The following is a 144,179-nucleotide window of genomic DNA, read 5'->3' as shown; positions in this document are numbered from 1 at the left end:
TTATTATTTTTTTTTTGTTTTTTGTTTAAAAAAAAGAAAAAAAAACCAACAAATCCAGCTTTTCTACATATTCGGCTAACCTATAAATGGAAGAAAAAACCTTCGCCACCCATATAATCATCATGCCCAAAAGAATCATGCATATGCAACGTGTGAAGTTTTTTTTTTTTTTTTTTTTTTTGGAGGAAACCGATTTTTATATTATCTTTTTTTTTTTTTTTGAAACAGGTATTTGAACCATAGACAAGAGCAATGAAGATTAAGTTCCTTTAAAAATACAAGCGTGCAAATAAGGAAGTTTCAAGCTTTATGTAAGTAGTTCACATATAAGGGAAGCCTGAGGAAAAAAGAAAAAAAAACCAACCTCATATGCTAACAATCGTGCAATGAAAATTGAAAACGATGGAACATTCGCAGATAAGAAGACGAAAGCTTAAATATTGAGGCTATTTTTTTCAGGCTGCTCTCACGCCCTGTTTTCGGATTGTTTTTCTGTGAACAGGACTTTCGCAAGTAAAGCATGAGAAAGCCAACTAAAACAAGCTTTATAACTTTCAATAACAACCCAAAAGATTGCAAAACCAAATAATGAACCAAAACCTACGTACATCAAACAACTTTCTGCAGTTAAGAAAGATCGGAAAGAAGAAGAGTTACCTTCCGTTTCCTGCTTTTTTTTTCTACTGGTTTTGCTGTTCTGGGACTACTTCTCTTTCTTTGGCTTTTTCCTTTTTCGCTACTGATCTTTCCTTTTTCGTCTGGTTTTCTTTTTCCTAGGGGTTTTCACGTCTAATTCTTCTCCTTTTACTGCTGGTCTTCTTCTGTTGCGTTTCTGATCCTTTTTTTTTTTTGTTTCACGCTGCTACCCAGTCTTTTTTTTCTGCCACCTGAACGTCCTCCCTTCTCCTTTTTTCTGCTGGGTTTCCCTTTTTTGCTTGTTTCTCCTTTCAGTTTCTGCTCGTTTCCACCCTCGTTTCGGCTACTGTTTCTTTTTTTTTTTTTCAGAGCTGTATCTCCTCTCTTTTTTTTTTTTGTCAGTTTTCCTTTGTTTTCTGATTTCGTTTCTTCTCTTCTGCCTTTTTTTTTTTTTTTTTTGCTTCACGTTCTTCCTTTTTTCATTTTCCGTTGCCTTCTCCACGAACCTCCTTATGTCCCACGTTCCCAAGGCCATGCCATCCTGTCGCTACCAGCAGTTTTTTCTTCTTTGTTTTTTCGCGTGTCCAGTTTCTCTCTTTTTTTTTTTTTTTTTACATGGCTTTTACATTCAAAAGTTAAACCGAATGTCATGGGCTTTAAAAAGAAGCCGAAAGTTTCAGCCTGGATTTGTGACCCATTTGGGTTTTTATTTTTGGCTAGTTTTAGACTTCTTTTTTTTTTTTTGTTTTATTTTAGTTTCATTTGGTTTTTAAATTTTTTATTTTTATTATTATTTTTATATATTTTTTGGCCAAGCTTCTTTTTATATTTTATATTTTATTATTTTTTATTTAATGGTCAATAATAAACCATTAATGAGTTTTAAAGATGAAGTTTTTTAACAAATTTTTTATTAAGTTATTTTGAGTATTCATTTAAGTCTATGTTAGGGTTTCACTGTAGAGCTTACATTTGATCTCATGCTAAAGTATTTAAAAATAAATTGTGTCATAAATTCGAAAAATAATGATCAAAACTCAATTATAAAAATAAACCCAAATTAATATAATAAAATATTTTTAACAAAATTAGATATCTATACTAATCCATTTCAATTTCCAATTGAACCAAAACCCAGCTTCTCCGGTGGACCACACCACCAGTGACGCCTGTTTTCGATGGTGAGCAATGACCTGGGCAATTTCTTCCTCCAGCTCCCCTTGTAGTCCATTAGTAAACCCGTTTTCTTCTGTTTAGGGTTTTATGGTTTATTTTCAATTTATTTTCTGATGCTTTTATTTTTGAATCTTACTCTAACAAATAATAATGGCTATTTTCCTGCCACTCTCCAGGTTGAAGACATTCACCCTCCTTCAGCTACTAACTGTACAAGTGTTGCACATTAATTTCTGATGCTTACCGTCCGTTTGACGGTTAACAGGGTAATATGTATTCACGTTTGGAAATGTTAGCATTTTACATGATTTGTAGTTCAATTTATTGACTAAAACAAATAGTGATAATGCATCAAAATCTCACAAGTTTCTTAAAAATAACAATATTTCAAACTCTTTGGTGTACAAATTAACTAAAACAACGATCAACAATTTTCTTTTTTTATTTCTCTTTGCTATTGATTTTTTATTCATTTGTTGCGTTTTTTCTTTATGATCAGGATTCTAGCTGAATTGAAAATTATAGCAATGATGGCTTAATTTTTTATAATCATTACAGTCAAGTAAACCCTTAATATAAACTTAAAAGAATTGATAGTGTTTTTGCTGGTATTTTTGTTTTTTACTTTTTGTAAGAGAAAAGTTAAAATCAAATTTTTTATGAGATTCCAAGATCTTGTTTTGATTTGGTTATTTGTAGGTTTTTGCCATATTATTCAGCAAGAGTTAAATTGAAGACTAACAAGAATGTTTTCTGCTGAATGTCCTTTAGTAACTTGTCTAGTACCATATGGATTAGCTGCTAGTATTTGCTTTATTGTCATTAATTATTTTAATATTACTATTATTATGTTTATTCTGTTTGGACAAAGCATTATGTTGTGTAAAACCTTTTTTTTATTATGGTGATGTATTGGTGCCTTGCAAAAACACTATAAACCGTTACAATTCTATGTAAGACGAATTCATAACCTTGAAATGCTAGCAAGAACTCTTCATTTTTTGCATTAGTATTCTGGTTATCTCAGTAGTCTATGTCACCTTCCAGTTATGTACTTACACATTGCATTACATGTTTTTAATGCTTAAAGGAAATTTTGTCAATATAACAATTTTGGTTGTTGCCAGTAGGCTATAAATTACTATGTGTTTAATCTTAGTAAGAATTTACTTTTATTAGCAGTGAAAACCCCATGATAATAACTTTTTTTTCCTTTTCCTTTGTAGCTGCATGGACCAAATGCTCAGTAATGGTTTGTGTTCCAATCTACATATGCCTATAGAAATTACCTAGGTTGATGTTTTTTGAAGGAATTTTGTGTTTATTCAAACTTCGTTTTTTATCAGTGCTTTTACTTTCTCTTATTTGTTCATTGTTTTTCAATTCATTTTTTTTATTTTTATTTTTCACTTTTCTCTCACAAAAAGTGAAAAACAACAGCATTAACCAAATTGAGCCTCATTGACTTGGTGTGTTATCTTTGTAGTTTACAGTAACATAAACTTAAGTTTCTCTTACAAACTTAATTTTATTATGAGCATTATAGTAAGGTAAACCCTTAATATAAACAAAAGCACGAACCATTCTATTATAAAATACTAACATGAATTTCTATTAAGATTACAAATTGCGCTCGTTAAATAACTTGCAGGTGACAATTCCATGCTTTTCAAGTTGATTCCAACTGTTGTTCATCTTGGTGTGCTCTTACGGTGGTTCCCCCTACTAGTCCTAGTGAGGTAATCAATTTGCCTTTGAAATAAACTTCATATGAAAAGATGGTATTACTCTAATAACAAATCACTTAATAGAGTGTTGTAATGTTTTAAACTTTTACCTAATTATTATTACCGGAATAAGTGTTTTGAAGTTATGTTCAAAATAAATTATTGAATTTAAAATGAATCATAATAGTTAATCAATCATGTTTTTTTGTTCAATTTATTTAATTTGACCTTAGTTGTAAAGAACTCATGTAGAATATATAACAAAGCAAAATAACTTATTTGGTGATATAATCTTGTTACTATTTTTAGCATAATACTCAGTCTAGTTAAGTGTGTTAGAGTTCATTTTCATATAATTAATTATATAACTTTTATTTGATCATGTATTAAGTATAAATGGATAAGAGTTAGATGCAAAAGTTGAGATTAAGTCAAGAGTACTGAGATGAAGTAAAATTTTTTTAAAATTTTACTTTAGAGAATGAAAGTGAAAATAGTATAATATTATGTTCATGTTTAAGATTTGCTAATATTGATTGACATATATATGAAGTTGTGTTTGAACATTTAATTTGAATTGGATTTCTCCTGAGGTATATTCATTGGTATTTTCATGGAGAGTATGTTCTTTAAGGTCATCAATTAGAGTTCTTTCAACTTCAAGGGCCTTCCAAAACTAACATGATCCTATTAGACAAGATAACATGGAAGACATGTTAAAGGATGCATTTAACATTTATAACCAACATTTGCAAAATTTGTCATCTCAAAACGATGGATTTAACGAGTCAAATGTTGAAATGAATCGTTTTGGTTAATAAAGGATTGATAGAGGTGACCAACAACATAGTAGAGAAGCATCAAAGTTTTATAGGTTGTTTGAGGATATAAATGAAAAACTTTATAATGGATCTAAATATTTAAGGTTATCTTTTTTTGATGATACATAGGTTTCATTATTAATAAATTTAGATTTCACACTAAATTTTGTGAGAGATTTAAAAGAATATAAAATTCTAAAGTTGTTACTTCGTTAACTATAAGCTATGCTAGTGCTATAAACATAAACCTTTTGGAGAAAAATATTGACTACTATGGCATAATCAATGATATCATTGAGTTGGAGTATTATGGCAAGTAAATGGTTTCTTATTTCGATATGATTAGATTGATGTGAATAGAGCTATGAGGTATTAAGAAAGATCACTTTTTATTTACAATTATGAATTTTTCTCGATTAATTTGCAATGGACAACAACTCATCTATGAACCTTATTTTTTCTCTCAAGTTAAATAAGTATTTATTCCAAAGACCCTAAATACGCGAGTTGGTTTGTTATTCTTTGTAACACATCTAGAAACTTATTTGGTATGAGGTCAAAATCCAAAGATGATGTTGAAAATGAAATTGAATTTTTTTCTTTTACTGAATAAAACTTGGATGAAAATATCTCTAGTAGCTTTGCTCAGTAAGTCGACAAAGTTGTTGTTAAAAACATTTATGAACCATGATGGATCATTTATATTGTGTAATTAAAATGTTCAAAACGTATTGTAATAAATGTTTTTATGTAATTTTTGTAGCATTCAATTTTGTATATTTTATGTGTTATATAAATCTCAAATTCTCTTTTAATTAAATTAAATCCAATTTTATATATCATTGGTTATGAATTCTTTTATGTAATTTAAAAATTAACTCTATTTTATATACCATATCTTAACTTCTTAACTTTTAACTGATTTACTATTATAATGTAACTAAGTTACAATGCCGAATAGTAGATTGATGGGACTAAATATTAAAAATATTAATTTAAAACCATCTATGGTACCTGTTGATTTTGGACATTGAGTGAATCTTTTGAAAGAAAATATGCCTACTATCGATTTCAACTCAATCACTTCTAATCCATCCACCAATACTAGATCTTGCAATATAGGAAATCAAGGTTTAGATAATATTTGGCAAATTAATTTTGCTTCTTATTTGAATACAAGTATAGTAAATCTCAAATTTAGATTTTGTCATAATCATTAAAGTTTTGGTAATTTATTAATTGAATTTTATTCTTTTGCAGTTGATAAAAATGGTTAACATAGGACAAGATGCTAGACAACTTTGAAGAAATTATGGACACTACCTTTAGATAAGCATATTGTAATGTTTACAAACTCTTATAGGTAACCAATTTGTGGTCAACTATAGAATGAATTTCTAGGAATGATTGCCAATAATAGAATGAAAATGCCTATTTATTATGAAAAATGGCATAAAGTTCCACCAAAAGTAAAGACTAAGGCTTCAAACTTTATTGAGGTATTAGTAGAATTAATTAAATTAAGGTATTAATTATTTTAATATTGGTAGATCTATTGTAACTTTTCTTTTGTATTGTTATAGTCAAGATTTTTACTAGAAATACCTACTTCATTTATAATAAAGTCATTGGCAAAGAAATGGAAAAACTATAAACATAATTTGAAGAAAAAGTATTTCGATCAAAATAGTAATGTAGATACAACAATGGAAAAGCTACCCCATTGTGTGATTAGGTGGTAATATGAACATTTAGTTAGATTTTGATTATCAAGGAAATGAAAGGTACTACTTTAAAACTTTTTAACATTATTTTTAATACTAAAAGTGTTTTATGTTTTTAGTTGCTAATATTTGTATTGCTAATAAAAGCAGACTTTATACGCAATTATTTTGTATGACATGAAAAAAAAAGATCAAGATTGATAACAAAAAGCAACAGAAATATAGTCACATGAGGAGATCAAAAAGTTTTGCAAGAAAACAAAAAAAAAGAAAAGAAAAGTAAGTTAAGCATGAAAAAAGTTACAATTTATGTGTGTTAGCATTTTTTGTAGCATAAAAGAAAAAAATTGTAAATTTTTTACTATATTTCTATATTAACAATTTAGATAGTTCCAATACATGATATTAAACTTATTCAAATGATTAAGCTTAGCTGCCACGCTTGATATACATGAACAAATTACGGTTTATATGCTTTTAGTACTTTTTTACGCTGTAAAAGGAAAAAATATAAATTTTTTGTTATATTTATATTTTAACAATTTAGATAGCTAGAGTGCATAGTAGTAAACTTATCCAAATGTTTGAGTTTGGTTGCCATGCTTGATATGCATAAAAAAATTATGGTTTATGTGTTTTTAGAACTTTAGTGCTGTAAAAATGCAAAAATGTAAATTTATCGCTATAATTCTATTTTAACAACTTAGCTCAAATACATAATCTTAAACTTATCTGAATGGTTGAATTTGATTACCACACTTGATATGTGTGAAAATATTACGGTTTATGTATTTTATGACTTTTCTGTCATCAAAAGGCCAAAATGTAAATTTGCTACTATTTTTTTAACAGTTTAGATAACTCTAATACATTATATGAAACTTATTTGAATGATTGACCTTGACTGTCACACTTGATATGCATGAACAAGTTGCAATGTATGTGTTTTTAACACTTTTTATGTTATAAAAGGGCCAAATTGTAAATTTGTTGTTATATTTCTGTTTTAACAGCTTAGATAGCTCGAATACATGATATTAACTTTTCCAAACGATTAAACTTGATTGCCATGTTTGATATGTGTGAAAATGTTATGGTTTATATGTTTTTAATAGTTTTATGCCACAAAATGGTAAAAAAGTAAATTTGTTATTATATTTATGTTTTGATAGTTTAGATAGCTCTAATACATGATAAAAAATTTGTATAAATATTTGAGTTTGGCTGCCAAGATTGATATGCATGAAAAAGTTAAGGTTTATGTATTTTTAACACTTTTTATGCTGTTAAAGGGTAAAACTATAAATTTGCTACTATACTTATGTTTTAAAAGTTTAGATATGATGTGATCCATCATAAGGGTATTGTGAAGGTTGATGTGATTCATGATGATGTGAAATATGGAAACCCTATGTTGCATATATTAGGTCTTATTACCTATTATAGGACCAAAAAGCTATAATTGGTCCTTAACTTGTTATTTAGACAAAATTCAATGCAAATGGAAAACTTTGATAATAAGGCCATAGAGAAAAAACTCATGGTGATTACATTGCTCACTTGCAATAACACATTGGCAAAATTGGGTTTTTATACCTTTTTGTATAAAAGTGAACTAAATTGGACTTAAATATGGGTTTTTGCTAAATTGGACTTAAATATGGGTTTTTGTGTGTAATGGGCCTTACTTGTAGGCTTTGCACGTAATGGGCCTTACTTATAGGTTGTTGCTTGTGGGAGATTAAAGATTTGAAAATTTACAGCAAAATTAGTATATTTAGACAAATTATATTTAATTATGTTTACTTTTATTTAGATATGTAATCTTTTCTAGTTTTGGATAGATTTTATCTTACCAAATCCATGAAAATATCTTAAAAGTATTTTAGATATTTTCTCTCTCTTTTTTATGGTAATATTTCTTAGACTTTAGGATTTGAGCCTTACTACGTAAAAGCCAATATCCTGTAATAGTCAAACACACATTGAACCATATATTGAGTATACAGAATTGAATTCTCTTACATTCTCTCAAATTCTTATCAAAATAAACTTTTATTTTGTGGTGCATAACCCTAGATTCTTATCACTTTTCTTTCTTTCTCTTTTAAGAGTATGGTGAATCGACCTTTATTTAGTTGGTTGTAGCATGCAAACTTATCAACTAATTAAACTTAGTTCATCTTTCTTTTTCTTTGCTGTTGCCTATTCTTTTTATTGAAACCAAAAATTTATAAACTACATATCTTTTCACAATAGAGGCACATCGTATTAGTATCAGAGCCTAGGTTTTTGTGGTTTGTAAGTTGAATCTTAATTGATTTGCTATTGATTGAAGATATGGCTAACATAAAGTATTTACCAATAGAGTTATTTTGTAATCAAGCACAATTAATGAATTCTAATAAAAATGAGATAAGATGATGAAGCAACTTGTTCATTTCATGCAAGTAGTTGAAAGAATGGTTGGGTAGCAACTAAATGATAAGAGAGAGATTCAAACATAAAAACGAGTCGCATGTTACCTTGTAGAAGATGAGGATAAATTTGAATGTTCAAACAATGAGGTGATGATCATTCAAGAAACTTAAGAAGAGGTACTAAGTGAAAATAAAGCTATTTTAAAAAATAAAATATGAATGCTTAAAGGATAGCAATGACTTTGATTTGAGGACAAATCATTCTCAACCAACGAAAAATGATGTGATCCATCATGGAGATATTGTGGAGGCTGATGTGATTCATGATGATGGGGAATATAAAGACCTTATATTACCTTTATTGGGTCTTATTACTCATTTTAGGCCCAAGAAGCTACAATTAGTCCTTAACTTATTACTTAGACAAAATTCAATCTAAATAGAAAACTTGAAAAATGAGGCCATGGAGAAAAAGCCTGTGACGATTACATTGCTCACTTGTAATGACACTTTGGCAAAATTGAACTTTTATGAGGTTTTGCATGAAAATGAACTAAATTGGGCTTTTGCATGTCATGAGCCTTACATATGGGTTTTTGCATGTAATAAGCCTTACTTATGGGCTTTGTATGTAATGGGCCTCACTTATGAGCTATTGCATATGGAAGATTAAAGGTTTGAAGATTTGCAACTAAATTAGTATATTTAGGCAAATTATATTTAATTTTATTTGTTTTTTTTTTTTTGGCTATGTAATCTTTCTTATTTTTGGATGGATTTTATCTTATCAATCTAGAATAAAAGTATTATAGATATTTTAGAAATATTTTATCTTACCAAATCTAGGAAAATATCTTAAGGGTATTTTAGATATTTTCTCTCTCTTCTTTATGGTAATATTTTTTAGACTCTAGGATTTTAGCCTTACTATTTAAAGGCCAATATCTTGTAATAACCGAACACACCTTGAATTATAGATTGAGTTTAAAGAATTGTATTCTCTTAAATTCTCTCATATTCTTATCAAAACAAGCCCTTGTTTTGTGGTGAAAACCTTAGATTCTCATCACTCTTCCTTCTTTCTCTTCTAAGAGTGTGGTAAATCAACCATTTTTTAGTTGGTTGCGGCATGTAAACTTATTAGTTAATTAAACTTAGTTTATCTTTCTTTTTCTTTGTTTTTAACTATTCTTTTTTTTTTAAACCAAAAACTCACAAACTAAATATCTTTCTGTAATTGTACATATCAAGATAGCTTCAATACATAATATTAAACTTATCTGAATTATTAACCTTGATTACCATATTTCATATGCATGAACAAGTTGTGGTTTATGTTCTTTAGCACTTTTTGTTTTTGTCGATATGTGTTTTCATATAAGAGATTGAGTATGGTGAAAAAATTAGATGTTTGAAACATTTTAAAATAACCTACAAAAAAAATATATCTTATTTGAATTTCAAAATGCGAGAAATTATGGTAATTTTTTAGATTTTTTTTTTACAAAAAATAAATTTACTATTGCAAATATATTATGAATTAATTATTAAACTTGATAACTACATTTGATAAATTTACAAGAGAAAGTGAAAGAGAAAAAGTCTGTCGAGATTGAAGTATTATCCAATTGTTCTGTCCACATTTAAGACCTTGAAGATTAGATATTCACAAAAGTTGTTAGAAAAGAAAGGTATGGATAAGTTCGAAGTCTTGAATTGGGTCCAACATCATCTAGCTACTATGAATTTGAACTCAACAATTTACATTTTCAACAAGTCAGTCATCACAAAAAATCTCCATATTGAAAGAGGGATTGCAAACTATGCAATTATGTATCGAGTAAATGGAAGCAAAAAAAAAAAAAAGTAGCAAAGCACGCTAGATTAGAAGAGGACCGTGCTAGAATTAACAAAGAGTGTACTAAAATGGACCAAGAGCATGCAAAATCCAACAATTGAATGAATAATTCAACACTCTTATGAATTTTGTTCAATAACAATTTTCAAGAACCAATTTAAGTAATCCACCAACTCAAGTATCAAATTTAGTAAGTATTTATATTTTTTAAGCTAAATAGCTTATTATTATAGTAAATAATTTTTTTAATTTATTCAATAGGTTTTGAGCGCACTAATAATCATGTTGAAAAAAATCTTCATCAAATTGTAGTGCTTTAGCTCTTGAAAATCATTAATTTCATACTTTTTGAATTTCTGTTTAATTTATGTAATTGAAAAACAAGTTGAATTTTATTGTATTTAACTTTTTAATATACTAAAACAAATAATAAATTTAGATATTCAGATGTTTATAATATTTAGTTGATGAATTTGAATTAAGTTTTATGCCTTTCAATACTTTTTTTATGTTGAATATAATTTTAATAGTAAATATTGGAAAAAATAATGATTTTAAATTTTAACTTTCAATATATAAAAAGATCAAATTAAACCATTAATGGTGTTTGATGTAATAAATGCCATTAAATTCTAAAATTCAGCAGCGTTTAGCCTTGTAAAGCGCTGCTAAATGATTGAATTTTAGTGCCATTTGTTTCTATAAATGTTACTAAATTACAAGAAAATAATAGAGTTCATAAGGGAAAAAAATGTCGTAAAATGAAAAAATTTCTAGTAGCTAAGAAAAATACTAAAGCATTTGTGGAATGCCATTGAAGCATCTATAAATGCCGCTAAATTTCTTAACGCAAGTGTAATCGATGTTTTTAGAGGCATTTTTATCAAACATTGCTAATTGATTAGTAACGTTTATAAATATCGCAAAAAATGAAAATAAACAATACTGAAAAACTATTTTTCTATAATGATGAGGATATTTTCAATTGTAAAATCAATACATAACATTTAATTCTTGATCACACGATCCACCCTTCAACACACATATAAACACCTCATAATGAAAATACAAAAATTAAAAACCTAGAAATAAACCTTGTCTACCACCAGTGAGTTTGACTTGTACACCTTTGTCTACAAACTTTATCAACTCCAAGAACATTTCTTTCTTGCCCAACTAAAAACATAATTATCCATTCTTAGTTTTTTTTTTTTAAAGAAAGAAAGCAACAAAATTTACATTAATAAAGGAAGAAAAAAAGCCAAATCCTAATCCCTTGTCAAGCAATACTAAGACTAAAGTTCAACCTTTTGGGTGCTCTCCCATATTACAACAAGTTTTTACAACTGTGTTAAGGTTTTTATAGCATCAGAAATGTCTCCTTTGGGTACTTTACCAAAGAAATCAAAGAACCTAAAAGATGTGATTGTGAACAAACAAAAAGGGGTAAAATTATTGATTTAGCAAAAAAGAAGCAAGTAATTCGTAATAAATCTAATAGACCTAGTTTGAAATTAAAAAAAAAAAAAAAAGTGCTTACAGAAACTATATGGAAGAATGTAAAAACAAGAGCCATACCTTGATTTTCTCAATTTTTCTTTCTCTTCTTCCAAATCAATCAGTCATCAATTTTTTTACCGATTTGCTATCATGGCAGCTGTAGACAACATGAAGCCTTGAAAACAACTTTAAACTGAAATTAGAAAATTAAAAAAATAATAAAAAAATGTGTAGCAATGAATAGTGGTTGTAATGGATCACTATTGTTGCTGCTCTGTTCTCGTCAGAAAATCAGAATAAAGAAATTAGCAGCCTAAAAAAAAAAAACAAATAACTCTAATTTGACATCAACCTTAGTTAAACTCAAATTCAACCTGAAATCAATCATCAATTCGATACAATCTATAGTTTTACACAAATAATTATTTTTTTTAAAAAAATTATAAATTTCTGTTGAATCTTAATGACTGAGCCAACTAGTGAAGTTAGCCTTTCCATCGTACATCGTCCACTAGGTGAAGCTCTAACTCTGATGGTGAATGGTTGGGACTCGGTCACAAAGCTGGGCGGTTAGGTGGTGACAATAGGTTTTTTTGATTGAGAATTAGGATTTATGATAGGGAACACAAGAACCTAGGTAGATGCCAGAAGCATGCCGTCATGGCTGAATTGCCAAATTGATAGGGTCGTAGGGGATGTTGGCAAAGGGAGGCTTCTGTTTTGGAATTTTGCATTGAGTTTGAGAGTTAAGATGGTAGAGGTTGAGAATTGATGGAAAGTGAGAGACTGAGATGAATAAGAGTGTAAGAATGAGACTAAAGAAAATAAAAAAGAAGAGTTGTTAAGACAAATGAGCGATTAGAGGGAATAAGGTAAAAAATTTAGTGCTTAATGCCTAGAGGGAAAGATCATGATGGGTTTTGCTCACGTAAAATTTTTTATTTAGGGAACATTTTGTTTATAAGAAATTTTAAAGGTTAAATTTTATTGGAGGAACATTTAAAATTGAATAAATTTAGGAATTAATATGATATAGATAGAGAAATTTTAAAGAAAAATATTTGATAAAAATTGAGGTGGTAAGTTTCTTGTATAATTTAAATGAAATTTAATTAAATGATTATATATTGATTTATTATTTATTAGTTTATAATTTTATATTTAAATTTTATTAATGATTATTTTGTTTTGGTAATTGTATTGTTGTTAATTTTTTAGTATTAAATCAATTCTTCTTATTATTTTTGTGTAAAATAAAAAATTGAAAATTCACTCCCTTGTATAATAATTTGAAAGTAATTTATGATAGAAATATTAAATCAATTAATGTGTTAAAAAATTAAAATACTTCATAAATTACTAAATTTAAAAAACATAAATATTTAATAAATTATTACATTTAAAAATCAAGTAAATAAAAGACAAATGATATCATAAACTATTTTAAAAATTATAAAATAAAAATTTTATAATTATAATTATAATTACTATATTTTATAATATATTATGCAAAATTAAAAACAAAATTATGATCACAATGAATGATTGACCTTGATAATTTTCGTTATGTACGTAATTGTAATAAATATGAGCAATAAAAAATGTGATTGTGATTACAATTCAGATCCTTAATCAAGTCAAGGCGTTGGCTGGCAAGCTTCCGATAATCGAACGGTGCGATAAATGGTCGAAATGGGGTAGGTTTCGACAAGATGTGGTGGAAGGTTAAGGTGAGTCAGGATAGGATGAAAGAAGAAAAGGGCGAGGAAGGAGAGAGAAGGAAATGACATTTAAATTATATGAGTTTTAGTGACAAAACTTCATCGCTAATATGACCTTCATTACATTTAGCAACAAAAAAACTCTGTTGCTGATTACTAATTTTAACCAATTTTAAATTTTCAAAAAATGAATTTTTAAATAAAAAATTAAAAAAATAATTTTATTTTTATTTTTAATTTTAATTTTAAAAGGAAAAACTTAGTTATTAACAACAAAATAATTCTGTCAACGAATCTATCGATATTGACAACATTAGTGACAAAATTTTGTCACTAAAATTTGTCTTTAGTTTAATTTATGACAAAATTAGCTACAAACTTAATTTCTGTCGTTAGTTTTTAACCTTTTTCCATGAAAATTTATCACTAATTTCGTCTATAAAAAAATTTTTGTCAAAATTTTTAGCGAAGAAAATTTTTTGTTAATAATTTTTTATTGTTGATGAATTTTTTTCTTGTAATGACATTAAATCTTGGATTTAGACATTAACTCTTCAAATAAATTTTGGAACTATTCCAAATTTTCATTCCACTTTATCCAAAGATTTTTAAAGTTAATTCTTAGCATCACTATTAAAATATTTTCTTAATCACTCAAGGCGATAAATCTTTTATTAATTATTACATACATATTCATACGTATCATATTATATATAATATTTAAGACATTCATAGTTAAGGCCATAAATAAGACAACATCTAAATATAACATTACTCCTACAAAATCAGTAATATCAAGTTAGATGATCACTTATAAGCATTTTACATTGGCAAAAAATTTAAAAAAAAAAAAAGTAATAACGATTACAATGAAGCAATATAAGAGTAATTTAATTAAATAACATATTTTTTTCTTAAATGGAATTGATTGAATATATTAAGTAGCTATGATTTCGATACTTTTTCATTAAAAATGTTCCATTAAATAGTTTTTAAAAATAAATTATCAAACATATTGAAAAAAAAAATCATTGAATTTTCAACAATTAAAAATTTTTAATGGTTTATGAAACGAAGAAATGTTTGCAACTCTAGCTACTTGAACGTGATTCACTCAAACTTAAGCCCAAGCTATGCAAATAATGTGTGAAGTTTGAGTACTTTAATACCTGACTCAAAAAGCTCGTGACACTTTGTTTCTTAATTTGGAGGGAAAGCGAGATTCTTGCACAACCCTTTGAGCAAGTGACCTAGACTTACCATTGAGCAAAATGCTAGGATGCCTCATACCAAGATCATGAATATATTTTAATGAGAAGGTATCCTGGACCGAAAAAGGCAAACACTGATGGAAAAATTTTAGGAACATTAGATGTAACAAGAATAATATAGAAGCAACCAATAGTCCGGTGATCTGTTGGTAAAATGTGTTGGATTTTTAATTCCAGTGATTAAAGTTTCATCCTTGACAGCTTCCAGTATAATATATATATATATATATATATATATATATATATAAGCAAAATGGTTAGAGGCCTCTTTTGCACAAGGAATTATAGGAAAAAATAAATATGGTATTTAGAACATTATTCCTGAAACAAGGGAGAGTGACTCGCATGATTAGACAATTCATGTTTCTTGCAGTTCAAGATTTTTTTTGTCAATCTAAAAACCATATGCTCCAAGAGCATACAGGGATCAAAGATAGGTGAGCAAAAGTCATAAGATATGAGATTATTAACAACACCCCAAACAGAGATACGGATAACAAATCAACTACCTGGAGATGAAACAGATTCTTTCCAAACAGACATAAGGATAATATATGAACTACCTAGAGATGATTAAATTCCAACCAAAAGAACCACCGAGAAGAATTCACACATTTAAACATAATAGGAGTAAGAAGAATAATTATAGAATGATCCAAGGATTTGGTTCAATGGTATATGCATGTATTCCCCTACTTAATGAGCTGGCTACGAATCCCGCTTCCGTCATAAAAAAAGGATAACATAGAACAAATTAAACCAGAGGCTCAGTGTATATACAATATAGATATTCTAACAGACTATAGCGAGGAGACTGCCATAATATTGACAAAAAAAAAGTACCAAGAACTTTGAAGAAAATAGTTTCAAATTATTCCCTTCGACAATTAGTCAAATCATCATGATCTTAATGTCAATCCATGTCACAAGAATACTTATAAAGGCAGACATATCCCCACATGTATCTAATACATGTGATGCCTGCAACATATTCATACTGCATATGTAAATTATATGGCCGAACCTATATTGCTCAAGTAATAAAACATTATGATGCTCATTCAAGCCATTCAAGAGCACAAACTTATGACAGTCACCTAATGGCTAATAGTTCATGGTAAACAACTTCAGTCTAATGGGGTAAAGTGTAAACTGATGGTTCTTAAAGAAGTGCAGTGTCTTTGTAACAACCATTAAATTAATATCAAACAAAAATCAAATTACAGAAAGAGTAGCTTGAGTGATGATCTCAGCAGCTTTCCTACTTTATGAAAGATGAAGGCCCAGCAGTTTAACTACATTCTAGGCATTAGTCATAAATCTTGTTTTGTTAACTGACCATATAATCTTACTAGAGGAACAAAATTCTTCAATAAAACATTATTACCAAGGTTGATGTTATGCTATAATTACATACTGCTAAAGAAAGGATGGCAGCCTTGAAGAAATAACTGGAAATGAGGTACAAAAAGTTTTGATGTAATCAATGAGTAAACAAAGATACATCCAACAATTTCACTAAGGATGCGATTGCCTATAAATATTCAAGCTGAACCTCCCACTTTCTATAAACCCCTCTAGTAAATGCAGATCTATTTTTGCATAGATAATTTACTGAGAAGCATTTCCTTATTAAATTATAAGTTGGGATATTAGTAAGATGATAGAAATAATAGGAAAATGAAAGCTTTACAGTAAAACTATATGTTGTTCCTACACATCATTATTGATAATATGATAATGAATACCACACATCAAAGGTTTCCACTTCTCATAGAACTATGTCCTGTATTTTATGAGCTTGGAGAGCATTGATACATATAAAGCATTAGAACAATGGCTTTGATACAAGATTTTTCCTTCTAAATTTCAATCATCGAAATAGCCAGCTTGTTGGAAAGGATGCCTGTTATCCATCCATTACACCTTACCCTTCTTATGTCTTAATGCAAGCAACAACAACATGAAGACTCAAGCCAAAAGCAAATTATGATACTCAATTATGCAAAAAGCTAATATATAAGCTCTACTCTATAGATTAAGATTCTGTATACATACATATTGACTTGTAAGAGCTGAACCAAATATGCCCAAGATTCTCTTCCTCTCGCAACTCAAGAGTTGCATGAAACTTTCCAGCCTTCCCGCCTATGTACATACACTATATGCTTCAACAAAACCTTTACTAGCTATTTCCATATCCATCATACAAAATGTAATTTGCTTATACAAGTATATATTGTAAAATTTCACCATATACATTAAGTATGAAGTAACTCAGGCTATGAACAAGTAGCCAAACCATCTTGAGAAAGCAAATATCCTTCTCGATCCAATGTCTCTCTAACTGCACGATAAAACTCGACCCAAGAAGATTGATACGTATCCACAGGGTCCCATAAAAATGTTGGATTAGGACTTGCTGGGCAAGCAGCAACTAAATCCAACACCGAGGCTGCCGGATTAAGCGGCTGTGGGAAACTAAATGCTAAATTATCAACCTTATGCTCATAGATTTTCCCATTTCTATCTAATTTGTACCTTGAAGTACCCTGAAACTGGCCCTCAGCCTCCCAAGGAACTCTAGGGACACCTCTCATGTTCCATCTAATCAATATGACATTCTCAGAAGGTTGCCAAATCCTAAAAATTTCAAGGGAAATCTCTCTGAACAATATTTTACCATGAAACCTCAATGCCCAGAAGATCGATTTATAGTTTTCAATACCAGAAAATGTATTCAACGGGTCTACAAAAGTAATATCATCCCTGAAAAAAATAAAGTACAAACTTTAGAAGACAAAATCTAGAATTACCCAAGAAAAGAAAAGAAACCTGAAGAGGAAATTACCTGTAAATGTCATAATTGAGGTCTCTGGTGAAAAGCAAAGGCAAATCTTCACGAATAGTCCGAACAGCAAGTCCAAGGTTGACATAAAACTCATCTCTTTGTTGAGGCTGATGTTGGTGCTTGTCCTGTAGAAGTGAGGGAGAGCTAACCTGGAAGCCATGAAGTGTTGGGGATTGAACAGTTAGAGCTTGAGATAAGAGTTTTCGACTTTGGAAAAGAAGTGGTTGCTGAATGGGTTTTTCTTTGGAGCCGGTTTTGGTTTGGAGAAGGGAGGGAGAAAGATTTGGTAACAGAAAAGCCATTGGAGGGCCTTTCCAATTTCTTCTCTCAAAGCTTTTTAGCTGCTCATGAGGAAAAGAGAAGAAAGAGAGACGAATTTGTATGTGTGTATGGTTTTTATTTTCTCAGGTCGAAAAAAATAAAAGGTTTATAGATTTTGATTGGCTTTAAACATTGCCATGGAAATGACATGTGTTTTTATTCGAGGGGACCAAAATTGAGGTTTCGGTTTATGAACAAATTAAATAAATTAACTTGTTATCTATTATTTAATTAAATATATAGGTACATAAATTCACGTTATTTAATCACTTATCAAGATATATGTAAAATATATAACTATCAAATCATAATAAATTAAAATTTTTAATTAAATAAATTGATAAAATTCAAAACATACGATAAATAATATTTATAAAATAATAAAATATTTAAAAAATATTATAAATAACTTTATTGAGTACACCAATAAAATATTAAAATAAAAAATTTAAATACTTAATTAAAGATCAAACGTTTACATATTTTCTCAATTAAAAATATTATCTTTAATTTGATTTAATTTATGATTGAAATTTTTTTAAAATATTCAAATAAAAACTTAGTTACATAGTAACTTACACATATCATTAAGTCCACTTTCCTTTATATTTGACATTAACACATTATTAAGTTCACTTTCTTTTACATTTGATATTAAATCCATTAACTTTAGATATGCTTAAACCACGAAATACACAAATCAAATAAAAAAAAGAAAAAAAAAAGCATTCTTAGGAAAAATGATACTCAAAATACAAAATACTTAAAACCAAATAAGTTCTTCAAGTATTCTTTTTTCAAGGTTAGTATGTTTTTTGTAAAGTCTTTTCAATTATTTGCTTTTAGGGTTAAAGATTTCTCTTTTACATTTTTAGTATCAAAGTGTTCTTCAACCAAATGAGTTTTCAATTCTTACATTTTTCAATTCATCAAGGGATAAGCCAAGCTATGGATGTTTAGATTTGAAATCTTATAAGCTCATTATAGCTAGTTATCTTGTTAAATTTAATTATCAAGGAGAAATCATCTTTTACCATTGTAATTTGAAGGCACTAGGTAAATTTTATAAACAACCTCAAGCCCTGGTATAAGATTTCATGGATGTCGACAATACCTAATAATAATTTTTTATATTTTTATGAAAGAACAATATATTATTGACTGGGCTAAACGTGTTGATAAAAATTTTTAATGTTGATTATAAAAAACTATATGTGGTTTTCATCCATTGCATGATCTAAGATTTTGTGACAAAGCAAAGGAGATCATTAATGAGCTAAGTAGGAGAGAAAGGTTATTGCATAATAAAGTCAAAAAATTGAAGAATGAAGTGTCAAATTTGAAGGAAAATGCTAGGAATTATGTTAAAATCAAAGTTATTGAAGAAAAATTTTTTAATTGAAGAAAAAAGTTAGTATGTTAGGATTGAAATTGAAAAATAAAAATGGTTGAAAGAGATGGAAATTGGTTCTGTAAGTATTTGTTACTTTTATGTTTTATTTGTTTATTTTCAATAGCAGAAAAAAGGAAGGAAAATTTTGTATGTTTGGTTTAGATATGTAAATCATAATTTATGTTGTTTGGTTTGAATTATACAATAGATGTTTTAATGAATGAAAAAATGTTCTTCTGCCTACAATGAATGTTTGGTTTGAATTGTACAATAGATGTGTTTTAAAGATGATGAGAACATGCATTCATTTCATTTAATAAAAGGCATAATATAAAAAGGCAAGTTTTGGCAACATAAATATTATGTAAGAAAATGTACTTAAGTTACATCAATAATATGTTCCGTAAAACATTAAGTTGAATAGCATAAAATAGTTCTACAACTAACATGCTCCCTTACATCAAATCTTTTGTTTTCCTTTTGTTCATTTTTCATTCGAAACTTTAAATTGACTCTATTGAGTAGAAATCACACCATTAACGGTCTTCCTCTTGGTTTTGCTTGTCTAACTACTAATTGGTATAAGTTTTTTATTTTGTAACCCAAGCTGCAACATCAAAAAATAATTAAAACTTATACAAACCCAATCCTTAATAACTAAAGTAACTAAAAATGTATAAAACACTATAACAACACTTGCATTTAAAATATGTCTCCCTATCTACAAGTGTCTATACAATTTATACCCTTCAATGGCTTTTTTCTTGATTTTTTAATAAGTTCCCGAATGTTTGTTGTTTTTCCCCATCCCTATACTATTGGCTAAAACAACTCTATTTTTTTATGGTGGTTGAATCACATTTGGCCTTTGATAAAGGACTTCCACTTCTTTTACTAGTCATGCCGTATAGTCTTCCTTCAAAATCTATAAAAAATCTTTTAAGAACTCTACTAGATTTGGACTGATTACCACTACCAGTAACACTAACACTATTTATTTGTATTGATTTACTTAACAGTCCACAACCATGTTGAAAAACAAATATTGATGCATGCCCAAAGCTAGAAATAAAGGCAGAAGCAAAAGCTGACCTAGATAAAGATGCAAAAGCTGAAATAGATATAACCTAGATACAAAAGCAAAAACAAAGATAGTACATACAATGGCATTACATTGTCTCTGTTTTTTTCTTCTTGCAACCCCAGTTGATGCCACATTTGCATTTATTACATCAGGTCCCCTAATATCAATGTTCTCTTCAGTCATTTATCTTTGAAATAGTAATTAGTATAAAGGGTTAGGTTAGGGTGAGTGGATCTAATGGGGAAATAAATTATAAATGAAACAAATTATTACATAATAAGACAAAATAATAAGAAATTACCTTATTACTTGTAGACAACCCATTTTGTTTGAAAATTTTTTCGAAATTGAAATTGGCTTTGATCATAAAATGGACCCAATTAGGAAGCTTTAGGCTTACAAGATAGAAGCCAAAAATTTTTAATTGTAATTTGATTTTAGTTTTAATTTTATTTTGATTTTAATATTAATATTAATTTAGTTTTTTTTTGTTTTTTTTTTTAAGTCAAAGCTAGAAAGTTAGAAAGTAAAAAAAAAAAAATCAAAATATAAAAAACGAGGGATTTAGGATTCAATCTTGGATTTGATTGTGAATTTAATCGTTTGATGAATTTTCTTGGGCTTAATTATGCAATTACAGCAAAATTAATTAAACCAAATTACACTAATTAATTCGCAAGAATAAAATCACAAAAGCCCCAAATTATGTGGAATTTTTTCAAAATTAAAGAGATTCGATCTCTGTAAAACAAACAAACAAAGCACATACAATAGTAGATTAAGTAATTAGAACGTCGAAATTTTCTAAGTTCTAAGTTTCTAATTTTTTAAAAATTTTTGGCAATCTTATTTCTGGAATTTTGAAACTTTTGGCTTCTTTAAGATTTTGTTTTTTGATTTGTGGATTGTTTGGGGATTTGGGAAATATTAATTTGGGTTTGATTTTGATTTTTGGGTTAATTTTCAAAAAGGGATTTGAGTTTTAGGTTTGATGGGATTTTCTTAGAAAATTTTGTTTATGGGTTTTTACTTTATGGAAATTCTGGGTTAGTTGCTTGAATAGTTGAATTTTTTGGGTGAAGCTTGAATTTTGTGTTTTTTTTTTTGTTTTTATTTGAATTTTTTGGCTAAGATTAAATTTTTCGATGGAGTATACAATGACCAAAAAGGTTTTGCGACTGTCGGATTCTAGGTTCATAGTGTTTCCTGGGAAAGTTTTATTTTTTTGGTAACTTATTGAATTTCCCGATGCCGAAATTTGAGATTTGCTTGATCGATTGAATTTCTTGATGAACTTCTAAAGAGAAGTCAAAGAAAAAATAAGTTAGAGAAAGAGAGGAGAAAACAGGTCTGAGGAAAAAACAAAAGATTTTGCCTTTTATTCTAAGCCAAAATGACGCCATTTTGAAGGGCTTTTGACTTGCATACAACTTGATGACTGTGTGTTGACCCGTGCTCCAAACCCAACATAATCCTAAGTTTTTCCTTTTCTTTTTCTTTTTGTTTATTTTTTGCATTGATTTTTTTGTTTGATTTTTATTTTCTTTTTTTTTTTTCTTTTTTTATATATTATTTTTATATTTATTATAGTTGTTTGAATTAAAGTGTTAAGAAAAGAAAGATAAAAAATATTTTTTTTACATGATATTTTTTGAATTACATGATTTTTTTTAATATTTAATTGCATGTTTTCATAGTTATTGAGTGATCTATTAAATATATTTTGCATAATTAAATGATTATATTTAGTTGCATGATAATTAATATTATTGCAGGATAGTTTATTATTATTACATAATATTTTATATTATTATTGCATGGTATCATTTGCATGATGATTTTTGTTCTATTTTAATTGATTTTTTTTTCAAATTTAAAAAAATATTTTAAAAAAATATTTCCAATCCTACTAAATTTTTTAGAGGATTTAAATATCGAATTAAGTCTTATTAAACTATTGGAGGACTTAATGAATTTTTCTAAAAAATATATTTTTTAAAAATCCTATCAACATATTGGAGGATAATTCTTAACAAAAAATCTTGCCAACATATTAGAAGATAATTCTGAAAATAAATTTTTTTTATAAAATTTAGATCTTGATTGGTTATCATAAATAATTTTTTATTAAATGAATCCGATCACGGAGCCTCTTCAAAGTAGGACATTAATCTCATGAATACTCTTGAGGTAAAAAAATTATCTTAAATTGTTACCAAATTATTTGAGTAATTTTAAAATTAATTTTTAATAATTAAATTATTGGGTAAATTATAAAGATGTTCTAAGGCTTGGATAACTTGAAATTAAACTGGTACCATTCTTTGGATGGACATTGTGAGTGTACCATAACCTTTCTCACACGTAATCTTACTTTCGAACCTAAATCTAGTTTCATATACTAAAATCTATCTTTCAAAGATATCAAATCATGATTGGGATCTCTTTTTAAAATGGGATAGATTTGGTTAGGTGGCTAATCATACTTAAATAAAAAAGATTAATGGCGACTCTATAAATTTATATCTAACGATAGGTTTACAGATCTATACGTTATGATAGTTTGGAAACCCCACTGGGGACATCGAGAGTTAGGCCAAAAATAATTTCTTGTTATCGAGGCCTAACTTACTAAATTTAATAATTTTCTCCATGTTTGTATTTTATTTATTTATTTATTTTGTTCATATCTATTATTTATTTGCACATATATAACATAAGCTTTACACTTGAATTTAGTCCCTTAAGAGGGAGTAAGTATCTACGCCTTCGTGAGATTTCATATCTTTGTATGGGCTACTAACATACTCCCACTGAAATTAAACTTTTTTTGCTTATAGTCTATAATGAGGAATGATTGAGATACCTTACTAGTCTATAATAGACAATGATGTAAGGAATAATTTAAGAATCCTTAGATTGTCAAACCTTTGACCTAGCGTATAAATAAACCCTAAGCGTCCGAACCTAAGCTAGAGCCATACTTTTTCTTATGTTAGAAATTCCTAAATAGGACATATGATGGGATATTTATTCTGCTTGTAAATTTATATATTATTTTTTTTTGTATATATTATTTGCATACTAACCTTTTATGTTGTTATTTGTATTTATATATTGTTCTTTGTATATATTATATGCCTACTAACCATATTTTTTTACTATGCATACGTTCATATCATTAGGTTTATCATAAGGAGTAATTGCTACAAAATAATTTTAATAAAAAAAATCTTAGTTACATCTATGAAAAGCCTAGTAAAGTCCTCTACTGACCTAAAAAAGGAGTCCAAAAACTTGAAGCTTGCAAACAAAAACCTAAAAGGGAAAGTTCAAGCACTCAAACAAGAAAAGAATGAATGGAAAAGTTTGTTTACTAAGTTGAACATAACACAGTTATCTACTAATCAAAAGCTAGCCCAACTTTTTAAAAAAATGGACAATTGCAAACAAAGCTACAAAAAAGGAAGAAGGTACTTTCTGAGGTATAAAGGCACATCCAAATGCTAAATAGATTGATGGTTGAATTGAAATAAAAATAGAGACTGTAAATGAAGAATGTGAGCAAATAAATAAGGTATATGTGACAAAGCACAACCAGTTGGAGTCCCTATTTGACAAATCACTATGGTTGCTTACAAAGCCAAAGGTTAAAGAATGGAAAACAAAGGTGTTACTAGTATAATACAAGGCCAATAATTGCTAGATTCCTTAATGAAGTGCAAAGCCAGTATTGATAAATTAGGGATTTCTTTTCTTAATAAATTCTAGACTTTTCATGGATGTAATATTATATTTGGTTAGAAATAACTTTTAATCCACTAAAGATTTTTTTCTTAATAATTGGTATGCGATAAATTCTTCTTATTGCATTCATGCATTCCTGCATTTATTCTCATCTATAATTTGATGATTTAATGAACATCATTATAAATATGCACCCTAATTGTGGTAAATTAAAGTTTAAGGATAGCTCAACCAACTAACCACCAATATAATAATCGAGCCCAAGCCAAAAATGGGGCAAGACAATGCAAGCCACATTGAAAAGTTGGAAAAGGCCTAAAAAAAGCTCAAAGGGGAGTTGAGAAAAATTTTGAAAGTACTAAGCAAGCTGAACAAAGATAATACTATAAAAAAGAGGCTAGACCTAAAGATCATCTATTACAAGATATTGTTGACCTTCTGCATCCTTTGGGTATAACTTATATCAGGTCCAATTCACTCAAGGTACATTATCATAATAGTTCACATTCCTTGTAGGGTATATTCACACAAGAATATCATCTGTACCAACTCGGGGTCAATTTCAAAGTTTTGCTAATCTTATCTTCACTGAAAAGATAGTAAAACCAGTATTGGCCTCCAACTTAGATGACCTCAAGAAGAATGAGAAGTTAAAATTAAAAGTAATTGAAATTTTAAAAGACTCAAAGTTTGGATATAAGATGAAACTGTTGGAGGAAAGACTACTAGCCGTTAAGGGTATAAACTTTTATGACTCTATGAATACAGTCGGCTTCTATTTGGTCCTAAATGTTGTAATCTTGCCAAAGTTCAAGGTCCCTAAGTTTGAGAAATATAATGGTACTAAGTGTCCAATCATACATGTCATTATATATTATTGAAAGATAATTACTTACACCAGTGATGAAAAGTTGTTGATGTATATGTTTTAAGAAAGCCTTATTGGCTCAGCTATAAGGTAGTATGTTCAATTAGATCAAACTTGCATCTACACTTAGAAAAAGCTCGCTTAAACATTTATTAATCTATACCACCATATCATTGACTTGACTCCTAATCATCTTTCTTCACAAAGTATGAAGAATAAGGTAATAGAATCTTTTAAAGAATATGTCCAACAGTGAAGGGATATAACCACCTAAGTTCAACCTCTTTTAACTGAAAAAGTGATGATAATACTATTTGTTAATACCCTATTATAAGAAGATGATAGAGAACACAACAAAGAACTTTATTGCTATAGTAATCTCAGGGAAGATTACTAAAAATACTATCAAAAGTGACAAGCTTGAGGAAGGGGAGGCTAGTAGTACCAAAAATGGTGAAATGCCTAAAAAGAAATAAGCTTAAGCACAAGCTACAAGTTTTGAGAGGTAAAAAGTCAAAAGTTATACTCTATATCCATTAGTTGTTTATCCTAATACTATTTTGTAGTCAATAATATTATACAAATCCCTTACCAGCCTCATTTCCTAATTATGAATAACATATCCTCAAGTTTTTATCAACAACCTTTCAAGTACTTGCATATGAGCCTAGTCTTGTTACTACACTAGTTTCAAGGTTTAATAATCAAACAAGTAGTTTGAGAATATTAAGGTGTTTACTAGCCTTTAGATGCAATATGATGTGATCAAGCGAGATTAGCACCTCTTATTACATTTAAATGGAAAGCCAATAACTTACAGCTAATGTGCCAATTTGAAAGCTTTTAATTGATTATAATTTTGACTTTTTAAAGCTTATAAGATCAAAAGAAAAGAGCTTAAAAAGATGTGAAGTGAAGAGAAACAAATCAGGAAGCTTATAAAGCAAGATTGGATGACATGAAAATATCTAGCTTATGTGGCATCCTAGCTAGCCATTTCTTGTAATTTGAGTGGTTGAAACACATCATCTTTGGTCTATAAATAAAAGTAGTGGTTGACCAATGAGAGGAAAATCAGAAAGTTAGATTAGAAGTAGATTTTAGGATTTACTTTTCTTACATTTAATTTTCTTGTTCATTTTCTCTTAAGTAGTTTTTTCTTTGTTTTTTTATAGGGCTATTTGGGAGAAAACTTTTTTAATTTCATAGCAAAATTTACTTTTATTGCATTTAATTTTCTTGTACTTTAAGATTCAAGAAATGTAATTTAATTTTCTTTAAGATTTCTTGCACATTTACAAGCTTTTCTATTAATTTCTTAATATTGTTTGGCTACTTCAACATTGCACTACCTATGATTTTCACATCAGATCTCATTGAATTCTTGCTTATTTTGCTTTTAATTTTTTTACAAACTTTCAATTCATAGGATTTATATCTAGAAAGTCTCATTTGACAATTCATTTTACAATTTTTTCTAAAAATCTTAAAAGTTTTAGTTGGAGATTTGGCAACAAAGGAGGTAACAAGTAATGACAGCACTTATGGTGGCATTTTTTTATGCTAGGTGGTTGGTTTGTTCTTGATCTCTTCTACACTTGTTATTTTACTTGTTTGCTTACTTTAATTCAATTTGTTGCTTTGAATTTGAAGTTTTCTAGGGCTATTTAGCTAATTTTCTCGTAATTGCTCTGTTTTTAGATTTTTTGCATTTAATTTTTGTGAAAGTTCATTGAGCTTGTTATTACATTGTTTTGTTTGATTTCTTTGTTGGATTTTATAATTAACTTGTAAATGTAAGTTGTCTTAGCTCAGCTTTAGTTCATTTGTACTATAAGATTATAGATCTAATTTTTCATTTTGAATCAATTGCATTTTCAAATTTTGAAATAGTTTTGATTTTGTCTATTTTCAACCTTTTCTCGTGATTTTTCTTGAGTAATTTCAATTCAATTATGTTTTCATTCATGCTTCATTATTGTTTTTACACCTAATATTTTGTTTATATTCATTTCATGTAAAATTAGGATCACATTTTGCTTAAAAGTTCAAAGTTAGTTAATGGTAGTTAAGAGGTAGTTAGTTTTAGTTATGTGAAAGTTTCTTATTCAAAGCTTTTACTTGCTATTTGTTTACATTTTTACCTTTCTAATTCATGTTCCATAGCTTAGATTTACTTTTCAATAATGTTAGAATTAATTCAATGCAATTTAGCTAATGTTTTAGTTAGATTTTCAAATATGTTTTTCTTGCACTTAGTGAACATGTTTTTAGTTATGTGCACGTCTCTTCTTTGTTTTTCCTATCTTGTTGAGACAAGCTTAGTAACATTTCCTTTAATCGATTGAATTAACTTTAGATTGAGTTTGGAGATAATGCTAATTTTCATGAGAACAATATCTTGATTTAAGTAATTATTACTACTTGAACAATCTATGCACTTACAAAAATTATCAATCAATTACTGTTTTTAATCCCTACAAGTTTAGGCTCTAAGTAATGGGACTGAAGAATGATATTGTTATAGTGTTTACCCTTAATCGAGTGCTTATACTCTGATTAAAACAACATGTGAAGGAAAGATTTATTATGGTAAAGTTTTAGTAGTTATAGGTTTTGGAGGTTTTCAAAAAAGTATATTTATATATGTGCAGGCAATTTATTGCTTGATAATTAATTGACAAAGCCAGCCCCTACAATAACCTTTGCTAACTTAGATGCCACCACAATGTTGATGAGGCAAATCTCCGAGGTGAATTTCATAGGGAAATAATACCAGTCGATAGTATTTAGTCCTCTGACATTGACTTTAAAATAATGGAATTGGTTGGTCTTAAATAGCTGATTTCATTTTCAATTATTTTTTATGAGCTTGGACAAGCTATTGCTATAGCATTTGCAAATTTCCTCCATTTCATCGATTTCTGTTATAGAAACCCATGTGAACATATTAAAGCTAAGATAGCATTAGCTAGGAAAGAATTAACTTTTGACAGTGATGGTTACAATATAAAGATTAGCCTGGGTTACTTAATTGAGGTTATGAAAATTAACATGAAAAAGTCTTTATGGGTAACCTTGCATAACATCAAGCTATGATCAATCTAACTAATACATTTTCTAAAAACAAACATCAAGTTGGTAAATAATATGATGATTCCCAAAAGCAAAAAAAAAATAGAGATGGCTCCTTTTAAAATTGTCAAGGCTCTCAATAGAGAAATATGGGTTGAAACAAATGGGCAATGATATTCTTTTAGCCAAATTGGGGCATTTATGTTGACCAAGATGAAAGAAATTGTAGAAGCTTACTTTGGAAAAGGTGTTCCTAAAGCAATTATTATTGTTCCAGCTTATTTTAATGATGCTTAAAGGTAAATGACTAATGATGCTGGTAGAATTATAGGCCTTGATGTCCAAAGAATAACCAATGAGTTTATTATTATTGCCTTTTCATATGGAGTGAACAACAATAAAGGTCTCATTATAGTTTTTTTATCCTAGTAATGGTACATTTGATAGTTCAATCTTGGAGAATTCTAATAGAGTTTTTGAGATTAAAACAACAAATAATAATATCTTCTTATAATGAGAAGATTTTGATAATGCTCTATTGGATTTTTTGGTAAGTGAATTCAAGAAAACTAAAGGAATTGATCTTTCAAAAGATAAACTTACATTTAAAAGGCTTCAAAAAGCTATTGAGAAGGCTAAAATCGAACTCTTATCAACATCACAAATTGAAATTAAATAATAGCTAGCGTTTATAGACAAAACACTTTAATATCATTTTGACCATATCAAAGTTTGAATCTTTAGTAAATCACTTGATTGAGAGGACCAAAGCTCTTTGAAAGAAATGTTTGAAGAATGCTTCATGCTGACATTTCTACAAGTGATGTTGATGAGGTTATTTTTGTGAAAAAAGACAAACATGATCTAGCAATGTTGCTCTTTGATAAGGCCAAGGAAAAAAAGATGTTTCTCTTACTATCCACTAATTTCATTATTGTTGACAAGTTTGTTGCTGATGCTAACAACATGGTGGTTGATGAAAATGGCACTATGGTAAAAAAATCAGTTAAAGTTATGGACAAAATGATAGTTGAAAAAAGAAACTAGGTTACCACAAGTCTTGGTGCAAGGGACTAACTCTTTTCTAGAAGATGATACATGAGAAGTTCTATTTAAATTTAAAAGAAATAGTTTAATTTGATCCTAGAAGGCAAGGATCTTTTCATGGAAAGAGTATTGATATAGACTGATCTATTGATCATAACTTAGGCCTAAATACTAGACTCATTCTTTTATATGTTGGAGTGTTATTTAAATTTCTTACATGTAAGACCTATCACTTATTTAAGGCCCTTATTTCAAAGACTGTTTTTATTGTTATAGAGTGAATGAGAAAGCTATTGGCATTTTCAAGATTCTCCAAATGTAGTTGTTATAGTAAGAGTAGCACAAAAGAGGGATAGGGGTAGGGTATTGTTCATTTTGTTATATGAATATATTACCTATCTTTTTTCTTTGAATTTCTCTTTTCTATTTCTTTTTCTTCTTTTTAAATCTTTATTTTGAATTTTCCTTTTCTTTATTCTTACAATTTTTTTATTTACATTTTTTTTGAAATTTTGAGCTACATCAACCTCTTATGGATGTATGGATGATTAATTACTTTATGGTATTTTTCAAATAAAGTTCCATGTTTTGGTTCATCTCTAAAATTCTAGAGTTGTAACATTATTTTCTCATTTTAATCCCTTTGGACATAACTCAAGATTTCTCTAAATAATGTAATGGTTACATAAGTTAGAATTAAGATAGAAAAACTAGATATAAACTAGAGAATGAAAACTCAAGTCACCGTAGGAGCACTAAAAAGATTCGGCATAGCAACTTAGGTAGACCAATTGATGCAATCCCCTAGGCCTTGATCATGTAGCTCGTTTAATGGCTTAGATGAAGCTAGATTAGTAAATGTCCATAATCATAAAGTAATAAGCGTGCTAGGTTTATATATATATGTTTGATATATTATAAATGCTAAGCATGTCTATATAATATACATGATATGTATATATGATATATGATAAATACTATGATGTGATGATACTAAAATAAACTTAAGTCACATATTTTGCAATATGATTAAGTTGCCTTTTATTTGACATAAAAATGAGAGTTGCTATTTTTTAGATTTATTAAGTAAATTCAAGTCTTTTTAATAGAAATATGTTTATATTATAATTAATTGATATTACTTAACTAATTTATATGATTTGAATAAGCACACTTATGATCATATAGTGTCAAAAACATTGGTTGGACAAGTGGTGTAAGATGTAATTAAACAATGTGCTATCACCTAACTCATCAAGTAGTCATATTATGTGATTGATAAGTAGATTTATTTATGTAATTTACTTATCGTAATATTTTGGGTAAACTCAAGGTAAATTAAATGGGTCTAATCTAATAAGAAAACTTAAATCTTTCTTGAATTAATGAAAATAACTATTAAATTAAAAAAAAAGTAAGAGTAAGATAAAATATTGTACATAAATTGATTTAATGCATAATGACTTAAACTTACTAGTTCTTTATATCTAGATATGTACATTTTGTATAGTTCTTAAATATACAATAATAACTTATTACTTTTAAAGCATATAGGATGTCAATTTGGCCAAAACTTTGTCAATTGGTATTAAGACTTGATAATAGTTATCAAGTAAGAAAAGAACTTGTATATCATATTCTACCTATCACTATTAAAAATATTAAAATGAGGCATCATTGATCTATCAAAATCATAAAGATGATGATAATAAAGCCACATATATGATATAGGCTATTATGATTTTTAAGCTTCCAAAGCAACATTAAAAAGTGCCCATATTTTTATTGTTTCATATTCTAATAGTAAAAAAGGTTTTTTTAAAAAAAATAAAGTAAAAAAATAAAGAGACTCAAGTTGCTAAGGCTAAAAAGCAAAATGATAGAATGAACTAAAACAAGGAGAATTTTATATACACTCTATTTATTACTCTAAATACCCCATTTCTAAATACCCCTAAATTCAAAACTCAATTTTCTTTTTCTACTAAATACACTCCTATACCTCACTTTATGTTTTCCATTCTTACCTTCTCATTCTCTCTTCTTCTCTCTTCACTCTTCAATCTAAAAAAAAAAAAAAAAAATCATAAATCCATCAAATTAACCCCAAATCACTTATGTTTTTGAGTTTTTCATTGATTAAATGTAATATTCCTACCTTGTTTTAGATTGATTTTGATTGAATTATGGTTGAAATGCATATGAATATAGGTTAGGGTTTGCGTTAGGATTTAGGTGAAACTAAGCTTCTCAAAAATGGATATCCGAGAAGCTCTAAGGCTTTTTCAAAAATAGATTTTCGAGAATCCTTTTAGTTTATTGGAAATCAATTTTTGGAAACCTTTAAGAATAACTTAATTGAAAATATATGAGCTTATGGACCCATTTACTTGATCATGTATGCGAATAGAAAAAAAATGGTAGTTCTCAAGCATGCATAAGTAAAAAGGTATTCTTGTCTTGAGACTCCAAAAAATCAAAAACATTCTTTTGTCCATGCATACTTGAAAACTTGTTATCAAGACAGGTGCCCATTCATGCTAGTCTAGTAATTGAGCTCGATTGGAATAGAAACAATTTAATTAAATTCACGATAACAAGTTGATTATATTGCATTCTCGAAAATAGATTTTAGAGAATTATATTACATTTTTAAAAATTCATTTCCAAGACTACAATATAATTATTGGAAAATTATTTTCGAGAATTACATGGTTTGCAAGATTTAACAAAGTTTCAAAAATCTAGTTTTAGTGTTAAAGAAGGGTTTAGTGTACGTAAAAAAAGGATAAAAGGAGAAAAAAAAAAGAAAAAGAAAACAAGAAAGAAGAAGAATAAGGTTTGGGGTGTATAAACGTATTTTTGTCATTTAATAAATGTTAAAATTAATATTTTCTATGTGGGTTTTTTTAAAAAAAATTTAGAAAGTGTATTAGAAAATGTATAAAATTTTTTGTAAAGTTACTAAAATACCCCAAAACAAAGACTATCACAATGGCAAGGTAGACTATAGAAAGATAAATAAAAAGTGTTGTTTGGAACGCTTGAATAAGAAGAAAATTAAAAAAAAAAAAAGATCCTCTTATTTGAGTTCATTGAGATAAAGTTTTCATTTATGGGTATTGGATACCAAATATAGTTTTATTTAATTTCATAAATGAATTTAAAAGATTAATATAATTTTATTTAAAATATTAAAAATAAATTATTTAATTATTAAATAAATGGATAAAAATTCTATAAACTTATAACATTAAAAAATTTCATTGGTTTATAAAATAATAATTACAATAATCCCTTCACTTATTATTATCATAGATGGAATTAATAATTATTGGGTAATTAAATTTGGTATAAGAAAAACAAAGGATGGGCAGCGGTCGTGGGAAAAGGTTGGGCGGCGACATACTGTGGACCAAAACTCCCAAAACTAATTGCCTCAAACCAATTGGCCCCTAGTTTTTTTTTTTTTTTTTTTTTTTTTTTAAAGAAAAGCAATTTGCTCCCCAAAATGCCAAAAACTAAACGAAACTGAAGTATTAAAGCTAACCTTCTCCAACTTATTCTTTCTTCTCTTTCTCTGTGGTCCTTTCAAATCCTCTACATTTCTGAAGAGAAAGAGACAGAGGAAGAAGAAACCCACCACTGAAAGAAAATCCTAAAATTTCCTCCTCATCTAACTCTCTCTCTTCGACGATTTTAGGGTTTTATTTTCCACAATAAACTCCGAAATGGTTAGTTCCGTCTTTTCTGTTTTCTTTTTTTTTTTTTTCTTAAAAAAGATTTTGGTTTGTTGGTTTATGTTTGATTGCTGCTTCTTATATAGAAATTTTTGTTGGTTGAATAAGGTAATTCAGATGTTATCAATTCTGTAAATTCTGCTTCTGGATTATTGTACATATAGATTTCTCTGTACTAAGATAATTTTTACCGTGAAAAAATCGAAGGAATTGAGGAAACTAACCGAAAGAAAAGGTTGGGTTTTTGCTGAATTCGAAAAAAAAAAAAAAAAACAACGGAAAAGAAAGAAGAGAAATCGTTACTCATTGTTGGGTTTATTACATTATGTTGATTTTTCGATGGGTCTGCACCAGTTTTATTCTGTATCTATACTAAAACATAACGCGAATGGGTGAGTTGATGTCACTCCAACTCTGTGTATATTATTTATTTAAATATTTAGCCCTGACTCGATGCCATCCTTTTCCCTCCATTTTTAAACTGTTAGCTCTTATTAATTCTTACAGATAAAATTTATCACATAAAAGCAGTTTTTGTTTTTAACCGTCTAACAAGATGCACGTCATGCATGACAGTGTATGACAAATTTTCTAGCTTTTGTCATGTAATATGGTTTTGTTGTTTGTAACAGCACAAACTGGGCAGAGGTCATCGGGACAAAGTTCAGCAGTTCATGACAATAACTGGAGCGAGGTAACCTGATGTTATTTTGTGGTTTCACTGTTAATATTTGGGTGCTTCTGGGGTATACTTTCAAATCATTGTTAACATAGAGAGTTTGAAAATGGACGATAATGAAGGAACAATAGATATCTAAAAAGTGGAGAGGATAGTAATTGAAGGATTACTTATTGGCTAAAACAACAAATATTAAAAACTGGAGACCTTAGAAATAGGACATTAAATATTAATGACTATACAAGTTCCTAGTGAGCCCTTCATAATCTGCCTTGGCATGCCTTTTGGTGGATTTACAGGCTGCTGCAAGTGAGGAATGCTGGCATTTCTTTTTTTCTTCTTAGTCTTTTCCAATAGCAGATTGATGAAAACTTGGCTTGAGCCTGTCTGTTAGAAACCCATAGTGACTGTGTCATTGTCCTTGTTTTTGAGCCTAATGAGTTCAATGATCATTGAGTTTCACTAAATTGTCAAAAATAGCTTTCTACGTCAAATATTAAAAAAAAAAAAAAAAAAAAAAAACTCCGGAAATAATGTCATTCTTCTCAAAAGATTCTTGTCCCCTGGAAAATCAATAAAACAGGTTACCCTAGTTTCTTAGAGAAATTGGATGCTAGGTGCTTGTGGCATCATTTTGTTGTATGATTAACAAATAATGGAGGAATTTTGATACATGATATAAAATAAGGATGCAGGAGAAAAAGAATACTGAAACCAAAAGGGAAATGTATAAGATCAGTAAGAGGCAATAAGGTGATCTTTTTGGCATAACCTAGCCTGTTTGCTTTTCTTTACTTCCTGCCTTAGTATCTAAGCTGAATGAAAGCTTAATCTCTGATGTTGTCTTTGATTACTTGACAGTGGCTTGCCTAGTCAGGGCTTTGATGCTCTGAAGGGCTGCATCTTATGTCTTATTGGCTATATGGTGAGATGGTTTATTAAATCATCATAATGGTTAACGAGAATTAGGTTAATGTGAAAATCATCTAAATCTAACACTGATGACATGTTCCTAGAAAACAGATAGATGCTTGATTTTCGGTGCTTTATGTTACTGCTTCAATGGTAGCTGCTGTATCTTGATTACTTTGACCTGTTTGTAATACTAATCACTATATCTTCCTGTGTGTGCCAATGCCATTTTTTTTTCCATTTACCGTTAAAATTATGACTTGCTGTCTGTAATCAAGATTGTATTTATTTGCAGGTGGTCGCTTTTTCATTACTTTTGTTCATAAATTTTATTCATTGGGTTATTTAATTGCAGTGAAAAAATTGCTCTTCAAGCTTTGAAGGCCAGCGATTGGCATCTTGAAGGGGCTTTTGATGTTTTCTACAGCCAGCCTCAGATTAAAAGTTGTACTGACACTAGACACTTGGAAGAGCTTTATAACAGATATAAAGGCTAGCTTTTCTTTTCTTTTTATTTTATGTTTCTCTTCCCATTTTGTAGTTTTTACTTGCTGTGTGGCTTTCTTTAGGGCCCTTAAAACATAACACTAAAAGGATTGGACTCTTGCCTTAATAATCTTGTGCTTATGTTTGAGTTCAGTATTGTAGATGGAACATTAACAGAGAATACTGCTGAAGTTTTTCTTTTCTTTACTTGAGATATTAATAAAGTATTACTTATATTCTGATGAAATCTAGAAATTCATTTCTGCTGCTTACTTTCCATTTATCGGTACCTTGGCTGTATTTAGTAGTTTGTAGGACTTGTTTCATAAAAAATACTTACTCCAATGTTTTATGCAGATCCCTACACAGATATGATACTGGTTGATGGTATTACTCTCCTATGCAATGACCTCCAGGTAGCCTTTTTTATCAATTAAGATTTGATGCCTGACATTTTTAGACCCCTTTGCTTTGCTTTACTTTACATTTCTATTATTTTATCGATACATAAAACCATTTCCATTTCAAAATTTGATGACACGTGGTAACCTTGATTTTTGCACAGGTGGATCCCCAAGATATTGTTATGGTATGTCTGTATCCTGAAGCACAATCTCTTGTGATCTCTTGTGATAAAAGGCATTCATATGAAGAAGATTTATTGTTTTCTGCATGTATATTCTCCTCTTTAGCATACATTTTGTTCAAGGGTCCTAAGTGTTAACAAAAGGTCTCAGATCCTACTGGCATTGTTAGCTACCTTTACCACCCTTTTCTTGCACTCAATGTGTGCATTGACCATGGTCTTTGCTTTTTCTCATTGTGAATACTATCAGTTTTAAATTTTACATCCCGCAATAGTAGTAGTTTTGAAAAATGGTGATTCGCCTTTTTCTAAATTATCTTTTAATTTCCTGGTTGGACTTAATACAATATGAAATTTGGAGGGTTCTGAGAGGAATATTTTGGCTTCTGCTAAAGCTAATGAGTTATAAGAATAGTAGGGTTCTGAATTTTCATTCTCATGCTGGCTAGCATAGTTGTTCTAAGTTCTAACTCCTATGGTGCTGACTGTTCAAAATGATGACAGGTTTTGGGTACTTGGGGTTAAATGTTTTGCTAAACCATTAAAGGAAGTTTGGACATTATCATAAATAGTTAGAATATTCTAGGAGGTTTCACAAGATGTGAATGGATATTTACAAGTTGTTCCTATATGGTTTCAATATTTTGTGGACAATTATGCTAATATTTTAGTAAATTGCAGTTAGTTGTTTCGTGGCACATGAAGGCTTCTACCATGTGTGAATATTCCAAGCAGGAGTTTTTCATTGGGTTGCAGGCACTGGGGTGGGCATTTATGTCCTTTTTTAATCTTCTAAATTGAAATGATATTGAATTCAATATTTGACCTACTATGATGAGTATACTGAGAGAAATTTATACATTTTCATGACAGGATTGATTCTTTGGAGAAGTTTCGTGAGAGGATATCATTTATGCGCTCTGAGCTGAAAGATGAACGTATGGTCACTGCTTCAGAGAGTATAATTTTCAGTGTCCAATCAGAAAATTATTTAAACTTGTCATGCATGTTAACATTTGGCAGAAGAATCATCTTTTATTTAGATTTATATTCAGACTATTTGATTTTTTTAAAATCAGTTAGGTTTATCAATATGTAGCGACACAAGTTAAACATAGTGTTGTTGGTGATGCACACTTATTATTATCTTTGTTTATTGTGAGTGCAGAAAAGTTTCGTGAGATATATAACTTTGCATTTGGCTGGGCAAAAGAAAAGGTATATTATCTTTTCATGTCAACCATCCTTAATAGTAAGCTTTTTCTGGGCAGAAAGATAATTTGGTGCTAATTGAGTGAATAGTTTCAGTAAAGTTAATTTGGATTCAGATTACTTTTTTCTGGCATGGTGTTTCTTTTTCCTTGTCAAGTGACTGACTGCCTCTCATGGTTATTCCTCAAATATGATTATTCCTCTCTTATATTCATTTGTGGATGTTTGTGTTACAAAAATAAAGATTCAGCCTTTAGATTAGTTCTCTGCTATATATTTATTAACAAATCTATGTTGAAATGTGATTTAATGCTTTCAGAATTTCCACTAAAATGTCAATGTGGTGAAAGATACATTCCCCTTGATGATAGCTTTATGCTGGAATTGATCTTTTATTGTCTATCTCAGGGTCAGAAATCTTTGGCATTGGATACTGCAATTGGTATGTGGCAATTGCTGTTTGCTGAGAAGCAGTGGCTATTGGTTGACCATTGGTGCCAGTTTTTACAGGTACCTTAGAAACCTATTGTGTTCTTTCCTTCCTATTTTTGTTAGAAATCCTGTGATATGCTGCAGGAAATATATAGGCACTAATTAAGGAATAATCATTTTTAATTGACCTGCAATAAATTTAACTTTTTGCTTGAGGTAGTTATTTTAAGTTATAATCCTCATTGTTTAGATATAAATTAGATTATCAATAACTGTGATACGAGACTTTGCTGCAAAAGGTGATAACGTATAATTTCTCTAATACCATAGGTCTAATGTTCTATCTTAGAGTTAATTAGATCTCTGATAGCTGTCTTAGTAGGATCTCTTTAACATGAACTTACAGCGAACTTCGTGTGCTATTTATTTATTTCTTTCTTTCATAAAAGGCACAATTTTTGTATTGATGATAAGCTCCATAAAATTGCATGTACTATCCTTTTGTCTGTCAAGTCTCTTTGGATCTTCTGCATCAGTTTCTACTTTTAGCTGTTTTCTAATTGCATTTTATGCTCCTATGTCACTTGAACCAGGCCCGACATAATAAAGCAATCTCTAGGGATACTTGGTCTCAACTTTTGGAGTTTGCTAGGGTAAGTTAAAAGCTTCAATATCAGTGCCTCTTGGATATTCCTGCTTGCATATGCTGTTTGAATCAGCTTTATTCTGTCATCAACTGCACATTTGATTAAAAATTTTATGCTACCAGACCATGTTGCTCCAACTCAAGGGTAAGTGTTATACTTTGCCATGTTATTAGGTGTAAGTGTCATACAATGATGTGCATCTTAGAGTCTGGCTCATCTAAATTCAAAATCTACAAAGATCAAAAGATTGCAATCTCTTGCCTGTCTCTTTCTCGCTCCACCTCTTTTACTCATCAGTTATTTTCAAACAACCATGGTTTGCTGATGAGAGCACAACAAAGATCAAAAGATTGCAATCTCTGTCTGTCCCTGTCTCGCTCCACCTCTTTTACTTATCAGTTATTTGCAAACAACCATGGTTTGCTGATGAGAGCACAACCAATCATTGAGCAGAGGGTGTATGATGTTTCAACGCCATGTTCACACTGATCTTACAGCCTTACACATGTTTGCTTTGTAAAAATGGCACATTAGGGAAACAGCTGAGTTTGAGCAATAGAGTTTCCAGTAGGCTGTTGGTGAGAATATTCTGCATTTATATGACATGTTTGTGTTGTCTTCTGTTCCATATTTGTCCCTGCGTCATATTGATGTTTCATCCATTCATTATGCAAGTCTAGTTAAAATCATTCATCTGTCTTGCTGAGCTGTTTATTAGTATTACACTGCCATTTATTACTACCATGTTCTTGCTGCTGAAACATGTCGTAATCATCAACTCAAATTGCTTGCTGCAACCATTTGTTGCATTTTAATTGCCTAGAAAATTGGGGGAAAAGAGAGAGAGAGATAATACCTTTCAATCAATTGATCTATGTGGACATTCATCATTGATTTCTAATTGTAGTTGGAGAATAGAAATCTCATAGTTGGTTCTTAGTGAAACCCAGATAATAATGATAATGCTATGTTAAATGAAAAACATCTCAGGTCTTTTGATGTGTTTTATCATGCAGACGGTAGACCCTGAACTATCAAATTACGATGCTGAAGGTGCATGGCCCTATCTTATAGATGAATTTGTGGAATACTTGAACGAGAATGGCACCATTGAAAAATGGCCAGCTTAATAGTGATTGGAGCCAAAAAAGATGAAGGGACTGCTGGGTGATTTATCACCATCTGTCGTTAGTGTGATTTGTGTTTTGATGCTAATGTTAAGGAACTGTTTGATCTTATGAAAATAAGATAAAAAAAAAAAAAAAAAAAAACTTGTGTGGTTTGGTTGATGAAATTGTTGATCTTTCAAAAGTGTATGCACCTTCTTTTAAATTAATCGTCTGGGTTTGATTATCGGATGCTAAGACGGAAACAATGAAAAATTTCAAGTGTCTTGGAGTTGCAATTGCAAATGGACAACTTTTTCCGCTAAGCGTTCTTTTATAGTATATTAGATCAAGAATTATACCATAAGTGCGGTGAATCTCGTTGGATTATCAATTACTAGTGAAATGGATATAGTAAGCAAGCAAAAATCTTCTAAGATTTTGCATTATCAATTTTGAATAATAATTTTGTATCAATTTTTACTCCATAAAACTTATCATATAATCTTGTCATTAATATTATATGTCATTCTCAAAAATAAAAAAAAATACTTATATATATATATTCATATTATATATAATATATTTAAAAATCTATTGATTAGTTAGGTTATTAATTTTAAAAATAAAAAATCAACCCAATTAAATCAATAATTATTTAACCAACAATCATCAAAACCAAATTAACTTCACCAAATTCAATCGATTAAAATCAGTCAAACTAAGTTGAAGCCGACTTATATTCATCCTATCTAAAGCAAATAAATATGACAGTCCTTTCATATAATGTTTATTTATTTTAAATTAGATATTTAGCTTAAAATTTACTAAAATATCAGAGCAAATGTCGTCCTAATTAGTAGTCCTTTCATAATAGATTTAATCATATTGTTATTCTTATACGTGAGAAGAGAGTAACGTTGAAAACACATAATAAATATAACAAAATAATTTCACCTATTATTAATTATTTTAAATTAAATACTCATTTAAAAAACAAATTGAAGCGCATGCGAGCAGCCGTAATAGAACACTTTAGAAAAGTCACCCCAATAATCACCTAACAGTAGAGCACTCTAATCTGACACCAAACAATATTTTCTTTAAAGGTATCTGACCTACCTTGTTTCCTGGTGAAGAGGACAGGAACCGCGCATGTTAAAGTAGTGATTTTGATGACTTTACTTACTGCTGCCGGATGAGAATTAAATTAATAGAAATGAAATCGGCCATATGAAGTTGCTTGGAAATTTCTTTACCCAATAATCATGTCTTTTGGTTGTTTGTTTGTAAGTTGAAAGACTGTAGTCGTTAATCTCTAGGTCAATAAAAGATAGATAAAGACTTAGACTTTGCTAGGAGACTAATTTCATTTCCAGCACCCTCCTTCCTAGAAAATTTGTTTGAGGTGGTATTCATCAACATAACAGAACAGACGGAGAGACTGAGAGAAAAGGAAGAATTTATTTTTTATTATTAACATGCAGAGGAAGAGCCTAGGATGGATCCGCAAGTCCCAGATGTGGCCCTTTTAGTGGCTAATCTTGAGAGGCAAATAGACCGGCAAAGGCAGCAGACGCCCGATCCTGGAACTTACACCATGTATCTTTTTCCTGATTTCCTTGTTGGCGTAGATAATGATTCGATCCAATGCCGATCGCCAAAGTTAGCATCATTCGGCCCTTATCACAGAGGCAACGAAGATCTACGTCCCTTCGAAGTGCACAAGAAAAGTTTTCTTTCCAAATTTCTTTCTCGGACAGGAAGACAGGAGGGAGAGCAGTTAGTCTCTCCTGAGAAATTGCAGGAGCTAAAAGAAGAAACAAAAAGATGCTACCCGCAAAATATTGATATGCCTTCTGATGATGACCTTGGTAACATGATATTGCTCGATGGTTGCTTTATGGTAGAGCTCTTCCTTCAATATGAGGAACGTCAACATAAGGAGGGTACGGATGAATGGCAACGGTTTGTCCCAACTCTGATTGCAGATCTGCTGAAACTGGAGAACCAGTTACCCTTTGTCATTCTTGAGAAATTGTTTGAGTTATCCAACTTTGGTCAAGGCGCAACTTTGACCACCCTTGCCTTGAGATTTTTGAAACAAGTCTTCTGCAGCCCTTCAGATGTGGACAACTCCCAAATTGAAAACCCTAAACATTTACTGGACTTATTCCGCTCCAGTCTTCTTCCCTCAACCGAAGAAGAAGCACGACAAGGGAATCACAGTCTTTGGGAGTATTCAATCCAAAGCGTGAAGCACCTGCGTAATTCAGGAATCACGGTAAGACAAAAGACAGCTAAAAGTCTCTTGGAGATAGATTTCAGGAAACTTCAAATCCCACCCTTAGCTCTTAAAATCCCTCCCTTCCCCATAGATGATGTCACTAGCACCATCCTGGTGAACTGTGTTGCTTTGGAACAATATTTGCCAAATCGACACAGACATTTCACTTCTTATGTATGCTTCATGAATTACCTCCTGAAGCAACCCGAAGATGTTGAATTTCTCCGTTCTGTTGACATTATCAGGGGCCCTTATCGAGATGAGATGCGCTTTATAAACATGCTGAATAATCTCGGGATAAATTTGATCTTCAGTGTTCGAGGATGCTATCTCTGGAAGCAGCTGCGGGAAATTCACTCCTATTACAATAGCTGTTGGGCATCAATTAGGCGCAATTTGGTTACCTACAACAGCATCATGCTATATTGTTCTATACTACAGATTGTAGTCGCTATCCTCAGCTGGTTTATTTCAGGAAACTAAGCCGAGATTAGAAGACATACATTTCGGTTTTCCTTTCTTGTTTCCAGCTTACTTTTATTTTGAGAGTGAGTTGTTTGCATCTTTGGTTCTGAAATAAGAAATCGAAGCTGATTTCAGACGGTTAGACTGCTTTCAACAAGAAACAATCGTCAGATTAATTTTAGCAGAATTCATGTTTTCATCGCATATTTTGGCCCATTAAAGAGGATAGAGTTCTGTCCTTGGGCAGAGCAGAATTAGACTTGGGAGAACGGGTTTGTGAGTCAACTCAATGTAGACTAGTGAGTGGCAATTTCGTTTCTCCTTTCACGCGTTCTGCTGCTCATGCTAAACTTCAAGTAATTTTTAAGTTTTTTTTTTTTTTTTTTGCATTCAAATTTTGAGGTTGGGTTTAACTGTTATTAATGTTACTTAAAAATGGCCAATAATTCTTATTAGTCTTAATATTAATTCTTATTAGTCTTAATATTATTATTAAAGAAATTGGCCAATAATTAGCGTAATGAATGAATATCCATCCAACTAGGATAGATTAAAATCATATTTAATTTTGACTTTTTCTAACAAATTCATGTTGAATTCTAATTATATTACGGAATCATATACCAGAGATCCCAACTTCTAAATACTAGTAGTATATTTAATTTCAGTTACTACTTCCCTTCATCAAGCATATGATTTTGCAAGTATCATGTTATCATCCAAGATATCACCATAAAAATAAACATCAAACCAGATCATGCATAGATGTTTCAGATATAAGATACTGCCCAACAATGTTTTTTTTTTTTTTTTTGGGACAAAGATATTGCTGTAACTTTTGTCACAAAGATCAAGTCTTAAGGTGCCGCTCATACAAGCTTGAATTTTTATTATTTCAGAATCGCATTATGGGATGCCCAACTCTTACATCGATAAGCAATCCAACCAAAAACTTTGGGTACTATCAAATTGATGCCTACTCTCTGAAACAAACTTCTAGCACACACTAAAATTGCAGCGTCACTCAGTAGCAACAGCATACCTCTGGAAATATTTAGTCTCGGGTTGCTCCTACCAGTGCAATGTGCTCTATTAGGTCACATACTCGGTTGCTGTAACAGAATTTTAAGAAAAACATCAGACAAGATGATTTGAATTTTGTGATATAAAATACAAAAAATCTGCATTACTGTGGTGTTTTACTGTGTCTGCCCGTGCAGCGGGGTATGTATGCGTGTGCACACAGGTACTGAAAGGTTTGGGTGTGTGCCTCTGCGTGTGGGAGTGTGGGAGTGCTGATAGAGAGAGAGATGAAAACATACCTGTAACCCCACTCATTGTCGTACCATGCAACAAGCTTCTTGAAACAAGCACTCAACCCTATTTTCCAGCTTTTGCATCAAATATGCTCGACCTGGAATAAAACAAGCCCATTAGAACCTTAAATGCCATCGATTAAGATATAGGAAAAAGCCAAATCTAAATGAAGCAAACTTGGAAGCCTTCAAAAATACCGCAATACTACCAACTGAACATTGGGTATACTAGCAAGTATTATTTCTCAATTGTCAGGTAAAAAAAAAAAACTAAATAACCTGTCTCAGAAAAATTGACACTTTATAAGCAAGCACAGTCCACAAATACACTAGGACATTTCATGCCTGGATTACACTCAAAAATCAAAATGCTTGTAAGCCTGCACACCTCATATGAATTAGACAGTATAGCACACGGTATACAACATCACAGCAAAAGGCATGTGGGATGGATGCATACATTAGAGAGATAGAGAGAGAGAGAGAGAGAACCTTGAATCACCAACAAAATCATTAGAGACAACATCCTCTTCTGTGTGTCCAAGAATGCCTTTAAGAGGCCCTTCTGCAGCATACCTTTAATTAAAAATTAATGAGAAGCTCAGTGAATGTGAAATACAACAAAAGAACAAAGTAAAAATGCAAAAGCAAAGAAACATGAATGAATGAATGAATAAATGAATGAAGAGAATGGAAGCAACAAGTAGCCTCAAGCCAAAAAAAATAGAAAACTCACTTTATTACTGCTTTGACATCTTCATAGGAAGCACCCTTCCAAAGTCGACAAGTTAAATCCACAACAGAAACATTGGGTGTAGGGACACAGAATGCCATTCCAGTAAGCTTTCCATTGAGTTTAGGAAGAACTTTTCCAACAGCCTACAAGAAATACACAAATCATTATTTAATTTCAATTATAATTAAAGCTTTGCATCTCAAAACCATGCTGGATTTTAAATCTGGCTATTTCCATTTCTTACCTTTGCTGCACCAGTTGAACTAGGGATGATGTTTTGCCCAGCTCCTCGACCCCCACGCCAATCCTTCATTGAAGGGCCATCAACAGTCTTTTGCATTGCTGGATATTAAAAACTGTCATATTATCATAACAATGCAACATCACATGCCATGCAAATGAATGAGGAGCCAACAATAACTGGATACCTGTAGTTGCATGGACGGTTGTCATTAAACCCTCAATGATACCAAATTCCTCATGAACCACCTGCAGTATGTTATTTAAAAACTAAGGAAAACTGCCAAAAAAAGCAAACCAAATGCTTTATAGGTGCCAGATAATCAATAGTGTCGAATACAGGCAAATGGAATTGTCAACTGCCATGAACTCAAAGCATACAAAAGCAAAATCTTACAAAGTAAACACAATTCCCCATGTTTAACTCCTACCCAGTGACCAGTAACCCATAATAGAAAATAATGGGAAAAATTATTTGTTTAAATGCCACTTGTACAGATAAGACAAATAAAGCTTAAAATCTGAGGATGCAATTAAACCTTGGCAAGAGGAGCAAGACAATTGGTAGTGCAACTAGCATTAGAAACTATGTCCATGCTTGGCTTGTAGGTCTTCTCATTACTCCCACCACAAACATAGGTGCATCAGCTGAGGGAGCTGAAATTACCACTTTCTTGGCACCACCCTGCAAAAGACATTCATGAATGTTCAATTTGGAACATTTTAGGAAGTGCATGCATTCAAAGGTGTGCTTGTGCTATGTGTTTGTTTTTGTGCAATCATACAGAAAAGCAGGAAACTTAGACAACTAACCTTCATATGTGCAGATGCCTTAGCTAATGTTGTGAAAACACCAGATGACTCAACAACAAGCTCAGCCCCATAATCACCCCAAGGGATCTCTGTAGGGTCCCTGGTGGATATTATTTAAATGTTAACCCAAGTTGTGATAGTTTATTAGCAAATATTTAATGAAATCAAACAACAGAATTTTTGTTCATGAGAATAACACATCTTGGATAAGCTAGCTCAAATTCCAATACAAACACTCCAGAATAATACCTTTTGCTTACAACCTGAATTTGCTTGCCATTAATTTCCAAGGTGGACTCATCCACAACTCTGATGGTTCCCTTAAAGCCTCCATGAGTTGAATCATATTTAAACATATAAGCCTGGATAAAAAAAAACAAAAAATCTTAGTGAATTACTACAATTGCTTAATGACCTGAAGAATGATAAGGACAGTTATCATGGCATGCAAAGAACAGAACAGACAAACAATGAGTGCCCTGAAGCAAACAAACCCACCCTAGACATACACACAAAGCTACGCACACAAAATAAGGAAACAATAACAATGATTACCTATAATTTATGGATTCATAGTACCTATAAAGTAGCTTTGATTGTGATTCCAGGAGAACAAAAACAGAAACTTTTTTATATCAGAAGAACTACAAACAGAAGCCAACAATTAAATTTAAAATATGTTGCTCAGACAACCAAAAAATTTCAGAAAATTAAGAAATATAAGCTAACCTTAAAGGAAAGGGATAAAGTATCACAAATAGCCAGCCTTGTTGCTAAATGTAAATCAAGTTTACCTTAAGCTTAGTTTAAAAGTTTCATGAAATTTTAATTTTATTGATTATATTCTGAAACTCCGCCTATTTGTTATCACATTGCCGGTCCCACGCTCAGATAAAGGAGGAGGGTTGTGATAGGTTGACAGCCAGTGTAAAACATAGTCAAACCATGATGAAAGACCAAAGCAAGAATCCTTGTCGGGTTGTCTCCTCTAGCAATGCTCTACATCGAAGCCCGGATGTTGTGTTAAATATGCAAGGGTTGCTAGGTCATCACCCAAAAATGACGCGCCACATCGCCACCAGGGTGTGGTGTCAAATAGGCAAGGGTTCTTGTGTTTTGGTGGATGAACACAAATAAAGAATCTAGTCCCTAGGGGTAAGTTACGCTTAGCTATTTGGAATATAGGATCATTAACTTGTAAGCTTGTAGAGATGGGAGATGCAATGGCTAGAAGAGGAATTAATATTATGTGTCTCTAAGAAACTAAGTGGGTAGGGAAAAAGACTAGAGAGATAGAAACATGGGGCTCTAAGCTTTGGTACACAAGGAAGGAGAGGACTAGAAATGGAGTGGGGATAATTGTTGATAAGAATTTGAAGGATGATGTGGTTGAGATTAAAAGAAAGGGAGATAGAATTTTACTTGTTAAACTTATTTTATAAGAGGAAACTGTTAACCTCGTTAGTGCCTATGCCCCACAAATAGGTTTGAATCAAGAGAGTAAACAAAAATTTTGAGAAGATTTAGATGAGACAGTGTGAGCCATACCATACGGAGAAAAATTGTCTATTGGAGGAGACATGAATAGTCACGTAGGCAAGGATAGTAATAACTTTGAGAAGGTACATAGGGGATATGGCTTGGGAGAAAGAAACAAAATCAAAGAGATTATCCTAGAGTTTGTTACTACATTTGACCTAACGATATTAAACATATGTTTTAGGAAAAGGGAATCACACTTGGTGACATTTAGGAGTGGATCAAATGCTAGTTAAATTGATTTTTTTTTATGAGGAAAGAGGATAGAAATAGTTGCAAGGACTGCAAGATTATACCATGTGGGAGTGTGGCCACACAACATAGACTATTAGTACTCAATCTACTCCACCTCAGAGGGTCAAAGAAGGGACATCAGAGTCATGAACCACTTATTAAGTGGTGGAACTTGAAGGGGGACAAATGACAACATTTAGGGATAGACTAGTCAAACAAGTTGATTGGAAGTCTGATGAGGATGTTGAAGTAATGTGAGAAAATATTACAACTGAAATTCAAAGGGTTGCTAAAGAGACACTTAGGGAATCTAGGGGTAAGGCACCATTAGCAAAGGAATCTTGATGGTGGAACAAGAATGTGAAAAAGGCAATTAAAGTTAAGCAAGAGTGTTATAAAAATTTGTGGAACAATAGGGATGAATAGAGTTATCGGAAGTATAAGACAGCAAAAAAGCAAATCAAGAAAGCTATTCAAGACTCAAAGAGTAAGATCCATGAGGAGTTATATAGAAAACTAGAGGCAAGACCTGGAGAAAAATAACTGTTTAAAATTGCTATGATGAGGGATAAGAAGAGTAGAGATCTTAATGGCGTTAGAAAAATCAAAGGCAAGGATGGAAGAGTTTTAGTGAAGGACGAGGAGATTAAAAAGAGATGGAGAGATTTTTTTGATAATCTCTTTAATAGCAATTTTGAACATGACATAGGTGGGTTGAACATACCTTTTGAAGATGTAAATCATGTTTTTAAGCATAATATTAAAAGCTATGAGGTTAAAAAGGCTTTGAGAATGATGAGATTAAAGAAAATTGTAGGAAAAGAGGGAATCTCAATTGAAGTCTAGAAATGCTTGGGTGAAATAGGGATAAGATGGTTGATGAATCTTTTCAACAAAATTTGGCATACCCAAAAGATGCCAAAAAGAATGAAGGAATAGCACTCTTGTGCCTTTATACAAGAATAAAGGTGATGTAAAAGATTGTTCAAACTATCAAGGAATAAAACTTATATGTCATAATATGAAACTTTGGGAGAGAGTAATTGAATATAGGTTGCAACATGAGGTCACTATTTATGAAAACCTATTTTGGTTTATGCCAAGAAGCTCCACAATAGAGGCAATGCACCTTTTAAGATTTTTATAAAAGGGTTTTCGGGTAAGAAAGAAAGATCTACATATGGTATTTATCAACTTGGAGAAAGAATATGATAGAGTTCCTCGAGAGATGCTTTGGTGGGTCTTAATGAAGAAAGGAATGCTTTTAAAGTACATCAACATAGTTAAAGATACGTATGAAAAAGTGGTAAAGAATGTGAGGATGGTTAGAGGCATGACAAATAGCTTCCCTATTACCTCAAGATTACATCAAGGCTTAGCACTAAGTCCTTTCCTTTTTGCATTAGTTATGGACAAACTCACTGGACGTATCCAAGATAAAGTGCCATGGTGTATATTATTTATGAACAATATAATCTTAGTTGTTAAAACTTATGATACCCTTAATACGAAATTAGAATTATGGAGGAGTACATTGGAGTCTCGAGGTTTTAAATTGAATAGATCTAAAACTGAATATATGGAATACAAGTTTAGTAGTCACAAGGAAGTGGGTACTAATATGATTAAGTTGGATGGTGAGGGAGTACCAAAAAGTAGCCATTTTCGATATTTGGGATCAATTATTTAGAATGATACTGAGATAAAAGCAAATGTCAAACTTAGGATTCAAGCAAGATGGGTAAGGTGACAAAGTGCGTTGAGTGTATTGTGTGATTGGAACATGCCCTTAAAGTTAAAACCAAAGTATAAAACAACTATAAGACCAGGATTATTATATGGAATTGAATGTTGGCTGTTAAGAAACAACATGAGAAGAAAAATTAACATAGCAGAGATGAGAATGCTTAGATGGATGTGTGGTAAGACTAGAAGAGACAAAATCAGAAATGAAGAGATTTGTGAAAAATTAGGGATTGTTCGAATTGAAGAGAAGATGAGAGAGGGTCGTTTGCAATGGTTTGGACATATGAAACGTAGGTCTAGCTATGCACCGGTTAGGAAAATTGAGTCTCTAGATCTAGGAGAGATCAAAACATTTAGAGGTTGACCACAAAAGATATAGATGAAAGTAATAAAAAACGATATGATGGTTAAGAAATTAGATGAAAAGGTTGTTGTTAATAGGAAATGAGTAGCACAAGAAGATTCAAACAATAACCTAACTTAATTCTCTTATTTGGTTCTTCATACAGCCGACCCCAGAGTATGGGATATAAGGCTTAACGTGTTGTTGTTGTTGTTGTATTGATTATATTCCAAGCTAACCATTTCAAAAAAAATAACAAAATAGAAACTAGCCTTTAATGAAATGGATACAATACAATATCACAAATAACTAGCCTTCTCACGAATTGAAAATCTATGTCCATTTTAATCTTGATAAAAAAAATTCATGGAAATTTATGGACAAAATCTGGCTCCTACCCCAAAGTATGGGATATAAGGCTTAGTTCGTTGTTGTCATTGTTGTCGTTGTATTGGACAAAAATCTGGCTAAAAGAAAACAGGGATATTAACAATCTACAAGGCTTTTGTACATGGATGCCACAACTACTACATAATGCTACAAAATCTATCAAGTCCCCATATCAAGGAAATTTTTCTAACAGGTAAAACTTCTCAAAGGTAAACAGGAGAAATCATATGCTTACTTAATAGCAGTAATAGTTTATAAATGAAATGATGCATAGTTTCCGTTTGTTGCCATCTCTGATAAACTAGGACAAACACAGGTTCATAAAACAGAGATATCTTACACAAATTGAAACAGAATATATTCAAATTTAATATATTCAAAAAAGAAACAGTAAGTACAGCTAGTCCATAAACAACCAACCATCACACTGTAAAAATTGGATAGGTTTGATCTATAGTCATTGGGTCTCCTGTAAAAATTTAATATATTCATTGAGTTGTTCCAAGGAATCAAAAAGGTCAGTTATTAATGGAATTCCTTGTCAACTCTCTGTAAAATACTCATTTAGACAAGGGCTTCCAAACACATAATAAGCTGAAACTGTGCTGACGAATAACCAACCCACAATGAATATGGAAGGTATTGTAATACTATGAATGGCCCAATATCGAATACTAGTAATAATATCAGCAAAGGAACGTTCTCCTGTGCTTCCAGACATGCTGAGCTTCACATATTCTTGTAGGGGATCAATTCCATAAAAGATGACACTAGAAGGCTATAGCTTGAACCAAAAAGTGCAAATGGACATATTTACCATGTACTTAGCATCAATAAAAGGGTCATTGACTGCTACTACATGAATATCACCCCTTGAGGTTGCTACTCGTAAAACCAACCTTCCAATCCGACCAGAACCTGCAAAGGTTCATCGTAAAAAATGAGTCGTTACAAGATACATCATGCTAAGTAGAGCAACAGGGACTTCTGCATTACGGTAAATCTAAGTAAAGCAACAGGTACTGATGGGACTTGAAACAAATACTTCAACAGAATTCCAATTCTATCCATCCAGCAAGATCCCCATAATGTTTTTAGCTCCACCTACCTCAAAATAAAGTTCCTAAGCACATGGCCAACAGCAACTGAATTAAAGGTCAAAAGCTAACCGAACCTTAACGATATTATAATGTATCATAACAGTATTGTAACCATCAATCTGAGTTCCAATTTGCACATATCTAGCTTGTGAAACTTTTCAACCATATATACTGTAATAGTATATATGAACTGTACTTCATCACAACAATGTTTTCTCGGGAAAGGGTGGGAACCTCAAGCCTAGAATACCTACCCAAACCCCCGTTCAGGCTTACCAAATGAATTAAGCCTAGGAAGCTAGTTCCCTGCTAATTTGCAAGCATACTGAAAGCAACTCAACTACACACACTAACTGAAGTGAAATCATTTTCTATGGATATTAAAGAAATAACATGGTGAACATACATGCAACTATCAAATAAAGCAACGCACAAATTTAATCAAAATAAGCAAACATACCATTAATTCCAATCCTTGTCTTCCCACTTCTCCATGACTCTAAGCAAATGAGAAATAAGCCAAAAGCAAAACCTCAGTGCATACAATGTTCTCCTTTTTACCGTCCCTAGCCTTATAAAAACAATTAACATAACGGAAAAATAATTTTCCAAATTCTTACTTGGAACTGCAGGAGGAATTTCAGTAGCAGTGGCTTTGATGGGTTGGATACTCCTTGAATTGCATTTCCTAAATGGATGAATAATTTTTAAAAACCTTCAGTATCGTAGGAAAAAAAAAAAAAAACAAACTTTTACACAATGAGGAAAATTTTGAACGGCCAATACGGGATAACTCAACTGTAAGGAAGAAGAAGACCTAGTAGAAACAGCAGCACCAAAAATGGAGTTGAGATTGCCACCAAAACCAATGCTTGAAGCTGAATAACATAGCATTATCAATCAGACTGCCACAAAAAAGTGAGTTGAGGTTGCCCACTAACAATAAGCATTAATATATGCATAAAAAAAAAAAAAAAAAACGGTGAAAAACTAGGACATTAAATTTAAAATTAAATTAAAAAAGAAAATTTTATTCTAAATGAATTTCTAATTTCCTATATTCATCAAAATAACGAAAACGATTTAAAAAGTAAGGTTGTCTCACCAACCAAACGAACAAAATATAACAAACTCAAAAATAAATACCTCCATACCTTAAATAAATAAAACATGCATGACAAATGTACTGTAATTCTTAAGATTCCGTTTGGTTACCAGGAAAACGTCATAGAAAAAGAGCAAGAAAATAATGATTTGAAGTTACACAAATTTCCGTCATTCAGCTTAAGTTTAGCTCAGCTCTTCCTATTATTTTTCCTCTAAAAATCCAATAGTTAATACAAGAAAAAATTGTGTCACTTATTTTAAAAGCTACATACGATGTTGATCAGGGGAAAGTGAAGGACCTTGAGGCGATCGGAGGAAAAGGGAGAGAGGTCGGAGCGGGCGTAGGCTTCAATGAGGGGCGCGGCAGCTATGGATCTGATGAGAGAAGAAAAAGCCATTGCAAAAGTGCTCTTTCTTCGTAGAAGAATCAATAAAATCCTAGAGAAGCTCAGAGAAAGTCTTCGGCTTTTGAGCGCAAGCACCAGCCCAATCGAAATGTGAAATGTTGATTCATATTAAAGCAAAATCCAGCAAGTAAGAAAGAGAAAGTCTTTTCCGTTCCCAAAATTAAGTGTTTTTTCTTTTTTTTTTTTCAATTTTCTTTTAAATATATTTTTAATAAAAAAACAATTGTTTGACAGATTTTAAAATGCAAAAAAAAATAAATTAATTAATTAAAAAGGAATCAAATACGAATAAATCAACTTATATTTATGGTTTTTAATTTATTAATTTATTTTTAGAGTAGTTTGAGTTTAGTTCGTATTTAGTAAGAAAATTTTTTTATTTGTTTAAGTTAGATTCATTTAAATGATAAGATATTTGTTTTTAGTTTATATTTATTCAATAAAATTAAATGAGTTTGTTTATAAATATTAAACGAATATATTTACAAATATATAAATGAATATGTTCATAAATAATAATCAAATAAATTTAAATAAATAAACTCTAAATGAATATAAATAAACTCAAAAAAATATAAACGAATCTTAAAATTAAAAATAAAATATAATTTTATTATTATTATTGTAAACAAACTAATTTTAAATAAATTTTAAATAAAATTATTCATAGATATCAACGAACTAAATAAATCTTTATTTGTGTTCGATTTATTTTATAATGAATATAAAAATATTATTAAAAATTATTTTTTAAATTTAATAAATAAATAAAAATTAAGTATATTTATAGCCAAAAGCTATATTCATTTACACTTTTACAATATATATATATATATATACATATATATATATATATATAGGAGCAAAGTTCCTTAAAAATAACAAAAGCCCTTGAAATGAAATTACATGAAAAAACCAACTTTTCTTGTAGATTCCACTCTTTTTAAAATGAGGGTTAAATTATAATAATTATTTATGTACTTTAATGAAATTTAAAGTTTAGTAGTTTTCCTATAATTTATAGAAATAGATTCTAAAATATTTTAATTTGATAATTTTATTTTAATTATTAATTTCATTAAATTTTTGTTATTAAAAATGTTAATGTAATTATTAATTTGATGTCATAAATGTTGATCTTACTGACATGATATTAACTTTATTTAAATAGCTTTGATTTTTTTTATGTAACAACATGATTGAATCAAATTAATTGTTAAATTGTACAAATTATTTTATACTCACATGAAATTAGAATTTCAATTCCTTTACTAGAATTTATAAAAATTTTATCTTTGAATAAATTAAATTTGATAATATTGATCCAATTATTAATACAATCAATTACTCTTTATTAACTTTGCTAACGCAATTATTACTTTTTTAGAAAAACATTTAAAAATAAAAAAGTTTTAAAGAATTCAAAAGAAATATTTGAAAAGTTAAAAATGATACAAATGTAAAAAAATTTTAGGCTTTCCGTATTTTTCAAACATTAAATTAAAAATTTTCCAAATTTTTAATTTTTAGTCAAAACGAATATTTCTTGAATTTTTTAGAAAATAAGGTTTTAATTAAAAAATTCAAATTTATGAATTATTTAGAAATTTTCTTTATTTTTAAAATATTAAAATTAAATTTTTTCCAAAATTTTATTTTTCAAAAAATATTATTTCTTTTATTTTTTAAAAAATTAAATTTCTTTTATTAAAAAATTAGTTTCAATTTTTAGAATTTGTCATTGTTCTAAAATATTAAATTTGATTTTTTTTAATACATTTAATTTTAAAATATTAAATTTAATATTTTAAAAAAATCTAAAATTTTCTTTAAAATTTACAAATATTTAACTTTTTCTAGAAAAATATGATATTATTTAAAATTTCAAAAATTATTTTTTTTTAATAAAATATTGATAAATATTTAAGAAATTTTAAAAATAAAAAAGTATTTTTAAAGAATGATCTATGATTTTTCATAGTAATTCAAGAAATATTATTTTTTTTAAAAATTAAAAATATTGAAAAAAAATAAAATTCATTTTTTAAAATAATAAATTCAAAATTTTTTATTTTTTAAGAAATTAAAATATGATTGTTAAAAAAACTCGAGAAATATGATATTTTAAAAAATTAAAATATTTGAAAAAAATAAATTTAAGGTTTTTAAAATTTTGAAAAAAGCCTAAAAAATCAAATATTTTAATTTGTTGACTTTTTTTAATTTTTTAGATATTTTAAAAAAAATTTAGGATGTTTTTAATTTTTAAATGATTTTCTAAAAGTATAACGATCAATTACAAAGTTAATAAAAAATAATTGATTATATTAATAATTAGATGAATGTTATTAAATTCTTTTTATACGAGGATGAAAATTTTATAAATTATATCAAATGAATTAAAATTGAAATTTTATATGAATATAAAAATCATCGACACAATGTGAAAATTACTTTATTAATTCATGTTACTATGTTAATAAAATCAACATCAAATTAAAAAAGTAAACATTTACAAAAATCAACAACCATGTCAATTTTTTTATTTATAAAATTTTTTATATAATAATATTAAGTAAGAATATTTTAATTTTTTTATACATATAATATATTTAGATTTATAAGAAATGGTAGTCGATGCCCTTTAAATGTTCAGTGGCGAGGGCAATCAAATGCCTAAACTTATTTTTAGTTGTAAGTAGGGTCGGCAAATCAACCTGAAACCGTCAGATCCGACCCGACTATTTTAAGGTCAGATTTTTTTTTCAAAAATCGGGTTTCGGGTCGGGTCGATTTTATTTTTAAAAATATCGGATTCAGGTCGGGGTTGAGTTTGTATGAAATCCGACCCTACCCGCCTCAAAATATTTATCAAAATACCCTTAATATATATATATAATTTTTTTAAGGTTTCTGAATTGTAATTTCTTTTGGGTTTTGGCCGTTCTCTTTCGTCTTTCTCAGCCGTTCTGTTTTGCATTTCTGCTTCTATCTGCCAGACTGTCAGGCTGCTTCACACTCACACAGGTGCTACCCACTCCCAAGCGTGCATTTCAATTTCGTCAGTTCTTTCTATTTTTATTTCCAAAAATATTATTTTAATTATTATTTTAATCAATTCAGTCCTCCTATTTTAGTCTTGAATAAATTTCAAACCATTTAATTTAAACCCTCTTTATCAGATCCAAACCGTTTCTTTGAGTTTGATAAAACCCAAAGCAAAACAGAAAAAAAAAAATAAGAAGAAGAAGAAGGAGAAGAAGCTTATTTTTTTTCTCTGAAAATAACTTTAACAGTTTTTTTTTTTTTATTACTTAGTTTTGAAAGGCTTGTTTCTCAACAACCTTAATCTTTTGTAAGAAAATTTTTTTAATTTTTTAGAATTTTTAACTTTCATTTTTAAAAAGTCGCTGCTTTACTTTCTTGTTCATCTTTCTCGATTTTTTAGGTAAGCAGTTTTGATTTTCGTTTCTTCCAATGAAATCCGAAACGTTTCAATTTTTGTTTTTTTTCTCCTTTTATTTTCTTTTTCTTCCTCAAAATGTCTGCTATGTCGATCTTCTTTTAAGTTTTTCAGTGCGAGTTTAGCAAGGATATTAATTTGAATTTCTAAAAAAATAACTTTTTTGGTTGATTTTCGGGGTTTTTCTTTCAAAAATGATGTTATCGATGTCGCCGACGACTTTAGCAAAAAGTTCGCTAGATTTAGGTAGGAAACAGGCCATAGATGATTTTACTAGATGTTATTTTCAGGCATGTTTGCTATGTCTCCTTATTCTCCCTTTATCTCTTGTTGCCTTATTTGAAGGCAATAACAAACATAATGATGATAACATTCTGATCTACAAGAAATTTAAGTTGATGAGTTACTACCTTGTTTGTATGAAATTCACTGAGAAATTTCGTTCTTGTTTATATAATAGGTGAGGATTCTTGTTAGATTATATGTCTATAGTTGAATATGCCATCGTCTAGTTCTGATCCATGCATATCAACAATACTGAAGTTCTCAGTGTGTTACCTTAGCATTTTTTTGAAGGGGGAATCATAACAAAATGGTTCTATTTGAGATAATTAGTCTAGTCTTTCTGAATAGCTTGCTTTGCCCTTCAAGTTATAATCTTAGTTTATTGTCATTAGCATAAACTTTAGTGGTGTTTGGAAATTAATCATGTCTGTCATTTTTGAATGAAGGTAAAATGTCTAATTTGAGAGATAATTCGTGTTCCCCAACATCTCTTACTTTTACCTCACATCAATCACCAATTCAGCAAACTTCAATTCTAACATCTGATGAAAATACAACTCAATCAGTAAGTGTGATGAATCATGGTGCTGAAGTTGATGATAGTGGGTATAACTTAAGTAAGCTAAAATCAGAAGTATGGAAACATTTTAAAAAAGAGAAAATCAATAATGAATGGAAGGCAATATGCAATTATTGTAAGAAAAAACTTGGTGGTGCTTCAAAGAATGGGACAAGTCATTTACGTGAGCATTCAGACAGGTGCAGCAAGCGATTTCAAATGGATATTCATCAACAAGTGCTGGTAGCAAATCAAAGAAAGGCAGATGGAAAAGTAACACTAAAAAACTTTTCCTTTGATCAAAATGTCACAAGGAGAGAGCTTGCCAACATGATAATCATGCACAAATATCATTTATCAATGGTTGATCATGTGCAATTCAGAAAGTATTTTTACAGTCTCCAACCTTTGTTTGCTATGCCTTCTCGAAATACTATAAAGAGTGATATTTTGAAGATTTTCAAATAGGAAAAGGCAAAAATAATATCCAAGTTGAAAGCTAATGAAGGGAGAATTGCTATCACAACTGATATGTGGACTGCTGATCACCAAAAAAGAAGATACATGGCTGTCACTGCTCATTACATCGATAATCAATAGAACTTACAAAAATGCATCATCAGGTATATTTTATTAAATTGTCTTATTTTGATAATGTTTATTTTTTATTAGCAGTTCAGCTATCCCGCAAGTGGTTCAATGGTCTAGCATCAGTTTAGGTGAACCGATCAAAATCAAAAGCAAGCCGGATCAAGTGTGCGAACCTCAGGTCAGATCTGGGTCCATGTGTGGATCTTCTGGCCCTTAAATGGTGTTGTTTTATTTTATTTTTTTTGGTTGACTATAAAGACACAAAATTTCTTTTTATTTCATTTTTCATTTCTTTCTCTAAAAAGAAAGCTTCTCTTTCTATATGAAAAACACACCGATGGAAAACCCAAAACCCAGGCTGGCCATTGTTGATCATTAACCACCATTGTCAGTGATTGAAATTTTTTTAAAAAATACCTGTTAACTCTTTTTAGCCCTCTAAACACGAATCCAATCTCTTTTCCTTGAAAAATAATCTCAAACCTCCTAGATCGATTTTAAAAAATTTTGGCAAAAACATTTTTTTTTAATTTTGTTTTGCTTTTGGCGATGTTGGTTTTTATTCTAGGGATTGTGATTTTTTTTAATATATTTTTTTGGTTCTTTTAAGGTTTTCCATTAGGCTAAAAAGATTTTTTTTTCTTGGCTTTTTTCCAAAATTTTGTTTGGCAGAGTCTCATTTCTTTTTTTTTTTTTTGCAAAATTTTCTTCTAGGTGTGGGTTCTCTGTGTTTTTTTTTTTTTTTTTTTACAAAATCTTTCACCTCTAGATCTCCTTGTAGAAAAAAGCTCTATTTATAAAGCTTATTGGATTCAAATCCCACATTTTCTAGGATTGAGATCCCATACTTTTGAAATTTGTATTGGTTTTTTTCAAAGCCACCGATGGACTTTTAGTGGCTCGGATTCTATGCTACCAAGTTAGGTAGAAGCAAAACGGTCGACGATTTGGTCCAAGGGTGTTTTCAATGCATTTAATGCACTTAAGGACTTTGGTAGAGAAGAAAAGAACAAAACAAATAAATTATTATTATTATTATTATTATTATTATTATTATTATTATTATTATTATATTTAGGTTAATTGGTATCGAATAAAATGAATATCTACAGCTGCTATTTTTTATCTATTTTTGAAAATCAAGAATAAGGCAAAGACAATAAGATAACCATTTTGTTCTAGCAAACACATACAACAGATAAAATATTGAACACAAAAATTTTTTTTTGAAAATTTGAAAGGTTTCTTTAAGTATAGGCTCGACGACTTTTGAAATTTAAAAAAAAAAATTCCTTTAAGCAAAGGCTTAATAACTTTTTAAAATTTAAAAAGCTCATCTACGCAGAGGCTTGATAACTTTTAAAAATTAAAAGGCTCCTCTAAACAGAAGCTTGACAACTTTTTAAAATTTAAAAAGCTCATCTACGCAGAGGCTTGATAACTTTTAAAAATTAAAAGGCTCCTCTAAACAGAAGCTTGACAACTTTTAAAAATTTAAAAAGTTCTACTAAAAGATGTTGATAGTTTAGAATGCGGTGAATCCCACATTGAGTAGAAAAATCACTTATATATGGTTTAAAAGAAATCACTTATGTTATTTAAATAATTGAGCTAAGTGTTGGAGTGGGCTAAGTCATTTAGGCTTACTAGGAGTTTTCCTAGTGGGTCAGACAATTTTAAAAAATCAAAGATATGTACTTGAGCACTCAGGCCACTTGGGCTTGCTTGGCAAATATATTTAAATTTTTAAATTTTTTTATTATTTTTATTTTTATTTTTATTTTTTTCAAAATATTACTGATTTTAAATAAATATGTTTGAACAGTGAAAAATATGATGGTACGAATAAACATATCTAAATAGAAAAACATGACTATTTGAATAAAGTTTATTTAAACAATAAAATATGACTATACAAAATATCATAACTTTTTGAATTGGCTTGATTGGTGACTGTTCATTTATTATAAATAGATCTTTCTGCGTGACCAATTTCACTACTTATGATTTAGAGAGTTTTAAGGCTTTGTTGTATCCTATAGGCATAATTGCCTTTACGATAATTTTATTCATGCCTTAAAACCATATTTTCTTCTTTCTTACTATTTTTATTTTTCTTAATTTTACTAACAATTTAAAAATAATTATGGATACTACATCTACTGTTGTCCTTACTACTGTTATGAATTTGAAATCAAGCATAAAGGTTCACTTTCAAAATCAAGATGTAATCAGACTCGATCGTTTTAATGGATCAAACTACACTAGGTGAAAGGACAAAATGGTTTTTTTGTTGATTGCATTGAAGATGTTTTATGTACTTGATCCAAATCCAATTCCAAAACCAACTCCTAAAGATTCTGATGCTATTAAGGCAACAAGAAGCAAAAGTAAAGAAGATGAACTAGTCTGTCGAGGTTATATTTTGAATTCATTATCTGACCGTATATATGATCTATACAGAAATATGAAAACACTAAAAGAGATATGGACTGCTCTTGAATACAAATACATGAACGAAAAAAAAGGTACGGATAAGTTTTTGGCTTTGAAATACTTTGAATTTTCAATAACTGATGATAAACCAATCGTGGACTAAGTGCATGAGTTATAAATTTTGGTTTCTAAGTTAAGTGAGCTAGAAATTAAAGTTTCTGATTCACTTCAAGTTTGAGCTATTTTGTCAAAACTTATTTTTCTTGGATGGATATAAGAAGAAAGTTTTACATTCAACAGATAGTTTCATTATTGAAAAATTTCAGACTCACATACAGATTGAAGCAAAAAATTATGCAAGAGATGCACTCTTTCTTGGAGGTTCTAATGTGAATCATGTGAGTGGATAAAATTCTAAAAAAACTCACAAGTCTTCTGGTAAATTTCAAAACAATGTTAAAGTAAAAAAGAATGGATTTGAGAAATTCAAATTTAATAAGAACAAAATGTGTTTCCATTGTGGAAAGAAAGGACATTTGATTAAAGATTATAGATTTAAAAATGCTGAAATTAAGATTGGTTCTAGTTCTGAAAATAAGGTAAATCTGGTTGAGTAAGAAATCAATGAACTTGTTGCAATGGTGACTGACATGCAAATTGGAATGATTATCGAAGTTCATATGGCTACTACAAATAGGTCATCTGATTGGTAGCTAGATTTTGGTGCAATAATTCATGTTTATAATAACAAAGAGTAGTTCAAGACTTATGAAGAATGCAAGATACCAGAAAATATCTTTATGGGAAATCATGTTCCTACCTAAGTGATTGAAAAAGGAACGGTTGAATTGAAATTCACCTCAGGACAAAAACTAATTTTGCTTAATGTTTTTTATGTTTCTGAGATTAGAAAGAACATTGTATCTGTAAATTTATTATGTAAAAAAGGCTTTAAGATTGTACTAAAGTCTGATAAAGTTATAGTATTCAAAAATGGTGTATTCATTGAAAAAAGATATTCCAATGATGGTATGTTTAAACTTAGCATTGATGAAATAAATAATGTTTCTGCTTATATTGTTTAGCATTCTTCTTCTTTATGGTATGCTAGATTAGGACATTTAAATTATCAATATATGAATCATATGATTAAGCATGGTTATAAAACATATAAAAAAATCATGACATTAAATGTGAGATCTGTGTCAAAGCAAAAATGACTAAGAAACATTTTCCTAAAGCTGAAAGAAATACAAAATTATTAGAACTTGTACATTTTGATATTTGTGAGTTAAATGATTTATTAACAAAAGAAGAAAAAAGTATTTTATAACATTTATAGATGATAGTTCTCATTATACTTTTGTGTATCTAATAAGAATAAAAGATAAAGCTTTTGATAAATTCAAAGAATATAAATCAGTTGTTAAAAATTAAAAGAAGAAGAAAATCAAAATTCTTTGAATTGATAGGGGTGACAAATATTTTCCAAATTCATTTTCTCTTTTTTGTGAAGATAATGGAATTATTCATCCAAAGACAACCCCTTATGCACCCCCAACAAAATGGTTTAGCCAAAAGGAAAAATAAAACCTTGGTTGATATGGTAAATAATATGTTGTTAAATGCTAAATTACCTCTAAATCTTTAGGGAAAAATACTTTTAACAGCATGCCACATACATAATAGAATTCTTTCAAATAAATTCTTAAAGACATCGTATGAACTTTAAAATTATGGTAAAAAATCAAATTTGGATTATTTTAAAGTGTGGGGGTGCATTGCCTTTTATAAAATACCTTATCCTGATAAATCAAAATTAAAACCTAGAAGTATTAAATGTATTTTTGTTGGTTATGCACAGAATTCAAAAGCATATAGACTTCTTGATTTAAATACTAATGTTATTATTGAATCCATTCACATATAATTTTTTGAAAATAAGTTTATATGAAATACTAAAATTGATAATGAGAAACAAATTGAAATGATTCCTACAACTAGAAATAAAAAAAAAAAGTAATGATTCTGTTGAAATTAGAAAGAGCAAAAGAACTAGAAAAGAAAATCTTTTGCCTTCTGATTTTGTTTCTCCAAATTCTATAGTATTCCTAGTTGAAAGAAATAGAACAAAGTACTTAAAAAAACACCAATTCTACTAAATATAGATGAAGACCCTAAAACATTTAATGAAGTTATGACTTCAAGAGATGTTACATTTTGGAAAGAAGCTATTAATGATGAAATGGACTCAATCATGTCCAATAATACATGGGTCTTGGTAGATTTACCTCCAGGTTCTAAATCTATAGAATGTAAATGGGTGTTTAGAAAAAAAACATAATACAGATGGTTCTGTACAAACTTTTAAAGCAAGATTAGTTGCAAAAAGTTTTAAACAAAAGGAAGGCATAGATTATTTTGATATATATGCTCTAGTAGCTAGAATAACATCCATTAGAGTTCTTATAGCTTTGGCTTCTATTTATAAATTACATGTGCATCAAATGGATGTTAAGACAACCTTTTTAAATGGTGACTTAAAGGAAGAAGTATACTTAGAACAACCAAAAGGTTTTATTCATCCAGGTAATGAGAATAAAGTTTGTAAACTAATTAAGTCACTTTATGGGCTAAAGCAAGCTCCTAAACAATGGCATAAAAAGTTTAATTCAATCATAATAGTCAATGGTTTTAAACATAATAGAGCAGATAAGTGCATTTACTCAAAATTTACTAAAGAATATAAAGTTGTAATATGTCTCTATATAGATGATATGCTAATATTTAGTACTAATATGATTGGCATAAATGAAACTAAAAGGTATTTGATTTTTAATTTCAAAATGAAAGATTTAAATGAAGTTGATACCATTTTAGAAATTAAAGTTAAGAGATATAATAAGGGTTTCGTACTTAATCAAAGTCATTATATTGAGAAACTGTTTAATAAGTTTAAGTATCTTAATATAAAAGAAGCTAATACCCTATATTATGTAAGTATAAAATTAACAGAAAATCAAGGTTATATAATTGCACAACTTGAATATACTAGTGCTATTGAAAGTATTATGTATGCTATATATTGTATTAGGTCAGATATAGCTTTTGCTATTTGCAAGTTATCAAGATACACAAATAAACCTAGTATAAGTCTTTGGAAAGTCATAGGAAGAGTTCTAGGTTATCTTAAAAGAACTAAAGATTTTGATTTATTTTATTTCAAAGATCTAGCTATTTTGAAAAGATATTCAAATGCAAGTTGGATCACTAGTATAAGTGATAATAAATCCACTTCAGGATGGATGTTTACCCTTGGAAGTAGTGTAATTAGTTGGGCATCCAAGAAACAAATTTGCACTTCACATTTAACTATGGAATCTAAATTTATAGCTTTAGTGGTAGCAAGCAAGAAAGTTGAATGGCTAAGAAATTTATTAATGGATGTAGAGTTATGGCCATAACTAACAACAACCATTTTCTTGTATTGTGATAGTGAATCTACTATATCTAGAGCTTATAGTAAAATTTATAATAGAAAATCTAGACATATTAGTCAAAAACATGATTATATCAAAAAATTGATAAAAAAAATAAGGTAATTACCATTATATATGTTAAATCTGTTAATAACTTAACAGATCCTCTTACCAAAGTACGACCTAAAAATTTGGTAAGAAGCATCATAAGTGAAATGAGTTTAAAATTTCTTTTAGACATTAATAATGAGAACCTAACTTTGAATTGATAATCTTTAATTGTAAAGTTTAATAAGTAATAAATTATTATTATGTGTATGTAAACACTAATTAAGCCATTCTAATTAGTTGTCCTTTCATATTAGATTTCTTCATATTGTTATTCTTATACGTGAGGAGAGAGTAACGTTGAAAACACATAATAAATATAACAAAATATTTTCACCTATTATTAATTATTTTAAATTAAATACTCATTTAAAAGACAAATTGAACCGCATGCGAGCAGCCGTAATAGAACACTTTAGAAAAGTCACCCCAATAATCACCTAAAAAGTAGAGCACTCTAATCTGACACCAAACAATATTTTCTTTAAAGGTATCTGACCTACCGTGTTTCCTGGTGAAGAGGACAGGAACCGCGCATGTTAAAGTAGTGATTTTGATGACTTAAAGCTGCTGGATGAGAATTAAATTAATAGAAATGAAATCGGCCGTATGAAGTTGCTTGGAAATTTCTTTACCCAACAATCATGTCTTTTGGTTGTTTGTTTGTAAGTTGAAAGACTGTAGTCGTTAATTTCTAAGAAAGGATAGATAAAGACTTAGACTTTGCTAGGAGACTAATCTCATTTCCAGCATCCTCCTTCCTAGAAAATTTGTTTGAGGTGGAATTCATCAACATAACAAAACAGACGGAGAGACTGAGAGAAAAGGAAGAATTTATTTTTTATTATTAACATGCAAGAGCCTAGGATGGATCCGCAAGACGAAGTTCTGGCCGTTGTTGTGGTTAATCTTGAGGAGCAAATGAACCGGCACAGGCAGCAGACGGCCGATCCTGGAACCTACACCATGTCTGCTTTTCCTGATGTCCTTGTTGAAATATATATATATATATATATATTCATATTATATATTAAAAAATCTATTAAAAAAGATTAATTAGATTAATTAGGTTATTAATTTTAAAAATAAAAAATCAACCCAATTAAATCAATAATTTATTTAACCAACAATTATCAAAACCAAATTAACTTCACTAAATTCAATCGATTAAAATCAGTCAAACTAAGTTGAAGTCGACTTATATTCATCTTATCTAAAGCAAATAAATATGACAATCTTTTCATATAATGTTGATTTGTTTTAAACTAGATATTTAGCTTAAAATTTACTAAAATATCAGAGCAAATGTGGTCCTTTCATAATAGATTTAATCATATTGTTATTCTTATACGTGAGAAGAGAGTAACGTTGAAAACACATAATAAATATAACAAAATATTTTTACCTATTATTAATTATTTTAAATTAAATACACATTTAAAAGACAAATTGAACCGCATGCGAGCAGCGTAATAGAACAACTTAGAAAAGTCACCCCAAAATGCACCTAAAAAGTAAGCACTATAATCTGACACCAAACAATAATTTTCTTTAAAGGTGTCTGACCTACCTTGTTTCCTAGTGAAGGGGACCATAGTGATTTTGATGACTTTACTTAATGCTGCAGGATGAGAATTAAATTCATAGAAATGACAATCGGCCATATGAAGTTCCTTGGAATTTTCTTTACCCAATAATCATGTCTTTTGGCTGTTTGTCTGTAACTTGACAGACTGTAGTTGTTAATTTCTAGGTCAAGAAAAGATAGATAAAGACTTGGACTTTGCTTTGAGAGTAATTTCATTTCCAGCATCGTCCTTCCTAGAAAATTTGTTCGAGGTGGAATTCATCAACATAACAGAACAGACGGAGAGACTGAGAGAAAAGAAGAATTTATTTTTTATTATTAACATTCAAGAGGAAGAGCCTAGGATGGATCGGCGAGACTTTGTGGTTAATATTGAGCAGCGAATGAACCGGCACAGGCAGCAGATGGCCGATTCTGGAACCATCATGCCCACTTTTCCTGATGTCCTTGTTGAAATAGATGATTCGATCCAATGCCGATTTCCAAGGTTAGCATCATTCGGCCTTTATCACAGAGACATTCCACATCTACATCGCTTCGAAGAGAAGAAGACAACTTTTTGTGACCAATTTCTTCGTCGGATAGGAATACCGGAGAGAAATCAGTTATTCTCTCCTGAGGACTTGCGGGCGCTAAAACGAGAAACAAAAAGATGCTACCGTCAAAATATTCGTTTGCCTTCTGGTGATGACCTTGTTAACATGATGTTGCTCGATGGTTGCTTTATGGTAGAGCTCTTCCTTCAATATGAGGAGGCTAGGAATGTTGAACCGCCATGGTCTGTCCCATGGTGTGTCCCATCTCTGATTGCAGATCTACTGAAACTGGAGAACCAGTTACCCTTTTTCATTCTTGAGAGATTGTTTGAGTTATCCAACTTTGGTCAAGGCGCAACTCTGACCACCCTTGCCTTGAGATTTTTGAACCAAGTCTTCTGCAGCCCTTCAGATGTGGACAACTCCCAAATTGTAAACCCCCCTAAACATTTACTGGACTTATTCCGCTCCAGTCTTCTTCCCTCAACCCAAGAAGAAGCACGACAAGGGAATCACAGTCATTGGGAGTATTCAATCCAAAGCGTGAAGCACCTGCGTAATTCAGGAATCACGGTAAGAAAAAAGACAGCTAAAAGTCTCTTGGAGATAGAATTCAGGAAAGTTCAACTCCCACTCTTAGCTCTTAAAATCCCTCCCTTCGAAATGAATGATTGGACTAGATCCATCCTGGTGAACTGTGTTGCTTTGGAACAACGTTCGCAAGATAGAGACAAACATTTCACTTCTTATGTATGCTTCATGAATTACCTCGTGAAGGAACCCGAAGATGTTACATTTCTCCGTTCTGTCGACATTATCACGAACCACCCTTGGCAAGATGAGATGCGCTTTATAAACATGCTGAATAATCTCGGGCGAAATTTCTGCTTTTCCTGATGTCCTTGTTGAAATATATATATATATATATTCATATTATATATTAAAAAATCTATTAAAAAAGATTAATTAGATTAGTTAGGTTATTAATTTTAAAAATAAAAAATTAACCCAATTAAATCAATAATTTATTTAACCAACAATTATCAAAACCAAATTAACTTCACCAAATTCAATCGATTAAAATCAGTCAAACTAAGTTGAAGTCGACTTATATTCATCCTATCTAAAGCAAATAAATATGACAGTCTTTTCATATAATGTTGATTTATTTTAAACTAGATATTTAGCTTAAAATTTACTAAAATATCAGAGCAAATGTGGTCCTTTCATAATAGATTTAATCATATTGTTATTCTTATACGTGAGGAGAGAGTAACGTTGAAAACACATAATAAATATAACAAAATATTTTCACCTATTATTAATTATTTTAAATTAAATACTCATTTAAAAGACAAATTGAACCGCATGCGAGCAGCCGTAATAGAACACTTTAGAAAAGTCACCCCAATAATCACCTAAAAAGTAGAGCACTCTAATCTGACACCAAACAATATTTTCTTTAAAGGAATCTGACCTACCTTGTTTCCTGGTGAAGAGGACAGGAACCGCGCACGTTAAAGTGGTGATTTTGATGACTTTACTTAATGCTGCTGGATGAGAATTAAATTAATAGAAATGAAATCGGCCATATGAAGTTGCTTGGAAATTTCTTTACCCAATAATCATGTCTTTTGGTTGTTTGTTTGTAAGTTGAAAGACAGTAGTCGTTAATTTCTAGGTCAAGAAAAGATAGATAAAGACTTAGACTTTGCTAGGAGACTAATTTCTTTTCCAGCACCCTCCTTCCTAGAAAATTTGTTTGAGGTGGAATTCATCAACATAACAGAACAGACGGAGAGACTGAAAGAAAAGGAAGAATTTATTTTTTATTATTAACATGCAAGAGGAAGAGCCTAGGATGGATCCGCAAGACGAAGTTCTGGCCGTTGTTGTGGTTAATCTTGAGGAGCAAATGAACCGGCACAGGCAGCAGACGCCCGATCGTGGAACTTACACCATGTCTGCTTTTCCTGATGTCCTTGTTGAAATAGATGATTCGATCCAATGCCGATTGCCAAAGTTAGCATCATTCGGCCCTTATCACAGAGACAAACAACATCTACGTCCCTTCGAAGAGCACAAGAGAACTTTTCTTGCCCAATTTCTTCATCGGACAGGAATACCGGAGAGAGATCAGTTTTTCTCTTCTGAGGAATTGCGGGAGCTAAAAGAAACAACAAAAAGATGCTACCCTCAACAAGTTATGCCTTCTGATGATGACGACCTTGTTAACATGATGTTGCTCGATGGTTGCTTTATGGTAGAGCTCTTCCGTCAATATGAGGAGGGTAGGGATGATTGGCCATGGTCTGTCCCAACTCTGATTGCAGATCTACTGAAACTGGAGAACCAGTTACCCTTTTTCATTGTTGAGAAATTGTTTGCTTTATCCAACATTGGTCAACGCGCAACTATCAGCACTTTGCCTAACCTTGCCTGGAGATTTTTGAAACAAGTCTTCTACAGCACTTCAAACGTGGTCAACTCCCAAATTCAAAACCCCAAACATTTACTGGACTTATTCCGCTCCAGTCTTCTTCCCTCAACCGAAGAAGACCCACAACAAAGGAATCAGAGTCTTTTGAAGTATGCAATCCAAAGCGTGAAGCACCTGCGCAATTCAGGAATCACGGTAAGGCAAAAGACAGCTAAAAGTCTCTTGGAGATAGAATTCAGGAAAGTTCAACTCCCACCCTTAGCTCTTAAAATCCCTCCCTTCCCCATAAATGATTGCACTAGCACCATCCTGGTGAACTGTGTTGCTTTGGAACAATGTTCGCCAGTTAAAGACAAACATTTCACTTCTTATGTATGCTTCATGCATTACCTCGTGAAGGAACCCGAAGATGTTAAATTTCTCCGTTCTGTCGACATTATCAAGGGCCCTTCGCAAGATGAGATGCGCTTTATAAACATGCTGAATAATCTCGGGCTAAATTTCAGCTACAGTGCTCGAGGATGCTATCTCTGGAAGCAGCTGCGGGAAATTCACTCCTATTACAATAGCTGTTGGGCATCAATTAGGCGCAATTTTGTTAACTACAACAGCATCATGCTATATTGTTCTATAATACAGATTGTAGTCGCTATCCTCGGCTGGTTTATTTCAGGAAACTAAGCCGAGAATAGAAGAAATACATTTCGGTTTTCCTTTCTTGTTTCCAGCTTACTTTTATTTTGAGAGTGAGTTGTCTGCATCTTTGGTTCTGAAATAAGAAATCGAAGCTGATTTCAGATGGTTAGACTGCTTTCAACAAGAAACAATCGTCAGATTAATTTTAGCAGAACTCATGTTTTCATCACATATTTTGGCCCATTAAAGAGGATAGAGTTCTGTCCTTGGGCAGAGCAGAATTAGACTTGGGAGAACGGGATTGTGAGTCAACTCAATGTAGACTAGTGAGTGGCAATTTCGTTTCACCTTTCACGCGTTCCGCTGCTCATGCTAAACTTCAAGTAATTTTTAAGTTTTTTTTTTTTTTTTTGCCATCAAATTTTAAGTTTAGGTTTAACTGTTATTAATGTTACTTAAAAATGGCCAATAATTCTTATTAGTCTTAATATTATTATTAAAGAAATTGGCCAATAATTAGTGTAATGAATGAATATCCAAGTAGGATAGATTAATATCATATTTAATTTTGACTTTTTCTAACAAATTCATGTGGAATTCGAATTATATTACGGAATCATATACCAGAGATCCCAACTTCTAAATACTAGTAGTATATGTAATTTCAGTTACTACTTCCCTTCATCAAGCATATTATTTTGCAAGTATCATGTTATCATCCAAGATATCACCATAAAAATGAAAGAACATCAAACCATATCATGCATAGATGTTTCAGATATAAGATACTGCCCAACAAGGTTTTTTTTTTTCTTTTTGGATAAAGATAATGCTCTCACTTTTGTCACAAATATCAAGTCTTAAGGTGCTGCTCATACAAGCTTGAATTTTTATTATTTCAGAATCGCATTATGGGATGCCCAACTCTTACATCGATAACCAATCCAACCAAAAACTTTGGGTACTATCAAATTGATGCCTACTCTCCGAAACAAACTTCTAGCACACGCTAAAATTGCAGCGTCACTCAGCAGCAACAGCATACCTCTGTAAATATTTAGTCTCGGGTTGCTCCTACCAGTGCAATGTGCTCTATTAGGTCACACGCTCGGTTGCTATAAGAAAAACATCAGACAAGATTTGAATTTTGTGTTAGAAAATACAAAAAATCTGCATTACTGTGGTGTTTTTCTGTGTCTGCCCGTATAGCGGGGTATTTATGTGTGTGCACACAAGTACTGAAAGGTTTGGGCGTGTGCCTGTGCGTGTGTGAATGTGGGAGTGTCTCAGAGAGGGAAAGAGAGACGAAAACATACCTGTAACCCCACTCATTGTCGTACCATGCAACAAGCTTCTTGAAAGAAGCACTCAACCCTATTCCAGCTTTTGCATCAAATATGCTCGACCTGGAATAAAACAAGCCCATTAGAACCTTAAATGCCATCGATTAAGATATAGGAAAAAGCCAAATCTAAATGAAGCAAACTTGGAAGCCGTAAAAAATACAGCAATACTACCAACTGAACATTGGGTATACTGGCAAGTATTATTTCTCAGTTGTCAAGTAAAAAAAAAAAAACTAAATAACCTGTCCCAGAAAAATTGACACTCTCTAAGCAAGCACAGTCCACAAATACACCAAGACATTTCATGCCTAAATTATACTCAAAAATCAAAATGCTTGCAAGCCTGCACACCTCATACGAATTAGACAGTATAGCACACAGTATATGACATCACAACAAAAGGCATTTGGGATGGATGCATACATTAGAGAGAGAGAGAGAGAGAGAGAACCCCGAATCACCAACAAAATCATTACAGACAACATCCTCTTCTGTGTATCCAAGAATGCCTTTAAGAGGCCCTTCTGCAGCATAACTTTAATTACAAATTAATGAGAAGTTCAGTGAATATGAAATACAACAAAAGAACAAAGTAAAAATGCAAAAGCAAATAAACATGAATGAATGAATGAACAGAAAGGAAGCAACAAGGAGCCTCAAGCCAAAAAAAAAAAAAAATAGAAAACTCACTTTATTACTGCTTTGACATCTTCATAGGAAGCACTCTTCTGAAGTCATAAATCCACAACAGAAACATTGGGTGTAGGGACACGGAATGCCATTCCAGTAAGCTTTCCATTGAGTTCAGGAAGAACTTTTCCAACAGCCTACAAGAAAAACACATCATTATTTAATTTCAATTATAATTAAAGCTGTGGATCTCAAAGCCATGCTGGATTTTTAATCTGGCTATTTCCATTTCTTACCTTTGCTACACCAGTTGAACTAGGGATGATGTTTTGCCCAGCTCCTCGACCCCCTCGCCAATCCTTCATTGAAGGGCCATCAACAGTCTTTTGTGTTGCTGGATATTAAAAACTATCATATTATCATAACAATGCAACATCATGTGCTATGCAAATGAAGGAGGAGCCAACAATAACTGGATACCTGTAGTCGCATGGACAGTTGTCATTAAACCCTCAGTGATACCAAATTCCTCATGAACCACCTGCAGCATGTTATTTAAAAACTAAGGAAAACGGCCAAAAAAAGCAAACCAAATGCTTTATGGGTGCCAGATAATCAATAGTGTCGAATACAGGCAAATGGAATTGTCAACTGCCATAAACTCAAAGCATACAAAAGCAAAACCTTACAAAGTAAACACAATTCCCCATGTTTAACTCCTACCCGGTGACCAGTAACCCATAATAGAAAACAATGGGAAAAATTATTTTAGTTTAAATACCACTTGTACAGATAAGACTAATAAAGCTTAAAATCTGAGGATGCAATTAAACCTTGGCAAGAGGAGCAAGACAATTGGTAGTGCAACTAGCATTAGAAACTATGTCCATCCTTGGCTTGTAGGTCTTCTCATTTACTCCCACCACAAACATAGGTGCATCAGCTGAAGGAGCAGAAATTACCACTTTCTTGGCACCACCCTGCAAAAGACATTCATGAATGTTCAATTCGGAACATTTTACGAAGTGCATGCATTCACAGTTGTGCTTGTGATATGTGTTTGTTTTTGTGCAATCATACAGAAAAGCAGGAAACTTAGACAACTAACCTTCATATGTGCAGAGGCCTTAGCTAATGTTGTGAAAACACCAGATGACTCAACAACAAGTTCAGCCCCATAATCACCCCAAGGGATCTCTGCAGGGTCCCTGGAGGATATTATTTAAATGTTGACCCAAGTTGTGATAGTTTATTAGCAAATATTTAATGAAATCAAATAACAGAATTTTTGTTCATGAGAATAACATATCTTAGATAAGCTAGCTCAAATTCCAATACAAACACTCCAGATTAATACCTTTGGCTTACAACCTGAATTTGCTTGCCGTTAATTTCCAAGGTGGACTCATCCACAACTCTGATGGTTCCCTTAAAGCCCCCATGAGTTGAATCATATTTAAACATATAAGCCTGGATAAAAAATAAATAAAAAATAAAAAAACAAAAGATCTTAGTGAATTACAACAATTACTTAATGACCTGAAGAATGATAAGGACAGTTATCGTGGCATGCAAAGAACAGAACAGACAAACAATGAGTGCCCTGAACCCAAACAAAACCCCCCCTACACATACACACAAAGCTACACACACAAAATAAGGAAACAATAACAATGATTATCTATAATTTATGGATTCATAGTACATATAAAGTAGCTTTGATTGTGATTCCAGGAGAACAAAAACAGAAACTTTTCAATATCAGAAGAACTACAAACAGAAGCCAACAATTAAATTTAACAGATGCTGCTCAGACAACCAAAAAATTTCAGAAAATTAAGAAATATAAGCTAACCTTAAAGGAAAGGGATAAAGCATCACAAATAGCTAGCCTTCTTGCTAAATGTAAATCAAGTTTACCTTAAGCTTAGTTTAAAAGTTTCATGAAATTTTAATTTTATTGATTATATTCTGAAACTCTGCCTATGCGTTGTCACATTGCCGGTCCCAAGCTCGGATAAAGGAGCACGATTGCAATAGGTTGACAGCCAGTGTAAAACATAGTCAAACCATGATGAAAGACCAAAGCAAGAATCCTTGTTGGGTCGTCACCTCCTAGCAACGTGCTACATCCGAGCCCAAATGTTGTGTTAAATATGCAAGGATTGCTAAGTCATCACCCGGAAGCGACGCGCCACATCGCCTCCAAGATGCGGTGTCAAATAGGCAAGGGTTCTCGTGTTTTGGTGGATGAACACGAGTAAAGAAGCGAGTCCCTAAGGGTAAGTTCCACTTAGCTATTTGGAATATAGGATCATTAACTAGTAAGCTTGTAGAGATAGGAGATGCAATGGCTAGAAGAGGAATTAATATTATGTGTCTCCAAGAAACTAAGTGGGTAGGGGAAAAGACTAGAGAGATAGAAACATGGGGCTCTAAGCTTTGGTACACAGGGAAGGAAAGGAGTAGAAATGGAGTGGGGATAATTGTTGATAAGAATTTGAAGGATGATGTGGTTGAGATTAAAAGAAAGGGAGATAGAATTTTACTTGTTAAACTTATTTTATAAGAGGAAACTATTAACGTCATTAGTGGCTATGCTCCACAAATAGGTTTGAATCAAGAGAGTAACCAAAAATTTTGGGAAAATTTAGACGAGAGAGTACAAGCCATACCATACAAAGAAAAATTGTGTATTGGAGATACATGAATAGTCACGTAGGCAAGGAGGATATGGCTTTGGAGAAAAAAACGAAATTGGAGAGATTATCCTAGAGTTTGCTACTGCGTTTGACCTACCGATATTAAACATGTGTTTTAGGAAAAAGGAATCACACTTGGTGACATTTAGGAGTGGATGAAATACTAGTCAAATTGATTTCTTTTTTATGAGGAAAAAGGATAGAAATAGTTGCAAGGATTGCGAGATTACATCTGATGGGAGTGTGGCCGCACAAAATAGATTGCTAGTACTCGATCTACTCCACCTCAGGGGGTCAAAGAAGAGACATCAGAGTCATGAACCATGTATTAAGTGGTGGAACTTGAGGGGGGACAAAATGGCAGCATTTAAGGATAGACTAGTAAAAGAAGTTGATTGGAAGCCTAATGAGGATGTAGAAGTAATGTGAGAAAATATTATAGCTCAAATTCAAAAGGGTGCTAAAGAGAAACTTGGGGAATCTAGGGGTAAGGCACTATTAGGACAGGAATCTTGGAGGTGGAACAAGAATGTGAAAAAGGCAATTAAAGTTAAGCGAAAGTGTTATAAAAATTTGTGGAACAATAGGGATGAGGAGAGTTATCGGGCGTATAAGACAGCAAAAAGCAAATCAAGAAGCAAGAAGGCTATTCAAGACTCAAAGAGTAAGATCCATGAGGAGTTATATAGAAAACTAGAGGCAAAAGTTGGAGAAAATGAACTATTTAAAATTGCTATGATGAGGGATAAGAAGAGCAGAGATCTTAATGGTGTTAGATCCATCAAAGGCAAGGATGGAAGAGTTTTAATGAAGGATGAAAAGATTAAAAAGAGATGGAGAGATTATTTTGATAATCTCTTTAATATCAGTTTTGATCATGATATAGGTGGGTTGAACATCACTTTTTAGGATGTAAATCATCTTTTTAAGCATAATATTAAAAGCTATGAAGCTAAAGAGGCCTTGAGAAGGATGAGATTAAAGAAAACTATAGGACTAGATGGAATCTCAATTGAAGTCTGGAAATGCTAGGGTGAAATAAGGATAAGATGGTTGACAGATCTTTTCAACAAAATTTAGCATACCCAAAAGATGCCAAAAAGAATAAAGGAAGAGCACTCTTGTGCCTCTATACAAAAATAAAGGTGATGTACAAGATTGTTCAAACTATCAAGGAATAAAACTTATAAGTCATACCATGAAACTTTGGAAGAGAGTAACTAAATATAGGTTGCGACGTGAGGTCACTATTTCCGAAAACCAATTTGGGTTTATGCTAGGACGCTCCACAAAAAAGGCAATCCACCTTTTAAGGCTTTTATTAGAGGGTTTTTGGGTGAGAAAGAAAGATCTACATATGGTATTTATCAACTTGGAAAAAGCATATGATAGAGTTCCTTGAGAGGTGCTTTGGTGGGTCTTAATGAAGAAAGGAATCCCTTTAAAGTACATCAACATAGTCAAAGATATGTATGAAAGAGTGGTAACAAATGTGAGGACGGTTGGAGGCATGACAAATAGCTTCCTTATCACCTCAGGATTGCATCAAGGCTCAGCACTAAGTCCTTTCCTTTTTGCATTAGTTATGGACGAACTCACTGGACATATCCAAGTTAAAGTGCCATGGTGTATGTTATTTACCGACAATAAAGTCTTAGTTGTTGAAACTTGTGATACCCTTAATACAAAATTAGAATTATGGAGGAGTACATTGGAGTCTCAATGTTTTAAATTGAGTAGATCTAAAACTAAATATATGGAATACAAGTTTAGTAGTCACAAGGAAGTGGGTACTAGTATGATTAAGTTGGATGGTGAGAGAGTACCAAAAAGTAGCCATTTGCGATATTTGGGATCAATTATTCATAGTGATACTGAGATAGAAGCAAATGTCAAACATAGAATTCAAGTAAGATGAGTGAGATGGCAAAGTGCGTCGGGCGTATCGTGTGATCACAACATGCCTTTAAAGTTAAAACCGAAGATGTATAAAACAACTATAAGACCTGAATTATTGTATGGAATTGAATGTTTGGCTGTAAGAAACAATATGAGAAGAAAATTAACATAACGGAGATGAGAATGCTTGGATGTGTGGTAAGATTAGAAGAGACAAAATATAAAATGAATAGATTTGAGAAATATTAGGGGTAGTTCGAATTGAAAAGAAGATGAGAGAGGATTGTTTGCAATGGGTTGCACATGTGAAACATAGGTCTAGTTATGTACCGATTAGGAGAATTAAGTCTCTAGATCTAGGAGAGATCAAAACATTTAGAGGTAGACCACAAAAGATATAAATTAAAGTAATAAAAAATGATATGATGGTTAAGGAATTAGATGAAAAGGTGTTGTTAATAGAAATGAGTGGCGCAAGAAGATTCAAACGACAACCTAACTTGATTCTCTTATTTGGTTTTTCATACAGCCAACCCCAGAGTATGGGATATAAGACTTAGTGTGTTGTGGTTGTTGTACTAATTATATTCCAAGCTAACCATTTAGAAAAAATAACAAAATAGAAACTAGCCTTTAGTGAAACGGATAGAATACAATATCACAAATAACTAGCCTTCTCAATAATTGAAAATCTAGGTCCATTTTAAGCTTGATAAAAAAAATTCATGGAAATTTATCATTTATTGGTTATGTTGGACAAAATCTGGTGCCTACCACAAAGTATGGGATATAAGGGGGATATAAGGCTTAGTTTGTTGTTGTATTGGACAAAAATCTGGCTAAAAGAAAACAGGGATATTAACAATCTACAAGGCTTTTGTACATGAATGCCACAACTACTACATAATGCTACAAAATCTATCAAGTCCCCATATCAAGGAAATTTTTCCAACAGGTAAAACTTCTCAAAGGTAAACAGAAGAGAAATCATATGCTTACTTAATAGCAGTAATACTTTATAAATGAAATGATGCATAGTTTCAGTTTATTGGCATCTCTGATAAACCAGGACAAATACAGGTTCATAAAACAGAGATATCTTACACAAATTGAAACAGAATATATTCAAATTTAACATATTCAAAAAAGAAATAGTAAGTACAGCTAGTCCGTAAACAACCAACCATAACTGTAAAAATTGGATAGGTTTGATCTATGGTCATTGGGTCCTACCTCCAATGATCTACTAAATTCATCGAGTTGTTCCAAAGAATCAAAAAGGTTAGTTATTAATGGAATTCCTTGTCAACTCTCTGCAAAATACTCATTTAGACAAGGGCTTCCAAACACATAATAAGCTAAAACTGTGCTGACGAATAACCAACCCACAATGAATAGGGAAGGTATTGTAATACTATGAATGGCCCAGTATCGAATACTAGTAATAATATCAGCAAATGAAATGTTCTCCTGTGCTTCCAGACATGCTGAGCTTCACATATTCTTGTAGGGGATCAATTCCATAAAAGATATCTTACACTAGAAGGCTATAGCTGGAACCAAAGAGTGCAAATGGACATATTTACCATGTATTTAGCATCAATAAAAGGATCATTCACTGCTACTACATCAATATCATCCCTTGAGGTTGCTACTCATAAAACCAACCTTCCAATCCGACCAAAACCTGCAAAGGTTCATAGTAAAAAATGAGTCGTTACAAGATACATCATGCTAAGTAGAGCAACAACGACTTCTGCATTACGGTAAATCTAAGCAAAGCAACAGGTACTTATGGGACTTGAAACAAAAACTTCAATAGAATTCCAATTCTATCCATCCAGCAAGATCTCCAAAATGTTTTTAACTCCACCTACCTCAAAATAAAGTTCCTAAGCACATGGCCAACAGCAACTGAATTAAAGGTCAAAAGCTAACTGAACCTTAATGATATTATAATGCACCATAATGGTATTGTAACCATCAATCTGAGTTCCAATTTGCACATATATAGGTGAAACTTTTCAACCATATATACTGTAATAGTATATTTGAACTATACTTCTTCACAACAATGTTTTCTCAGGAAAGGCTGGGAACCTCAAGCCTAGGATACCTACCCAAACCCCCATTCAGGCTTACCAAATGAGCTAAGCCTAGGAAGCTAGTTCCCTGCTAATTTGCAAGCATACTGAAAACAACTCAACTACACACACTAACTGAAGTGAAATCATTTTCTATGGATATTAAAGAAATAACATGGTGAACATACATACAACTATCAAATAAAGAAAAGCACAAATCTAATCAAAATAAGAAAACATAGCATTAATTCCAATCTTTGTCTTCCCACTTCTCTGTGACTCTAAGCAAATGAGAAATAAGCCAAAAGCAAAACCTCAGTGCATAAAACGTTCTCCTTTTTACCGTCCCGAGCCTTAAAAACAATAAACATAACAGGAAAATAATTTTCCAAATTCTTACTTGGAACCACGGGAGGAATTTCCGTAGCAGTGGCTTTGATGGGTTGGATATTCCTTGAATTGCATTTCCTAAATGGATGAATAATTTTTAAAAACCCTCAGTATCGTAGGAAAAAAAAAACAAATTTTTACACAATCAAGAAAATTTTGAACGGCCAATACATGACAACTCAACTCTAAGGAAGAAGAAGACCTAGTAGAAACAGCAGCACCAAAAACGGAGTTGAGATTGCCACCAAAACCAATGCTTGAAACCTGAATAAGATAGCATTATCAATCAGATTCCCACAAAAAAGTGAGTTCAGGTTGCCCACTAACAATAAGCATTAATATATGCATAAAAAAAAAAAAAAAGAAACGGTGAAAAACTAGGACATTAAATTTAAAATTAAATTAAAAAAGAAAATTTTATTCTAAATGAATTTCTAATTTCCTATATTCATCAAAATAACGAAAACGACTTAAAAAGTAAGGTTGTCTCACCAGCCAAACAAACAAAGTATAACAAACTCAAAAACAAATACTTCCAAACCTTAAATAAATAAAACATGCATGACAAATGTACTGTAATTCTTAAGATTCCGTTTGGTTACCAGGAAAACGTCATAGAAAAAGAGCAAGAAAATAATGATTTGAAGTTACACAAATTTCCGTCATTCAGCTTAAGTTTAGCTCAGCTCTTCCTATTATTTTTCCTCTAAAAATCCAATAGTTAATACAAGAAAAAATTGTGTCACTTATTTTAAAAGCTACATACGATGTTGATCAGGGGAAAGTGGAGGACCTTGAGGCGATCGGAGGAAAAGGGAGAGAGGTCGGAGCGGGCGTAGGCTTCAATGAGGGGCGCGGCAGCTATGGATCTGATGAGAGAAGAAAAAGCCATTGCAAAAGTGCTCTTTCTTCGTAGAAGAATCAATAAAATCCTAGAGAAGCTCAGAGAAAGTCTTGGCTTTTGAGCGCAAGCACCAGCCCAATCGAAATGTGAAATGTTGATTCATATTAAAGCAAAATCCAGCAAGTAAGAAAGAGAAAGTGTTTTCCATTCCCAAAATTAAGTGTTTTTCCTTCTTTTTTTTTTAATTTTCTTTTAAATATATTTTTAATAAAAAAAGCAATTGTTTGACAGATTTTAAAATGCAAAAAAAAAAAAAAAAAATTAAAAAGGAATCAAATACGAATAAATCAACTTATATTTATGGTTTTTAATTTGTTAATTTATTTTTAGAGTAGTTTGAGTTTAGTTCGTATTTAGTAAGAAAATTATTTTATTTATTTAAGTTAGATTCATTTAAATAATAAAATATTTACTTTTAGTTTATATTTATTCAATGAAATTAAATAAGTTTATTTATAAATATTAAACGAATATGTTCACCAATATATATATATAAATGAACATGTTCATAAATAATAATAAAATAAATTTAAATAAATAAACTCTAAATGAATATAAATAAACTAAAAAAAATATAAAGGAATCTTAAACTCAAAGATATAAATATAATTTTATTATTATTATTGTAAACAAACTAATTTTAAATAAATTTTTAATAAACTAATTTTAAATAAATTTTAAATAAATTTATTCATAGATATCAACGAACTAAACAAATCTTTATTCATGTTCGATTCATTTTATAATGAATATAAAAATATTATTAAAAATTATTTATTAAATTTAATAAATAAATATAAATAAATAAAAATTAAATATATTTATAGCCAAAAAGCTATATTCATTTACACTTTTACAAAAAAAAAAAAAAAAAAGGAGCAAAGTTCCTTAAAAATAACAAAAGCCCTTGAAATGAAATTACAAGAAAAAACCAACTTTTCTTGTAGATTCCACTCTTTTTAAAATGAGGGTTAAATTATAATAATTATTTATGTACTTTAATGAAATTTAAAGTTTAGTAGTTTTCCTATAATTTATAGAAATAGAGGCTATAATATTTTAATTTGATAATTTTATTTTAATTATTAATTTCATTAATTTTTTGTTATTAAAAATGTTAATGTAATTATTAATTTGATGTCATAAAACGTTGACCTTACTGATATGAAATTAATTTTATTTAAATAACTTTGACTTTTTTATGTAACAACATGATTGAATCAAATTAATTGTTAAATTATACAAATAATATTATACTGACATGAAATTAGAATTTCAATTCCTTTACTAGAATTTATAAAAATTTTATCTTTGAATAAATTAAATTTGATAATGCTGATCCAATTATTAATACAATCAATTACTCTCTATTAACACAATTATTATTTTTTTAGAAAAACATTTAAAAATAAAAAAAGTTTTAAAGAATTCAAAAGAAATATTTGAAAAGTTAAAAATGATACAAATGTAAAAAAATTTTAGGCTTTCCGTATTTTTCAAACATTAAATTAAAAATTTTCCAAAATTTTAATTTTTAGTAAAAATAATATTTCTTGAATTTTTTAGAAAATAAGGTTTTAATTAAAAAAATTCAAATTTATGAATTATTTAGAAATTTTCTTTATTTTTAAAATATTAAAATTAATTTTTTTCCAAAATTTTATTTTTCAAAAAATATTATTGCTTTTATTTTTTAAAAAATCAGATTTCTTTTATTAAAAAATTAGTTTCAATTTTTAGAATTTGTCATTGTTCTAAAATATTAAATTTGATTTTTTTCTAATACATTAATTTTAAAATATTAAATTTAATATTTTAAAAAAATCTAAAATTTTCTTAAAAATTTACAAATATTTAACTTTTTCTAGAAAAATATGATATTATTTAAATTTTCAAAAAATATTTTTTTAATAAAATATTGATAAATATTTAAGAAATTTTAAAAATAAAAAATTATTTTTAAAGAATGATCTATGATTTTTCATAATAATTCAAGAAATATTATTTTTTAAAAAAATTAAAAATATTGAAAAAAATAAAATTCATTTTTTAAAATAATAAATTCAAAAATTTTTATTTTTTAAGAAATTAAAATATGATTGTTAAAAAAACTCGAGAAATATGATATTTTAAAAAATGAAAATATTTGAAAAAAATAAATTTAAGGTTTTTAAAATTTTGAAAAAAGCCTAAAAAATCAAATATTTTAATTTGTTGACTTTTTTAATTTTTTAGATATTTTTAAAAAATTTTAGGATGTTTTTAATTTTTCAAAGATTTTCTAAAAGTATAACGATCAATTACAAAGTTAATAAAAAATAATTGATTATATTAATAATTAGATGAATGTTATTAAATTCTCTTTATACGAGGATGAGAACTTTATAAATTATATCAAATGAATTAAAATTGAAATTTTATATGAATATAAAAATCATCGACACAATGTGAAAATTACTTTATTAATTCATGTTATTATGTTAATAAAATCAACATCAAATTAAAAAAGTAAACATTTACAAAAATCAACAACCATGTCAATTTTTTTATTTATAAAATTTTTTATATAATAATATTAAGTAAGAATATTTTAATTTTTTTATACATATAATATATTTAGATTTATAAGAAATGGTAGTCGATGCCCTTTAAATGTTCAGTGGCGAAAGCAATCAAATGCCTAAACTTATTTTTAGTTGTAAGTATCATTTTTCAAAAGGACAGTCAACAACGTGATGGAGAAAAATCGATTGCTCGATAGGTAAAATTCGGAAAAATGCTTTTAAAAATTCATTTAATTACATTAACCTTGTATTTCTTTCTTTTAAAGCTATTTATCTTTTCTTTTTAACTTTGAGACTCTGCTTTTTTTTATTAAAATTAACTTTCAGAAAATATTTTTAAAAAAATATTTATATTTTTAAAAAAAATAAATTTTTTATTATTTGAATGAGTTAATTAAAAATATTTTATATTGTTTAGTTATTTTCTGAAAAATCTGTTTCTTTTTTCAAATATTAGTAATATAACTATTAAAATATTAAAAATTATTTATTATTAAAGTATATTAAAATTATTTATTATTAAAATTATTAATATTTAAGAATAATTATTAATATAAAAATACTTAAAATAAACCCATTTATTATTCTTTTATTAATATTTTAAAATATTTAAAGTAGTATTACTATTCTTAAAATATTATTTTTATTAATATTAAAATAGTAATATTTATTACTAAAATATTTATACTATTAAAATATTTATATTTTATATTAAAAATATATATTATTAAATCATAATAAAATTAGAAAAGTATCTATTATATTTTTTATGCATAATTATTATTAAAACAGTAATATAAATATCTTAATAAATAAAAATATAAACTTATATATTTTAAACTAAAAAATAATTACAAATTATTAAAAATATTCTTATTAAGAAAATAATATTATTATATTATTTAACATTAATTATTAAAATAATAAAAATATTATTATATATTATTGTTTATTATTAAAATAATAATATAAATATTATTTATTATTAAAATACTAAAAATATTTATGTTTAATAATATACAAAACAAAAATATGTAAAACTGAAATATCAATAGACTTTTAATGTTAATTTTTTAATTTTTTAATTAAAATTAAATAAAATATTTGTATTAATATAATAATCTTTTAAATTGAGTTAAATCAATTTTGAATTTAAAATATTATGTTCAAAATCTTACTTAGAGTAAAACTATAAAAATATTTAAAATTAAAATACTAAAAGACTTTTAATATTAATATAATAATATTTTAGGTCAGATCAAATTAAGTTTTAATTTAAAAAATAATCATGTACAAAATTCGATTTGAGTAAAATTATACTTAAACATATTAATAAATAATTTTACTCATAAATAATTATTTTCCAAAAATTATCTTACCCTTTTAAAAAGGGACAGACAATTTAAAAAAAGTTATCTTATTTTTTGTTAATTAATAAATTATTTTCTGTTGATCAATCAATTTTTTATTAAATAAATACTTAAAAATATAAAAATCATTTTTTACGAAACAACATAACCTCAGTAATGTACAATGTTTCAAAAGTATTTAATTTTAAATAAAATATTAAATGATTTTATTGTAAATTTTAATACTTAATTATTTTGGAAAATAAAAATTTAGTACTTATTGAATTTTTTTTTTCAATTTATCAAACAATAGTAAATTTGGGTAGGTGATATGTAATTTTTAATGCATTTTAAGTAGTTCCAGTATAGTTTTATTATATAAACTGTAAAAGTTTCCTTCGGATTATTGTAGTTATATTTTTGACCGACAAAAAAATAAATTATATTTGTTAAAATTTAGTAAATTAATGATTATGTAAGAGAGTTATAGCAACAACTAATAAAAGATAAACGAAGAGAGCGGATGGGCGTTGCATGGAAGCGTTGGGCTGGCATATATGATTTTCCGAAGGAAAAAAAACCTATTGATGAAGACAAAAGTGGATGAATCACGTAGGTGAGCTTGTCGGGTAGCAGAGGGAAAAACTCAAAACTCAGCGGAGTCCTCGAATAGCCACGTTGAAGCAGTGTGGTCCTTAAATTTATTAAAATTAAGAATTAAAAATATATAAAATTTAAAAAATATTATTAGCTTAGAACATGGTGAAATCTATTACGTGAAGATTATTTTGTCATCCTACCATTTTCTAAGTATGAGTTATGGTTATTATGTACCTAAATCTTCTATACATCCATCCCTAGGCTAAAAACAATTTTAAAGGTTGTTCTGTTTAGGGGTGTAAATGATACATTAGTACTTACAAGTTATTCGGATTCAATTCGAAGAAAACTTAAATTCGGTTCGATTATTATCGAGTAAAGTTCAAGTTCGAGTAATTCGACTTATTGATCGAGCCGAATTTGAATATTATTATATATGACTCGAGTAACTCGCGAGCCTAACCGAGCTTTTATATTTAAATATATTTTTATTATTTTAATTAAAAAAATATTTCAAGTCAAAGTTCGAGTTCGAGCATGAATAATCGAACTCTTGTCGAATATACGAATCGAGCTTATTTTTACATATTAATCGAGCTCGAATAGCTCGAATTCGATCACGAATCGAGTTCGAGTTTGAAAAATAAAACTCGATCGAGTTTGAGTTGAGTATCGAGCTTCGAGTTGTGAGTCGAGTTCGAGCTCGAGCTCGAACTTCTCACTATTCGACTCGACTCGATTACACCCTTAATTCCGGTTACATGAGATTTTTTTTTTCACCACATGGAGGTTTTTTTAATTTTGTTTTTATTATTTTATAAAATAATAATAGTAATAAGAGACGAATGAGAGAAAGGAAGAAGGTGCTGCCAATGATAGCAAAACCTTTAAAAATTTTGCAAACACAATCAAACCAGGCACCCAGATAAACAAAACAAAAAAAATCAAAAAATCTATAGAAGAATTATCATTAATTTTTTTTTCTCTTATGATATTATCTATTTTTTGTTAACTGTTTAACGAACAAGTATTTTCAAAAATTTTAATCAATAAGCAAAAGAAGTGGGAATATTGTTGCCTTGCTATATTGAATTACTTGTATACTCAAAATTATTAGGTTTGAGTCATTTTGGATTTCATCTGTTTTGAATTTGATCAATTTTGGGTCAATTATAGTTTAAATTTTTTTCAAAATTTTGTGATTTTCAAACTAAAAAAGTCGAAGAGTTTGAGGCATTCCGAATTTGAATTACTTCTAGTATAAATCATTTTGAGTTCATGCTTTTTTAGGTGTAAATTGCATTCAATTCAAATTGTTTCAAATTTGAACATTTTAAGTTTGAAATTTTTGGAATTTAGATTTTTTTTTGTCAATTAATGTGGATCAAATTGTTTCAAACTGTGAACGACTTTTAGAGCTCAAGCAAATTTTACCAAGCCTCCTCATTTTAGGTGGTACCACAAAAGTCATGAGAAAAGAAATTAGTTTAATAATGAATTTTTACTGAAACTTAAAAATGAAATCCATTAAATTAGGAAAAATATGATGAGGATCACCAACCATATTTTCTCAATTTATTAAAAAGAAAAAGAAAAAGAAAAACTCTTCTTTCCCAATCTATATTATTGGATACAAAGTACAACCTTGGCTTACCATTTATGCATTGGATTGTAGTCGGACGGTCGAAAGTTGTAACGAGAAGAGTAAAAGGAGGAAATGGAGGATAATTTTGTTCTGCCAAAAGGAGAGACACGTGGCAAATGCAAAGTGAATCCATTTGGCCAACGCTTTTCTCTTATATTTCTTCCATCAGCCTCAAAGGAAATATAGAAACCAATGTCTGTAAAAATGGCATACCCTCTATCTTTCTTTTTCTTTTTTTTTTATAATTACCCATTTCTCCATTTTATACCGTTTTACTTTATTTCCATTTCTTAAGCCTTCCTTTTCTTCTCTTCTGTTTATAGTATCACTTTATATTTCCTTGTATTCAACTGGTCTCTGTTTTTCTTTATATATTCACATATAAATATGCATGTATGTAAACATATATGCTCTGTGATTTATGGGTTTCTTCCATGCTTTATTTTTCTTCATTTTAACATCAAGATTTGAATTTGATCATGTATAGTTTTTTCTTTTCCTCTTTAAATTATTTGTTTCATTGGTATTTGTTGGTATAAATGATTCTGTTTTTTTTTTTTTTTTTTTTGATTTAAAATTTGTTTATAATCTTGGGAAACTTTTTTTTTTTTAGATTGGGCATCTATTGGTGAGAATAAGTTCAAAATTTTTTTTTTTTTAAGAAGGAATATTGAAAGAGAAAAAAAATATGATTTTTTTTGCTTTGATTGCATAAAGAGAACATTTCCATGAGTGTTTCTTATATCCTTAATCATGAAGTTTAAAATTCATACAGAAATCTTCTGACAGTGCTTTGGTAATGCCAAGTGCACTTTGCTTTCCTTTTCCACTTTAATGGTAGACTGTTCCACACCATCTTTCGTTTTCATTTTCATGCACATATGTTTGTCTTCTCCTCTGGTCGGAACAAAACGTATGAGCCATAAACTATAAATTTATGAATTTGTAATCCATTTCCAATTTGCTAGCTATGCTAAGTTGTTCTTGTTAAACATCCAACTAATTACCAATTGATAATAAGTAGAGGGTCCAACTTGAATATAAAACTACAGGATATTTGATATTCATTATATATGAAATAACCCACTTTAACAAGCCTCCATCATGTATAGACAAAGATGAAAAAAGCCTTCTACATAACAAATTAAGAAAGGGTAATGGAAAGAAAGTCTTGGCTTTGATACTATGTTAAGCATCCGACTCACTATCAATTGATAGTAAATGGAAGTACCCAATCTGAATATAAGACTACAGGATATTTAATGTTCATTAAATGTGAGAGAAGCCACTTTAACAGTTCCTTGAACATTGAGATTTGGTCTTTAAAAGAAATTCATTTTTCATAGTTTCTTTTCCTTGCATATCATTTGATAATCAAACCCAATGTTATTCTTATTGATATAAGCCATAAGAAACAATTGAGCAATCCTGCCAGGATGGATGTCATCTTCAAATATTGGAATGACTGTGTTGATCCCAAGGACTTGGAAGTAATGCGGAAACAACCTGAAGTGAGAACAAAGTGGATAGATGTTGGGGAGACTCAAAGACAAAGAGTTCACCTATCAAGGGATCCTGATGGACAACCTTATTTGACACAAACAAATATGAGGGTAGGCAACTTGAATAACATATTATTTAGCTTTTGAGGCAATAGTAAACTGCTATTATAAATAGTTTTTCATAAAGTTTGAATGGTTAAGAAGTTAAAAGTTTTTTATTACATTTAAACTCCTTAAGTTTAATCTCAATAAGTAGTTTTCCTAAAGTATGAATGGTCAAAAAGTTATAAAAGTTTTTATTACTGTCATAACATATCAGTTTAGAGACTTGATTGCTAGACATTAAATATTAGAAGTCGCCACTAATCTTTTTTATTGAAGTGCGATTAGTCACCAAGTTAAAATTATCCTTTTTGAAGAAATTTTAAATTCAATTAAAACTTAATAAAAATGATAAGTTTTAGTCTACGTTATAGAGCTAAGCTCAGAAGTATGGTTATGTGTGGGAAAGCAAACCCACAACGTCCTCCGAAAATAGTACAAAATAACTTTGTATTGCACTAAATTGGTCTTTAATTAAATAGTCTTTTATTTTGTTTTGTTTTGTTTTGCTTTGATTTGTTTTGTTTTGTTTTTTAATTTAATTATTTAAATATTAAAAATTTTCGTAAGATTTTTTCATCATTTTAATAAATTCTCTAAAAAAACTTTCTCACACAAAGAGTATTGAAGAAATCCGTTTATTTTCTTGAAGAAGCTATGTCATTAGATTGATAAAAACTTTTATAATTTTATTAAAATTTTTTATTCTAAATTTTCCATGATTTTAGCAAAATTTAGAAATTATTTATTATATATATTTTAAAATTCTTTTCCAAGGATCACTCATTCATATATTTAGAATTTCATGAAGACTTTTGTTATTTTAAAAATGATTTAATTAATAAATTATCCCATCATTCTTGAATAATTTAGATTAAAATATATTTATTTTATTTTATTTTTTAGAAAATTATTCATTCATAATTATTTTGTTTTATTGAAATTTTATAATATTTATTATTATTATTATTATTATTATTTTACTTAACAATAAATGTAAATCGTTAGTGTAAAAAATTTCTTCAAAATTTTCAACATTTTGATAAAATTTGGATAAATTTTCACACATAAGAATCTTAAAAATCACTATTTCATGATTTCTTGTTATTCAATGATTTAGATGATTTTCATTATTTCCAAAGTTAATTTTTGGTTTATTTATCTTTTTATTTTTTTTAGTTTTTCATAATTCTAGTATAATTTGGAAATAATCTTTTGTAGAAAATTATTCGTTTATAATTTTCTAGATTTTTATGGTTAGTTTTTATGCTTATTTATTTTTTTATCATTTGTTTTATATTTCTATTTTGCTTTAAAATAAATAATTTTAGAATTTTCATTTAAATTTACCATCATTCTGGTAAAAAAGAAAAAATTTCTTTTATAAGTTGCACATTCATAATTGTTTGAAAATTTATTGTTCTTATTATTATTATTATTATTATTGTTGTTGTTGTTTGTATATTTATTTGTATTTTATTTATTCCTTTTCTTATTTTTATTTTCTTAAAGTTTGTTAAATTTTAGGGTAAAATTATGGTAAAATTATGTAAATAAATTTTAATTTAAATATTTTTATTTTATAAATATTTTATATTTCATCAAATTTAAAATTTAAACATGCATGTTATTTAAATAATGTATAAAATATAAATAAATAAATAATTAAAAAAAAAAAACCAAAAACGACCAATCAACAGTCCAGGCTTGTTCGAACCGGTTTAGTGGTGCTCTAGCAGTTCAGCTATCTAGCAAGTGGTTCAACGGTCTAGCATCAGTTTAGGTGAACCGATCAAAATCAAAAGCAAGTTGGGTGCACAAACTTCAAGTCAAATCTGAGTCAATGCGTGGATCTTCTAGCCCCTAAATGGTGTTGTTTTATCTTATTTTTTTGGTAGACTATAAAAGACACAAAATTTCTTTTTATTTCTTTCTCTAAAAAGAAAGCTTCTCTTTCTATATGAAGAACACACCGATGGAAAACCCAAAACCCAGGCTGGCCATTGTCGATCATCGATCACCATTGTCAGTGATTGAAAATTTTTAAAAAAATACCTATTGACTCTTTTTAGCCCCCTAAACACGAATCCAATCTTTTTTTTCTTGAAAAATAATCTCAAACCTCTTAGATCGATTTTAAAAAATTTTTGCAAAAACATTTTTTTTTATTTTTTTAGTTTTGTTTTGCTTTTAGTGATGTTGGCTCTTATTCTAGGGATTGTGATTTTTTTTTAAAATATTTATTTGGTTCTTTTAGGGTTTTCCAATAGGCTAAAAATATTTTTTTTCTTGGATTTTTTCCAAAATTTTTTTTGGTAGAGCCTCATTTCCTTTTTCTTTTCGCAAGATTTTCTTCTAGGTGTGGGTTCTCTGTGTTTTTTTTTTTTTTTACAAAATCTGTCACCTCTAGATCTCCTTGCAAAAAAAAAAGTTTTGTTTATAAAGCTTATTGGATTCAAATCCCAGATTTTCTAGGATTGAGATCCCATACTTTTGAAATTTGTGTTATTTTTTTCAAAGCCACTGGTGGACTTTTAGTGGCTCGGATTCTACGCTGCCAAAAGCAAAACGGTTGGCGATTTGGTCCAAAGGTGTTTTCGGTGCATTTAATGCATTTAAGGACTTTGGTAGAGAAGAAAAGAACAAAACAAACAAACAAATAATAATAGTATTATTATTATTATTATTATTATTATTAGATTTAGGTTAATTGATATCGGATAAAATGAATATCTACAGTTGCTCTTTTTTCTCTATTTCTGAAAATCAAGAATAAGGCAAAGACAAGAATATAACCATTTTGTTCGGGCAAACACATACAACAAATAAAATATTGAACACAAAATTTTTTTTTGAAAATTTGAAAAGTTTCTTTAAGTATAGGCTCGACGACTTTTGAAATTAAAAAAAAAATTTCTTTAAGCAAAAGATTAATAACTTTTTAAAATTTAAAAAACTCATCTACGTAGAGGCTCGATAACTTTTAAAAATTTAAAAGGATCGTCTAAACAAAAGCTTGACAACTTTTGAAAATTTAAAAGTTCTACTAGAAGATGTTGATAGTTTATAATGTGGTGAATCCCACATTGAGTAGAAAAACCACTTATATATGGTTTAAAAGAAATCACTTATGTTATTTAAGTAATTGAGCTAAATGTTGGAGTGGATTAAATCATTTGGGCTTACTAAGAGTTTTCCTAGTAGGTCAGACAATTTAAAAAAAATCAAAGATATGCACTTGAGCACTTAGGCCACTTGGGCTTGCTTGGCAAATAGATTTAATTTTTAAAATTTTTATTTTTATTTATTTCAAAATATTATTGATTCTAAATAAATATGTTTGAACAGTGAAAAACATGATGGTACAAATAGACATATCTAAATAGGAAAACATGACTATTTGAATAAAGTTTACTTAAACAATAAAATATGACTATACAAAATGTCATAACCTTTTGAATTGGCTTGATTCGTGACTGTTCATTTATTATAAATAGATCTTTCTGCCTTACCAATTTTACTATTTGTGATTTAGAGAGTTTTAAGGCTTTGTTGTATCCTATAGGCATAATTGCCTTTAAGATAATTTTATTCATGCCTTAAAGCCATGTTTTCTTCTTTCTTATTATTTCTGTTTTTCTTAATTTTACTAGCAATTTAAAGACAATTATGGATACTACATCTACTATTGTCCTTACTACTGCTATGGATTTGGAATCAAGCATAAAGGTTCACTTTCAAAATCAAGATGTAATCAAACTCGATTGTTTTGATGGATCAAACTACACTAAGTGAAAGGACAAAATGGTTTTTTTGTTAATTGCATTGAAGATGTTTTATGTACTTGATCCAAATTTGGAACCAATTCCAAAACCAACTCCTGAAGATTTTGATGTTATTAAGGCAACAAGAAGCAAACGTGAAGAAGACAAACTAGTCTGTCGATGTTATATTTTGAATTAATTATCTGACCGTATATATAACCTATACAGAAATATAAAAATACCAAAAGAGATATGGATTGCTCTTGAATACAAATACATGAATGAAAAAAAAAATACAGATAAGTTTTTTACTTTAAAATACTTTGAATTTTCAATAACTGATGATAGACCAATCGTGGACCAAGTGCATAAGTTACAAATTCTGATTTCTAAGTTATGTGAGCTAGAAATTAAAGTTCCTAATTCATTTCAAGTTGGAGCTATTTTGTCAAAACTTCTTTTTTCTTGGAATGGATATAGGAAAAAAGTTCTGCATTCAACAGATAGTTTCACTATTGAAGAATTTCAGACTCACATACAAATTGAAGCGAAAAATCGTGCAAGAGATACACTCTTTCTTAGAGGTTCTAATGTGAATCATGTGCGTGGATAAAATTCTAAAAAAACTCACAAGTCTTCTAGTAAATTTTAAAACAATGTTAAAGTCAAGAAGAATGGATTTAAGAAATTCAAATTTAATAAGAATAAAATGTGTTTTCATTATGAAAAGAAAGGATATTTGATTAAAGATGATAGATTTAAAAGGATATTACAAAACCAATGTAATAATTTAAAAAACCATAAATCCATATAATACTCACATTTCAATGCCTTTGAATATTTGTTTTTCTCAAAATGTATTGGCTTCTTTTTTTGTACCTTTCTTAACTTTATTCGACTTTTTCTTGTCTAAACAAGTTATTTTTTTTATCTTTTATTTTTCGACTATTTAGGGTCTAAACATTCATTTTATCTAACTATTTAGGGTTTAAACATTCCTTTTCTTTCACATCATGAACACATTCTTCGATTAAAGCTTAAGAAAATCAGTGTCAAATATTTTTAGAAATCTTTTACAAACTCTTTTTCAATTTAAGCTTAAGAAAATTTTTAGGTTTTTCCAAATCGAAAGCTTAGGAAATTCTATGGGTTTCAATATTTGATTTGAAGGGATTTTGATTTTCAAAGAAAATTTTAGGGTTTAGTTTCTCAAAAGGTTTAGGCTAAAAGAGAATTTCTTCTTTTTAAATGAGTTTAGAAATTTGAAGGATATATGAAAAAACAAATAAAAAAGCAAAAAGGATTTATCAAATTTGAGGGTTTAGGGATTTTTATGCTTATGTGAAAATTTCACATCAACAAAACAAGCATGATCACCAGCTAACGTATCATTTGATTAACGTGCCATATCATTGATTCAATAAAGTAAATAAACCCTTATGAATTAGATAAAAATTATAAATTACAAAAAATGCAAATACTTTTAATATTATAATTATTATGTAAAGATTCAATTCCAATTTTATCTGTAGTAGAGAAACTAATTAATTTAATCAAAAAAAAAAAAAGCAAGTCTAACAAGTTTTATGTCACGTGACTTTCATGGCGCCATTAAAGTTCGTTTCCTTTCACCACCAAGCACTTCTCTTCACAATTTACACGTTATACTACCTTAGTCCTGACGTGACCTCAATATGTTACTGACACGCACACGCGCTTTCCACGTGCTACACATACTTTTTAATTTAAATATCCTGTAATACCCTTCGATTTGACTCTTTTTCACCAAAACAGCCCTCCACCAAAATTCGCAGACATTTCTCTGGTACGTCACCGGTAGTATACGTGGTTCTCTGACCTTTCGTCCAGTTGATATTAGCCACGCGGAATGAAAAACTCTGTCCAGGGTCAGGATTCTCACTGATCGACACGTGTCCTTCTATAATATACCCCATAAGTCTTTCTTTCTTTCTTTCAAATTCAAGGACTTTCCTTTTTCTTTCCTTTGTTTTATTTACATCCCAGAAGCAATATCAGTCCCTCCCTTCTAACTCACTTTCTCTGTTACTTTCTCTCTCTAGTTTTTTTATTCTTTTGGTTTCTGAGAAGATTCAGCTGCAAGAGGAAGAGAAATTATAGGTAAAATTTTATATAATTTTTTATTTTTTGGGTTTTTTTTTTTTTTTTTGTTCTTTCGGGGTTACTATCTGTTGTTTGGTTGGTGAGAAAGAACCAAGTAGAATAAAAGGATTATCTTTTTTGTTTTCTGTTTTTTTGGGGGTTTAACTTTTGTATTTATTTGGGTTTGTGACCACTAATCTTAAGCTAAAATAATAAAAGAAAAAATTCAAAATTTCAGTAATTATTGTTCTAGAAACTGTTTCTTTTTTCATAAAAAAGGAAGTTTGTTATCAGTTCCTAGTTAATGTTAGGAAGCAAGCAGAGCAGTTAGGGTTATTGTTTGAACAAAATGGGTTAGAAGTTACTCCCTTTCCATTGCATGCATGGTTTTCTTTCATAAAAATTCAATGTTATTTAGGCATAAAAAAAATTAAAGTTTTGGGCTTTTATAATTTGTTTAATTTCTCTGCTATAAATTAAAATTGTAATTACTTGGTTGTCATTGGACCAATCATGCATGTCAATTACAAGTGGTAGTTTTAGAAGTGTAGGATTTGGGTTTAATAGTATTCTACTTTAAGGTTAGATGAATAATTTGTATTTAAGCGTAATTAAAAGGAGAGGAATCAGGATCTTAATAATGTAATTTAACCATCAATTATTTGTGTATGGTTGAAAAGAACAATTGACTTTCAAGTGGTTGATTGTCTGCTATATTTTATTTTCCATTTTTAATAAGTATTGGAATCAATTTTTTATAGTCAAATTGAATTCCAAAATCAGTTAATCTTATCTTAATTGCTGTCTTTCTTTGTTGTTTGCCCTCTGAAAAGGTAAAGGAGGGAGGGGCAAAGAAACACAGGAAAAAAGGGATAGATTATATATTATATTATATATATTCCAAGTGTAGCTATAACAAATTCTTCAGCTGTTGAATGCAACGGGTTCGATTCCTCAAATTGAAAATGTATTTGAATTTTCCACTTTAGATATGCTCACATGCATTCAAGGATACAAATAGATGATCTTATCTAGCATGAATAGAAGGAGAGCAGTTTATACAAAAATTATGTTGGATAGGCCTGAATTCTAGTTGCTTTCATAAGGCTCATGTGTAAAATTATTGAACTAATTTTTTATGGATTTTGTTAACAATTTATTCAAAATTACTTTCTTAGTGGGTTTTAGGCTTTTTTTTTGTGGTGAATTCAACTTGTCAAAAAAGGAATTAGCTGTAAGATGGCATTTTGTTGCTGTTATGAATGTGTACTTCTAGACATCTAAATAGAAAGCTTTATTTATCATAAGGTTCTAACTATCTCTTGTCTGCTCCTAGCTAGAGCTAACACTAGGAGATTGCATTGAATATAATTGTCAACAACTAGTTGAATCACATGATCAGCACTCTAAAAATTTTGTTTCTTCCATATAACTTTTACTACGTAGGTCTGTGGTTGTGAATAATTAGTTGAATAATCAATGTAAAATGTTAGAAAGAATCAGAGAAAAAAAAGTTTCAGTTCAAACTAGTGACATATGTTAAAGAGAAACCTGTTTGATGGCTTACAAATTGTCTTATTCTAGGGTGGTGAGAGACAGCTTATTATCATAAGGTTCTGATAAATTCCTGTTGCTTTTAGCTATATCGTATTAGAGCTAAAGTCACAATAGTGCTTGGATCTAATTGTCACTTGCTAGTGGAAAAATAACATTCGGCAACACTATATATGTTTTGCCTTTTTCTCTTAAGGTTACAGTTGAAACACTTGTGATTGTGAATTAGTTAGCTAAATAATCTACCTTGTTCGTTTTTTATACCTAATTATGTGTGTCAAAGCTGAACTGGATATAAGAAAAAGGCTCTGCAAGGTTGAGGGGAGGAGGAAGTGGAGTTCCTTCTTGGTTAAACAGAGATATTGTTGAATTTCAACTTAATATGTTTTAAGTTACTCCTGTTCTGTAGTTCCTGGCCAGTGGCAGATCTAGGATTTGAAGTTAGAACGGGCCAAACTAAATAATAGTTGTAATTTGAAAATTTTCTCTTAGCATATAACATGTTATTATTTTATCAAAAGTTATAAAAATTTTAAGTAAATAAGACATTCCATAATGTAACCATAAATAAGATGGATAAAAATTTGAAATACTGAAACAAAAAAAGTATAACTATTTAACAAATACATTTATTTTTTAATTTTTTTATGAGAACCAAAATATAATATTAATACTTCTTACAAATTAGTTGGAATTTGAGAATTGAAAATTTTTTTGTATTAAAAAGTTTTTTTTTTTCTTAAAAAGTTTTTTTTTTTGGGAAATTTCAACTACAAATTAGAATTATAATTAAGTATTATATAATTGAATAATCAAACAAATAAACTAATCAATAAATTAGAGCATAACTAAACAAATCCAGCATAAAATTGAAACAAATCTATATACAATGAAACTTGAACCTAAAATCTCAAAGTTTTAAACATTTATAATCACAAAGAACAATTTTTTATATTTTTAAAATAGCCGTATTTAATTTTTAAAAGAAGCACTTATAAATTATATGCATTATATCAATATGTATTAGGAGGCTTAAAAAATCTTTGGGGGCGGGGGGGCATAGCCCCCTCTGGTTTCAATGTGGCTCTGCCACTGTTCCTGGCCATCCAAAGTTTAAATTATTTTGATGACCGAGGCTTGAAAGATAGGAATATAACAATGGAAACGTTAATTTATGTATTTGCAGTGAGTCAGTATGTCTATTTTGTGATGGATGTCCATCTACATGTACTGATTGCCAGAGATTTAGTTTTTATTATTGGGTGTTCAAAAAGTGAGGACAATATGTTCCTTGTGTCTATTTTTTTCTCTTCTTTTAGAAGTGCTCCTCATTATTTAAACCTATGACAATCAGAGTAGAATTGGTTTCATCTTTTTATGATGTGTTAACGTGAGATTTAGTCTTGTTTTCTTCATTTCTTCATAATGGCTTTGGGTATAATCAAGAAGCAATGCTTCTTGTCATGGGAGTGGTAAAACCATAAAGGGGATACAATTTGTGCTGTTCTTCACCCAAGTTATTTACTTGTATAGAATCTTGAAAATTGTGGTTTGACACATATATGTTAGCAACATTATGCTTTTATCTGCTTGATGCATACTGTTTTATCTTTATTTGTAACAGAGCGGTAATGAGAAGATAGAACAAGGGCAAAAGGAGCTTCTGGAAAATTACCATGGATCAATCAGAACAAACACAACAGCAGCAGCAGAAACAGCATCAACAACAGCCTGTGATGGGAGTTGTACCTGGTGCAGGCCAGATGGGCTATTCTACTGGCCCTTATCAAACTGCTCCCCTGGTCGCTGCTGGCTCTCCAGCAGTCGTGGTCCCTTCACCAACTCAGCCTCCGGCTACTTTCTCTAATTCTCCACACCAACTTGCCTACCAACAAGCTCAGCATTTCCACCACCAACAGCAGCAGCAACAACAACAGCAGCTTCAAATGTTCTGGGCCAACCAAATGCATGAAATTGAGCAAACAGCAGACTTCAAAAATCACAGTCTCCCACTTGCACGGATAAAAAAGATAATGAAAGCGGATGAAGATGTGCGGATGATATCGGCAGAGGCTCCTGTTATTTTTGCAAAAGCTTGTGAAATGTTCATCTTGGAACTGACTTTACGCTCTTGGATCCATACAGAAGAGAACAAAAGGAGGACTCTACAGAAGAATGATATTGCAGCTGCCATTTCTAGGACTGACGTCTTTGATTTCTTGGTTGATATTATTCCAAGGGATGAGTTGAAAGAGGAGGGACTTGGGGTCACCAAGGCCACTATTCCTTTAGTTGGTTCACCTGCTGATATTCCATATTACTATGTTCCACAGCATCCTGTAGGGCCCACAGGGATGATAATGGGTAAGCCAGTTGATCAAGCTGCATTGTATCCCGGCCAGCAGCCTCGACCACCGATGGCTTTCATGCCATGGCCCCAGGGTCAGCCGCAGCAGCAGCAGCAGCAGTCTCAACAACAGCAAAGTGATTCTTGATCAGAATGGACGAGCGCCAGTTCATTGTAATTGGTTTGTTTTAGTGAAATTTCTGTTAGTCAGAAATTAAATCTAGCACTGCTTTATCTGTTGTTAGGTCGTAGTGGTAGGTTAGGCACAAGCTGTAACATTGAAAGTGGATGATGCCATTTTCAATCAATGGCAGCTTTAACATGTAATGCATTGGGTTTGCTGTTTGGTTTATGATTTTTTTTTAGCTGTGTGTGCTTCTTCCAAGCATTTTTGCTTGAAAGGATCCTGGCCATTATATTATTAGTATGCTTTGAGTATAGCTCCAAAAGAGCTTTAGATGGCATTTGTAAGTTGTAACCGATAAGAGTTGGTACTTTCCTGAAGACAACCAAAGTTATTTTATGCGTTTTAATCCTCTTCTTTTAGGGTATTCCTTGAATTTTAAAGTTTTTAATAATAATTACCATAAATTTTTATGACGATCATCTAAGCTTGGATATCTATTTTCAAGGATTCTTAAATTTGTAAATTTACGCGTTAATGAGACGATAATTTCATTCATGAAGAGAATATATACACAGACAAACACAGAAATATGTAGAAGAGGTGAGATTGGAGGCTGCTGTGCCTCATCCAATTCTACAATTTGTAACAAGAAAAAGATCGTTTAGAGACATGGCATTAACATATCAACATGATAGCCCTTATTCAAGTCATCTAATCCATCTTAGTTATGTTTTAGATCCTAAACAACCGGAAATCTTATAAAAATTGAAAAAAAAAATTTACTCCTAACATAAACCTTGTAAAACCCTAACCCGATCATCAAAATCATTCAATCGTGGTCAGGATCGACACCTTGGAACGCCCATTCATTCTGCGCCCTAACCGCAGCCTCTTCCTCCGGCGTATAATCGTTCTCGATTCCAAAAAACTTCCTTACATACTCCACACTCTTATTTTTAATCCTGTCAGCCACGGCTTGATTCAGCATATCAAGCATATCCTTTATATTCAGATAGTTAGCGGCCAAAATCATCTCCTTCAGCGACTCATTGTCTTGGGCCTTGATAAACTCTTCATCGTAGGCCTTGGCTTCGTCCTCTACCGATGAGGAGCCGCCGCGCGCACGGAACGCCAAATGAGATTTGCAGTATTCGATGATGGTTGAGAGGCATTTGGATGTGACGTTTGGCAGCGGCATGGGTTCTTCGGACGCGTCAGGGTTATCTTCGAAGAACGTCTTGATTGCACCCAACTCCATAGCTATGGCTTCATCCACTTCGAATTCGTGATTATCGGCGGTTCGAAGGGTTATTTTCTTCGCCTTGACTGTGGCCGTTGACATTGTGAGCACTAAAGAGAAGGGTTAGAGAATGGGATTTTGATTGGGATTTTGAGGAGAAAACTTTTGATTCTTGCGCGTATAAAGCACAGAGGTGAGGTATTTATAGCCGCCAATTTTGTTAGGTCTGTGACGGTGAGGGAAAATAAATTATTAAATTATTACTACTAATTTGATATAGTTTGGAATTTCTATTCCAAGTGAAAGACATTTTTTTATTGTTTTTGGAAACCACAAAATTTTATATTATTCTTTAAAAAATAAATAAAAAAAAAAGGCATGGAAATTTCAATTCAATTTTATGCAAATAAAATTTCAATTGCAAAGGTTAATTGATAAATTTGTGCTAGAATTATAATTCTTTTTAGATTACAAATGTATAGTTTGACAATATATATTATTAAGAAATCCTCACTGAATTTAGTATCTATAGTCCAACAACACCAATTCAATCAGGAGTAATTATAAAAATAAAAATAAAAATTTATATACTAATAAAAATATATTAATATATTTTTTTTCAAAATAAAATTTGATTTGCATCGTTTAAATTTTTTGTGTCTAATTTTCTTCTATTTTCTAAATGACTATATCAACGAGTTATTTTCATTTTTTCTATTAATGTTTTCACCATAATTATATATATATATATTTCTTTTAACCTTTTTCAAATTATATGATTTATTATTTCACTCTCTTGTATAGGCCTAGCATTTATAGATACACAAGTAAATATTGGAGTAATAATGCATGTTACACATGAAAAACATAGGTTATTGGTATATTTTAAAATTATAATACTGAATTTTTAAACATTTTATGCCATTTAAAGTATAAATAAATGAAAATTTTAATTTACTATTGTAGTATGCATGTACATGATTAGAAAGTAGAGTTAACAAGGCAGACCTAATAGCCACGATCTGGTGAGGATGCAAACCATTCAGATTCTGCAACAACACCAGGCGTTGGGAGTGGTGGCCGAGACAGAAGAAGCTGCAGGGACATAGGAAATAGAACAGATGGCGGTTGCATGATGACAGCTAAGTTCGAGGAAGACGACATGAATCTCGAACATAGAGAGAATATGCGTGAGGTGGAACATTTGACATGCACGGGATCAAAGGAGCGTGCCATGTCAGACTGGGTTTTGAAAATTCAGCGGGTGGGGTGACGAGAATTGAGTACAGTGAGAGGGATTTGGGAAGTTTTGGGCACTTTCGAAAAGCCCAATAGCGCTGAAAAACCCCAAAAGGTGGTCAAATCCAGTGCTGAGATGGGTTGTACCGGTTAAGTTGACTGCAACCCAAACATCGTTGCTAATAGTGGCCCAGATGAAGAGGGACCTGGCTACAATAGGCTGGATGAGGATCTAGAGGAGCCCTTTTACGCAGAAAACTTCTCAGATGAAGGTGATTGCAATTCAAGGCATGAAACAAATAAGAAACGCAAAGGTAGAAGAGCTAGGAGCATCTTGGAGATTGAAGAGGATCTCTGCACAAAGTTATCTGGTACCAGAGAGAAGAAGGGGAGGAAGTCGAGGAAGGATCAAAGGGATTTGAAGCTGAAAACAAAAGATAGTATTATAGCAAATGACTCGTTGTCTGATGGTGACTTCCAAAACCGAAGGAGGATATTGCGCGAGGAGGATGCTGTCTCAACATGGAAGATTGGGAAATTGCTGGGCATGAAAGCGAGCTGCGGAGATGATATTGTAAGCAAAACCTTGAAGGAAATGGAGTTGTCGGATAGGAGGTAATCTGATTTCGCAGGTTATGCAATCAACGCTTAATTTTAATCTTGGATGAATGTTTGTTTCGTCTGTTGGGTTTTGCCTCCTTGGATACGTGTCCTTTTTATTTATTTTATTTTGAGAATGAGAATCCTATCCTAAAACATCAAAGGATTGGGAAGTTTGACAAAAAGGAAGTGCTGAACTCTTTAGCGAATGTGCAAAAGATCGAAATGTTGCTACTTCAAAAGACTAATCTGGAAGAACTTATGGATTTTATGATTCAAAGAATCGGGCCGAGCGGGAATTATTAGTGTCTTCAGAATGGTGCTGTTGGTAATTCTGGAGGTATGGTAATGATTTAGAACAGAGTCAGCTTTGTAAAGACTTTTGGATACGTAGGAGGCTGAATCAACATGAAGAATTGGGTAAATGTTAGGCACGCAGACAAGCTATGAAAGTGATATTGTGATTAGTACTTTAAAGGAAATGGAGGCTAGGGATTGGCGGCAAATCTGGTTCCGCAGGTATTGACTTTCCTTTTCCTTTTTCTGAAACTGTTTTCCGATGAGTTTTTTGGTAGAGGAGATTATTGGATGTATCTTGCAAAAAGAAAGGGGTGTTGTCATGGTGGCTCGAGAGTTTGGGATTTTAAAAGTTTCATGTGTAGAATTGAATTTGTGTATTTCCCTCTGTGTGGTAAGTAGTTCACTTGGTTTGGTTTGGTAGCGAGAATAAGATAAATGAGCTAGTTAGGACTATAGTTTTATTGAATGGTTGAAGGTTTGGATTGTTGGTTATTGAATAAAGATCTTATTAAAGATATTGAGGCCAATTGGGTTCAATGTTCGAGTATAGAAGGGTTGGCAAGGTTCTATTAAGCTTGTTAAAGAGATTAAAAAATGGAATATAGATGTGTTTCCAATTTCTATAAGGAGATAGCAATGTTTAAAGACAGTGAAAATTTGGATGGGATTAGTTGTCAGAGGGATGTAAGTATGGATGAGTTTGAAAAGAATAAGTATTTTATTAATCTGGAAGTATGGAGTGTTTTTATAATTAGGGGTTGGATTTGGAAACAGAAGCTGAGTTTTGTGACTGAATGAGGGGGCTAAAAATTTCTAAATTCTATCATAATGTCAGAGTTAGAGAAAAGAGAAATTCCATCCTAGGGTGTGTTGATAATGGTGTTTGGATCTCGGAACATAAAGCTATTAGTGCATTGCTATTCAGTTGATTCAACAAACATGTTACTGCTGATTGGTGGGAGAAGCAAGTGCTAACTAACTTGGAATTCAAATTTTGTCTAAAGCATGAAGCTGGTGGTTTGAAATAATATTGGGGGAGCTTTGAGGGATGATATGGTGGAGTGCTCCGTGGAATTTCATAAAATTGATTCTGGAAGTTTTAGCTAAAGCAGGAGTTAATAGAGGTGAGATGTTTCAGGCTCAATGGTAAACACTCCTTGTTTTGCAAGTGTGTTTTTGATCTAGTTTGGCTATGACCAAGCTCTGCATTTCCTCTTTGTTTCCTTGTTGATTGAGACTCACTGTATGGTGTTGACCTTTGCTATAACCTTTGACTCATAAATAAATCCTGACTTAGGAAAAGTTGTGGTATATTGGTGTAAAAGATGGAATCCAGACATAGGAGATTTTGGGACATATTTTAGAATTGATACGTTAATGAGAGAGATGAATGATGCTAAGATGGTCAATATTCTTTGGAAGTTAAGGGGTGAATCAAACTGAGGTGGTATTGACAAAATGGTTTTTCTTTTGGATGCTATTGGTTTTGGAATTTGTTTTATTATATGTGATGTTCTGTTGAGGTACCAGTTGTGTCTGTTTTGGGTGAGAATATTAGAGTCTGAATGTATCAAAGACATTACAATATGAATAAAATCTATTTGACTTAGAAAAACAAAAATTAATTGTTTGATTCCTCTCTCTCAACATATATAATTCAGTGAGACAAACTGTCGTTAAATCCTAAAATAAACACACTTACCATATATAGCACAGTTGTAACAGGATTTACCACTTATAATTTTCAACCTATGGTGCAGTTCACACACAGTCAATTCTACCAAGGTCGAATTTAAGCATTAAAACTAAGCAAAAAATACTGGTAGGATCACCTAATTTTCTCCAACTCTATCATAAAGTTAAGGTGAAAAGATAAATTAAATGAATAATTAGAGAAGGGTTATCATTTTTGCACTCCTTCCAATAAATTGCATGCCTAACCATCCACTGAAACATTTGCAATCATCCAAAAACTTGGACTTAATTTAATGCTTGTTTGTAATTCTTAGGTCAGAGGCCAGCTTATCAGTGCCATGTATAGTCTTCTCATACTCACTGGTTTTTATTTAGACATCAAATTAGCACCCAAGGTTTTTCAGTAATTTCAGGGTACGACGGAGGTGTATTAGTATTAGCATATTTCATCCTAATTACAGCTATTAAGCATTCCAAAGTTCTTAAGCATCACTGTATTCGCTAACTACCAAATAACTACCAAACAGCTGAAAATCAAGCTTTACTCCAACGATTGTTTATCTTAAACTCTCACTCCTGGTTGAAATTAATTTTCACAGGACACTATATAGAATGTCAGAACAAGGAGAGAGAAGAGGTACGTGGGGATAGAAGGTACGTTCCGAGACCAGGGAAAATATATGTAGACAAATAAACATGAATGCTGACTTCAAATAATTTCAGAAGAAAAGGAACGCAACTCATGTAACATCTACTAGTTGGAATGTGGTACACAAGTTGAACCAAGGTTGCAACTATTAGCATTTACTAATCCTTAAAAAAGAAAAAAAGAAAAAAAAATCAGAATGCATGGCCCCGAGGGTTTGATACCTGCATCTTGATGAGATAAATATCATGGCTGAGTGGATATTTCATTTTAGACATACAAAATGGCACAAGATAAAGCATCCTTCACAGTTTGCAGGTCATAGAAGTATTTCAGCTGTCCTGAAGCCTTCATAAGCCTCATAGAAGTATGCCTTATTGGCAGAAAGCCCCAACATTGTTTGCAGGTCACTGGTCATTGTTCTTGCATTCCAGGTGAACATGCATACGAGAAAATGAAAATGATGTGTTTTGCATTTCAAAAATACTGATGTTTCTTTCCAAAAGAAAAAGAAATGTATTCCAACTATCTCACTTCAGAGATTCGAAGAGGGTTAACTACCCCTAAAATGATGTAACACCAAAAAAAAAAGAATATGCGTTGTATTCTACAATTGCTATTTCACTCCCTTTGAATGGATCGTGCACTAATCTTTTTTTTCTTTTGTAGAAATTTGGATTTAAGTCAAGATTTACTAATTTAGCATACAAATTTAAAGGAAAAAATATTAAAATTTCATGGATTTAGGAGTAAGCTTATCCTATGCAATGTCATTTTCATTAGCTGACTTATCATTGATTTGTTTGTATATTGCTTTACTTTAGTATTGCAAAATATTTTGTATTTATTTGCTTTTAGATATCTAATTTTTTTATTCTTATTTATTTTCTTGATCTACTAATTATTTAATTTGTTTGACCAAATTTATATTGATGTTTACTAAAAACCAAACAATATACGTTTTCAGCTACATGTATAAAAAAAACTTGGTAACTCTAATAACAAAGCTCTGATCCGGACAAACCTTTTTAATTTTATTAAAAATAATTATAAACTTTTATTCTTTTATATATTGTTTGGAAGTAAAGTTATGTTTCAAGAAAATCAGATAATTATTTTGCCTACGCAACAAGCATTTTCATAAATAATCATAAAATTCTTGGAAGATAGAATCTCTTCCATTGTCTTTGACTCTTCGTGAAGGCACTGAATATCTATCCTTCACTTTCTAATTTTTTTAAACTCTTTAAACTCAGCTAAAGTTTTAATTTTTTTTTATATAAAATAAACTCACACAAACCAAAAATAATCAGCAATCTTGTCGGCCTAACTACAACATCAATAAAATCATTAATTCTGCCTGAATTCAATTGTTTCTGTCATTAGAATTACGTCTCCAAATCCAACTGAATAAACCGCATAAAAGATATAAATAATAATAACGCCAAGATGTATTAAACAGTGCCTAAAAGTAACATGCATAGGTTCTTGTAAACGATGCTTGTATGCATATGATCTGACCATGTTCTAGTTCATTAGCATCCTCATTCTCTACTGGGCAGACCAACTAAAAAAATCCTCCAAATGTTTTGTTGTTTCATTTTTAAGTATAGACAGCATAAACAAAAAGTTCATTAACCTTTTGATAGATCTATGTCATTATTGAAATAGCAGACAGTTTAACCATAGCAAAATTAGATCGATAACGACCAACCATATTTACATTGAAAGTATCGTTATAGTTGTTTGGATAACTCGATAAGAACCATAGAATATGAACAACACATTTAACTTTAAAACTGGGAAGAGAAGTTAAAAACATTATAATAATTAATGACAAATTGACAATAGAGATGCTATCGTATTGACAGCTGATGGAAATCGACATAATCAAACTGATTAATTTCCTAGTTATTAAATCCCAGAAAAATGATGATTCTTTGCATTGTCAGGTAAGTTTGCAGGGAGACAAAAAGTTGGAAAAAATGACTAGAACCCTGTTTCCTCTTCCTGTTAATCTGATTCCAGATGAGGCCAGCCCATATTGGATGAACAAAGGAGACAATGCATGGCAACTCACAGCAGCTATCCTTGTCAGTTTCCACAGCATTCCAGGAATTCTTATCCTGTACAGTGGCTCGGTGAAGAAGAAATGGGCTGTGAATTCATCTTTCATGGTGTTCTATGCTTATGCCTGCGTTGTTGTCTGTTGGGTGGGTTGGGGCTACCGAATGTCGTTTGGGGAGGAGCTGATTCCGTTCTGGGGAAAAGCCAATGTTGCATTGGATGGAAAGTTTCTGATTGAGAAAGCCTTTTTTAGGGAAATTCCCCAACGCAGCGATGGTGTATTTCCAAGGTGTTTTTGCTGCTATCACATTGATTCTGATAGCTGGAACTTTGTTGGGACGAAGGAAATTTTATGCTTGGATGCTATTTGTTCCACTAGGGCTAACCTTTTCTTATACTGTTACGGCTTTTAGTATATGGTCTCCTAGTGGATTTCTTACAAAGATGGGACTGATCGATTATTCCGGTGGATATGTCATCCATTTATCTTCTGGAGTTGCAGGATTAAAGGCTGCATACTGGGTATGGAACCATTACCATACTATACTGGGTTTTGAAATTAAAATTATTTTTTTATGCAGGATATTAATTTACTTAAGTATAGATTGATCGCACATGACAACCTTTTAATTTAGTATAGACCTGAAAATATTTATTGCTTTTAACTAATTTACTTTTGGAGATACTAAGGTCCAGGTGGACTAGTTTCAGTTGAAAATTTTGCTTCAAAACGATCTAAAATTTATAATCTCATTGATTTATTGTTACCCAAACAATTGCTATGGAATGAATGAAAGCAAAAAGAAAAAAAATTGCACTGCAATGGTGCTAAAATTAAATCCAAATGGGGCCTAAAACTAAGAACCAACTCATCATCTTAACTAATGTCAACTTTTAATTTTTTTTCACTTGTCCAGTGAAATATTGGATGCTAATATCAGTTTATGACCAATATGGAAATTACAGCTTTTTAGTGGCAATAAATTTAAAGTGCTTCTAAATACACCAACATTTTTTCTTTTGACTCCCCATTTTTTTTCCAAAATTTTTTATAAATAAAGTTATTAAATTATCGTTCTCACAAATTTTTAGATATTTATATTTGATAAATTTTATAATTTTTTGAAAATTCATTTTCAAAATATCATATAACTTATTGAAAACAGATTTTCGAAATATGAAACTTTTCAAAAATCTATCTGTGTATGTAGAGGGAGTGAAATTTTAAGAAGAATTATAAAAAACAAATTTTATTAAATTTTTTTTATGAATTAAGATAACAAAAAAAAAGTATTATTAGAAAAATCATAAATTTTAAAATTAATAAAAAATATTAATTTTACTATTTTGATCTTATAAAAAAAAATAAAATCTTATAAGGTCCTAATTAAATTAAAAATAAAATAGTAAATGTAATTTTTTTATAAATTTAAAATGTGTTATTTTTTAATAAATATTTTTTATTGATTATTAAAATTTTATAATAACTCTAATTAAACTGAACTACTTAGAAAAGTCTCTTTATTTATTTATCACGATGGATTTATTCGATTAGTATATTGAATTTTGATAAAATTATATAGTATTCAGTAGTATTACTTGTATAGCTTTAAAGAATTTTAGCTTTCATTATAAACTTATAAGATTTTATTCTTTCTTTAAGATTAAAATAGTAAAATTAATTTTTTATTAATTTTAAAATTTATAATTTTTTTAATAATAACATTTTTATTACACTAATTTATAAAAATTTTTAATAAAATTCTCTTTTCTGTAATTTTTTTTTAATTTCACTACTTCCAAAAGTTATAAAAAATATTCAATTTTAAAATTTCACTACTTTCCAAAAAATTATAAAAAATATTCGATAACTTATGAAAAGGGTAATTAAATAATTTTATTTGTAAAAAATTACAAAAAAAAAAAAAAAAACAATAAAATGTGGAAAGCAAAAAGAACGGTGCATTTAGAAGCACTCTAAAATTTGTTCAAAACGACTGAAACTTAATTTATGTTGATCTATTATTGTAATTTTTTTGCAGGTTGGCCCTCGTCTAACCAAAGACAGGCAGAGATTTCCTCCAAATAACATCGTTCTGATGTTAGCTGGAGCAGGTTTGCTCTGGATGGGTTGGACTGGGTTTAATGGAGAAGATCCATATGTAGTCAGCACTGATGCTTCGTTGGCAGTCTTAGACACTCACATATGTGCTGTTACTAGAATGCTTACTTGGCTGACACTCGATTTTGTATTCTTCAAAAAGCCTTCCGTTATCGGTGCAGTTCAAGGCATGATCACTGGTTTGGTCTGCATCACCCCAGCTGCTGGTGAGTAACTCCACATTCCATCAATTTAATTATGTTAAGTTATAGGATGGAGCATTAATTGGCTTTGCCATTGCATTAACCTGGCATTAATTATTGGACTTAGCTCTGACCCCATTTTATGTACATGAAGTACATTTACATGTTGTGTAATATAAGTTTGTTATCTTTTATTGGTAGTGTTAGTGTAGAACTCTCTCCAAAGGGATAAAACCTTGAAATTACATGGAAGCCAAAGAAAATGATTAACAATAAAGGCTGGGTATGGTTTTAGTTTTTGTGCTTTGATGTTCAAATCAAAAATCGGTCTTGAGAGATAAAAGGAAGAAAATATTATGCAAATGTATGGAAACAAGATGGATAAAGATATTTAGGTGGTGTTATTTATACTTGTGAAATGGGAATTTTGGGTAGTTTAAATTGCCCGAAATTATTAAGATTGATTTAATAGGTTCGAGTTAAGCTAATAATTAACTGTTCACTCAAGTCATGACAAATCATCATCTTGATGGATCTAATATGTAGATTGTTGAGATAACCGAGCTGATATGAGCTCATAAATTCAGATCAAAAGCTATCTAAGATTACTAAAGTTGATTTAATAGGTTCGAGTTAAGCTAACAATTAATTGTTCACTCAGGTTATGATAAATCATCATTCTGATGGATTTAATATGTAAATTATTAAGATAATCGAATTAACGTGAACTCATAAATTTAAGTCAGTCTGACACGTCAATTTATCTCAAATGATTAAAGTACATTTTTTTGTTAGTTGACTTATATTAAAAAGAAAAAAATCTATTTTACACTTTGAATCTAAAAATGCTCCGAGCAAGTAGCTTTAAAATGTATATCCGATTTGATTAGATTTTGCACTAAATTAAGAGACACAGTCTATAATGGCTTTTGGTTTTTTGTTCGCCAATGGTAACACTTTAGTTAATCGTGTGTAATTGCCTTAAGTGGGTCAAATATACTATTTTTTAAAATTTTAATTCAATATACTATTTTAAACGATAAAAGTTAAGTTTGCTTGACTAAAAAAATCAAACAAAGATAATTAATAAAATGGGACAGAGACGGGGTATAAAAAATGGGCACTTAGATTATACATGTTTGGTAAATAATTTAATTATTTTAATTTAAATATAAATAAACTATTTAATTTTTGAAAAATTATATTAACAGTTTACAGTTGAGAACAGATGCTTAAGAAAAGATGTATTTGTTCATCAATAATTAAAAGCGATTTTTCTACATAACCAATAAATGCTACCTGAAAACCCATGTAAAAGCATAATAAACTTTCAAAGTCAATTTGTTCCTATTACTTTACCTAGTTTTCTAGTTTTGTTTTTCCATGGGAATCAATGTATTAAAATGGTGATAATATATATATATATATATATATATATATACACGTATATATTTATCACCACTTTAACACATTACTTACTGTATTACCTTCAAATTGGTTTGACAACATAAAAAAATTGATGAAGGGGTTGTGCAAGGATGGGCAGCAAAACTAATGGGTCTTTGTTCTCGTCAATACCATGGTTCACCATGATGGTTGTCCACGAGATCCAAACTTCTTCAAAAGGTCGACGACACAATGGCAATTCTACACACTCATGCCAGTGCCGGAAGCCTCGGAGGAACACTTGCCGGCTTCTTTGCTGTACCAAAGCTTAACCGCTTGTTCTATGGTTTTTCTGGGCAGTACATTGGCCTATTTTATGGATTAACAAACGGTAGAACAGCTGCTGGAATTCGACAGATAGCAGTTCAGTTGCTTGGGATTTTGTTTGTTGTGATTGTTAACATTTTAAGTAGAAGCATAATATGTCTTTTTGTGCAATTATTTGTGCCTTTAAGGATGTCTCAAGAGGATATGGAGATTGGTGATGAAGCTGCTCATGGAGAGGAAGCTTATGTCATTTGGGGACACAATTGACTCCAAATATGAATTGCCAAAAATGTAAGTAAAGCCGCTGGTCAAGTGGAGATGACGACATGATCAAATTGGGTTTTCTTTTCTTTTTCTTTGTTTTTTAAAAGGACAACAACGACCTAGAGAAATAATTAACTCTGGAGTTCTGTTTACCTTTTTGATGGGCTTTTTAATTAAGTTGTGGAACAACAAGAACCTCTATCATTAATCATTTTTCTTTTTAAAATGGGAAGCGAATTGGGTTTTTAATTTGTGCATGGGAAAACACATGCACTATCTGTCTATGCAAATGTAACTGAATTTTTAGGGAAAAGACTTGCATAAAATTTTTCAAAGTTAAGTTTTGAGTTTTTTATTCAAAATGATTTAATAAAAATTAAAATCAAAAATCAAAATTGATGAATTGATAAAGTTGACTGAAAAATTAATAATATGTAAAAAATATTATTTATAATTCAAACTTAATGAGTATTTATTTGACGGTAAATTTTTTTTTTTTTTTTTGCTAAGTCAGATTTTTATTAATTGATCAAAACAGTACTCTCAACCAATATAAAACACCAATATAGCATATATGTCTATATTATGTAGATGCATCAAAGCAAATCTTTAATAGAATTATAGAAACAGATCCTTTACCAAGAAACCGATTACCACCAAGCTATAAAACATGTCAGATCGATCCATCCCAGCCTTTACTAAACCGCTACCTCTCCAATTAGAGAATCAATGGTTGAAAGTATCTCCCATGGCCGATCTTTTTCTTTCAGACATCAACTAACAGCATTTGGTTTACCAAAGGTAATCAAGGCATGACCAAGAAACTGATACTCAACTTTTAGCAAAGGCATTGGGACTTGAAAGTTTGAACACCTTTGATATAATTGCCAAAAGTAGCTAGTAACCCATCTTGGGCCTTGCAAGTTAACCAGATTTTTAACAGAATGATTATAGCCAAGCATGGAAAAACTCATTTGAGTCGATCCCCATTCTTGTTAATGCGTCCGCAAGGGACTTTACTTCCCTATACGTGTGCACAAAATCCACCATTCCAATATTTTCCTTCAAGCAATCAATCTCTTCCAAGATGCTCCACAATTTCCATGATCTGTTTCCTTTGTTGTAGATCCAAGATACTGCCACCTTAAAGAGTCTGACTCGATGATTAAAACTTATTTCTTGTACCACTATGAGTTCTTAAACATCTCCATTACTTTTTTAACAGCCAATGGTCCTGCCATGTTTGAATCTTGAATGCCTCAAAGACCATAAAAAGTCCTCTGTTGTCGCTTTTAGAGTCCTTCAAGACACCTTCACATCCAGATGGGCTTGGTTTGCCTCTGGTCGAACCATCAACATTGAATTTCAAAATATTCAACGCTGGACATAACCATTGGATTCCCTTCCTAGGATCTTGTGTTTCCTCCCTCCCTGATGTCCATAGAGAACCACCATTCTAATTCATTTATTAATCTCCCTTCTATTGTCGCTTTTATCCAAAACAAGGATCTTAACTTAATCAAGAAGATTATTTCATCTTTATCCCATCTCTTGTTATCAAAAACTGATTTGTTTCACGGTAACCAGATCGCCCATAGTGTAGAACTGCACACTGCCAAGTACTTCTGTTTACTTTGTACCCTCAACCTCAAGTAAACGCTCTCATACAAACAACAACAATCCCTCAACATTATTCGGTGCAACCCATTCTAACCCCCACCAACTAAATACCTTACACCATACCACCCATGAGAAATAGCATGATATCATGACATGCACACGGTCCTCTTCCCAGGTTTGACACTATAAGCATATTACTTGGCCCTACTCTAAAGGCACCCCTCGAGCTCTCAAGAAAAATTTTGTAGGTATACCGTTTTGAATAGCAAGCCAAATGAAATTATGAATGTTAAGAGGTGTATTGTTTTTCCAAAATGTGGTGATTGTACCTGCTGCTTCTGCTCAGAATTTTATGGATTTAGCCAGCTTGCAAACTTCTTTACTAAGAAGTCGCCTTTTCTGTCAGATTCCCATATTAGGCAGTCCTTTCCTTCTCTTGGTATTATTGATTCCACCCTTCGTAACAGAGTTGCCCACAGTTGCCTTTCCCAATCATAAAGATTTCTTCTAAATTGAATGGTCCATTTCTTTGATCTACTGTAAAAAACCTCTGCTATGGTATATTCTTTCTCCATACCAAAGAGAATAGTATCGGGAATAGAACTTTTAGAGCTTTTTCTCCTTCCAATTTATCTAGCCAGAAAAAGGCACTTGACCCATCTCTTATGATCCATCTACATCTTTTTAAGCCAATCAAACTCTAAACTCCTTCAAACTTGTTGAAGCCGACTACATCCTTCCACATATTGGACATGTTCTCGGTATCAGCTTTAAAAGGCAGCCAGTGAAGATATCCACTTTCATATTTTTTTACTACTATTCTACGCCACGGAGCTTCCTTCTCCGCCCCATATCTCCACCACCACTTACCTAACAGAGCAATATTTTTGTTGATAATGCTGATATTCCCAATCCTCTTAATTTCTTTGGTTGACATACGATAGTCCATTTAACCTTCGCTATGCTCCTTTTCTTGGCTCCACCTCCCCACAGAAATGTCCTTTTCAATTGCTCAAGCTTTTTATGATATTTTTAGGTGTCTGGAATATGATAGGTAATAAAGGGGAAGGGAATTGATCACCGAATTGACCAATGTAACTCTAACCCCAAAAGACAGATATTTTCTTTGCCAGAGTGCTAATATATCTTTCACTTTCCATATCACCGGATTCCCCGTCTGAATGCTTCTTAGGTTTGCTCCAATTGGTATCCCTAGGTACTTAAAAGGTATTTCTCCTCTGCCACACCGCAGTGTATCAACAATCTGTTGGCCCTCTTCATTGTAAGTTCACTAGATAACCTTTAGACTTTGGAAAATTAATTTTTAAACTTGATAGCACTTCAAAACACCTCAATGTCCTTTTTAAATTCCTTCCAAAGTCACTCCATTTCTCTATGAAGATAATAGTATCATCAACAAATTGAAGGTGCGAGATGCTGAAACCTGATTCGGCCACCACTATCCCCTTTATCAAGTTTAACTCCTCTACTTTTACCACCAATTTATGTAGAACTTTGACAGCTAAAATAATTAGAAAAGGGGACGTGGGGTCTCCTTGTCACAATCTTCCATTTGCTGGGAATTCATTGGTTGAAGACTCATGAACTAAGACTGATAGGCTAACTGTCGTTATGCATTCTTTTACCTAACCAATCCATCTACTCCCAAAACCCATGATTCTCATTACTGAAATTAGAAAATTCCAGTCTAGACAGTCATATGCTTTCTCAAAGTATAATTTCACCATTACTCCACCTCTATACCACTGTCTCCTCTTCATGTTGTGGATCACCTCATTGGCCAATAGTATCCCAGTTATTATCTGCCTCTCCCTGATAAAGGCGCTTTGTGTATCACTTATCACCTTGTCCACTACTATTTCTAGCCTATTAGTTAGGATTTTTGCAATTATTTGTACAAAGATCCAATCAAACTAATAGGCATATATTTTTTAAGTGACATTGGGCTATCAACTTTAGGAATAAGGGAGATGAAAGAAGAATTCAACCCTTTTTCTAGTTTTCCAGAATCATAAAATTCCAGCACAAACTCCAATATCTCTTCTTTCAACAGTGTCCAATTTCTTTTGAAGAAGTTGAAAATAAATCTGCTCGAGCCTAGTGATTTGGTTCCATCCGAATCCCATACCGCATCCTTAACTTCTTCCATTGTGAACAGACTTTCGAGCATGGTACTATCCTTTTGGCTCAATCTACCAAGACCCATATCCACCAGTTTTGGTGGTTTACCCCATTCACAACTAATTTGTTTCCTAAAGTAAACCTCAACAACTGCCTTCACCAATCTCGGCTTAGGAGTCTAGGCCCCATTTATGTTCAATCCCCCGATGAAATTCCTTCTCGCCCTTGCGTTCGCTTTGCTATGGAAGAATTAGTGTTTCTGTCACCCTTTTTGATCCACTTGATTCTTGAATTTTGTTTCCTAATGGATTCTTTATTTCTCATTGCAACCTATAGTTCCTGAATAGTCTATTTCTTGATCTTTATCTCTTCCTCTATTAGTTTCCTCCCATATCCCTCTTTATCCATTTTTTTTCTATCTTTTCTTCCAATATGGTGATCCTGTCACCAACCATTTCAAACACTTCTCTATTCCACTTTTTGAGGTGCCCTTTTAATTGTTGCAATTTTATCTTCAGCTTAAATCCTGAACTTGCCTTCAACTTTATAGGATCTCCATTTTTCTGCTACTTCCATTCCAAACCCCTTATTGTTCATCCAACAATTTAGGAGCTTAAAAGGTCTTGGTCCCCAATCGACTTTATCAGAAGAGAGCAATAAAAACAATGGTCAGAGACAGATCTATTTAAAGCCCTATGGCAGAGATCCCCAAAACCTAGTAACCACTCGGGTGAGATACCAGGACTGTACCATGTGAACCTTTTATCATATAGAGGCAAATCAACCAGCTCACCTGTATGAATGAAGTCATTAAAATTATCAATTCCAATTCCATTTATCACACATCCTCTCCTTTCATCCGGGAACCTCACTGTGTTGAAATCACCTGCAAAACACCAATTTCCTCCTATCTTATCCTTGACTTGCAACAGATCATCCCAAATTCTTTTCTTTTCTTCTAAGGCACATGGAGCAATGCATTTGCCATAATGCAATCCAGCTTATGCTACATCCATCTTCCTATGATTACCAAGAGCCTATCTTTAATCACCATAGAGGTTTTGTTGAAAATAGCCTTTTCCCATACTGTCATCATCCCCCCAGATCTTCCTACCACAAGATAGAACACCCAATCAAAATTATCTGATAGCCATAGTCTCTCCACTAGTCTACTATCACAAGTTTTCAACTTTGTTTCCTGTAGCAAAATCATATCCAAATTCTGCTCTTATCAACCTCTTCACCGATTGTATCTTCACCACCCCTGACATACCCTTTATGTTCCACGAGACCAACCTCATTCTCCTCTTCTCTTTTTTTTTTACTCCTTTTTTTTTTTTCAATTCGTAGCTTACTGATAAAAATTTATTATGATCTCCTCTACCCCTTTCAAGCAAAATCCCTAAATTAACTAATAAACACCATGGAAAAGAAAGAGCAAATTACCTTTCTTGCAAGTCAATTTATTCTCCTCTAAAGGTTCTCTTCCCTTTCTTCCATTCGCTGTAATCTTTGGATCCGATCTCTTTCATCCCCAATTGTTTCCCAACAAACCAAGTAGCCATAGCTTCTTCTAGCAAACTTTTCTTCTCCTCACCTTTGCAAAGAACCTTGTATCGATTCATGAAGTCCCCGTCCGAAAGTGATCCATTTGCAATCTCCGAGTTTTGGCCTCTTCTTCTACCTTTTTTTTTTTTTTTAATTTTATTGTTTTTTGCTTTTCTTGTTCTCTTTGCCTGTCACTTGGTCCTCTATATCTTCTTAGTATTTCCACCTCACATCTCTAATCTCCCGACCCCTTTTTTCCTCCCCTTCATTTTCTGTGGAAGATTCCTAAGACTTTGGTTGTAGGCCTTCTTTTGTCTTAGACCTTCGATGAAAGTTAATTGTTTTAAATCTCGATTAATTCGAAATTAAATCGGATCAAATTTTGTAAGAGATAAATTTTTTCAAAATTATTTTCTCCACGAAATTTGAAATTGAAACTTTATTTGAAAGGAAGCAAATTCTTTACCACTCCAATCGCGCGTCGTGGCCTTACTACATTTTTCCCTTATATTGGGTCGTTTGCACAAGGAAGCCCAAATTCATTAAGCTTACTCATAGAGGAACCAGGTAACCTAAGAACCCAACTTCAGCAGGTGAATTCTCGGTTAGATCCACCACGCTATTCTTATTGCTACCAGAGCCTCCTATTGATTTTATTTGACATGTGCTCGAGAACTATGTTTCTCTCACTACCTCATTGGACCCCAAAATTCACTCTTTATCAGATAGCCTTTCATCAGTAATAATTCTGTTCTCAGTTGTAGTTTGCATGTTCTTCAAACCTTATTCCTTGACCTTACCATTTCCATCTTGTCTCCCCTTATTCACTGTTACATTTTTTATTGATTCTAACTCTCTAACTTCTTCCACGTCATCATCGTCCTCCTATGCAAATTTGCTTCCTGCAACTTCCCTATTGTCCTGTTAGCTTTTTTGTTAAGGTTCTAGAAATATTTCTGAGACCCTGATATTGTAAAGGACGTCGCAAACTTTTAGCTTCACCGTTTCATCTATTCTTTTCACTGAGGTAGTCACAATTTGGATTATACCTTTTTCAAAGGATGAGTCACCAATATCAGTCGAGATAAATTCCCCCCACTGCATGGCATTGTTTTGGAACGTTTCTACATTCCATTCATGGATTGGGACTCCATAGCAAACTAGCCATTTACACCGTCTAGGATATATGCTTTTAGTCCACACTTCCATTCTCTCAAAGCATTTGACTAGCCTTGCCCAAAGTTTAAAAGAAAAGATAACTCCGACATTTTTCTAACAGTTACTCCTTCCACCCCTTCTTTGTTTAATCGATTATAGAGATTGAAAATGGTTAAGAGAGAACTACAATGTCTAACAATACTCCTTTTGAAGACAACGGCTTTTTTCTTCATCGATTCTTCCTTGCACACATGTTTCCTATGCAAACATAGTCGAAGTGGAGCCAGGCTCCAATGGTCCCTTGTCATTTTCTTTTGCGATGCCTTCTATCAAAACTTGTCGAAAAGATCTCTTCAATGTTCCCCCTAGATTCTAGTGTTCTAGCATTTTTTTTTCCTTTCTTGATCCCCTTTCATCTTGTTGCAATGCTCTATCTTCTCTACCATTGTACATTTCTTTTTTCATGTTTTCACATCTACGTTAGTATGACATTCTAAGTTTGAATTTGGCTATGTTGACTCCTAATTTCTTATTCATAAGCCAAACATCGTTGAGTTCCTTGACCACCTTCATAGCTTCTTGAATGGAGCCAAAGCGTACGAAGCCAATTTGTTTTCCATTTCTGCTCCTTTCTTTGGAATAAAGACATCCATCACCTTTCCATAGTAAGATTATATCAAAATTTTTTCTAAAAAAATCTTTCTAAAAAATATATTGATTTTTTTTTTCAAAATATGCACACTTAATTTATGTAACTAAACTTTTCAATCTATCAATTTTAATTTTTAATTTTGTTTTTTATTGAATAGTTTTTAATAAAACAAACTTTACGAACTCCATCTAAAGAACTTCACTTAAAATTTTCCCATTTTTTAGGTGCTATATAATATTTCCTTCCCTTTTTTTAAATATGTTTTTTTTTTTCCTAAAGAACTAGTATTTTACTTATACAATATTACGAAGTCAAAAATCCTTTTTTATTTAAATACGTTTTTATTTTTATATAAATTTCTTTTCATAAATTAGGATATGCTAACAGCAATATAATTATATCTAGTTAATGTGATAGTTTTAATAATGAAATAAATTTATAATTTTTAAAAATAAATATATAAAATTAATTATTCATAAATCACACAATTTCAATCATAAATGTATTTGCAACTTTGCAAGTGTAATTGTCAAAGTTGATCCGAATTAAAAAAAAAAAAAAAACTTGCCAAACCATTCGAATTCAACTCTATCTGACTTGATCAAGTGCTCGTCAACTGATGTGCTGATTTTCTTCTTAGCACCAATTGTTCAACAGTTAGTAACTATCCATATTTACCACACTGCTAAATTTTCTCCAGCAAATTCAGCTGCCATAAAATTCCATCTGTCTTGAACTCTATTGGCTCTATTGCATTTGGATATGGTCATACGGTTATGGTTCCTTTCCCACATAATCATTCATTAACCTAAACGTTGTGGGCCTTCAGTGGTCGGGGCCTAGCTTATGATTCTTTAATTAACTAATTAATCAAAATTTACCCCAATTAACTATTAATTAATTAAATTTGGTTGAAAATCAACGTTTTATGGCTAATATTCTTAACACAATTTGTGGAGTGTTTTTGTCTCAATAGTTTGTCTTAGTTTTTTATGGTTAAAATACTAAAGAACTCATAAACTTTACTACTTTATTTAGATAAACATTTATATTTAATTTTATTGTACTCAAATAAGTCTTTATTATTTAATTTGTATCCAAGTAAACTCTTATTTCAAATAAAAAATTGATTTATGTTAATGGTTATTTAAATATAAATTAAAAATTAAAAATTTATTTGAATATAAATTAAAATTTAAAAATTAATTTGAGTACAAAATAAAAATTAAGAGTTTATTTAAATACAATAAAAATATACAAAATTATTTAAATAAAATAAAACAATTCAAGAAATTTGTTTATTATTTTAACCTTGTGTTATTGGTCTCAATGATGTTTCACCCTAATGAAAAGGAGAATGTTTAGAAATTTTGAAGTTTCGTCATAAATGGGTTTGGCTCTAAATCCAACATATGCTGATTTTTTTTCTGATTTTTTATATGTTCCTGATGCTTTATATTTGATTATAATTTTAATTATTTATACACTATTAGTGAATAAAATAATATTATTTTATTAATAATAAAAATCAAATTATAATATTTTGTTAATAAATAATTTTTTATATATTTTTTAAGAATTAATATTTACTTATCAATAAAACTTTTTTTTTTATCTTTGAACTTTTTCACTTTAATTTTCTTAATTTCTTTTTCCATTTTTAATTGTCTTTGAGTCAACTATACCCCTAAGTTGCCACAAGGAACGATTACTTGGAACGAAGACTTGCTTGTCTTTCCCAAACCCAATCGTCAATCCAAAGCATTCCCAATTGTGGTTAAATTTCAAGTTGATTGTTTAGAATTTGTTTAATTTCAAAGGTCAAAGTTAAAATGTTTCTTGTGCTGAAATTGTATATTTGTGGTAGAGTCTTGCACTATTTTAACCTTCTATTCGCTACAATTGCAAGGCGAATTCCAAATGTTTTCGAGTTGGAGAAGAAATAACAAAAGAACATTGACGAGAAAATTAGTTAAATTGAAGGGCGGCATCACAGAAAATTGAAGATAATATAGTGGAAGGTTTTTTATTTTTCTTTTTATTAATATTAATATTATGAATTGGTTTTTTATACATGATGATAAAATTTATTTATAGGTTATTGCTCTATATTCATCTAAAATATTTATTAATTTTTATAAATTTACCATACCAATTTTTAATTTCTCTTGTAAAGCTTTCATCATGGAAGACAATTTTCTTAAAAATTTTATGTAGTCCTTGAATATAATTTTTTTAACCAAATATGCACATAAATTAAAAAAAAAATACTGTAAAATTATAATTATTTAGAAAAAAATAAAATGTTCACACCTATGAAGAGGGTTCAAAGGGTAAGGATTTTTTTTAATTCAAATTTAAATTCAAATTTCTCCTTTCAAAAAATAATTATAACAACGACTAATCTCTTGATATTGAGGACCATAAAAGAATTGACTTGGAAATGCCTGTTAAACTAATGTGAAATTTTTTATGGATGTTGTGACATGAATATAGATGGTGGATTTGTTGTTCTTAAGTTTGTGTGCATAAATTTGAAGGGTGTTTTGGATATGGGATTCACTGTTTCTTAATCACTTGTAGTTTAATTTCCTTGATCGGTTCTGTGTATTGAGATTTCTTTTTGTTAGAAATTTGGTTACATTTTCTTTAACCTGTAAAAGAATAAGAATTGACTTTGAAAAGCATATGGTCAAGGTTTTGCAGTGCAGTGCACTCCACGACACCCAAAACTTCATTCATAAATAGAACCACAGCTTCGGTGGTTCAACATGCAATGCTTAATCTCTAAGTGAGAATACATATTTACAAAAATCGAGAAAATAAATTGCAAGTGAAACATGAAAGTAGCACTCGCGTTTTCCAGGGACAGGATTCATAATCCTTCCAAAAGCAAGGGGCTTTGCAAATTACAGAAGAAGCATAAGGTAGAACATGCATCTTAATCCCTTTCATGTTTGTCATTTCTTTTCGAGTTAAACATTTCGATTCCATCATGTCGTGCCTAGTGTGATATTCATTATTTTTTAAAAATTCTTTTTATGTTAAGTATGTAATTTTTTTTTTAAAGAAGTTTGTAAGTAGATCTGTTTACAGATCAGTCTTGAACATAAGTTTTAAATTATGAAAATTTTAATTAAGGCCAATTTAGAATTTAGTGTGTGTGTGTGTGTCTATATATATATATATATATATATATATATAATATGTCATTTTGTGTAAATTGCTTATAATTGATGGATTATTTAGTAAAATTCACAAAAATTTTAAAGGAACTTCAAAAAAAAAAAGTTTTCTTTTATCTATAAAAATATATATTTATCTGCTTCTAAACCATTTTAAATTTACTCACTATTACAAATTTTTAGTAGGGATTTTTGAACATATTAATTTAAAAATGTTTATTTTTAATTTAAAAATAGATATTTATATGCTTTTAAACCATTTTAAAAATGTTTATAAACCACTTAATCTATAAAATCACATTCTCTCTGCTTCAAATTAAATCTTCATTTTTAATTTCTTTTGTGAAATTAAATCAACTTTAACTAATATATTATCAGTAATTTAAATTTCAAAAAAAAAAAAAAAGTTCCAAAAAGTTCCTGATTCAAAAAATTTCATATTTTTTATTTTAATTTCACATAATGCCAAAAAACTTTTGATAAAAATGGTTTGGTTTGACAAAGTAAAAAAAATAAAAAAATAAAAATTGGACATTTAATTTGAAATGGATGGAGCATTATATGCAAACAAAAAAGTGCTAATGCTACTAATTAGAATTTGTTTTGGTAGCAAAATTTGTTTTTATATGTAAAGAATATGCTATAAATTAAAGCCAAATTTGTCGTAGTGATTACTGCAATTTGCAAAGTTTTAAAAATATTCACAACTCTATTATGATTTATTTTTTTTTGCCAATGACATTTGCATATATAATTATTTTAACTCATAAAAAAAATTTTTTTTTGGTATAATGTCAATAGAAAAAGAGAGGAAGAAAGGATATCACAATGAAATTTGAACAGTTAAAAGGAGAGATGGAAGAGATTAGCAGAGAGCAAGAAGAAATTAGAGAAGGTCAAAGGCAAGTTCGAGAAAAACTAGAAGCAATAGAAGCAGAGTGTGAACAACTCAAAAAGGAAACTAATCTCATAATCCAGCAAAGTGCAACCACTCATGTTCGTCTCACTCTCATGTTTCAAATCCTCAAGGCACGACAAGAAGGCGATTTTGCTAAGGCTGCTCACTTCACTCACTTGCTTCGGTTCATACTAAAGAAGAAATAAAGCACAATTCAAAGTAGATTCTACCATCTATCTGTGATCTTTACGTAATGTTTCATTTTCATCTACTATTTTAAGCTTTTTATTTTTTTATCCGTTATCTTTCGAATTTATTGTAAACCTATTCATATGTCTAAAACGTGCATAGAATTTTCCATTTGGTACTTAATTAGAAAACATTCATGTAGGAAATTATTTCATCCGAATTGTAACACCGTACGTGTTGATAGATTAATGGATTGAAAACAAATTCAAAAGGTGACGAATGAAAAAAGAAATCAAGTGTTTTATATCGTACATGAAAATAAAACATTATGAAAAGGCAGTCGCAAATGTCTAATGATACAATTAATCCCTCACGTTCATGAACAATAAATGAAAGGAAGAAAAGAAATGTTCTAATTTTTTTTTCAATATATAAAAGCTAATAATACTTTCATTGTTTCTTCATTGCAGAGGAATAACAGCAACTAGCAAAGGATAACAGACAGAAGCAAACTTTGAACAACTAAAGAGCTAGAATAATGATATATATAAAAAAAAAAACAATATACTTTTAGGAGTTCCTACATTGTTTCTTTTGCTCCTTAATCTATAATATGGAGACTGCTTTATCTAATGCTATATTTTGTGTGACAATAGAAGTGCATCAAGAATCCATCATATTTTGTGAAACATGTTTGTATTAAAATCAACTTCACAGAATTTGGTGGAACTTATTTGCAACATTTAATATAATGGTAAAAAACCATGTTGTTCTTTGGGTTGAGATTTTTCAATTTAACTAATCGCCAGCATTAGAAACACAGATGACATATGATCTGTCGTCGGGATTTAGAAATATAAGGTAGAAAAAGGTGTCAACAAACAATATTTGATGAGAAAATGTGCAAAATATAGGTAGATAAAAAATCCTCTATCGACCGTCCACCCACTGACATACTAATATCATTGGTAGAAGGTGGTTCAAGCTTGGTACCAGAAGAATTTGTTTCAGGTGATTTCTTTTCCATAAGAAATCCAGGTTCTTTGGGCTGACTTAATGCGTTCTCACTACCCAGCATTGGAATCACCCAACACATATTCGGCCTGTCCTCAGGATTCTGTTCTGTTGCACACATAACATATCAACGTGATTGCACCTTAGCGGTACTTATGGAGCACACGACTCTAGTAAAAATGAATCGATCAAGTGATCTGAAGCCCTTCCTTTCTCCCACAATGTTCATGCCTTAAGACAAATTACAAACATTCTGTCATTTAAAAAAAAAAAAAAACAGTTTTTAAGTATATTAGCAATTGAAGGCTCTGATACTTACATGTCCAATAAGGTTATAGCCATGGTTAGGTTGGTAGAACCCTCTATTCCTCTTCCCAGTTAATTATTATCTCCAACCCAGCATTCCAAAGCTCAAAACATCTGATTTTACTGAGAATTTTCCATCAAAAGCATATTCTGATGCCATATAACCGCTGCAGAAAGATCGTCAAAACAAAAGACATATCCATGAGGATTTGCTGGTAAATTAAGCTAAAAAAATTGAATGTTGCCCTCAGTTTGGTCTCCTCTAAAAGTTCTAGCTGGGCCAAAGTATCAAATTTTTGGATTCATCATACTATCGAGAAGAACATTACTAGTTATAAATTTTTGACCAAAATTTCCTTTAATAAAATTATTCTATTTCCGAAGGAATATTTTTAATGACTCAAAACTTCTGAAAAATTTTGCCGAAAACTGGATTTTCCAAGGAAAATGTAATTATTGTTTGTGAAAATTTTAGTTGCTAAAAGTATATTCTCTTGTAATGCGAATTCTTAGTCCGAATAACGAAAGTTCAATTTCTCATAATTTTTATTATAAAAGAAGAATTGTTTACCAATTCAATCTTTAATTGTTTTAGAATATTCGATGACAAAGACAAAAAATGAAGGAGGGATCAAAGTTAATTCGCAAGATCCAATTTCTTCATCTAATCTTATTACATGTGGTAAAAACAATAAAGTATCTTTTTGTTTGTGCAAGTGAGTGTATAAACCACTTGCAAACTTAAGGCTCTAGGCCTTACTAGTCCTAATAAGTAATCTTGCATTAATCTAGTAACATTTCCGGAGGGTCATCAACCAAATAATACGTAATAACTTGACTAAAAAGCATAGTTTTCCGTATAATTTGCATAAAAATTTGCCTCTCTAAATATATATTGAATTCTACAAGTCCAACCTCTATTGACTAACTGTTGGCAATGATAAATAATACAATAAAAAAAGATCTTTTACACGTTTAGAGCCTATAACCTTGTTCATCGCCAACAAGGAATCCGATTCAATAATTACTCACCTAAAACCTTTATCCCAAGCTAATTTCACTCGTACATGAATTTCATACAATTCAGCCTTAAGCACTGAACTCCACTGTTTCTAGAAAAGCCAAACAAAGCATCTCTTGCAATACATCCTATACCCAACTCACCTTGATTAGAAGAAGCAATGCCATCCACATTAATTTAGATAAAATCAGATGGGGGAAGTTTCCTAGGGATAAATGAATCTTGCTTCACAAAAATAATTAACAGCTCTGATCTCTCAATGATAAATAAATTTTTCAGTGTTGGGAGATTTGCTACATTTGGAGCTTGAGAGCACACCAGAGAACCCAAATATATATGTTGGACATTATTTGAGCCTAAAAGCTTAAGCTATTAGGTTTTTAGGTCTTCTATATATATATATATTTAAGATAATCTCATTCAAATTTCTTAGTAATGTGGGATTCTTTAATTACATGCGAATTTTATCCCAACAATTTCTCACGTTCACTTGTGAGTTTTGATCAAAGCCACCTCAGCTCCCCCTATGCCTACTTGTGTGTTTTGTATATTATTATATACTCACTGGCATCCAAGTTGAACTTTTTAATATTGGTGTTCAAGTACATGGAGTTGATAAACATGACCAACTTTTGATCTGTCAACAATTTCCCTCTAACAATATCATTGAGACTTGAACCCGTAACCTTAGCTCTGATACCAGTTGTTGGAAGATTTACCATACTTAGAGCCAAGGAACACACCAGAAAGCCCATACATACATGTTGGATACTATTTGAGCTCAAACACTTAAGCTATTAGGTTTTTGGATCCTCCATGTATATATAGGACAATCTCATTTGAATTTTTTAATGATATGAGATTCTTTACTCACATATGAACCTTATCCTAACATCCAACGCTATCTTCGATAATATTAACAGCATAACCAGGCCATGAGAATCCCTCTTTAAATATACATTATTTGTTCATTTTCAAACATACCAGTAACCAAAAACAAATAAAATCGATCAAGAATTTCCTCCACCACAACATTGTTCCTGGTAAGATTAAACATTATCTAGTCTTCGGAGGATAAAGAATTATAATGATCCAAGGTAGAACCACGAATCCAACAACTCCATAACTTACCTAAATCCTTGTAATCCCTAAGCAGATGCAATGAAAATTCAACTTGGATCTCAAGTCTTGAACAAAGGATAAATTTGAAATCTTTCTAGTCATACATGATTCCTTTGAAAGGATCTTGTTATGCAATACGAGCTATATAAAGTACTTAATCCAAGGAGGTACACCTAGTTTCCACAACTTTAACCAATTAACATTGGTCCAAAGATCACCTATTAGCAAATTATAAGTTGAGGATACAAAAAACATGCCATTCAAGGCTGCGGACCAAAACAATTGATTTCCATATCGTGGGACAAGTTAAATTCAAATATTTAATTTTTAACCTCTTTTGATATATTTCCAATTATGTTCTAAACTTAATCACCACTTGAACTTACAAAATCGTTGACACATCGTACTTCATGCATACTTGACAAATCTAAAGTACATCTTATCTTAAAGAATCTAGTCACCTAGCCATTTGTCATCCTAAAAGCAAGTTTAGTTGCCATTAAAATTAAATTTCCCAGATCCTTACATAACCAACTCTATACTCAAAATAATACTTTGCCAAGTATAAGAAACAGTAGGGTTTTTAAAAGCTTAGAAAAAATGGGAACCTTTAAACTATTTAGCCCTCAAAACCCTAGCCCATAAACCCTTGTCCCCATCAACTAACTACCATCCCAATTTGGCTAATAGTGCCTTATTTATGAAGTTTTTTGAAAACCCAAATAATTTTCTCATTTGGGCCTACAAATTCTATCCCATTTAACTAATGTAACTTTATAAACATTCTTAATGCCTTCCCATAAAAACTTACTATTCAAAACATTTATCTCATTTGCCATTGTTACAAGAAGTTTAGCCATTTGTATTGTATAATTAGCAATTGTACTTGTAACTAATTGGACCAACACCGCTTTGCCAACCATGAATAAGGCACAATAAAGTATCTTTACTAATTCTTTTTAATTCATAAGGGCAGAGCCACGGTTACATGTAAATATGTGGGGTCAACTAAAAAGGCAAAAGGAAAAATAAGGCTAAATATTTAACGTAAATTAAATGTTTGAAATGTTGCTTAATTTAGAATTAAACATATTATTTTATCTAAATAAATATTAAATATTATCGATTTATAATAATATAATATTTTTTAAACAAAAAAATGATATAAAAAGCACTAGTCATTATATAGCATAAGAGGTTAAATTAAATATTGATATGAATTTTTTTTTATCGATTTGGCTATCAAGTGAGATAAATGATTTTGTGCATGTGTCATTTTTTTTATCCAATAAGTTATATGATAAACATGTGATTAATTAACTCAATAATAAACAAAAAATTTAATTAATTATGTTTAATTAAGAATGAATCTTCTCTTTTTTTAGAAACTCTTTTTCCTCAAAAATAAACAACCCACGAATCCATATATGTCTCTTAACCCAACCCTATGTAACTCTTACAATTCCCTCAAATCTTCAATGGACAAAGCTGTAACTCGAATCCATGAAAACTAAAGAAAATACAAACAATTTATCTAACAAAATTTCAAAACCAAGAAAATCAACCATTAAGCATAAAGGGCTTTAGCGACATTGGCTAGCAATCAATGTAGCTTTGTTGAAACACAATCTCGTGCATGACGTTGGCTTGGGTAGTGGCGATTGTGCTAATAGCTTGGGATTTGGAAAAGGGAAAAGGTTTCATTAGGTGAAAGAACAAGGCCAATGGAGGATTAGTCTTTGAGGATATGTTTGGATTTAAGAAGATTCTTGTTCGGTTGGGGCTTATTAAATATGCTTTTATTTGGCATTGAGGGGGGATTGTTTGGTAATGAGGATAACAAAGTGGCGATTGGGTGATAAGTGGAAGAGAAAAGTGGTGGTTATGGTGGGTGCTCAGTTGTAGAATAGATGAAATGAACAATTGATAGGCTTTCCTTAATTCTTGGCCTTCTAGAGCTTGTAAGAATTGGCTGTTAAAGTGGGTTATTCCATAATTAATAAAATTTTCATATCATGTAATCTTATATTCAAGTTGAACCCCTCCACTTATTATCAATTTATTTTAAATTGGATGCTTAACATGGTATCAAAACCAAAACTTTCATTGTTCATTTCAAAGGTGAATCGCCTTGGAATAATCAATATTTGCTTATTCTCATCCTTAGTTTATTCTTATTTCTAACTTCATTTTTGCTTTTGCGCTTCAATTTTTTTGGGGTTTTTGTTCTTATTTTCAAGATTCATCTTTTATATCAATACTCATAACTTCTCAAATTTTCGTTTCATTTTTTTTCAAGAGCTTAATAATAAGTATTCAACAAGAAAATGTACAATCAATTTCAATTATCTTTGATGAAAATAACTACAATAAGTGAGCTACAACTATGTATAGTTATCTAAACAGAATGAAATTATGGCTTGTTGCTACCGAAAAACGTAAAGCACTAGAAAGAAAAAAAGAAAAATTCCAATAATAAATTTGTAAATTATCTAGAGGAATTGTAGACACCCAATTTGGTCCAGGCCCGGATCAATTGGGCCTGGCCCAAATAGGTAGGTATATGTTTATTTTATTTTTTTTTTATTTTTTTATTTTTATTCTATTTCTTTCTATTATTATTATTATTTTTTTTTTCTTTTTTTATTTTTATTTTAGCTATTTACTTATTTATTAATATGTATATATCTTTATTATTATTATTTTTTTTCTGTTAATATTTTTGTATATCAGATTATGTATTTAATTTTAATTATCTGTTAAGTTTCCTGATTTATCTGATTTATTTTCTTTTGATTTTTTTTCTTTTTTGATTTATCTGACTTGGATTGAGATTCAATCAATTAGAGTCCAGATTGGACTCAAAGATTGAATCCCTATCCAAAAAAGAATTGGGATTGATCAGAAACTCCTGATCAATCCCTATAAAAGGTACCTCTTGGAACAAAAGCAGAACACAAAAAAACAGTAAGCAAAAGCTACTGATTGAGAGATAAGGGGCGTATAAAAGGCTAAGAAAGGTTTAGAGGTGTTATGAGAATTAGCAAAAATTTTTTTTGAAGATTTTTGGCATTTTTTTCTGGGAATTTCTGGAAAATTTCATATTTCAGTTGAATTTTTTGACGAAACTTGAATTTTTCGACGAAAATTCCAGCCAACTTTGAAGTTTTCGACGAGCTGCCCAATTTCCGGCGAAGGATCCAAAAAATCGACCAACTTTCGATGAACTTACGGTGAACTTCCGGTGAAAATCCCAGATTTCGGTGAAAAATCTCAGAATCCGATGAACATTCAACCGGAGTTCTTCAGCTTTTTAGAGAGAAGCGGGAGAAAAAGAAAAGAAGAGAGAGAGAGGAGAGGAGCGTTCTGTCAAAAAACAGAGGGAAGAGCCTTATATACCCTCTCAAAACGACGTTGTTTTGGCCTTAAGTGACCTAGAGAATCAGCATATTTTGTCGAGATTCGACCCGACCCGAGCGTTGACCCGCGCGTGTACCCCCCTCCGAGCTGATAGCCGAGCCGAGCCGAGCTTCCAAGCCGCTCCCCCGAGCCGTTTTCTCTTCCTGGAGCCGAGCCGTTCCATGTTTTTTTTTTTTGGAAATTTTTTATTTATTTGTTTATTTGTTTTATTTATTTATTTATTAGATTAGATTTATTTAAAATTTTTTATCTTTATTTTATCTTTATTTTTGTTTTACTTTTCTTTATTTTTTTTATCTTTATTTATTTTCACTTTTATTTTGTTTTATTTTCTTTAAATAAAAATCAAAAAAATATTTTTGGGGAAAAGTTGAAAGTATCAATTTTCCTTAAAAATCAAAATGTCCAAAAAATATTTTTAGGGAAAAGTTGAAAGTATCAATTTTCCTTAAAAATAAAATTTCAAAAAAAAGTGTTTTTGAGGAAAAGTTGAAAGTATCAATTTTCCTTAAAAATTAAAATTTTCAAAAAATATTCTTAGGGAAAAGTTGAAAGTATCAATTTTCCTTAAAAATAAAATTTCAAAAAAAGAGTTTTTGAGGAAAAGTTGAAAGTATCAATTTTCCTTAAAAATCAAAGTTTTCAAAAAATATTTTTGAGAAAAAGTTGAAAGTATCAATTTTCCTTGAAAATCAAAGTTTCCAAAAAAAAAAAAAAATTTTTGGGGAAAAGTTGAAAGTATCAATTTTTCTTACACAAGAACAATCATATTCTCCTTTCTTTCTATTTTGATTTTGATTTTGATTTTTCTTTAACTAATCCGACGATGGAGCCTCTGCAAGTGAAGCAGTAGTTTTTCTTGCATACTTTTGAGGTGAGGGAATTTTTTCAATTTTCTGCTAAAAGTATTAGAGTCAATTGAGAATAATTTCCAATAATTAATTACTTGATAAAATTTTAAGGCTAATTGGATAACACAAATTTAAACTGGTACCATCTTTTGATAAGCGTTGTGAGGGTGCTATAACCTTCCTCACACGTAACCGAACTCCCGAACTCTGTTCTGGTTAGTAGACCTGAACCTATTCTTTTAGGGACCCTTAAACTTAGGTGTTCCCTGAAAGGATAGATTCTTTAGGTGGCCAATCACATCTAGATAAAAAAGATTGGTGACGACTCCTTTAAGTTAATGTCTAGCGATAGATCCCTGGATCTAGAGGTTATGACAGCTTGACGACTCCACTGGGGAACTTGAGAGTCAAGCCAACAAATGAATTTATGTTATCCAAAAGCCTAATAAAATTGAACCTGTTTGTATATATGTGTTACTATTCATTCATGTTTATTTACCTTGTTAATTATGTCATTCATATGCATGTGCATAACATGAGCTCTATACCCGAGCTCCGTCCCTCTAGAAGGGAGTAAAGTACCTATTGCTTTCGTGAGGTCTAATGCCTCCGCAGTGGCTAGCGAAATACTCCACTCAAATTGAACCTTTTTCGCTTGTAGCCTGTAATGGGTGAGGATTAGGGTGCCTTACTAGTTTGTGATGGACAAGGATGTAAGGAACAATCTGAGGACCTTTAGACTTTGACCTTAAAACCAAATATAGTGAACCTTAAGAATGCCTAAACCTAGGATAGAGCCATTTCTACTCAATGATAGATATACCCTGAAATTAGGACACAAAAAAGGTGTTTATCTAATCATTTTGATTGTTTAACTTTGTGTATCATTTTCATTATCATATGTAACATTATGCATCAGCATCACTTTCATTTCATACATTGAACTAACTATGTGTTGTTTGTCTAATTGTATGCATCTACATTATTTTCATGATCATACTTTAACACAATCATTTGCATCTATTTCATACTAGATTTCATCTGAAAAAATGTACATTTCATTCATGCATCAAAGCATCATACACAAAGCATAGCATAACATTTCTAATCATAAGTATGGTACTCAAGGTCCAAGGATAGCTCCGTCTAGCGAGAACCTTGCCCATCGATACAATACAAGATCCAGAGCAAGACAAATGGAGCAAGAAAATTTTCATAGATTTGAAAAGATAGAAAAAGCATAAGAAAAGATTGAAAGCGAGCTGAGCAAGATTCTGGAGGCTTTTAATAACATGAATAAAGGAAAAGGAGTTGAAGAAAATGCAAGCCAACAAGTTCCCTCGCTGCAAGAAGTGGCTGACCCTTTATATCCTCCAAGTTTTGGCCAACCTCAAGCCCAATCTGCTCAAGAGGTCCCGCCACAACACTTCGTATATCCAACTTTTCCTGGAATGCCATCAACTTTTAACCCAAGGTAGTATAATAGCTATGTAAATCCTATCTTCACTGAAAAAGCCGCAGAACCAATTCTTGATCTAGATGATTTAAAAGAGAAAGAAAAAGAAAAGATAAGAGTGGAAGTTCAAGAAAGCTCTAAGATTAGTATGCTAGAGCAAAGGTTACGGGCTGTAGAAGGATTTAGCTTTTATGGGTCAGTTGATGCTGCTGGGCTCTGCCTAGTCCCTGATGTGGTTATTCTCCATAAGTTCAAAGTACCAAAATTTAAAAAATATGATGGTACAAAGTGCCCCAAAACTCACATCACAATGTATTATCAAAAAATGGCAACTCATGCTCATGATGAAAAACTCTTGATGCATGTCTTTCAGGATAGCCTTACAGGCTCAGCGGCCAGATGGTATGTTCAGCTGGACAGAACTCGTATTCACTCTTGGAGTGATATGGCACATGACTTTATCAGTCAGTATCGACATATTATTGATTTGGCCCCTGATCGTTTATCTTTACAAAATCTGAAGAAAAAGGCAAATGAGTCTTTTAAAGAATATGCCTAGAGGTGGAGGGATGTTGCTTCTCAAGTACAACCTCTTTTCACTGAGAAAGAAACTACAGTATTATTTGTCAGCACTTTGAAGTCTCCCTATTATGAAAAGATGATAAGGAATGCAACAAAAAATTTTGTTGACATGGTAATCTCTGGAGAAATTATTGAAAGTGCCATAAAAAATGGCAAGTTAAAAGGAGGAGAAACCAACAAGACATCAGAAAAGAAAGAAGCTGAAGCTCAAGTTGTGAGCTTTGATAGACAGCAACTTAGAGGTTATTCACCCTACCACCCACCAGAATATTTTTCATATCACCCTGCTGTAAATAATACTTTCTTTCACCCATACCAACCATTTACACAACCACCATACCCCCAAACACATCAAACATCTAATAGACCTATGTACAGTTCTAACATTCAACCTACCCCAAGACCCAAAAATCGCCTAACTAACCCCATTGGTGGCTCACGAAAGCAACGAACCACTCGTGAGAAACCTGTTTTTGACCCAATTCCAATGACTTATACGAAATTATATAAAGAGCTCTACAATAGTCATTTGATTGCTCCAAGCAAATTGGAACCCTTCAAGCAACCTTACCCCAAGTGGTATGATCCCATCGCCCACTGTGACTACCATTATGGGATTGCTGGTCACTCTACCAAAAATTACACTACCCTGAAACACAAAGTACAACGGTTGATCAAGGATGGGATGATTTGTTTTGATACTGAATAGATGACTGCGCCAAATGTTAGTGGCAATCCTTTACCGAATCATAATGTGAATGCTATAGGTAAAGAACAGGAGCGTCATGTGAAAAAAAAATGGCAGATATTAAGACACCTCTCAGCCAACTGTTTGATGTTTTACAGAGAGCAGACATGATACAACTAGTAAGTCCACACAGCTATCATGAAACATATATAGCTGATGCTAGTTGTAAGTATCATAATGGGGTAATAGGCCATTTCATTGAAACTTATGAGCAGTTTCACCAAGAGGTGCAAAAACTCTTGGATTCACATCAGATGGAGGTCTATGAAGAAAAAGAAGACTTGAAGAATGTTGAGGTGCACATGACTGATAGGCCTGAAAAGCTGTTTCCAAAACCGGTGATAATTCAGTGTGGGAACAAACCAAAATCAGTCATAGACAAGCTCCTCCCCAGGCCAGTAACTCTTAAAGTCTCGATTTTTTTTCCATACAAAGATGATAAAGCTGTACCTTGGAGATATGACTGTGACACTGTAGTTCAGAGACAAAAAAAAGAGGTCTTCAAGGCCGATGCTTCCAATATTACTGGTGTAGGAGGCATTACTCGAAGTGGGAGATGTTACACTCCAAAAATGCTAGAAAAAGCCAGAAAAAAGAAAGCTAAAGAAAAAGAAATACAGAATAATCCTGAGATAGAACCTGAAGAAGATCAATCGAAGCCAGTATCAGAAAGAGAGGTTTGTGAATTTATGAAGCTGGTAAAATATAGTGAGTATTCTGTTATGGAACAGTTGAATAAAATGCCAGCTCGAATCTCATTATTATCACTACTGTTGAACTTAGAGCCACACCGAAATGCCCTGTTGAAAGTGTTGAATCAGGCATACATGGCACATAACGTGTCTGTTGAATATGTGAACCATCTGGCTGGAAATTTAGTCATGCCAAATCACATTTCATTCAGCGATAATGAGATTCCTTTGGAGGGAAAAAGGAATACCAAGGCTCTACATATCACAGTCAAATGCAAGAGCCATATTATAGCCAAGGTTCTCATCGATAATGGCTTTGCTATCAACGTCATGCCTATGTCAACTTTGGCAAGGCTACCCATTGATTATTCTCATATGAGGGATAGTCAAATGATTGTGAGAGCCTTTGATGGGACCAAAAAAGAAGTCTTGGGGGATATTGAAATGCCTTTACAAATTGGGCCATGCACCTTCAATATAAAATTTTAAGTGATGGATATCTCTCCATCCTACAGTTGTTTGTTAGGAAGACCATGGATTCACATGGCAGGAGCTGTGCCCTCTACTTTGCATCAAAAGATCAAGTTCAATGTGAAAGGTCAATTAGTAGTAGTAGTTAGGGAAGAAGATATGCTAGTGACCCAACCATTGAACACTCCATACGTAAAGGCTACCGAAGAAGCATTGGAATGCTCCTATCGATCTTTTGAATTGATCAATTTTGTAGGTGAAAGATTTCAAAATCAGTCTTTTTCCAAGATAGTGGTGAGCCAAGTTATCAATAAAAGCTGGTATCCAGGACTCGGGCTAGGTAAAAACTTACAGGGAATTAAAGAACCTCCAACAATAATAGACAATAATGACAGGGTGGGCCTGGGCTATGAGATGACAGAGTGGAAAGTCAAAAGAAGGCCATCAAAAAAGATAGCAAGACTGATGTTTATCTCGTACTTGTATGAAACCTTCAGACCTGGAGGATTCATGTACCCAGATGCAAGAAAAAATGTGGAAGACGATTTTGCCCAGTTAGCCATTAATGCTGTTGAAGATGAAGTGAGGGTTAATCAAGAGGAGTGAGTTCGCCTTTGTCCACCAGATTTTAAGCTCAATAATTAGAGTGCTATCGAGATGCCTTTGACTTTTGATTTCGATGCAATGTAATTGTAACATCTCAATAGCTATTGCCCAAGGCATTGGGGTGATCTTTTTATTTAGGCCATTCATTATTTATTATTTTTAATAAAAATTAAGAAGGATGCATTTTCATTCATTTCTTCTTGTATTTTCATCTTTCCAAGTACGTCTTGCCAACATATCTCATTTCATTCAATTTCAGGTCTTTAAATGAATATGAAGATAATCATGATAACAATCAAAAGGTTAGCTTTGAGAATTCGATTAATGCTGATGAACTTGACAATGAAGAGAATTCTGAAGAATATGTTATGCCTCCGGACCTAATGAGAATGATTGAACAAGAGAACAAGCCAATTGAGCCTCATCAGGAGGTAGTGAACTTAGTGAATCTGGGAGATGAAGAGAATAAGAAAGAGGTCAGAATGGGCACTTCACTTTCATCTGGAGATAGGTAACGGTTGGCAGACCTACTTTGAGAATTTGTAGATATATTTGCTTGGTCTTACCAGGATATGTCAGGACTGAACACAGAGATAGTGGAGGACAGATTGCCCTTAAAGCCAGAATGTAGGCCACTTCAGTAGAAACTGAGGCGGATGAAGCCCGAAATGCTATTAAAGATTAAAGAAGAGGTGAAAAAATAATTTGATGCAGGTTTTCTACAAGTGGCCAAGTATCCAGAATTGGTAGCCAATATAGTCCAGTTCCTAAGAAAGATGGCAAAGTATGAATACGTGTAGACTATCGGGACTTGAATAAGGCTAGCCCGAAGGATAACTTTTTTTTACCTCATATCGACACACTGGTAGATAACACAGCTAAGCATTTGATTTTCTCTTTTATGGATGGTTTCTCGGGATATAATCAGATAAAAATGGCTGTAGATGATATGGAAAAGACTACTTTTGTGACCATGTGAGGAACTTTCTGCTATAAAGTCATGCCTTTTGGGTTAAAAAATGCTGGGGCAACATATCAAAGGGCCATGGTAACACTCTTCCATGCATGATGCATAAAGAAATCGAGGTGTATGTAGACGATATGATTGCAAAGTCTTGTGAGGATGAAGATTATGTTACTAGCCTCAAAAAGTTATTTGAAAGGTTGAAAAAATTTAAGCTCAAATTAAAACCAGCCAAGTGCACCTTTGGGGTAAAGTCAGGAAAGTTGCTAGGCTTTGTGGTCAGTGAAAGAGGAATTGAAGTTGATCCCGATAAGATACGGGCCATCCAGAATTTGTCACTTCTTAGCACACCAAAAGAAGTTTGAGGTTTTCTGGGGAGATTGAACTACATTTCTCGGTTCATCTCTCAGCTTACTTACAAATGTGATCCTATATTTAAGCTTTTCCGTAAAGATAATTCTGGAAAATAGAATGAAGAATGTTAAGAGGCATTTGATAAAATTAAGTAATATTTATCGAACCCTTCAATATTGGTACCACCTGTTCTAGGGAAACCTTTAATCTTATACTTAACCGTATGTGAAAATTCAATGGGATGAGTGCTGGGGTAGCAAGATGAGGCCAGCCAAAAGGAGAGAGCTATTTACTATCTGAGTAAAAAATTTACAAAATATGAATCCAAGTATTCTTCATTGGAGAAAATGTGTTGTGCATTAGCGTGGACTGCCAAAAGACTCAGACAGTATATGCGCTATCATACTACATGGCTCATAGTGAAATTGGATCCAATTAAGTATATCTTCGAGAAACTTTCTTTATTTGAGAGAATCGTTAGATGGCAAGTAATGCTTTCAGAATATGACATTATATACGTGAGCCAAAAAGCAATAAAAAGAGACGCTATAGTAGAATTTCTTACAGATCGTGCTACTGAAGACTATGAGCCGATGAAGTTAGAATTCCCTGACGAAGACTTAATGACTATTTCCCAACCGAAAGAAGGGGAACATGTAGAAAAATATTGGAGAATGTACTTTGATAGAGCTGCTAATGCCTTGGGGCATAGAATTGGGGCAATTCTGATTTCTCTAGAAGAACAATACTATCATGTAACAGCGAAGTTAAATTTCAATTGCACAAATAACATCGCTGAATATGAGGCATGTGTTATGGGTTTACAAGCTGTATAGATAGAAAAGTGAAAATACTGAAAGTGTTTGGAGACTCGGCTCTAGTTATATATCAGTTGAAAGGAGAATGAGAGATGAGAGATTCAAAACTCGTTTCATATCATAAGTATATCCTAGAGCTGATGAAACAATTTGAAGATGTCCAGTTTGATCACTTACCTCGAGAAGAGAATTTGATTGCTGATGCATTGGCTACTTTGGCTGTAATGATTCGAATTAATGACAATACCGACATTCAACCCATCAAGTTAGATGTTAAAGATATACCAACTTATTACTCTAATGTAGAGGAAGAAGAAGATGGAAAGCCTTGGTATTATGACATCTTACAGTATGTCAAGGATCAGCAGTACCCAGTTCAAGCAACAGAAAATGATAAAAGGGTCATTCGAAGATTGGCTATGAGCTTTTTTCTGGATGGAGATGTCCTGTACAAAAGAAGCAAGGATCAAGTATTATTGAGGTGCACAAATGAGACTGAAGCGAAAAAAATCATTAAAGAGGTGCATGATGGAATATGTGAGGCATATACTGTAGACATATGTTGACAAGATAGATCATGAGAGTGAGATATTACTGATTGACGATGAAGAGTGATTGCGTTGATTACGCTCGTAAATGCCAGATATATGCTGATAAGATCCTTGCTCCATCATCTACTTTACATGTTATGACACCACCATGGCCATTTTCAATGTGAGGCATGGATGTTATTGGTCCAATTACCCCAAAGGTTTCTAACTGACACAGATTCATTTTTGTGATGATAGATTACTTCACAAAATAGGTAGAAGTAGTATCATATGCAAATGTGACATGCTCTGTGGTTTGCAAGTTCATAAAAAAAGAGATCATCTATAGATATGAACTTTCGAAGAGAATTATTTCAGACAATGTCAAGAATCTAAATAGTAAGATGATGCAAGAAATATGTGCTCAATATAAGATCAAGCATCATAACTCGATACCATACCGTCCGAAAATGAATGAGGCAGTTGAGGCAGCCAATAAGAACATAAAGAAGATTTTAGAGAAGATGACCGAGACTTGCAAAGATTGGCATGAGAAGTTACCATTTGCATTGCTTGCATATCGAACGTCAGTTCGTACCTCTATTGGGGTAACTCCATTTTCTTTAGTTTATGGGATAGAAATTGTACTACCAGTGGAAGTAGAGATCCCTTCTTTAAGAATCTTAAAAGAAGTTGAGTTGGAAGAAGCTGAATGGATTCAAAAACGTTATGAGCAGTTAAATTTCATAGAAAAAAAGAGATTGACTGCGTTGTGCCATGATTAACTATATCAAAGAAAAATGATGAGGGCTCATGATAAAAAGATTCGGCCCCGTTGCTTCCGAGAAGAAGAGTTAGTTTTGAAAAGAATTCTCTCAATCCAGCACGATAGTAGAGAAAAATAGACTCCGAATTGGGAAGGACCGTATGTAGTGAGATGAGCTTTTTCGAGTGGAGCGCTGATATTGACTGAGATAGATGGAAATGATTTACCCCATCCTGTAAATTCTGATACTGTGAAGAAATACTATGCTTGAAAAAATGGAAAAAATGGAAAAAATGAAAAAATGAAAAAATGATGAAAAAATGAAAAAATGAAAAAAGAAAAAAGAAAAAATGAAAAAAAAAGAGAAAATGAATGAAAGAGGAGGACTTAAGGCGAAAATCCTAAAAGGGCGGTTTGAGTCATAAGGGATTTATCTAAGTTGAAAACCTGAAAAGGCAGCTTAGATAAAGAGAATACAACATTGAATTTAAAAGTCCGCTGATATGGAGGCTAGCAAATTCGAAAGAGTTCCAAGTTGTTAAATACATCAGAGGGTGGAGTTTTCAAAAAAAAATTTGAGATGTATTATCATGATTATCTGATTGTTCATTTTGGGGCTTTGTCCCCATACCTATCTTTGTAATTCTTTCTTGGCCAAAGTTTGCCAACATTTTGCTAATAAAAGACATTCTATTTCATTCTTTATATCTTTTTCTTATGACTATTTCTCAACATTCAGATTCTTTTCTTCATAATACCCTACCATTGAAGAAATGTGTAAATGTATTCTTACTTTTTAAGTTTGAAATAATGATAGATGAATGAATAACAACATGAAAGATTTTCACATTACATTGAATAAGTCAAAAGTGAAAAAGGCAGAATCGAGATGTTCAGCTCCTGATTAGGACATTGAATCTAGGAAGAGATTTTTTTTCAAGAAGAATGTGAGTGGAAGAGACAATTAAGAGCTACACTGGTTCGATCTTAGAAGAGCAGTGTAATTGGATCTCTGAAAAATCAAAAGGTTTGATGCCCAAAAAAAGAAAAAAAGAGCTTGAAAAACTTGAGTACCATACATTGAATAGGAATTAATTGGCCAATATTTGCATAACATGCATTGAAATTCATATGCATTGCACAACATACACTACTTTCAGAAAAGTATAGTGTATAAATTCAGAAGCAGGGGTGTTCCAACATCTCACATAGAGAAGACAGATATGAAGATATTTTGCAAGTTTGAGAAGAAACTTGTCAAGTAAGTTCCTAATCCTTGAAATAGGATGTCTTTTGGTATCAGGGTTGATTTATAAGACCTTTGGACATAATCTCCTGAAATTCCTTCAAACACAACTTTCAACTCCTTTGGACATGATTGTCGAGGAGCAATTTACTTTCCAAAGTCGTGGTGCCTCTATTTTTCCAAAGTCGTGGTGCCTCTATTTAGAGGAGCAATTTATTTTTCAAAGTCGTTGAGCCTCTGATTAGAGGAGCCATTTATGTTTCTCAAAGTCGTTGAGCTTCTGCTTAAAGGAGCTTTGGTCAAAAAACAAAAAAAAATAAAAATATTGAGTTGAGTCTTGATTGGGTGTTTACGTCTTTGCGTAATTTCTGTTTCACAAAAAATGTGCAAAGAGGGACAGCTGTAGACACCCAATTTGATCCAGGCCTGGATCAATTGGACCTGGCCCAAATAGGTAGGTATATGTTTATTTTATTTTATTTTATTTTATTTTCGTTTTTATTTTATTTTATTTTATTTTTTTATTTTATTTTTATTCTATTTCTATTTTATTTTTATTATTATTTTTTTTCTTTTTTTCTTTTTATTTTAGCTATTTACTTATTTATTAATATGTATATATCTTTTTTTTTTTTGTTAATATTTTTGTATATCAGATTATGTATTTAATTTTAATTATCTGTTAAGTTTCCTGATTTATCTGATTTATTTTCTTTTGATTTTTTTCCTTTTTTGATTTATCTGACTTGGATTGGGATTCAATCAATTAGAGTCCAGATTGGACTCAAAGATTGAATCCCCATCCAAAGAGGAATTGGGATTGATCAGAAACTCCTGATCAATCCTTATAAAAGGGACCTCTTGGAACAGAAGTAGAACACAGAAAAACAGTAAGCAAAAGCTACTGATTGAGAGATAAGGGGTGTATAGGAGGCTAAGAAAGGTTTAGAGGTGTTCTGGGAATTAGCAAAAATTTTTTTTGAAGATTTTTGGCATTTTTTTCTGGGAATTTCTGAAAAATTCTAGATTTCGATTGAATTTTTTGGCAAAACTTGAATTTTTCGACGAAAATTTTGGCCAACTTTGAAGTTTCCGGCGAGCTGCCCAGTTTTCGACGAAAGATCCCAGAAACCGACCAACTTTTGATGAACTTCCGACGAAAATTCCAGATTCCGACGAAAAATCTCAGAATTCGGTGAACATTCAACCGGAGTTCTTCAGCTTTTTAGAGAGACGCGAGAGAAAAAAGAAAAAAGAGAGAGAAAAAAAGAACGTTCTGCCGAAAAACAGAGGGAAGAGCCTTATATACCCTCCCAAAACGACGTCGTTTTGGCCTTAAGTGACCCAGAGGATCCGCTCGTTTTATCGAGATCTGACCCAACCCGAGCGTCGACCCGCGTCCTGACCCACACGTGTACCCCCCTCCGAGCTGATAGCCGAGCCGAGCTTCCAAGTCGCTCCCCCAAGCCGTTTTTTCTTCCTTGAGTCGAGCCGAGCTGATAGTCGAGTCGCTTCAGGTTTTTTTTTTTTTTTTTGAAAATTTTTTATTTATTTGTTTATTTGTTTTATTTATTTTTTTATTTATTAGATTAGATTTATTAAAAAATTTTTATCTTTATTTTATCTTTATTTTTGTTTTACTTTTCTTTATTTTTTTTATCTTTATTTATTTTTACTTTTATTTTGTTTTATTTTCTTTAAATAAAAATCAAAAAAATATTTTTGGGAAAAAGTTAAAAGTATCAATTTTCCTTAAAAATCAAAGTTTTCAAAAAATATTTTTGAGGAAAAGTTGAAAGTATCAATTTTTCTTGAAAATCAAAGTTTCCAAAAAAAAAAATATTTTTGGGGAAAAGTTGAAAGTATCAATTTTTCTTACACAAGAACAACCATCCTCTCCTTCCTTTCTATTTTGATTTTGATTTTGATTTTTCTTTAACTAATCCGAAGATGGAGCCTCTGCAAGTGAAGCAGTAGTTTTTCTTGCATACACTTGAGGTGAGAGAATTTTCTCAATTTTCTGTTAAAAGTATTAGAGTCAATTGAGAATAATTTCCAATAATTAATTACTTGGTAAAATTTTAAAGCTCATTGGATAACACAAATTTAAGCTGGTACCATCTTTTTATGGGCGTTGTGAGGGTGCTATAACCTTCCTCACACGTAACCGAACTCCCGAACTCTGTTCTGGTTAGTAGACCTAAACCTATTCTTTTAGGGACCCTTAAACTTAGGTGTTCCTTGAAAGGACAGATTCTTTAGGTTGCTAATCACACTTAGATAAAAAAAGATTGGTGGCGACTCCCTTAAGTCAATGTTTAGCGATAGATCCCCGGATCTAGACGTTATGACAGGAATGAGAAAGTAAGAATCATTGAATTCTGATATGGTTCACTAACACCACTATTTTTTCTATCAATGTACATTTTGGGCTATTTGAACTTGTTAAAGATACTTAAAATTTTTTTATCACACGGTATGGCTCTACTATTCTTGCTCATCAATATCATATTTTGATCATTTTATATCACTTTTGTCAAGAACTAGGTCAGTCAATTGATGATTTTCATTTTAAAATGCAACATTTATGAAATATGTTGAAAAATTCTAACTCGAAATTCAAAAATAAACGTGATGCTAATAATTTTATTACATATCAAAATCAAGTTTGTCTTATTCAATTTCTAATGACACTTTAAGATGAATTTAAGAATACCAAGCCTTCACTTTTGTGCCAACATCCCTTAATAACTATGGATAATGCTCTTATGGAATTGATAACTGAGGAAACTTAATTGGATATGAGTCGAGCTCATAATATTGATACTATTGTTATTGTTGCTCCTCGAAAAGTACTAGCTTTACTTTTCACAAGTCTTGTTCACAATACGGGAGGTCTAATCATCTCATTCAGAAATATCATTATAATGGTAGTCTAATTCATGATCTTTACACTAACAAGACTAATGCGGCAACAACCACTAAACCAAACACTTTTGAGTCTTATTTTGAGACCATTACAATTTTCATCATTGATCTTCAAATTTTATTGAATCAAGTATTATCTCGATCTCATATTCCTGTCATGTCTGCTGCCATATCAAGATCTTCAAATTTCATTTTTATGAGTCAAACTTTTATTATCAACTGTTATTTTTAATTATATATTTTTAAATATTACCATTAAATGAGTTATCAACAAATATACATCATTTCTATTAAAAAATTTTGATTTGAACAAATTTAATAATATTTGATCTTCAATTAGATAAAATAATATATTTAATTTTAAATTGAGCAATACCTTAAATATTTAGTCCTAATTTGGATATTTAACCTAAAAAAACCTTAAGCTTACCTAAGAATTTTATTATACTCTTAACAAAAGTCAACAACAACATCTAGTTCTATACCATAAGGTATAAGGAATAAGGTATATAATGATGATAAAAGGTCAAGTTTGGATAAGTTTTTGCTTGATCCGATTTCAATCTGAGACAATTATCTGATTCAATTTAATTCGTATATTCATAAATTGTAATCGATCTGATGCAAAATTAATTCAATAATTATAATTTAGTATAATATTTATAAAATATTATTTTTGAATATAAATTATATTTAATTATATATAAAAAATAGTATTTTATTAAGTTAATGTCATAAATTAAGATATTAAATAATAATTTTATTAATATAATATATGTATAAATATAAAATTAAATAAATAACAAAAAATATATTTTTTACATATACTTGGATCCAATCGAAATGGTACAACCTAAAACCTAATTCTAACACAGAACCAACTTAATAAAAAAGTAACTAAACACGACCTTTGATTTAAAAAATCAGACCTTACCAAATTGGAACTTATCAAAATCTATTAAATATAGATTATTTTACCATCCTTGCAGATCAAGTTTGAGCATTTACATCAACCATAAGACTTGGTCTTTGCATATTATTCTATTCCTTAAGCAGTGACGATAACTTAATTAGCATTTCCAAGTTATACGCGTATATGTTTGCATAAATTAATGTTAAAGAAGATTTTTAATATGGAAGAAATTGCTTCATGACTTGCACACAATTGCGTGGGAACATTGGCTGAAGAATAGAATCTTGGCTCAAAAATCACAATGAATTATATATTAATTCTCTTACAATGGGAGATTAGAAATTACAATATTTTAAAGTCATTTAGGGCACTTAAATATTTAAGCTTCTTTTTCCATAGATGTTTTTATAATTTTGTTTTGTTATCTGTATTTGGTGAAAGATCTAATGTGTTTGATTCTTAACATTTTTAAAAAAATTTTAAATTATGCAAGTGCATTTGGATTTTTCACAAAAACTATAAATTAATGCTTATACAAAAAGTATTAACTTGTATTAACCACAATTTAAGTAATTTTTTTTTTTACATTCCCACTTAATTACCCCTTCAATAATTCATAAAACAAATTATAGGAAAATATATGGATTTATACTTATTGTACTATTAACATATAAATTTTTTATATTGTTAGTAAATCAAATATTTTTTTGTTAAAGAGTTAAATATATTACTTTATTAATGAATAAATTTTTTTTAAATATTAATTTTCATAATTTTATTAATCATATTTAATTATTTTATATTAAATTTAAACAAAATATTTTTATAAGTGATAATTATATTTTATTATGTATAACACATATAATAATATATCATATTCGTATTTAAGATTTTAATTAATTTAATTATTTATATCGTATTTTTATTTTAATTATTTGTATCATGTTTATATTTACATATAATATAAAATACAATAAAAATATACAAATTATCAAATTTTATTACTCCTTTTATTTTTTTTCTCGCTTCTAAATAAATTGTTCGCTTATGTATTTTTTTCATAATTGTAATATTTTTATTCTTTCTCCTCTTTTGAATAATTTTTATTTATTATTTCAGCCATTTAGCGGATATAGATAGTGGGTGTGGACCTAACTAATATTGTATTATTATATGAGTTCTTTGGCTAAAAAGAGCATTTGCTTAAATGAGTACAGTGAGTAGTGGGACCGTGGCAATTTTATGGAACTTGTTTTTTCGGTCTCAAGTCTAGTTCCTGAATTTTAGCCTGCCTGTTGGGTATTTGTCCTGTCTTTTTTCTTTCTCCTTTTCTTTTTCTATAAGTTTCTCCTTCTCCTCGCGTCTCTGATCCGTCTTTCACTGTTCTCTCCGTTTCTTATCTGATGTTTTTCGTTCTCTTCTCCTTTTTAGGTTTGATCTGCTGCCCATCGCCACCTGATAGAGTAATGGTCAGGGAAGCCGATGGATCCTGATCACCCTCAATTTGCATTCGAATGGATGACCAGATTTCGATCAACAACTCGGGTATGTAAGAATCTGAGTTTTCTCCATATAAAGATTAGTTCCAAGCTTTGTTTATTTTGACTGTTATGTTAGATTTCGTCATTAATTACTTTAAATTTGTAGAAATTGTATGGAGATCTCACCTTAAATTATCCATTTACTCAGTAAGAGTCCCGTAAACTCAGTGGAAGAAGAATAAGAATAAGAAGAAAAGTCAAGGAGTTTCAGGGAAATTAAAAGAAAAATAGAATCTGGAAGCTTAATTTTAAATTCTGGAGGTTTCTTGAAGCAGATTTTTTTTTGGGGTAAAAATAAAGAGAATATATTACTATTAAAAATAATTGTTTTATGAAATATTAGAATTTTTTATTTAAGAAAGTAACTAGGTGGAATACCGTGCGAGCAGGACCATGTCGGCTGGGAATCTTTCGACAATCGCGCGATGAGCATTGATTAATACGCAGCCGCTAACTATTGGTGGTTGCGTTTGCCAACGCGTGTAAGAAAGTTGACTGGAATTTAATCGCAACGGACTTGACAAAGCGCTATATATTTAGCATAGATTTCTGTTTCCTGGTTTTCGATCAATGGGGGCAACCAAAAGATAGCTTCATCTTGCGTAAAGGGAAAAAGGTATGTAGCCTCCCATTCCTTTCATATTCTTAATCATAATGGTTTGCTTCTCATATTTTCGTTTTCCTTTTTCCCTTTTCTATGTCAATTTTCTTTTACCGCATTTTATTCATGAAAAAATTATGACATTTATGTTGTTTTATTTTTATGCATGATTGTCAAAATTGTGTATTGAAATCTTAGTTTCAATCTTCAAATTTCGAAAACAACTTCAAAACATCAAAAAGAAAAAAAAAAAACTTTTAATGCGTGGTTTATCTTGTTGTTTTTGAGAAGTTATGCATGGTCTATCTAGTTGTTAAGTGATTTATTTATAAAATTTATATATGAAAAAATATAAAGTTCTACCATGCATAGAGTATGCATGGTAAAAAAAATTATATATTTCAATCATGCATACTCTATGCATGGGAAAAAAAATTATATATTTGTTATATTAGAAAACAATTTAAATGTAGGAGAAAATTATGTAGTCTTGGTATATGGCATTAGATTTTAATCTTTTGTTATGTATATAGTATTAAATTTTAGGAAATATATTTTACTCTCTTGCAAATTATTACTATGGCTGTTTCTTATTGATGTGGACTGTTTAACTGTGTGGGAATTAAGAGAACGAATTCAGCTAAAGATATGAGGAAAAGATTTAGAAGGCTGAAAGCAGAGATGAAAGAGATCAGCAAAGAGCAGGCAAGCATTAAGGAAGGGCAAAGGCTACTTCGAGAAAAATTCAAAGCAGTCGAAGAAGAATGCGAGCAGCTCAGGCAGGAAACTAACCAAATTATCCGACAAAGTGCCAACACTAAATTCCGTCTGTGTCTGATGTTTAATATCCTGAAGGCGCGAGAACAAGGCGATTTCTTAAGGGCTGCTCAATTAATTCGACTACTTCGGTAAAGGCAATTGTTTCCATTTCTTTTTCTTTTGAGTTCATAACTTGACGGTATTTTCCTAATATTGTTGTTATCCTTTTTCCAGTGAAATAGTCGCCAGACATAATTGCCAAAATTAACTATACCTGCAGCAGTTCGAAGACCGAATTTCCACGTTCGGACATGGTATCCAGTTTATCAAAAATAGATATATAGTTCAATTCGTAAAAGTATACAAAGCAATGTATTCGTGGACCATTATTTGTTAAATTATATGCTGATCGAACTTCAATAAAATTTTTAAATATTATGTTGTCAATAAATTTTTCAATAAAATTGTCGCTTATATGTTTATATATATATATATATATATATTCATTCTGGCATATTCTATGATATTAACCATCAAAGTTTGATTGAAATCCGAAATTTTATCTATTTTGTTGTGATTATAGCTCTTGGGACTCCCAATTTATGGATATATTGCTTTCCTACCAGTCTAATGTACGTAAACGGACTTTGTGGGTAAATAATACATAATTTTTATTGATAAAATAAATTCTATAAGGAAAGAAGACAAAAAGAAAATTACAATATTAGTATTATTTTATTTAAAAGCATAAAATTATATTTGGTGCATAAAATGATAAATAAAATAGTATGACAATCATTTTATATTATATTTAGTTTGCATATCATTAAAAAGGATAAGATTACAATGTGATTATCACCAAATTGGTATAGGATGATCTAATTTTTTCAAAGTGAAAAGAGTTATTTTTAATTAATAAGATTAAACTTATGTGTCTTATTATATCTTAAATTTTATATCAATAATTTAAATTTTATAAATTTTGAAAAAAAATGATTTTGATTAATCAATAAATTATTTTATCTTAATTTTTACATACATCAAATATAAGATAAGATGATATTATTTAATTTAATTTTATTTATAAAATCATCTTATCTTATTTTATCATAATCTTGCGTATCAAACATAATTTAAAAGTAAAACTAGAAACAACAAAATTGTGAAAGAAAAAAAAAAACCTAGAAACACAACTAAAAATAATACCATTTAGTAAAAGGAAAATAGATCCCAAAAAAATTTAACCGATGCCATCTATACTAATTATAAAATTTCTGATTGAGTTGGTATCAATTGATTCTTGTCACCAACTTAGTTGGAAAAATTAATGACAAAAAAAAATTATACAATAAAATATATATTCATAAAGTTATAATGGTAATTTCCTTTTGTAAAGTGGGAATGAAGATTTTAAAATCCACTTATCCATCTTAAAAACATGTATGTGTATTTATTTTACTTTGTTTTCTTTTACAGTTTAAGATAATTATAAAATC

The 144,179-nt window shown here is 30.8% G+C and overlaps 6 protein-coding genes, 1 long non-coding RNA gene and 5 pseudogenes across 12 annotated transcripts; 8 read left to right on the top strand and 4 right to left on the bottom strand.

The window, feature by feature from the left end:
• Positions 1-16,854: 16,854 nt before the first annotated feature.
• LOC111298944 (uncharacterized) lies at positions 16,855-18,128 on the bottom strand. Its single transcript, XM_022893708.2, has 2 exons — positions 17,706-18,128; positions 16,855-17,623 (listed from the first exon to the last, which is right to left on the bottom strand). The coding sequence occupies exons 1-2, from the start codon at positions 18,005-18,007 to the stop codon at positions 17,137-17,139; spliced, it is 789 nt and encodes a 262-aa protein (XP_022749443.1). The 5' UTR covers positions 18,008-18,128; the 3' UTR covers positions 16,855-17,136.
• A 14,684-nt stretch (positions 18,129-32,812) lies between these two features.
• On the top strand, positions 32,813-39,366 carry LOC111298943 (uncharacterized; annotated as a pseudogene). Its single transcript, XR_016329580.1, has 11 exons — positions 32,813-32,974; positions 33,613-33,674; positions 34,867-35,063; positions 35,415-35,473; positions 35,623-35,646; positions 36,325-36,407; positions 36,517-36,581; positions 36,812-36,861; positions 37,264-37,365; positions 37,881-37,940; positions 38,951-39,366. The product of XR_016329580.1 is annotated as an uncharacterized LOC111298943 (transcript).
• Positions 39,367-40,232: 866 nt separating this feature from the next.
• LOC111298941 (UPF0481 protein At3g47200-like) lies at positions 40,233-41,934 on the top strand. The gene has a single exon (XM_022893705.2). It carries the CDS (start codon positions 40,542-40,544, stop codon positions 41,808-41,810), a length of 1,269 nt encoding a protein of 422 aa, XP_022749440.1. The 5' UTR covers positions 40,233-40,541; the 3' UTR covers positions 41,811-41,934.
• A 218-nt stretch (positions 41,935-42,152) lies between these two features.
• On the bottom strand, positions 42,153-51,928 carry LOC111298942 (glyceraldehyde-3-phosphate dehydrogenase GAPCP1, chloroplastic-like; annotated as a pseudogene). Its single transcript, XR_016329581.1, has 14 exons — positions 51,654-51,928; positions 51,049-51,126; positions 50,870-50,937; positions 50,710-50,748; positions 49,967-50,067; positions 45,147-45,259; positions 44,898-44,997; positions 44,624-44,769; positions 44,273-44,333; positions 44,089-44,186; positions 43,845-43,987; positions 43,601-43,684; positions 43,115-43,206; positions 42,153-42,904 (listed from the first exon to the last, which is right to left on the bottom strand). The product of XR_016329581.1 is annotated as a glyceraldehyde-3-phosphate dehydrogenase GAPCP1, chloroplastic-like (transcript).
• Positions 51,929-64,078: 12,150 nt separating this feature from the next.
• LOC111300189 (UPF0481 protein At3g47200-like) lies at positions 64,079-65,810 on the top strand. The gene has a single exon (XM_022895834.2). It carries the CDS (start codon positions 64,617-64,619, stop codon positions 65,703-65,705), a length of 1,089 nt encoding a protein of 362 aa, XP_022751569.1. The 5' UTR covers positions 64,079-64,616; the 3' UTR covers positions 65,706-65,810.
• Positions 65,811-66,242: 432 nt separating this feature from the next.
• On the top strand, positions 66,243-68,095 carry LOC111298939 (UPF0481 protein At3g47200-like). The gene has a single exon (XM_022893704.2). It carries the CDS (start codon positions 66,649-66,651, stop codon positions 67,927-67,929), a length of 1,281 nt encoding a protein of 426 aa, XP_022749439.1. The 5' UTR covers positions 66,243-66,648; the 3' UTR covers positions 67,930-68,095.
• Positions 68,096-68,623: 528 nt separating this feature from the next.
• On the bottom strand, positions 68,624-77,995 carry LOC111298940 (glyceraldehyde-3-phosphate dehydrogenase GAPCP2, chloroplastic-like; annotated as a pseudogene). The gene is made up of 14 exons (XR_016329582.1): positions 77,729-77,995; positions 77,120-77,199; positions 76,946-77,013; positions 76,789-76,826; positions 76,048-76,149; positions 71,218-71,330; positions 70,969-71,068; positions 70,694-70,840; positions 70,341-70,401; positions 70,157-70,254; positions 69,921-70,057; positions 69,682-69,765; positions 69,201-69,290; positions 68,624-68,999 (listed from the first exon to the last, which is right to left on the bottom strand). The product of XR_016329582.1 is annotated as a glyceraldehyde-3-phosphate dehydrogenase GAPCP2, chloroplastic-like (transcript).
• A 13,349-nt stretch (positions 77,996-91,344) lies between these two features.
• LOC111298936 (nuclear transcription factor Y subunit C-2-like) lies at positions 91,345-95,920 on the top strand. Its single transcript, XM_022893701.2, has 2 exons — positions 91,345-91,504; positions 94,665-95,920. The coding sequence occupies exon 2, from the start codon at positions 94,717-94,719 to the stop codon at positions 95,533-95,535; it is 819 nt and encodes a 272-aa protein (XP_022749436.1). The 5' UTR covers positions 91,345-91,504; positions 94,665-94,716; the 3' UTR covers positions 95,536-95,920.
• A 117-nt stretch (positions 95,921-96,037) lies between these two features.
• Positions 96,038-96,951, bottom strand: LOC111298938 (SKP1-like protein 14 pseudogene; annotated as a pseudogene). Its single transcript, XR_016329579.1, has one exon. The product of XR_016329579.1 is annotated as an SKP1-like protein 14 pseudogene (transcript).
• Positions 96,952-97,525: 574 nt separating this feature from the next.
• Positions 97,526-107,689, top strand: LOC111298935 (ammonium transporter 2 member 5-like; annotated as a pseudogene). The gene is made up of 4 exons (XR_016329578.1): positions 97,526-99,112; positions 103,187-103,823; positions 105,344-105,629; positions 107,131-107,689. The product of XR_016329578.1 is annotated as an ammonium transporter 2 member 5-like (transcript).
• A 9,797-nt stretch (positions 107,690-117,486) lies between these two features.
• LOC149513606 (uncharacterized) lies at positions 117,487-119,749 on the top strand. The gene is made up of 3 exons (XR_016329489.1): positions 117,487-117,629; positions 118,689-119,035; positions 119,445-119,749. It is a non-coding gene; the product is annotated as an uncharacterized LOC149513606 (long non-coding RNA).
• Positions 119,750-141,264: 21,515 nt separating this feature from the next.
• LOC111300252 (uncharacterized) lies at positions 141,265-143,171 on the top strand. The gene is made up of 4 exons (XM_089747825.1): positions 141,265-141,327; positions 141,781-141,939; positions 142,552-142,832; positions 142,918-143,171. Exons 1-4 carry the CDS (start codon positions 141,265-141,267, stop codon positions 142,949-142,951), a joined length of 537 nt encoding a protein of 178 aa, XP_089603951.1. The 3' UTR covers positions 142,952-143,171.
• The last annotated feature ends 1,008 nt before the right edge of the window (positions 143,172-144,179 follow it).

This window comes from Durio zibethinus, chromosome 18, assembly GCF_047325235.1.
Source record: "Durio zibethinus cultivar Kanyao isolate XHJ-2024 chromosome 18, ASM4732523v1, whole genome shotgun sequence".
NCBI classification, from domain to species: domain Eukaryota; kingdom Viridiplantae; phylum Streptophyta; class Magnoliopsida; order Malvales; family Malvaceae; genus Durio; species Durio zibethinus.
This window is presented reverse-complemented; position numbering and strand designations above follow the sequence as displayed.

Coding starts and splice junctions, on each gene's coding strand:
- LOC111298944 (XM_022893708.2), bottom strand. CDS start 18,007: ATGGCTTTTCTGTTACCAAATCTTTCTCCCTCCCTTCTCCAAACCAAA. Junction 17,624..17,705: donor CTCAATTATGACATTTACAG/GTAATTTCCTCT, acceptor TATTTTTTTCAG/GGATGATATTACTTTTGTAG.
- LOC111298941 (XM_022893705.2), top strand. CDS start 40,542: ATGGATCCGCAAGTCCCAGATGTGGCCCTTTTAGTGGCTAATCTTGAG.
- LOC111300189 (XM_022895834.2), top strand. CDS start 64,617: ATGGATCGGCGAGACTTTGTGGTTAATATTGAGCAGCGAATGAACCGG.
- LOC111298939 (XM_022893704.2), top strand. CDS start 66,649: ATGCAAGAGGAAGAGCCTAGGATGGATCCGCAAGACGAAGTTCTGGCC.
- LOC111298936 (XM_022893701.2), top strand. CDS start 94,717: ATGGATCAATCAGAACAAACACAACAGCAGCAGCAGAAACAGCATCAA.
- LOC111300252 (XM_089747825.1), top strand. CDS start 141,265: ATGGATCCTGATCACCCTCAATTTGCATTCGAATGGATGACCAGATTT. Junction 141,940..142,551: donor TCTTGCGTAAAGGGAAAAAG/GTATGTAGCCTC, acceptor GTGGGAATTAAG/AGAACGAATTCAGCTAAAGA. Junction 142,833..142,917: donor CAATTAATTCGACTACTTCG/GTAAAGGCAATT, acceptor TCCTTTTTCCAG/TGAAATAGTCGCCAGACATA.